Source organism: Gigantopelta aegis, chromosome 6 (assembly GCF_016097555.1).
Source record: "Gigantopelta aegis isolate Gae_Host chromosome 6, Gae_host_genome, whole genome shotgun sequence".
In the NCBI taxonomy this organism is placed as follows: domain Eukaryota; kingdom Metazoa; phylum Mollusca; class Gastropoda; order Neomphalida; family Peltospiridae; genus Gigantopelta; species Gigantopelta aegis.
The window spans coordinates 19,028,740-19,152,258 of record NC_054704.1 but is presented as its reverse complement, the minus strand read 5'-3'; the positions used below and the strand labels follow the sequence as shown (position 1 = coordinate 19,152,258).

The following is a 123,519-nucleotide window of genomic DNA, read 5'->3' as shown; positions in this document are numbered from 1 at the left end:
TTCTACCACTGTGTCATTTGTGTGGGTTACTTTGTTAACTTTGCAGACGTGGACTTTTTCCTGTTTTTGGTACATGTTTTCACGATTTTTTTTACACACTTCGGTTGATTTTGTTGCATTTATAAGGTAATTTGCATATTTCATTATTCCAAACCACTCAAAATTGAAATATTAAATTTAATTTACCCTTCATATCTGAATGTTTTATTGTATGCAAAGTGTAGGGCTACTATTTAATTCAGTGTCATGCAATTTATATTTTAGGGCACCGTCAAAATCGTCGTCCAAATTATTTAAATCTTTAGAACGATGACCATTATAAACTTATTTTCATTAAATGTACACCATTAATTTATCGAACATAGATCACTAATTAGCCAAATAAAGCACTAGCACCTTTTATCCAGCCCCCTTTCTGCCTTGGAGAGAAAGTCTAGACTGCTGGACTGTGTTCCCAGGACAACGTGCTTAAACCTTAATTGAATATAGGCACGTCATATATTTATAAACTTATAAGTAAGTAGTCTAATATTGCATGTTAAAAAAGATAATAACAAAGTATGTCTACTCTGCCCATTTCAATGTTGCAGTATTAGAAATATATATTGGCATTTATAGTTAATATATTGTCTTAAAAAATCATACACTTGTTTGACTGAAACAAAAATGTTACAGCATTTGGACGACTTACATGTTATGTTTTCGCCTAAAGTGATGATGGAACTGTCGTTTGAAAAATAATACTGTTATTTTCAGTGAGACATACACACACGCACGCACGGACGCAGGCACACACACACGCACACATACACACACACACACACACACACACACACACACACACACACACATCGGATATCCCTTTTACTTGATCCCTGGTCCGGTTTAGAGGTGTCTTACTGTATGGGAAACTATTCAAACTGAATTACTTAATTTAAAATGTATAAAACGAACATTATCTAGGAGCTCTGTATGGATGGCAAGATGACCGAATTGTACCTGTTCTTCGAAAATATATTTTAAGGCACTGGCAAAGCCAGGATTTTATATTGGAGAGACTGCACATTGTCTGCACATATATAACATGGTGGGGGAAAATAGGTGTGATACGTCAGTAGGTGTTTCTTGATTTCGTGTTTTTTGTTGTTGTTTTTTTCGGGAGGAGGTGTGCATATTATATGAGGCGCATAACCGAAGACCTTGAAGGGGTGGAAGAGGGGTATGGGGCAGCTTCCCCAACCCAACAATTTTTTTATATTGACCCCATATAGTACTCTCCTAGTGCATTTTCTATTGCTTTTGAAGGTTAAACAACAGTTATGGATTCCAGAATAAAAATTTAAACAACAAAACCATAACAAACTTGATATAGCACACTCCTGACTCCGCTAATCTTCAAAACAGCTAGCGGTGTTTGTGAAACTGACGTCATCAATATCTAACATTGTAGCTTGCATTGAGTAACGAAAATACCAAGTTTAAATTGAAAGAACACATAAATAAATACATGATAGCTGAATTTATGTTATTTTAACATTGTAAATGGAAACTATTTACTGTAATTCGCGTCTTTGTAACTATAACCTCGTTGAATGTTATTAGCATCGATTCTGTATCATGTACACACAGATGTTCTTATACTCCCATTCGTTATTTATGACCCAGTCAACACAACCATATATGAAACTGACTTCTCTGCGGCTCACAAGTTAGCGCAAAGACCGTAAATGTATATGGTTTTGTTGGAAAAGACGTTTAATATTAATATATAAATATAAGAAATAGAATACTACATTCATGTCCGTTAAATACCATTTAGTATACAACTCGTTGTTTAAAAAGTTTCTTATACACCCGTTTGATAACACATACTGTTAACACATACACGTGACGTGTAATAACAATTTCAAGACATACGACTGGCTGCTCCTAAATGATGACCAGGTCGCTAGTGCCATACCGTCCAATGAAAAAAGCACGATAGAAATCGATTACATTGTGACGTATAAATTTGCTTAAAACCAGGTGGGTTTTTTTTAAAGAATATGTAAGCAATAGAATATCACATTTGTGTCTGTTAGATACCATTTATCTTACAACTCGTTGTTTAAAAGCATATGCAACTCGCTTTCACTCGTTGGATACATTTTAAAACAACTCGTTGTAAGATAAATGATATCTAACGACCACTCATGTAGTATTCTCTATATCCAGCTCGCTTTTGCTCATAAGATAAATGGAATGTAACGGACATTCACATAGGATTTTTCCCCATTCAAATCAATGTCCCAAGACTTCGTGTCAAATTATTAGCTTTATAAAAGCAATGTGCTTAAATAAAGTGGTGTCGTTAAACAAAACAAACTTTTTATCACTTTCTTGTTTAGAATAGGCCTTTTGTCAATGTCTGTATAAACAAGGTGTTTGTTGTCCTGTTTGCAGTAGACCAAACTGGATTTTACCTAGAAATATATATATTATGTAAGTGTTTATTTTTTATTTATCCACAATTTTCACGGGCACCAACTGTGCTCCACTACTCACCGATTTGTTTCTCTATGCCTATGAATCGGATTTCTTATTACTAATCTGTTGAAATCAAAACAAAATAATCTGGCTAAAAGTTTTAACTTTATGCTATATTGATGATCTTACATCATTCAATAATTGCAGAATAACAGATTAATTACCTTCCAAGAGTTACAAATAAAAGAAACACCAGAAGGTAGGAAATCAGTTTTATGCCTCGATTTATGCATAAAGCTTCAAAGCAACACTGGCCTTCAAACTAAGCTGTATGACAAAAGGGATGACTTCAACTTTCCAATAGACAACATACCTTGTGCTCCATTGGACATACTTATTGTATGCAAATTTCAGACAATGCCATATATCATTCTGAAGTTACGGACTTGACAGCTGTGGTACCAGCACTCGTGATGGGTGCCACCGGTGGGGAAGGATATGCTCAACTTTCGCGAACACCTAATATCGTCACTGTTTTGACAGTGGTTCATGAGTGCATGTCATCACAGCTATATTAATTCCAATGAGCTATAGTTTTGATTTAGTAAACTAGTCTGAGAGTGGCAGTCCTCTTTTTCGGGGTGCAATAAGGATGTATTGTAAAGGCTGCCCTCTTATAGAAGAGGCACTAGAATCAATCCCTGTTTTGCCAAAAACATATTTAACTCTGCATTGTGCAGAGATGCGGTCTTGATTGTGGATAACGGTTTTGTCGTCCAGAACATAAACAGGCGAGCTAAAAATATTACCACGGTCGTTTTAAAACCTGTGCAGCAATTGGTCAAATTTCGATGTAACCAATGAAATTCCGTGTCTCATCCACGTCTACACTGTACCACAATATGGCTGCAGCAAGAATATTTTTACGTTTTGGACTTATATGCTTGGTCTGTGTTGGCATTGTTGGTCAAGTATATAAACGGAAAGAGGTAACTAACAGCTAATGTATTTCCAGATTTTTTGACTGTCAGCTATCTCAATAGCAGTAACTCCATTTTTTTTAGTTTTTAGTTAGAATTTAGTACAAATATGGAATCTGATCATCATCATGTTGCCGGTGCTGGCGGTGTGTGTACGGAAGCGAATACTCGCACCCTGTTCATTTGCGGTCTGAGTCTCTTTTTGTTTCAAGCATTTGGGATTCCCCCACTTTTCAAGCCCGTAGTGTTTGTGTGTGTGTGTGGGGGGGGGGGGGGGGGGTGCTCTGGCATCGAAATAAGCATTGTGTCTGGTAACCCATTTACAGGTTACCACAAAATATAGCCTGGTAACCTATAGGTTACCACAACTATATGAAAGTTAGAATTGAATTCCTGTTATCGGTACGACTAACGAAATCTGGAAGTAAATATATCTAGTGGGTGCTGCTTAAACGCGGATTGCCGAAATTGCTTTGTAATTGCACATGTGCGCACGAACATTGGTGCAATTTCATACGAGAAAACGAAATGCGGAAGTAAATTCATCTAGTGGACGCAGCTCAAATGTGGAATGACGATTACTGCTTGCAATTGCACTCAATGCAATTCCTTACCAGAAAATGAAACGCAGAAGCCCGGAATGCATTGCCTGGTTTACATTCAGAAACGAAACTACTGTGTTGAAATTTTTGTTGAGAACGAAACACCATTCTCGACTTTACTTACATGTGGTAACATCCCGGTAACCTGAACGACCGTTATCGACTTATTTCGATGCCTGGATGCTCCTCTCCACCAGAAAAGGATTGCCCACCTGAATCTGTTTGACTTTAGCTATATTATAGTAATCAGTATTCGCACACATCAATAGTCACGTATGTCACATTTAAAAAAAAAAAAAGCTGGCGAGCACAAGTGAACCAGTGACAACACATTTGTCAATATATTATAAAATAACACCTCTTGGTCCGTTAACAGAATATGTTTAAAATGAAAACCATTTTGATAAGTGCTTTATTTACATCATTTGTTTTTTCATCAAAAAGTTAGTTTTCTCTAATATCAAATATACTCTTCAAAAGAAGAAACGCAAAACCACATTGTCGTAACATTCGGAGAATTGATTTAATTATTGAATGGTGAGTCTGATAATTACCAAATGTTGCAGGATTGTTCACAATTCACTCTAGTCCATTGTGAGTAAGTGATAGGACACACCACCAAGGTCAAGGTCATCTGGAGTCAATACCGGGTGTGGCCTCTGCGTGTGTTGACAACTGCCTGGCACCGCCTGCCCATTGAAGCAACCAGAGTACGGATGACGTCCCGGGGGATGGTGGCCCACTCGGCCTGCAAGGCTGCTGCCAGCTGCGGCTGTGGTTGTCGCTGTCGGAGGCGTCGGTCCAACTCGTCCCATAGATGCTCAATTGGGTTCAAATCCGGTGATATCGATGGCCAAGGAAGGACATTAATGTTGTTGTTCTGTAGGAAAGCCGTTGTGAGACGTGCTGTGTGAGGCCTGGAGTTGTCATGTTGGAACACTGCGTTGGCGTTGGCCATAACTGGAACGATGTGTGGCCGGAGGATCTGGTCAATGTAGCCCTGTGCATTCAGGTTGCCCTGCACGTGGACCAGGTCAGTTCTGCCAGTGTGTGAGATGGCTGCCCACACCATGACACTACCCCCGCCGAATCTGTCCACTTCCTGCACGCAGTTTGCCGCATAACGTTCACCACGACGCCTATACACGCGACATCTTCCATCATGACGTCGGAGCAGAAATCGGGACTCGTCACTGAACCACACCTGTCTCCATCGCAGTTGAGGCCATTGTCGATGAATCTGGCACCACTGCAGTCGGAGTCGACGGTGTTGTGGTGTTAAGATGACACCTCGAACTGGACGTCTGGCACGAATTCCTACCTCACGTAGGCGGTTCCGTACGGTCTGGTCGGATATCCTGCGCAAACCTGGTATTGCTGCGGCTGTGGAGGTGGCAGTAGTCAATCGTTCCCGAAGGTGGCATACCTGGATGTAGTGGTCCTGCCCGGGGGTAGTGACCCGTGGTCGACCGGATCTAGGGAGGTCACGTGTTGATCCATGTTGCTGGTAACAGTCCCACAGTCTGGAGATGGTGCTTGGGGACACATGGAATGCCCTGGCAACGGCCGTTCTGGATTCGCCTGCGTCTAGTCGGCCGATGGCATTGTTTCTCTGCGGTTCACTGAGACGTGGCATGTCCTGGATTGTCAACTGTCGGCCAGATACAGGGGCCAGGCAAGCGAACACCCTGCACTTTTATACTGTCGGTGTTCATGTTGCACGTGCAGACAACGCACGTGCAGTGGTGACATGGTTTGCACGTGGCTGCGTTTTTGCGAATATTCACATTTTGGAACTTTATTGTACAGTAGCTGCGTTTTATCGAATGTAACCATGGGAATGTGTTTGGGACATGCAATGACCGTATATTCACAAAGCATGAACCGGTAGGAAACATAAAATCGGAGTTATAACCCATTTGTACCCTTTTGCGTTTCTTTTTTTGAAGAGTATATATAATGGTCCAGAGACGGAAATTGCTGAACATGTAAATAGAATGGAGTGCGCAACTATTCGTTACGTTTTACGTAGTATGCCAAAAGTGAGTTCTATTTAAAAACTTGCTTTGGCAAATGAATTCGGCAGTAAATATTAATAACAAATAGTGTGTTAATGTTATATACAACAAAGGACCAACTGGCCTCGGTGGCGTCATGGTTAGGCCATCGGTCTACAGGCTGGTAGATACTGGGTTAGGATCCCAGTCGAGGCATGGGATTTTTAATCCAGATACCGACTCCAAACCCTGAGTGAGTGCTCTGCAAGGCTCAACCAGTGATCCATAACTGGTTCAACAAAGGCCATGTTTTGTGCTATCCTGCCTGTGGGAAGCGCAAATAAAAGATCCCTTGCTGCCTGTCGTAAAAGAGTAGCCTATGAGGCGACAGAGTGTATCCTCTAAAAAAAGCGTCAGAATGACCATATGTTTGACGTCCAATAGCCGATGATAAAATAAAAAATCAATGTGCTCTAATGGCGTTGTTAAATAAAACAAATTTTACTTTTACTTTAGCTCATAAAATAGTTTATAAACATTTATGTATGATCATTGGTGTACTTGTACTACTTGTGAATAAATCGAACTATGGACCGAAAACCGAAAATCAAACCGAAAATTGAAAAAAACTAATGTCCCATTCCTAACCTTAGCACATGTCATGATGTTGTTAAATTATGTCATATTGATCCACCCCTCTTGAAGAGTATTCTGTAACCTAGCAAAATGGCAGACTGCAAAAAACAGTTTGTGTCACTGTAATGTTTTTTTCACGATTTGTGTCTGGACAAACTTTTAGGGAAATCTAACAGTAATTAATGGTAGGAGAGTAATTTATTGTAGTTGTTAACAATTTGGTTCGGACTCTATACTCTTGGCTAGCCCGAGTGGAAAGATTTCGAGTTTGCCAAGAACAAATATTTTACATATTTTAAACTCGGTGAAGAAACCTGACAGCACCCCCTTTCAATAATGTTCCAATTAAATAGTAGGACCTGAAAGGTTTCTTCCTGTAATGTGTGTATTAGTAGTGAATAAGCAAAATATTTGTGATCGGTGAACTCAAAAATTATCAATGTAAAGGTATTTAACGTCAAACTTAGAATCGTTGTTGTATTAGATTTGGAATCTTTGTCTACCATGTGGTAGTCGGCCATTCCGTGTTTTCGCTATGTATTAACCTCTGACTGACAGAGTGATCACAGTCCTCCAATGGGGGTGTTTATGGGATAAGACTTTACATCTTTCTCGTGAATGTACTCAAATACTTGAATATGATCAAACTGAATATCTGTAGTAACAGTTATTGGTTGTCAAAACTAACTCATTCTAAAAAATAAATTTATTCTAGAAGCCCTTTTCTCACACATGAACAGTGATGGGCAAAAGAACACAATAAGAAACTTAATGTAACATTTGCAAACCTCCGGACTTTACGGAAACAATAATTCTTGGTAGCACAGAACCAATCCAACATATTCCACCATTACCATGTTTCGGTGTAAACAGAGCTAATTACTACATAAACCATTCTTTTGTTCTTGAATTTGCATCTGAAGTCTAGAATAGACAGCATCCGGTGTAGGCAGAGTTTTACTCCTAATAAATTAACGGTAGCTGGACGAGACTGTAAAACCGTGCCGGTTCACACACAAATCCAGTCTAGACAGATGCCGGTTTGGACAGAGTGCACTGTATATCACTATATGCATTTGAATATATTTGTAGGATTCTATTGGTGACAAAGTGCAGCAGCTAACAGAATGGAACAACAAAAAACCTGTGATCCGTATGAATGGGGACAAGTTTCGCCATTATGTGAAAACTGCTCCAAGAAATTACTCTAGCATTGTGATGTTGACTGCTCTTCAACCTTCAAGACAGTGCAGTGTCTGCAAGTATGTACAGGTTTGCTCAAGTCTGGAGTAATAAGTGTGTGAAATAAAGAGTTGATTATGTGTCGTGGTAAAACTTTCTCACGCATTTCTTTCAGTTTAATTTGATACCCCATCTAAATTGTTTTCATTGCTTTCTTTGACATTCCTGTTTTGGGGGTGGGACATAGCCCAGTGGTATAGCGCTTGCTTGATACACGGTCGATTTGGGATCGATGCAAGTCGGTGGACCCATTGGGCTATTTCTTGTTCCAGCCAGTGCACCATGACTGGTATATCAAAGGCCGGTGTATGTGCTATCCTGTCTCTGGGATGGTGCATATAAAAGATCCCTTGCTGTTAATGGAAAAATGTAGTGGGTTTCCTCTCTAAGACAATATGTCAGAATTACAAATGTTTGACATCCAATAATAGATGATTAATAAATCAATGTGCTCTAGTGGTGTCGTTAAACAAAACAAACTTTAATTGTTTATTTCAGACAAGCAAATGAAGAGTTCAACATTTTGGCCCACTCGTGGCGGTATTCCCAGCAGTATTCAAACAGACTCTTCTTCATCATGGTTGATTATGATGAAGGCCCTGATGTCTTTCAGTCTGTAGGTTGATTTTGTCTGTAAAGGATTCATTTTTCTATTATAATCTTTTTGATGCTTGCGTAATGTGCAACTTGTCAAACAAAAAAGTATCAGGCCCTCAGATTTTACAAAAACAATCGTTTCCGGTAGCATGTCGGTAAAATCAAGGAACCGAACTTTCTTGTCCCATGATTATATTATCAAGTACAACTATGCAACGAAAATACTATATATATATTTTTTGTTTTAAAAACTGTTTCCAGTGAGTTCCCATGATCAAAAGACACGGAACCGAAAAAGTGTTTCCCATGATATTTCAAATCTTATGGCCTGTATCTTTGTCCTGGTGAAATATAACCTGCTTTGTGTTACATATTTTCCCTGAAACAAACATTAACTGATTGTATTTTGGTGTAAGTTAACACTCTTAAATATAAAAGAATCATTACACTGCTAAGATTACCGTGTGAAAAGGGCCACTGATATATTTTCATTTCTTCAATGAATGTTATTTATCTAGGATTTGTTTTGTGTTTTGTTTTTCTATCAAGTGTTTTAGCTATGACCTTATGTATTTGTTCTAGCTGAAGTTGAACACTGCACCAGTGTTCATGCATTTCCCAGCAAAAGGCAAACCAAAGAAGGCAGACACTGCTAACATCCAGCGGTTTGTATTACCTACCGTATATCGCTGTGTGCACTGTGTATTAGCCAACTTTTCAAGCCTCTAAATACACAGAGTCAACAAGAAATATCTAAGAAAATTGAAAAAAATATTGGCGTGTATGGAAATACAATACTCCTTGATCATTCTAGACTTCAAAACCTTACCGTTCCTTTATTTAACCAGTATTTTAAACAAGGTCTATTAAGTCTCATACCAGTGTTCATTTGTTTCTTAGATACACACAATAAAAGTTATATTTTATACGAGAAATGAAATGAATTTTATTCTTTTTATGACTGCTGATAATTTGTCCTCAATTGCAAATTTAATTGGTCATGCTAATACATGGCGATATAGTCTTTTGTATTTTTACGAGCACTGGTACAAACCACTTTAGCTTTCGTGGCATGTGAATAGTGACTAGAATAGGTATTTTGTAATGTTATTAAGGTAAAAAAAAATAAACACACTATTTTCTCATCTACCCATTCTCATTATCTTAATATAAAAAATTCCAATTTCTCCCATGATTTCAATCTGTTTTGACTCTTTCTGTCAGTTTCCTCCATCTCTGTGTTCTGAGTTGTCTTCACCATCCCTTACCTGTCTCAACTTCCTCCATGGGTGCAGTCTCTGTACTTCCCTGCACCCACTTGGCATCCTCGTTCACTGCCGCTAATAAAGCTGGTCTGACCCATGGCACTAACTAACAACCGCCGGTAGTAGGGGAGCATAGTAGGTGGTTACAAGTGCCTCTTAGCAGTGCCAGAAGTAACTACTGAACACTTTCCGAAGCGATCAAACTAAGCCCACAGCCAAAAGCTGATGGGAAATGACGGGTGTGTGACATGGATAGCCACGAGAGACGAGCACCTGTCACAGTTGGAGAAACAAGGATTGGGATGTGAAGGTGGACAGCGAAAGAAGTTGAAAGATAGGAGTTGCCAGATCGGGACGAAATGAGATGGAATTCAAAGGAGTAAAACGAAAGGAGGCAGTGGAATACCCCCCCTCATGTTTTTATGTTTCATAAATGTAAAAAACAAACTAACTTAAGTTTATAAACGATAAAGAATTTTTTTATACCATTTGTCAAATATAACATAACAAAAAGGTACTGTTTCATATGTTATGTTTATTGTGCATGAAGCAAAAATTATAACACAAAAATTGTCTCGTCTGGGCTTTAAAACACATGCTAGACTCATTTTACAAAAATGAAGTTACAAGCTTTTTCAAGTACTACAGATCAGAACTATGGGACCTGCCCACCACCCCCTCCCCCTAAAAATTCAAATGTTCCTTTTCTGGAACAATTTGTTTACAATTTTCATATTGCGAATGCCAAACCTTTATTGAAGTACCCTTTTCAGGAGTTGGTTGATGTGTCCTTTGTCCCCTCTTTTAAATATTTCCTGAATATGCCCATCTTAATAGACATCTGTCCTGCAATTTTTTTTTTATTACTTTCAACTCTTCTACTTTTCCCTTTTCCCCTACATGTTAATATTTTCCCCGACTGACAGGGTTAAGAATTAATTGAACGTTTTCCTTTTATTAGGGTTGGTTTTGCAGCAGAACAGCTAGCTCGATGGGTTGGTGAAAGAACTGATATACAGGTAGCATTTAGATTTCAAGGGGAAATTGACCATTTGTTGAGTTGGGCAGCAGTTTGACTACATCCACACACATTTTACAGAAGTGAAGTAGATAAATGTGTCTAGTATGCATGTTTCCACTGAGCATGCAAATCACGGTTCACATTAGTTAACACAGTTTCAAGTTCATCACTGTTTTAAACCTGTTGTAATTTCGTATGGCGACACCACACAATATGACTGTCTTATACGAGAATAGCTGTTTGCATAATAACTGAAGAAAGTGTAATGTCGTCTTGTCACAATCGGCTATTCGAGGCACTTGTATCATGTGGGGTCACCTTTACATTTGTAAAATTGTACATGTCTGTGGTTGTAGTAAAATTGCAGCCTAATAAGGATTTAATAAGTCAAATCGTAAGGTGTATTAACACTGAGAGAACAATGTGACCTATTACTGCGTATAATTATACTACTTTAAAAGCTGTATGTAACAGATCAACCTTTGTGTTCAGATCATTTTTAATTTTCAGTGGGTATACAGATTGATTATTAGTTTTAGTCCGTTCATTCTAGTTTCTGTCATACATTTAGTGAGTGTTCAGGGAACATTTTGTTTGCAATATTTGTAGTCAACTGAAAATTGATTAGCAACTACTATAGTGAATCGCAATATGATACTGAACAAAATGTTCCCTGGTGTTCACAATTATTAACATTTTCACAAGTGTACAAACAATACACTATACTTTTAGAATTTTTTTTTTACTAAAACTAACCTTGCAGAATAACTGTTTTGATATATAAATTTAGAGAGTGGAGGCAAGTAGCAAAAAAGATATGTTTTGTATGCTCATTAAGCTTGATAAGTTTGAACAGCCCTTTATATATTTTTCTTTTTCAGATTCGGATCTTTCGTCCACCAAACTACTCCGGGACCTTGGCATTAGCTCTTCTGTTTTCCCTCATAGGGGGATTGCTCTACCTAAAGAGGAACAACCTAGAGTTTCTGTATAACAAGACATCTTGGGGCATTGGAGCTCTGGTAAGTTTTGAGGATATTGCATATTGTCAGCAGTAAGGTTAGGGAGGTGAAGTGGCCCTCTAAAAATAATGCATGTTCCCACCCACCTCGCCAAGTTGCTGTCACATTGTGACATATGTTGGAGCACAGATCGCTATATTATTAAAAATAATCCTTATGATGGCTTAAGAAGTATTCAGTAGCCCTACTTTACTTTAAGTTAATACAATTTTACTAAATAATAATAATAATAATCAGATAGGTCACCTAAAAACACTAACATTGGGGGTTGAGGTGGGGTCAGGATATTCATATTTACAGAATAGACTTAACTGCAACATTTGATCTCTTTTTTTTCACTAGCCGTCGGGCATGGCAATAGTAATTATTTACTAGCCCAGCATTGAATATCATTAGCCATGGGAGTGGGGCCACCATAATGTAGAAGCCCTGCATTATCTGATCTCTCATTATAAAAACTTGTATTTCTAGTATTTCAGGGGAGATAATCTCGCCCACTATCCAACTCTCCGTATTGGTAAATTTATAATTTTACATAGTAGACTCTTTTGTGTGAGAGTGTTGATTATAAAAGTGATATCTTATCAGTGAAATTACTTACTAGGTAAGTTAACAAACTAGTTGGAGAGAGTTTGGGATGGCATAAAAGGTGTAAAATGTAGTGTTAGTTTGCAAGCTTGCTTTACCAAGTAAAGTAAAATACACCAGTATACACACCTGTAGAAACCTGTCACGAACACTAGTGTAACTAGAATAACAGGAGATATTTAAACATGCTACAATTTCAGTGTGAGGCACATTTACACATTTAAATAAACACAGCTTGATGACACACATTTTTTTCTTCCAGACAGTGATATTTGCAATGACGTCTGGACAGATGTGGAACCATATCCGAGGTCCACCTCTGATGCATCGCAATCCTCAGAATGGAGAAATGGTATGTAGTGAGAACAAAATGCCTAACGTACCCACACATTCTACATTAAAAAAATAAATACCTAACCGTTGTAAAGGATGTTTCTTTTAGGAAGATAACATAAGTTACAACTTGTATGTTTGATTGTTGAGATGTGGTCAACATTTTTCTACTATAAACTGAGAAAACAATGCAAGTATATCAATTTTTTACAGTGTTCATGCCTAACTTTTAAGTTGCAAAAGTAATACACATGCATTATTTTAATTGCAAATGCATATTGCAGATACCAGCAGTTGTTCACATGTGTTAAGGTGCAAAAAAGCATATTGCAATCCTTGTAACAAACAATACAGTCATGAATTTGGTTTATTAAGTGTGTGAACTTTCTTTTGTCTGGTGCTCAAATTTTTCGCTGCAAATTTAGCAGAATTATGTGCTTCTGAAAATTCCAGATTTTGATTTAAATTCTGGTGGGATTAAAAAAAAAAAAAATCATTGACTACAATATGTTTTATTTTTCAGCAATATATCCATGGTAGCAGTCAGGGACAGTTTATAATGGAGACTTACATCATCATGTTGCTCAGTATCCTTTTATACTGGTTATCACTTTGTTCTGTCTCAAACGTGGGCACACTACAACATCATTGTTTGGGGGGATTTTCATTTTCATTTCATAACAATACAGTTTGTAGCAGAAGTCTCACCTGGGATCCTCCTATGTCTCATTTCCTCAAATACAAGAATGGAGTTTGTTTTTGCCAGTATTTTTTTTCACAGATTGTTAAAAAGTTACAAATGTGAATGTCATTAAACCATTATTAATAAAATATTTCATATTGGAATGGCGAGTCCTGCACAAAGAACTCTTTAATATATTATTTTAATTTATTCTACCTAGATGGATGCCAAAGTCGGGGGCACAAGTAACATTTATTCAAACTTGCATAGAGCTTTTCAAAAGGGTGCTATTACTTAGGTAAGAATTCCCTTTTCCAATCCAGATAGTGCCCAGTGATTGTGGGACATAATTATTTAATGTGAAGATGAAAGATAAAGAGTCTAAAATATTGTAAATGAATATCCATGTCCGTCTCTGTGATAATAGTTCCTTAGCACAAAGATGCTGCCGTTGTTATAGGTTTTATTATGCTGAACGAAGCACAGACAATGAAGGGTGATCCTGGCAAAAGAAGAAGTAAGTTTTATTTTAAAATAATAAACATTTCCCTTACATTCATTACGATATAACGTCGTCCCATTTATCCAGTTGTAGCAACAGGAGTTTATTAATTTCTTGATGAAGGTCTGGGATCGGATGATGTCATTTTATATAGGTATTTTGCCTTATTGAGTGTTATTGTTTATGAACAAAAAAATAAAATAAAATATGAATTTTTAGTGTTATTATTAGTAAGCATGTTTTAAATTTAATTAGAAGGATTATCTGTTATTTCTTTTACGTTCATCCGAGTATGAAAAAAAAAATCATTTGCAAACTTATGTTTGACCCACTTTACTGATTCACACAATTTGCGGATGATGTTTTTTGTTAATACCCTGATGAACGTAAAAGAATTACTGGTAACCAGACAGTCCATAAATATGTGAAAACAATGGCCATTTCACAACCAAGTTGTAAACTTTGTTTTTACCTAAAGTTAAATATTACATGTTGTGGGTTTTTGTATTTTTATGTTCAAATCTAAAAGTGACGTAATATTAAATGAAGTCAGTATATAAATTAAAAACAATATTCATGTAAGAATTTATTAATTTAATCTAGATTTTCTTAATTCATAAGATTTAAATTTGTCTGTAGGAGCTCACATAATTAGACATATCAATAACTAACAAAATATGAGAGGTTTGAAATTGTTAAACTGTTAAGCGGCCACTTAAGATGATTATAATGTTGCCTATTAAGCCAGGTATTTGTTTGAGCATATTTAATTTTTCTTTTCTTTTTTTTAGTTCTAGCTCTTGTTGGCTTGGGATGTGTTGCAATATTCTTCAGCTTTCTGTTATCGGTATTCAGATCAAAATATCAAGGTTATCCATACAGGTAATTAAATACAATAGATGTTTTTCACAATGTCATAGCTTACTGTACTATTGACTTTAATAAACACTGGAATCTAATCACCTAGGTGGGCCCATTCTCCGGTTGGTTTTTTCCTCATCCCATCCAGTACTCCACGGATGGTATATCAAAGGCTGTGATATGTGCTGTCCTGTGTTGGAAAGTGCATATAAATGATCCCTTGCTACTAATGCAAAAATATAGTAGGTTTCCTCTTTAAGGCTATACTAGAATTACCAAATGTTTGACATCCAAGAGCTAATGATTAATAAATTAATCATGTGGTGTCTTTAAACAAAACAAACTTACTTTACTGGTAATTATTAACATTGAGAATTCTGTGTCCATCGAAATGCACATAGTTTATACAATTTGATAATAATTCAGGTGACACACTCTCATTGCTTAACTATGTAGCACCATGTTTTAAACCACCTAGTCTACATGTAAAAAGAATTACTAAATGTTTGACATCCAACAGCCGATTATTAATTAATCAATGTGCTCTAGTGGTATCATTAAACAAAACAAAGTTTTGCTAAAGCACATTACAAGGATTTATTTTTATGAGACTTGTGTCAAGACAAAAGGACTATTATTCGGTGGTATGTGTCTTTTGTTTAATGTGAAATACATTTGGAGCTGCTACAGCCTACAAATAACCAATATGACCCGAAACATTGTATTTTATCAAAGTTGATGATTTATATTTTTAAAAATACTAAGGTCATAGTCTAATAAATTTATTATCACTGTAGATGACTACATGTTCTTATCTTACTAATGTTAAAGCTTGAAGACAACTCATTTGTTAATTAGACACTACTAAGCTTCTTCAAGTATGATACAATATTGTCAAAGACATATTTCCTATATGGTAATACTAACTTCATTGTACCAAGCTTACGTTTGCTCTCTTGCAGTTTCCTGTTCAAGTGAATCTCCTAGTCAGGTTTATGGGTCATGTCGACACTTTTGGTCCATCATCCATCTGTGCTATGCTACAAGTCGAAACTGCTTTCTATTACTCCTTTAGTGTTCTCTTTCAACATAGTTCTGTTATTATTTCTAAGAGTTTAAAACAAAAATGCATTCTGGTTTCATGTTGTGCATGTGTAAATGTCACTCATGTTTGAACTGTGATTCAGTTTCTTAATTTTTAAACATCTATTTTATGTTAATACAAGTTAAGAATTATTTTTGCATGAAAAACATTGTGACGACTGATGGAGTATATATGTTGTCCTATAGAAACAAAAGTCAAACATGAACTGGGAATAAATTTTCATGTTGTACATTTGCATCAAAGTATATTATAATGTTTGTAACATTTAATAGTGCCTTGAAGTTGCACATATTATTCCATTCATCAATCATGACTTATAATATTGTATGCAGGAGTTTTTATTGGTTGAACTAGTACATTATTTTATAAATGTTTGCTTTAAAATTGTGTTATGATGTACAAATTATGTGTTCTGCTTCAAAGTTGGCATTTTTCATGAGACATTTGTGAGTAGCGATTCTGTATTTTGGATTTTGTAAAAACAAAATTGTTGTTTCATATGGTGAACAATTTGGTGTAATAAATTTCTGTTATGTAATTATTACATGTCTTTTGTTTGACATTATGAGTCATTGTAATTTAAAAAAATATATAACATGGTGATACTTTAAGAGCTTCCGAGTACCTAAACCTGTTATATATCAAATGTTTTCTTTTCAGTGCAGTTTGAATTTTAGTGGACAAAACATTTAAAAACCCATTTTGCAGTCTCATTTTATTTGGAAGTCGGAACATGTTTGTACTAACCCTTACATGTATATTATTCCTGTTACATATGTATAAACACAAAATAATTATCATGTCACGAATTGCTGTAACTGTTCATTGTATCAAAGTTCTTTCAGATTGAATATTGTTCATTTTAGTTACCAGTAAATATTTATAGCCACAACTTGGTAATGATTTTCATTTGTCATGAACTTTAGCCAATGACAAATAAATATTTCACATAGAAATTAACATGGTAGCAATGTCACGAACAACTACAGTGAGAGGTTATCACTTCTTGGAGGAACAAATCACTTGGATATGAACCAAGATAGTTTTACCTGTATGGGTAATAACAAGATACTTTATGAAATAACACAAAATGTAGAGTATGCAAATCAGCTTTATTCTCAATGTTTTATTACAAAATATTTACAAATTAGTTTTAAAAAATAAAATTCTGATATAAATTATAGCAAGTAATATAGGATACAATTTTTTTTTTTTAAACTTTCAAAACAATATATTTTAGTGATTACAAACAGTTTACAGCACACAAAAATACGGTTTTAAATTATATTATGGGTGTTGAAAAGTGCAATCTGCCTTTCAAACAATAAATGACCATGATGTAACATTTTTCAGCAAGTTGTACCCCCACCAAAATTCATAAATAGTTTTTCCAACTGTAATGTGGAGTTGTTTGAACAGTATTAATAAAATATGCAAATGCCTGCCAAAACCACCCAAAATGTCGGTTCCATAAATTGAACAAAAGCTAGTATCAAACTGCAATTCGCTCAGCGGCGTAGGAAGGTGCCAAAACGTGGGGGGCACACTTATATTTACACACTTACACTGTTATAAAGCAAAATATCTGAGGGGGGGGGGGGGGTGCACATGCCACCACCCCCCCACCCCCCATCACACACACACTTCCTACGCCAGTGTAATTGTATTTTAAAAATATATTGTGTAATTTAATTTTCTGGGGAGAGTATATTTTGAAGGGCAAATGAAACGTGGAGATAAAAAAAAAATAAGTAAAATTATTTGCACACATCTATAAAATATATATCTTCATAATATTTATTTTCCTGTTGCTGATCTTGGAAGAAACATTGTCATAAATGTAAAAGAAATAATATATGTGCCAGTTTAACTAGCATTTTTTGACTTCAAATAAGTAAATTACCATGAAAGTCGAAGCTAATCTGTAACAGTACATGATAAAGATATACACTAAATTTTCAACTCAATATCTTGAGACACTGCGAAAAGTATCATAAGTTCAAGTGGAAAATGTGTAAAATGTGTAAATCGCCATAAAAGTCAAACTCGATCTGTAACGGTACATAATGAAGCTATACACAAATTTCACCTAATATCTCACGGCATTTTGGGAAAAAAAAGAAAGAACGTAAAACTATTTGTGGGACAGACAGGACGGAAATGAAACCTATACTAGGTAGAGGACCAATACATGCTTGTGGAATCCGGCCCACATTATTACTCCATTTTGTTCATAACTACCCCCCACCCCAACCCCCCGAATATCTTTTTAAAAATAAAACTACCAAGACAAAAAACAACAACGTATGCATGTAATATATCATATAGCAAGCGTAGAGAAGAGTTATTTTTCTTGCAGTGCAACCCCACGCACGTTTTCAGGGGTGGGTTTCTTCGGTCAAAACGTTCTTCTGCTCAAGTTGAAAAAAACCCCCAACAAACATTCAATATATATTTTGGGGGATCATAACTCGACCCCCTCAATAAACTTCGTTCGCCAGTCTAAGACTACCTCTGTCAAAATTCCTGCGCCGTAAAAATGCGTCGTTATTCGTTTATTTAAACCCTACGTAACTGGTAGTAATTGAAATGTGAATAGACGTCATCGAAATTCGGGGTTTTTTCTCGTTTAAATATCTTTTTGGGACAACCCCCCCCCCCCCCCCATAAAAAGAAAAGAAAAGAACACACACCCGCCAAAAGAAAAACGCCAAACAAAAAAATTGGGAGGCTTTACAACAAATACAAAACAGGTGATACGTTATGCGATAATTAATTATGGGTTCTGTACGTGTACATGTGGAACGGTATATTATTTACTAAGCTACTGATGAGGATTTCCATGTGAGTTTATGTACGTGTAATCATTCAGGTTCATCCCAAACTGGCTGGCAAGGTGACTGTAGTATGCATACATCGGCCACGCCTGCGACCCAGAGCCACTGCTTGCCTGGTCGGTGCGGTTACCAGCGACGTTCTGGGAATGCGGAATCCCTGAATATCTCGAATCTCTTTGTAACGGACGATGGGCATATACATCTGGATTAGGACTTTCACTTTTAAAATTAAATCCTTCAGGTTGCTGGTCGTGGGTATGACCCCGACCTTGACTTGCATGATACAGATGGTTTTGACCATCAGAATTACCATCTGACTGTACTGTGCATGTACTCTGTCTGTCTGAAATCACTCTAGGTTGACTTCCGTGCTCAAGCGGTTTCTCCGAATTATCGAACCAGTGCTTTCGTGCATCAAGGAAGTGTGCGTCCTGCGACACATGCTGGTTCTCACTATTCTCTAGCCTTGGGTGATCAGTCGAATGACGGTCTGAATCAAAACTTTCCAAGTGTTCATTTTGGGTTTGATATTCGTAAAATTTCACACTCGGTTGTGTGTCTAAAGACGGGGGCTGGTGCAGATCGGCTTCGTTAGCTTTTTCACTGGATGGCTCGGGCTGTTTTTCGGCAATCTGCTTAGCATCATCTGATGAATTAGCCTCCTGAGTCTGTGTTTCATTTTCATCCACGTTTTGGCTAATTTTCTCTACATGGTAATTTAAAGCAGCTTTAACCTGACATATAATATCTTCTCTCCAAGACTTGGCATCCTTGTTAATTTTGTGCACTAGAATCAAGTGCCTCCGAATAATTGATGCATCTGTGAAAGATCGACTGCACAGTTTGCAAATAAATGGCTTTTCTCCTTTGTGTACACGGAAATGTCGCTGGAGGGCTTGTTTTTGTGTGAACGACCTCCCACACTCAGAACAAACGAATTTCTTCACGTCAGCGTGAATTCTTAGATGCATTTTCAATCCCGATCGCTGATTGAATGATTTATTGCATAGATGGCAAACGAACTGCTTATTATTGGCATGAGTAAACTTATGATCTCGCAGTGCGGATTCGTAAGTAAACCCCTTTCCACACATCTCACAGACATGTGGTTTAGCCCCAGTGTGAGCATTAGAATGTTCTGCCAACGAGTGTCTTGTAGTGAAACTCTTTCCACAGACTGAGCAAAGATAGCTCTTTTTTTGACCAAGATGTTCAGCTTTGATATGGCAGTCTAGTATGTACCTATTACAGAAGTTTTTCGAACACAGGTGACAATCAAAGGAAGGTCGGACATAATTTTTGTCGTGGGTCTTCTTATGGTCAAGCATAGCTTTTTTTATTTTATACATTTTCCCACAAATATCACAGCAGTGTTGGGGTTCAACGTGTGATGCCCTGTGACGTTTCATATAGCGAAAGTTCGGGAAAACTTTACAACAAATATCACACTTGGTTGGGCAAGACAAGTGAACCCTGTGTCTATGGTCGCCCAAAGCATTTCGACTTTTTGCCACAAGATCACAGTCTTGACAAGGAAAGTCTCCTTCAACATCATCCTCAGTTTTTCTTGGTCGTCCTCGTTTTCGCTTTTGTGACGTGTGAATTGTGTTTTCTTTATTTTTCTTCTTCACATAACCAATTAATTTTGTTCTGTACTTGTGGTATATTTTAGATTTTACAAATCCTGGTGGATATTTGCGGGGTCTTCCTCGACATTTTTTCGTGTTTATTTTTTCATCGGTTTGTTTTTCAGATGCCACGTTATCAAATGATGCACTGTTAGAAGCATCAATGCAGGCTGGTTCGTCTTCTGTATCAGAATCAGAATGGAATATTGGCTGTGTGGTTTGTTTACGTTTTGGTCGTAACTTTCGTTTTCCTTCATTTTCAGCAGTATCATTTTGTGGAGTTTCGGAAAGATCATCCGACTTATTACAGGCAAGCACTTTTGTAAATTCGGTTGACCTTTCACCTTTGTTATCTCTGGTATCTTCAACTACTTCAACGAACTTTTTAATTTGTTTTTTATTTGTATCACAGCGATCATTTTGATCCAAATAGTGTTTTTCATTTTTGCCATACTCCAACAGTGCCGTTGCTAACAGACTGTATGCGTGCTCGATCGACAACCAAAATCCTTGAAGCTTATAACCAGCCGTATCGTTAAAATGTATTTTAACATCCGCATCTTTACACACTTTGTTAACCATCGAATGAAAGTCAAAACCAGATGGAAATCTGTCCTTCAGATCATCCGAAATGTCTGCTACAACATTCGAGAATATGTGCGTCATATTTGGTCGGAACTATATAAAAATAAAAGAAATTTGCATCAAATTTTCACAAGTTTACTGCATTGCAAAAATATATTTTAGTACCTTCTTTCGAAGAGTTTCACTGAAATGGGTTATTCCCCGTAACTAAAACATTTCCGGTAATACACCGCTATTAATATTGCCAGCTAGCTAAAAGGCTATTATGAACTCCTACGACACAACCAATACTCATCATATAATCAAGCCCTTCCTCGTTTAGAAATCCAGATATAATGCACACTCAGGACAACACTAAATTCTTCCCAGATTACAGAAGAGAGGATCCCCCCACACAAAACAAAAAGTTTTTGTCAAATAAATATTGTTTAAACCAAGATGACACAGGCCTTTATAAAATAATTTAATTTTGCACTAGAGGTAGGGGGATTATCTTATTTTGGGGCAGTATCCCCACACCCTATAGGTATGATAGGTAACGACATCCTCAATGGATACATGTAGTCGTAAAATGTTGAAAACACACATTGTTACATCACCATTACTAAATAATTCAGTCCAACTCGGTTCCTTCTTATACCGATTTGAAGACATTTAAAGTTATTAGATATTTGTCTTCTGCTTTTAAGTGTAGTAAGCAAATAAATAACACCATTAAAAATGTTTTGTTATATTTTAATACGTACATTATCTACACATATAATACAGCACAAACATGACAATATTGTAGTATGAGTTATATTCAAAACTTGTGACCTTAAAGACATTTTAAATGAATAGTGTTGCAAGATATAGATGTACCAACACATCTGCTATGAAGATTGCAAACATGCAATATAGTATGTCAAATGATATACATGTACAACGCAAAATGTGATTGGATAATAATGGAATATTTAATGAATAGCACAAACAGATCTCAAATCACAAGCCATCAGTTCTGTTACATACCAAACTAGGTACAGAACTTTTTGATAATTTGCTACACTAAACATACATGAATTTAAAATCTTTTATTTTACACACATATGTAAGAAAATCTGTACTGACAAATAATTTTTGGATCTTCAAATCCGATTATAAATTTCTACCAAAGGTTAAACACTTCACTTCACTTCACCCCTTGTAAATCAAGGTGCTGTCCTAGGCACACATTGCTATATATGATAAGGATTGGTGATTAGTGAAATAAAGGTTGGTGTAGTAGTCTTACTATTAAAAACGGAGTTAATGAAACTCTGGGTTGGAACTGCTACACAGCATGCGTTATCCCACAGTTAACATATATCAGCTTTGTGTGGAGTTTGAATTTGTAATGCAAAACATAAGGGCTATACTGGGACCAAAAGAAGTAATAATACAACTGTAAAAATTTATAATTTTTATTTATTTTTATTAGATAAAAGTAGCTAATAAAGAGTAGAATTTACTGGCAAGAAACTGTGTTAAGAGAAAAATGACACCACCAAGAAGTCTGAAAACAAAAAGAAAAAAAGTCTGAATTTGGATCCCATATCGCAAAACATTGACACATTTAAATTAGTTAATGAAAAGCACACTGCCACTGGAATGTGTTGCATGAATTAACCTCTGCTGGATAAAACTTAAAAGTAGCATGAATTTGATCCGACAGTGATGGAAAGATTTCCCGAAAGTATACAGTATAAAACAACTTTTAATTAGCTTGCCTGGTATTGTGAAAACACTAAAATAAACAGGAGTATAAACTATGAATTGACATTTTATCCTAGATAATATTTCTCACTTAGCTATCTGCCACAGCTTTCATTACATGGGTTAAAAATACATACATTTAGTTCAGAGGTATTCGATAAAAAAAAAAACCCTCTTCTGATGCACAACAGAATTAAATACAATAATGAACTTGTTAATAAACACTGGTCCCTTTATTAAACTGTGACTGTTCAATGCACCAAGAAGAAATTTATTACTATAATCTGATTTTGATTATGACCGTTGAACCATTGTTGTTTGTAATCAACATTTTATTATTATCTATGAATTTTATATCCATTTTTACCCACATAAAAGAAAACCCGATGTTTGATGACCAATAAGTGACATATCAAAGAAACCAGCCGTTGCTATACCCAGGAATGTCATTAGGAAAGAGTAAAAAAAAATCTGAAGTCTGAAAAATCTGAAAAAAAAAGCTCATAAATACTGTAGTTTGTAGAATGCATTAAATCACAATTTTAAGCACTAGTGCAATAGAAACTTCCTGATAAATAGGAAACTTGAACCCAAACTTGAAACACTTGGACCACAAAAGGTTTGAAATCCGTTGAAAATTGACATCCCAGTAAACTAAAAATATAGAATAGTTTATATATTGAAACAAAAAAAGGCACATAAATTCATAATATATGCCAAACATTGATTTGTTTTTTTTTGAAGTCACCAGAATCATAAAATAATGTAATATAAACATTTTGGGATTCGATCTCATAATCATACACTTCTGGCCCAAAATTTGGGATTCACAGAAGCAAAGAATCCTGCTAAAGTTGCAGCCTGTAAACTTAATGAAATAATTTTCATAGAAAGTACAGTAAGGTAAACACTTTAAAAATAATATACTGGTATTGTTTTCATTCAATTCCCCTGAGAAAATTTATATCCGTTTTGTTGTTTTTATCACTGTCAGATAATCTAAAAAGATTAACAATCTTGTTAATCATATCAGGAATAAAAATAATAATAATAATAAATAAGAAAATAAGCAAAGATTCATCTGGTCACATGACTTGGAAGAAAAATATTCAGAAATTTTTATCAAATTTATTCTAAGGCAAAAATAAGTTGTGTGTTTTTTGTTTTTGCTGTTTTATTTACAACAGGCCAATGCCATTTTATTTTTTATGTAGAAAGGCTCATTTAGTCTGTATGTACATAACCAGAGCCTGTACATTTATATACACATGTATTTCAACAAGTTGACATTCAGCACATTGAGACAACCACATATGTATCTTGTGTGTCAGAGGTTTCCAACCATCGATAATACTTCCAATAAAACTATGTATGTATTTTCAGTCTTCTAATATAAACTGGTCTTTTTCATAATCCTTAAGAATTCTTCCTGGTTAATTTCACCATCACCATCACGATCTGCTTCATCAATCATTTCCTAAAATACAAAGAAACAAAAAAATGAGAAAATTATGTTACCGGTGTTCAAATTATTTAGTTTTAGTCCATAATGGATTAAAAACTAAAATTTAGTGGTACAATGTGTGAACTTCAAGACCAAATCTAAAACTGTGGTCAAGTAACACTAAAGGTTCCCCTTTTGTGCAGTTGAGGTCTTTTTTCAATAATTAAAAAAAGAGAGAGGACCACATAGTCATTTGCTAAAGAAGCACTGATGGAGTTGGAAAAAGCCTATACTTTAACGGGTAAAATATATACCTTACTGTATCCACTTGTCTTAGAATAGTCCACTTAAGTACCTCAGGCAAATAGTTATTTTTGTTCAAAATGTAAAAGTGTGTCAGTGACAATTCAGGCCTTTGAGAACTAAAACTTTACATAACCCATTTATAGCATATGCCAAAAACCAACATAAACATGAGACGGGGGGGGGGGGGGGGGGAGAGAGAGAGAGAGAGAGAGAGAGGGGGGGGGGGGGAGAGCACAGGGGCAACTGATATCCTAGTACTGGAGCAAAACTTCAAATCTGGACAAAATTGATAGAGATATTCAGGCAAAATGTGGTAACCTCAGACCTTTTTACCATTCTAACCTCAAAATTAGTTGTAATCCATATTAAAATGTATAGTGATTCATTTGCAACCCTATATAGCTGTTTGGTAGTAATGTTAATAATATGAATAAATGTAGTTATCCACATTCTGGCATTTTCGTTTAATTCGGGCAAAAGCCAGCCTTGTCCCCCAACAAAAATGGGAGCCTGTATGCCTATGAAAACCAACAAAAATCCATCTGAGTTAGTCTAACCCATTACAACATTGTAAATCATATCCTACATTTAATGGCAAAACAATATTACAAAAATAGACCCAATATTCATAAACATTTATTAAGTCAATGTATGATACTTATTTACATACTTCAAGTATTCAGATAGGTATCATACATTGACGTCTACACTTATGATTACAGAGCACAAAATGCAGATGGTTATTGTGACATAAACATCAAAGAACAAGGACATGGACAATATTCGGGTGATATTAATTCTGGAAAAATCTGGAGGCTCTTTCATCCTTGTGTATGATATAAACACCAACCTGCAATTCCTCATCAGTTAGATTTTCTCCGAGTTCCTTGCAGACACGTTTAAGATTCTTAAATGAGATTTTTCCAGTTTCATCATCATCAAAAAGTCTGAAAGCTTTAAGAATTTCCTCTTTGGCGTCCTTTTCACTCATTTTTTGTGTCATAATATTCAAAAAGTCATTGAAATCAATTGTACCTAAACAAAAAGAATGTAAAAGCATTAAAACCACATTTTTTCAAGTAAGCCTATTTTGAAATAATGTTCCATAATTTTACAGATCTAATATGAAGACATGGTATTAAATCAATTTCTCATTATTCATTTTTCTACATCTGATTTATATTCATGTGTTCCTTAAATTAATGTTAAAAAATTAACACAAATCTTTCAAAACAAATATATCATAAAATATTTTTGCCATAAATATGCTTGTACACATTGCATGAAAGTAATACTTTGTCTTGAATATGCTACTAAACATAAATGTCACATCATGTCATTTTCTATATTATGATTTTTAACTACTTCAGTAAACTTCCAGATATTAAAGACCAATATGAATATAAAAATATCAGTCCAACACAGGCATCAAATATTATTTGTGATGTTATGAATTGGAATGCATCACAATATATATAAATATTAATTTTATAACGACAGACCTAAACCCTCCTTATCAAGATCTGCTATCATCTTCTTAATTTCTTCTTTCTTTGGTTCAAAACCTAATGCTCTCATCGCTACCTAAAAAGATAAAACATTATTATTAATACATGTATTACACCTCGATGAACACAAACAAAAGGTATGAATATCAGCAAATATCACCGTCTTGATCCAACATTCAAATATCAGTCATCTTTTTAGAACATTGTATAATTAATTTTATAACAGTTCAGAAGTGGAAAGATCTTACAGACCAAAAATTTGTTATTATTTAATCTAACTTGGAGAAAAGCAAATTTAAATCATAAATCAACACTTCAAAGTAGATGATGTATTCTGAACATGTCAATATTAGAAAATTTAAGACTCAATATTTATTAGTTAAGTTAAAATACACCTAGATGGCAGTGATAGAAATAAGCAGAATTTTGTATTAGTCCGCCAGACAATAACATTTAGAAATCTACCTGTCCGTCAACATTTTTACGTGTTCAAATAAATGGTTGTTTTATTCAACTCAAGTACCAGGATGATGTTTTTGATTGCTCAAAATGAAACTGCACTGAAAATATTTACTTGTCCACTGAACAACCACCGAGACACATTTTGCTTGTCCCAATAGATTTTCACTTGTCAGGACTAACGGACAAGTGCTTAATTCGAACATTGGATGGGTCACTTCACAGGTTACATTTGATCAAGTTTAGTAACTTAACTAGTATGCTTCATTCACAAGAAAATTTCAAACTATTATGAATCTTTAAAAAACCCAAATAATAATAATAACCCATATTTATAACACAGTGTCCAGTAAATAAGATTTGTTCAAATTCACTAATAAATATTTAACATGAACAAAACTAATTTATCAAAATTAAGAGTATCCAATTTGTGTAATTTCACTAATAAATGTTTAATCCTCAGACTATTTAAAAAAAAAAAGAAGGTATTCTGGACTGTTTCATAAAACTGAATGCAGTGTAGTTAAATTGTACATATTACAATACATACTAAAAGGTAAAATTGCATTTAAAATATGTACTTTAAGTTCTTTAGCATCAATTGTTCCTGAGCCATCTGCATCAAATAAATCAAATGCTTCTCTGATCTCTTGCTTCTGTTCTTCTGTCAGTTCTGGTTTAGGGCCAGTCTTCTTTCTACCCCCACCAGCCAATGTACTTCTTTTGAAACTAGCCTGTAAAAACAATATGCAGTATCAGATCAACTTAATAATAAAAATGAAAATGAAAAAAAACCCCCAAAACTTCATATTCAGAAACATTTATTAATAGATAAACAGTATCATTAAAGTTGATTTAATTTTTATCAAGACTGGTAGATAAATATCTCTTACTGGTCTCAATAGGCCACCAATGGTCTAATTTGTTTTTATTAACACTTTTATATATTTGACATTGGTCAACAGCTCGGGACTATTTTAAGATCTCAGTGACTAGTACTTGTAAAGGGGAAACCTGATGGCTCCACCTGAAACTATCTGACTTTGTTAACCGAGTTTTAAAATGTATTTGAGTGAAATACATTATTAAATAAAAAAGAAGATTTTGTCTTAAGATAAAGGAATGTGTTGTATATATGCTTTGTTTTAGTTCTATACTATTCAGCTATATCAATATTCTACTAGTTATGGAATTTTTGTTGTTTACTTCCCATATTAAGTTGCTTATTAAAAATTGTTATACCTGTTATCAGGCCATGAATTTAGTATTATTCCATGCTTCTGTGAATCCCAGATGTTAGGTTTGAAGTGTGATATCATGGCACAGAATCTCAAAATATCTATATTATTATTAAATCATATTAAAATATGACACTGGTAAAATCCCATTTTAAAACAAAATTAAAATGCCCCCAATTCAATACCTGGTTGCTTCTCACTAAAAATAGTTGCCAAAAATTAATAAATTGTTGACATTGTACTAATTTATGATAATCTTTTCTCTGTTTGGACTTAAAGTTGCAAGTTCAGACTTGCAATGCATAAACAGTAAACTAATATATATATATTATATGGCCTACTACCAACTAATAAAGTCACCAAGGTAAACTTGCATAAGCTAACTAACCATGTAATATATTTAAATAACTAAAGTTCTTGGAAAAGATATACATCATAGGTATATTATATATAATATATAATTTATAAAGGTAATGTTTTATATTTTAGCCTTGAATCTGAATGGTAAATGGTGAAATAATTATTTGTTAAATAATTCTGCCATCAAATAATTCAATATTATAAAGGCAATTGCATAGTTTTATGCACAAAATGATAGTGAAGTGTATATGTTAATGATGACATCGTTTGTTGATCTGATTCATTCAGCTTACCATGCTTTCTCTTGCGGTTTGTTGATCTTCGAAACGAACCAGGCGTCTTTGTTTCCCGGATGTTTAATAGCGGAGAAAAAATAAAGCTGTGTTTCATTGGATAATATTAATTCTGAATTAATACTACTATCCTGCATACAGTTTATAGTCTACCTGTTATGTCATTTCTGACTTTATCGCCCTATAATGTTAATGTGTTCTCAACATCATCTCAGCTGTTTTTATTCGTTCATCTAGTATTTCAAATAGGAGCAGACCAAAACGTGCCCAACCAAAACATTACGACTGCTGGTCAAAATGTAGCCACTTTTCAGTCAGAACAAAGTTACACTGCATAGGCCTACTCTTTCATTTATTAAGTTTTACCGGTTCCAGGATCACTTACCCTCAGTCAAAAGGTTATTCCAGTGAATGTATTCTAACTTATTTCGGCAGCAGACTACGGTAAAGATTATACGTTGGCAACTATAAGCCCATAAAATTACAACCAAATAATTTCATTTACTCTAGTACAAAAAACAACAACCAACAAACAAATTAGAATTATAAAAGAAAGAGAAAAAATTCCTAAAAATAGCATCTGCTCTCAAATATTACATATCAAAACCATTTACCAACATAGAAGAAATTCTTCCTTTTGTGAAGGTCTTGCATTTTTTTCACACTCGTTGGTTAGAACACCATGTGATATTTATGATATCACACGGCAATAACACACATATATCTGTATGTTATTAATTTAAAGACATACAATTGGTTGATAATGTACCGGCCTCAGTGGCGTCGTAGCAGGCCATCGGTCTACAGGCTGGTAGGTACTGGGTTCGGGTCCCAGTCGAGGCATGGGATTTTTATTCCAGATACCGACTCCAAACCCTGAGTGAGTGCTCCGCAAGGCTCAATGGGTAGGTGTAAACCACTTGCACCGACCAGTGATCCATAACTGGTTCAACAAAGGCCATGGTTTGTGCTATCCTGCCTGTGGGAAGCGCAAATAAAAGATCCCTTGCTGCTAATCGGAAGAGTAGCCCATGTAGTGGCGACAGCGGGTTTCCTCTCAAAATCTGTGTGGTCCTTAACCATATGTCTGACGCCATATAACCGTAAATAAAATGTGTTGAGTGCGTCGTTAAATAAAACATTTCTTTCTTTCTTTCTGGTTGATAATGTGTGTTCCAACCTGGTCGCTACAGTCATATCACGCAATAAAAACAGGTTATAGTTGGAAAAAACCGTTTACAATTTATTTTAGACCTTTTTATTTGTGTGTGTGTGTGTGTGTGTGCTTTAAAAAAAAAAAAATATTTGGTTTTGCAAGTTAATATATCGATGTGTACATTATGAAACAACTCGTTTAGTATTCTCTAGGTACAGTATATACACATTTCACTTCATTAACAATAATAATAATAATAATAGTAACCTAGCTCTTCCTACCATATCTTTGAAGAAAAAGGACGCTCACCAACTTTTTAATTAAAACAAATGTTTTAAAATTGTTATTATTAATAGTAGTAGTAGTAGTAGTAGTACTAGTAGTAGTAGTAGTAGTAGTAGTAGTAGTAGTAGTAGTAGTAGTAGTAGTAGTAGTAATAGTAGTAGTAGTAGCAGCAGCAGCAGTATACGGATTGTATGGGAAGGTTATATTACGTCGGACATATGGTTAAGGACCACACAGATATTGAGAGAGAAAACCCTCTGTCGCCACTTCATGGGCTACTCTTTTCGATTAGCAGCAAGGGATCTTCTATATGCACCATCCCATAGACAGGATAGCACATACCACGGTCTTTGCTACACCAGTAATGGAGCACTAGCTGGAACGAGAAATAGCCCAACGGACCCTCCAACGGGAATCGTTCCTAGGGATTGTATGGGGTGCCATGTATAAAAACTGATCGCACTTGAAAATGTTACGCACATTTTTCGATATAGTATCTACTTTTAGAAACAACTACTGAGCTACTATTCGGAAAACTAAAATAAAAATTAAACAATTAGCTCCTCTTTTCTCTTTCGATGAACCGTTCCTATAATAGTTTGTGCAAGTTATGATTATGTTTAGCGACGATTGATCAATTTGCTGTTATCAAGATGTTTCACCGGTTAACTTATTATTAGTATTATTAAAAATTATATTTATTTTATGGGCTATAGCGAAGAGATCAATGATATAAATGGTTTGTTATTGTAACAATATACCATAGTATCAAAATTAAATTTAGTATTTTAGGTTTATTATTATTATTTTTAAATTTGATAGCCCGATCAAAAATAGTGCCTAATAAATCGAATAACTTGAAATATCCATTATATTAATTTTGGATGGCACCTCCAACTGTATTTTTATTTTTTCCTTTTCCCAACTTTGTACTTTAATTTATATATATATATATATATATATATATATATATATATATATATATATATATATATATATCCCCTTCAATTTATCCTTCCGTCTAGGGCCACGTTACTGGCGTTGCCAGAGGCGTGACGAGAAGGACGTGCCCGAAACCATAGGGATATAGGGCACGTAATAAGAATAAGACAAAATAAGACGATATACCATTTAGGGCTTGGAAAAAAAATATTTCACACTTTTTTTTGGAGTCAGTTTTGTTTACAGATCAGTACAAAACCTGCCAATTGACACTTTGTGTTTTTAAATATTAAAAGGGTACAGAATTCATAGCTTAAAGTTAACGTTTGGTCACTTCTGCATACAAATCAGCACTGGAGACAGGTGAGGAAAACGTTAGACCAATTGTGAGTAGCCGGTCGGGCTGCTGCCAGTGCTGGTGCTCTCTTGCACTTGCCAGCACAGGCGGTCCCCTCCTCCCACCCATCCCAAACCCTTTTCCTGTCCTGGAAGGAGCCGACACCTGCACCCATGACAGGCGTGCGCTACAACAACTTGTTCTGAATGTGCACGTTAAACCCTATGACCTGACCTGACCTAACCTAACAACCATTGTTTACGCTCAGTGGCAGCACATTATAAAACATAGCGAAATATAATATTACTATTAATAATTTGTATATTGCTGATCAATCTACGAAACGGGTAAGGGTGAGAATGAGACTAACTACTAGTAGTACTGTCAGCAATAATAATTTCGCAGTAAATACATTGATAAAAATGTATTGGCTAATATTAACCTTTCGATCCAAAATGGCTTCCCGCAAAACGCAGGTGCACTAATTTGTGTTCGTCATTACAACCTTTAAGTGTGTCATTCTTTGTGTGTGCTTACTAAATATCTTTAGATTTCATGCGTATATCTGCACCCATTAGAAATATTTTACAAATCATCAATGGTATTCTTTTCTTTCTTTTTTTACTTTATGTTTTGTAATTTTAGCAGACGAATGTTTTTTTTTACCCCCCCCCCCCCCCCCCCCCCCCCCCGTTGTTAAGGTGGACGACAGTCGCCTTTCGCACTCTTGTTTTGACTTCGTACACAATAAATATAGCATATCTTACCGTAATTTCACTTGAATTTCAAGTTGAAATCCATGGTAAAATTTCTGCCCACACCCCCCTATTGTCCAAACCAAATTGTTAACAACTACAAAAAATTACTCTCCTACCTTTAATTGCCGTTAGATTTCCTCCAAAGTTTGTCCAGACACAAATCGCAAAAAACCCACTACAAATATACAGATTCCACATACGAGACTGCAACGATGTCGCCGATATTGTCTTTGCTGAGATTGCAGAGGGAAAAATACATGCAGTTTTCTGCTGTCTGCCATGTTGCTTGTTTATGGAATACTCTTCAAGAGGGGTGAAAGCCTCCAAAGTATGTGACACAATTAATATGAAATCGATGATCTTTAGTGGTATCATTAAAATAATAATAATAATAATAATAATAATATGACGTCATCACGTTTGCTTTTATATCATAACATGTTATGACGTTGTTAGATTAAGTCCTATCCTTTCACCCCTCTTCAAGAATATTCCATAAAAAGTCAAAATGGCAGCAGATACAAAATTACATGCTTTTTTCCCTATGTGCTCTCAGCGAAGTCGATATAGGTGACATGGTTATCATTTGGTATGTGGAATCTGTGTCATTATAATGGTTATTTCAAGATTTGTGTCTGGACAAACTTTGGAGGAAATCTAACGGCAATTAAAGGTAGGAGAGTAATTTTTTTTAGTTGTTAACAATTTGGTTCGGACAATAACAATATTTGTTAGAATTAGTGTAAGTTTAGGGTTAGGGTTATTTATATAAAAGACCTTGATGTTGTTCTATAAAAGCAACATAATGTTTATATTTCGTAATCCAGTATTACTACGTTTTGCCTTTGAAAAATTAGACATTTTGTCTATTCTGTGTAAAATTTCCTCCACAAGGGTGCTTTTGTTTGTGCTTTTGGTAGAAATATAGTACAAAAGACACAATGAGACATTATGGGACTAAAGGTTCGATTTATTCCGTAGACACTGTTTTTATTCACCGGCCTCGATGGCATTGTGGTTAGGCCATCGGTCTATAGGCTGGTAGGTACTGGGTTCGGATCCCAGTCGAGGCATGGGATTTTTAATCCAGATACTGACTCCAAACCCTGAGTGAGTGCTCCACAAGGCTCAATGGGTACGGTAGGTGTAAGCCACTTGCACCGACCAGTGATCCATAACTGGTTCAACAAAGGCCATGGTTTGTGCTATCCTGCTTTATAAGTATTAACCTTTAGACTACTGGATTAATTTTTGACAAAAATCATGTTGAGTGGGTACAAGTTTATAATTATTACTCACATATATTCATTTAAATGTTTTATAAAGACATAAAATAAAGTTCATATTTGAATCGATAAGTATTATTTTCGTGTATTTTTCTAATTATTATATTATTTTAGATCAGTTATTGTTGATTAAAATTAGGCAAAAAATAGAAAAAGTCGCGTTTACTTACGGGCATTCATGGCCAGCTATCCAGTATTTATGTCCATTATTCCCAATACCAGTGGCTTCCTGACCAGAATTTAAAAAACCCCCCAAAAAACTACGATTCATATCCCAATATACTGTGATTTTCGTTGTTGGTAAAACGATCAAATGTATTATCAAAATAGCTGTTACAATCAGCTATCGATCCCTGAAAATGACCGCGACGTGCCGCCATTGTTGTCAAGCGAAAATACTTGCCGAAAGCCATTTTACAGTGAAAAATCTAATTTTAAAGACACAGGAAGCTAAGTTGTCTTTTGTTTCTTGTTACTAAATTGTTAAATTAGAGGCTTGTTCTCCCTCCCACACTTCAGGACAAAAATGTATGTTTTAAATTTTCCTTACTCTACATAAATAAAGATGATATAAAATATCAATTATACTTCCTACAGGCCTGTACAGATGTAGATAATAAGTAGAGGCTGAGGTTAGGAGCCAGTCTTTTTATCTTTAGGATTTTGTAATCATGATTTCAAACCAACTGTTTCAGGTAGATTGCACCACATACTTACATTAAATACATTTGTTATTATATACTCTTCAAAAGAAGAAACGCAAAACCACATTGTCGTAACATTTGGAGAATTGATTTAATTATTGAATGGTGAGTCCGATAATTACCAAATGTTGCAGGATTGTTCACAATTCACTCTAGTCCATTGTGAGTAAGTGATAGGACACACCACCAAGGTCAAGGTCATCTGGAGTCAATACCGGGTGTGGCCTCCGCGTGTGTTGACAACTGCCTGGCACCGCCTGCCCATTGAAGCAACCAGAGTACGGATGACGTCCCGGGGGATGGTGGCCCACTCGGCATGCAAGGCTGCTGCCAGCTCGGGCAGGGTCTGGGGCTGTGGTTGTCGCTGTCGGTCCAACTCGTCCCATAGATGCTCAATTGGGTTCAAATCCGGTGATATCGATGGCCAAGGAAGGACATTAATGTTGTTGTTCTGTAGGAAAGCCGTTGTGAGACGTGCTGTGTGAGGCCTGGCGTTGTCATGTTGGAACACTGCATTGGCGTTGGCCATAACTGGAACGATGTGTGGCCGGAGGATCTGGTCATTGTAGCCCTGTGCATTCAGGTTGCCCTGCACGTGGACCAGGTCAGTTCTGCCAGTGTGTGAGATGGCTGCCCACACCATGACACTACCCCCGCCGAATCTGTCCACTTCCTGCACGCAGTTTGCCGCATAACGTTCACCACGACGCCTAATCACGCGACATATTCCATCATGACGTCGGAGCAGAAATCGGGACTCGTCACTGAACCACACCTGTCTCCATCGCAGTTGAGGCCATTGTCGATGAATCTGGCACCACTGCAGTCGGAGTCGACGGTGTTGTGGTGTTAAGATGACACCTCGAACTGGACGTCTGGCACGAATTCCTACCTCACGTAGGCGGTTCCGTACGGTCTGGTCGGATATCCTGCTCAAACCTGGTATTGCTGCGGCTGTGGAGGTGGCAGTAGTCAATCGTTCCCGAAGGTGGCGTACCCGGATGTAGCGGTCCTGCCCGGGGGTAGTGACCCGTGGTCGACCGGATCTAGGGAGGTCACGTGTTGATCCATGTTGCTGGTAACGGTCCCACAGTCTGGAGATGGTACTTGGGGACACATGGAATGCCCTGGCAATGGCCGTTCTGGATTCGCCTGCGTCTAGTCGGCCGATGGCATTGTTTCTCTGCGGTTCACTGAGACGTGGCATGTCCTGGATTGTCAACTGTCGGCCAGATACAGAGGCCAGGCAAGCGAACACCCTGCACTTTTATACTGTCGGTGTTCATGTTGCACGTGCAGACAACGCACGTGCAGTGGTAACATGGTTTGGACGTGGCTGCGTTTTTGCGAATATTCACATTTTGGAACTTTATTGTACAGTAGCTGCGTTTTATCGAATGTAACCGTGGGAATGTGTTTGGGACATGCAATGACCTTATATTCACAAAGCATGAACCGGTAGGAAACATAAAATCGGAGTTATAACCCATTTGTACCCTTTTGCGTTTCTTTTTTTGAAGAGTATATATTAGAATAAAACAAAAATAATTACAATATATCAAGTGTTATTTTATTTAATCATTCATGGAGAAAGAAGGAAGTCCCGTGAAAATATATTGCAGGTAAAACAAAACAAAATAATATTTGATGCTTATTCTCAGTGAAAACTATTGTAATTTTTACTTTAAATTGCTAGATGCCAAAAGTGATTAATTATATTATTTTATGGTAACAGTCAAAAATTAAATGACCAATTGTTTCAACCCCTGCCAAAGATGGCAGGCTTTTTGCCAGAAAATAATTTGAGGGTACGTAATAAAAACTAAATATATTCAAAGGCATATATTGAGTGATTATGTGTTTTTTGTATTGGACATGTATTGGTATTGCTCATTGCATTTCATGCACTTTTACAAATTTTAAACAGCAATTCTCTTACTATAATATATCTAAAAATTAAAACAAAATATATCCATTAATTTTTGGGTACATACATGCAATTTTACCCTCCGTACCCTCTTGCAGAAACCCAAAGTAGGTAAACAACTATTTGGTGTAGAATATTTTTAATATGACATACAGAAAGCATTGAAAGTGCAATTTTATTATGCTTTAATAGCGGACATTAGCTTTAAAACTAATTAACCATTACCCCGGTATTCATTCTGGCCACAATACATGTTGTTCTTGCCAAAGTGTTAGCATTTGAAATTTTTATGACAATATACTGAACTGAAGATAAACATTGTTAACTAGCATATCAATTCACACTTTGAAGCTGTTTTGTTATGAGGTTAACAAAGCAACTAGATCAAGAAATGTTAGTATAGAGTCATTATAGGCTGTTGGTGAAAATTAATTTTGTAATTATAGGTAAATAAATGTGAACTATACTGTAAATATTCATATGTGAACAAATTGGAATATCTTTATTTAATACATGTATATCTTAAGTACATACTTGTATTTCATTTTCACATTGTAAATGTACCAAATTGTCATGTATATGTATTACATTTATACTTTTGGTTTACAACTGTCACACTGAAAACATTTGGCCTATAGCTGTATTTAGTCCAATATGGGGCAAAATCTAGACTTAAAATGATTTATGCTCATCTTTTTCGCAATTGATTTATTTTATTTTAGGCATAAATCAGTCTTGTTTATAATAGCAATATGTATGAAAGTTTGAGATGCTGTGTGCATTATGAAAGAAACAATCTTTAAAATTAGTGGCGAGAATGTCAAAAGTTATGTCCCTTGGTATAAAAAATTTACTATTTGATATGTTATATTTTGTGTGTACCAAGCCAAAACAAGGGTGCGAAGATTGACTGTGGTCTACCTTAGGAGATTTGTGGGGTCTATTGGGGGACATGTATTGTTTTACTTTGCAGCTAGTACTCTCAGAATGCTTGTTTAAAAAAAAGTAAGTAACTGTTGTTTCTCGAGTCTTAATTTTATTGTAATACAGTAATCATGTGGTACTAATAATTTAGTTGTTTTACAGAAATTCCAACGCTGTCTTGTTATTGGAGGCTGTGGTTTCTTGGGCCGACACCTTTGTGAAGGTTTGCTGGATAAAGGCTATGATGTTTCTATCTTTGATATTCGGAAAACCTTTGAAAATGACAAAGTCAAATTTTGTGTGGGAAGTTTGTGCAACAAGCAGGTATATTTCACCGTATTGTTTGTTTTATGTATTTTCCTCTCTATCCTTTTGGATATAAACACCAAACAACCAAGACCCCCCCCCCCTGCCAAAAAAAATAAAATAAAAATAAAAATAATGCCTTGATACTTGCCTGAGGTGGATTATTTCCAGTTCCAACCAAACCTTCATGACTGAAATACGAAAGACTGATATTTGTATTTGGCTGTCTCTGGAAATGTGCATGAATATAAAAGAACCTTTGTTGCCAGTTGGTAAGAGTAGATTGTCACATCCTAGGGTTTCCTGTCACATTCTATTAGCCTGGTTTCACAATTACCATTTGTTGGACACAATAGCTGATGATTAAAAATGTGTTGTAGGTTGAATTAAGACATGTGATGTCAGTGATCCCCTGCCCTAAACCCCCCATAAAAACAGAAGAAACATACTATAGTATAAAACGTTTTATTACCCATATGGTTAAAAATATATTGGTACATATCAAAGTGATACATCCTACTAAAATGCCAAGTGGGACATAACACTTTTGACGTCACACAATTACATCATCAATTGGTGCACTACAACCTTAAAGGAACGTCAACCAAACGAGATGAGTGATATAAATTAAGATCGATTATTGGTAATAAATAGAATATTAAACTCGCTCATTTCGTATCATGTTTATGTTCCTTGTGAAATAATTTTCATTGTCACTCGCTAAAGCTCGTGACAGTTGAAAATGATTTCACTCGGGACATAAACTATAATTATAATCAACCAGTATAAGTGGGAGGTACCTGATTGGTACAGGATTGAACACTGTTGATGGACTTGGGTTTTTACCATTCTAACCAATGCCCCACGACTGATATATCAAAAGCTCTGGTATATACTGTCCTCTATATAAGAAAACGTATACTATAGATCCCTTGCTGCTTTTTTGTTTTGTACATGAACAACATAGTGGCTGTTGGTTTTTCATCTTTTTCAACTGTCAAGATAAACACATTGCCGTAGACACCACATAACTAGTTTTTTAAGAAGAGAATTTTTTTCTTTCCTAAGGATATCAGATGTGTGTTGTCTTTATTCAGGACCTGCTTCCTGCCATGGAAGGAGTAGATTGTGTATTCCACTGTGCAACAGCATCACCCTTGAGCAATAACAAGGAGCTTTTCTACAAGGTCAACTACGAAGGCACCAAGACTGTCATTGCTGCTTGCAAGGAGGCTGGAGTAAAGGTAACATTTAACATCAATAAGTCACATGTTACAAACCACAGTTGTGGTATGACCTTCTGATTTAAAGGGACTATCTTGAGTTTGCTGTCATTGTAACATGTTTAGGACATACGAAGCCCTTTTTTGATGACTAAAATTACCTATTAAAGATATTTTCTTGTTGAGAATATTGATCAGTGTCTAAAAAAACAAAGTGTTTGTTGTCCTAATGTAGCCTAATTCAGATTTTACCTTTCAGTGATTTCATACTTAAAGGAGACCGGACACCAAACCATATATACGGCGTAATGAATTGTTTGCCGTCATAAACCACAACACGCAATACCTCGCTCCCCTTATTGACTAAGTTAAGCGTGCCAGTCTTGGTTGGGGTTTTTTTTCCGCCGATCTCCGATGTTTTCCGGAAACTGTCGACAATTGATGAGCTAGACCCGTGATGTCATCGATGAGAGGAAAACTGAAGAAACTACAAAGCAGCATGGATGAACTTGTCCAGCTTGTGCTAATGGCATCATACCGTATTAGTTTGAACCACTTATCAGAGACTTTGTCCCTAATCCTGGAAATGTTGTCTTAGACGAAAATTCGGATGAATCAACTGCCGACGAAGACAAGGAAGCCACACGGTCATAGACTAGCATACAAGCATTTTTTTAAACATAACTTTTTATGACATTTTTAATGTAAATTGAAGCAAATGGACCTAATTAGAAGAAAAGCACACAAAATGTAATAATATTTCATCATAAATCTTGTTCAGCATAGATGTAAATATGACACATCTGTGGATATTCCAGAGGCCGATTTCGCAAATTTGCAAAAAGCGTACCCTCCTCACCAAAGCAAGATATAATAATTTAACAAAAAACTTTGTTCTCTTAATTAGTTACCCTCCAAGTTTTAATGTGTTTGGTTAAACCGTATATTTTTAATTATTAAGAAAATGTGTTACCAGTCTGCCAAAACTGTCCACAGCCGGGTACAGAAACACAGAAATGTTGGAAAATATTATACTGTTGCCACATACTGACAATCATTTTACAACTAATATGTCTTATCGACAATATTATTATGTAGTCTTTGCATTTATTAATATAAAATACAACAGGCCCGTAGGAACTGGGGAGGGGCGGGCCTAGGGGCTTGTTCTCCATCACACACACTAGGATGAAAATGTATGTTTTAAATTTTCACTACTTTGCATAAATAAAGATGATATAAAGATAAAAATCTAGTTTGTATCCCTCACTAGAGACTGTATTCGCCCTCCCCCCTTCCCCCACTTCAAATATCGTTCCTACAGGCCTATACAAATGTAGATAATATGTAGAGGGTGAAGTTAGGAACCAGTTCCTTTTATCTTTAGGATTTTGTAATCATGATTTCAAACCAACTGTTTCAGGTAGTTTGCTCCACATACTGACATAAAACACATTTGTTATATATTGGAATAAAATTACAATATATCCAGTGTTATTTTCTTTAATCATTCATGGAGAAAGAAGGAAGTCCTGATGAAAATATATTACAGGTAAAACAAAATAATATATGAAGCTTATTCCATGTGGTAACTATTGTTAATTTTGCTTTAAATTGCTAGATGCCAAAAGTGATTAAATATATTATTTTATGGTAACATGGTAACAGTCGAAAATTAGACGACCAATTGTTTCAACCTCTGTCAAAGGTACCAGGTTTTCTACCCGGTCCGTCAGTGCCCCCCCCCCCCCCCCCCCCCCCCCCCCACACAAGTCGTTCCCACGGGCCTGTAAAAACTAAATATATTCAAAGAAGTATATTGGGTGGTTATAGGTTTGAAATGTTTTTTTATTGAACATTTTATTTCATGCACTTTTAGAAATTTTAAACAGCAATTATGTTACTATAATCTATCGAAAAAATAAAACATTATATATATATATACTGAACCGCAAAAGAAACGCGACACGTGTGGCTGAGAAAATATGTTTCAATTTATTAATATCAAAGATAAATTTTGAAAAATCTGATAAAGTCAATTTATTGGATGCACTTTGACCACAGTCTCTGGGTCGTTTGCCTATGTTCAGGTAGTGGGGGGGATCCAGCACATCGAGATTGTAGGGCGTGACATGTTCAATACCATGTATGTCCTCCCTGGGTGTTCAAAACGGCCATACACCGTCAGTACATGGAGTGCACGAGGCGGTTCACAAAAGCCATTGGCACCTGTGCCCACGCCCTCAGGAAAGCTGCCTCCAGTTGCACACGAGTTGTCGGCCGTGGGACCACCTGGTTAAGCCGTCTCTGGATTTCATCCCACAGGTGTTCAATCGGGTTCAAATCAGGGCTGAGAGCCGGCCACAGCATGGTTCTGATGTTGTGCTGACGCAGGAAGTCCATGGTGATCCTGGCCGTGTGGGGGCGAGCATTATCCTGCTGGAACACGTGGTTATGGTGACGCGTGAAGAAGGGCACTATGTGAGGTGTTAGAATCTGGTCAACGTAGCGCTGCGCTGTGATGCCATTCCCTCTGCCTGCACCAACATTTTGGAACAAATGGGGCCCAATTCTCTGATTCAGGCCTATAGCACCCCAAACCATGATGCTTTGGCCACCCCACGGGTCTCTCTCCAGGACACATGCGTCTCTGTAGCGTTCACCCCTTCTACGCCACACCCTCACTCTACCATCCGAGTTGGAAACGCAGTACTGGCTCTCGTCAGAGAAGACTATCAACCTCCATTGTTGATGCCGCCAATGTTGGTGCTGTGTAGCCCACTGTAGTCGTGTCTGACGGTGGCGGGCGGTGAGGACAGGTCCTCGAGCGGGACGTCGGCAAAACAGGTTGTTGGCGGCCAGTCGACGTCGTACCGTGTCGTCACTGATGGGTCGCTGTCCAGTGCCAATGGTCGCGCGAGCTGTCATGCTGGCCGTTCTGAAGCGATCATGAAGGTGTTGCCGGTTGATGTAGCGGTCCTGCCTGGGCGTGGTCACCCGGGGGCGCCCGCTGCGGTGACTGTCTGCAGTGCTGTTGGTGTTGATGTACCGCTGCTGTAGACGATGGATGGTGCTGACATGGACATTGTAAGCGTTAGCAACAACCAGGGCACGCTGCCCGGCTTGCAATCGGCCGATAGCTTGTTCTCTCTGCGCTGCTGACAATCGGGTCATACCTGATGCGTGCAAATTACGAATGCCAGGAACGCGGTTCAAGTTGGTTTTTATACCCATAACCTCCATGAGATGCACGTGCATTTCGGTTTTCATGACAATTGTTTGCGACTGCCACCCACGGCCTTCGAGACAGGTGCGTTTTGGCGTGTCGTTTCATGGAAAGTTGAAAGGGTACCTGCAATTTGGGTCTCAGTCATAAACCAGCATGTCTTGTAATATTGACAGTTACATCCCCGAAATAAATTGTTATAATTTACCATATAGAAATGACATTTAAAAATCTCGTGTTTCTTTTGCGGTTCAGTATATATACATTAATTTCTGAGATTTTTTAGTACACCCTCTGGCAGAAACCCAGGGTAGGTATTAAAATAATTATTTGGTGTAGAGTATTTTTAATATGACATACAGAAAGCATTGAAAAGTGCAATTTTATTATGCTTTAATAATCGACATTAGCTTTAAAATTATTTAACCATCATTCCTTCTGGCCAGAGTACATATGTTGTTCCTGCCAAAGTGTTAGTATTTTAATTTTAATGACAATATACTGAACTGACGATAAACATTGTTAACTAACATAATAATTCACGTTTTAAAGGTGTTTTGTTGTGAGGTTAACAAACCAACTAGATCAAGAGATGTTAGTATGGAGTTGTTATGGGCTGTCGGTGAAAATTAATTTGGTAATTATAGGTAAATAAATGTGAAGTTTAAATATTCATATGTGAACAAATTGCAATACCTTTATTTAATGTATATCTTAAGTACATACTTGTTTTAATTTTCACATTGTAAATGTACCATAACCTGCTGTATTTTGTTGGTGTAAAGCCCATTCGACGACAATAATGCGTCAATTTTTTGGAAATCGAAACCATGATGTTGGCCGCTTCTTGGGATGCATTGCTGTTACTGTTGCAGTTAAACACTGCGCAGTTAACCATCATATAATTACGTCGACAGTATATAATAACACTAATTATCTTGTAAATTAAATTTCCGATAAACCTGGAGACAAAACAAAAAAAAGACGACTAAAAGGCATAACCAAAGAATCAACACGTGTACTGGTATTGCTTGGTAACTCTCACTGATGACGTATTGCCTCGCTTTCATTCAGATCTATGCATAATCCCACCCACTTCTGTTTTTACCCCAAACCTAAGACGCGCAGCTGACCGGTGCCTCGCAGCAAGCCGGGCGTTAGAGTAATGCGGTCTTTGGCGCTAACTTAATCCATTACACACTACATGTCTTTTGGTGTCCGGTCTCCTTTAAACAAAAACAAAATATTATGAATTAAAATAAAAAACATGACTACTTCACACATTAGCACACTGCAAACACACTGGATATACAGACATTGGTATTCTAAATATAGTAGATAACTAGTTTAACAATGACTTCAAACTCAGCATAGTCCCTTTAAGTGAACTAGTCCCATTATTTTTAATGTTAAAGCCCTTCACATATGCACCATTATTTTCACTGTTCTTGTATTGATACTTGTATGTGTAGGTGTATGCTATGTTTGAATAAAACACAATTGATCTTTGAAGTGTATATGGAATTGTTTTTGCCTAATCAGATGTAGAGAATAGAAAGTTAAAAAGTTTGTTTTGTTTAACGACACCACTAGAACACATTGATTTAATAATCATCAGCTGTTGGATGTCAATCGTTTGATAATTTTTTCATTATTAGTAAAGGATCTTTTATATGCACCAGCCCACAGACAGGATAGCTCATACCACGACCTTTGATATACCAGTCATGGTGCACTGGCTAGAACGAGAAATAGCCGAATGTGCTCTCCGACAGGGTGTAGAGAATGAAGTATGGTTCTGGACTATGTAATAGCTTATTGTCATGCAGTAATCCCCTGGTAATATGAATGACTGTTCTCATCATATTTTGATATTCAAAGACTGCATTACGTAGTCCCTCTGTTTATATTGAAGAAGCTTGTTGTGACCAGCAGTGCAAGTGTAGTGTATGAGGGAAAAGATATTCAGAATGGTACCGAAGATTTACCATATGCAGGGAAACCAATGGATTATTACACAGAAACAAAGATTTTGCAGGAAAAGGTAAGTTGACACTTAATAACCAAAATGTTGGTTTTATAGTAGTATCTATTACAAAACCCAGTATTTGCATCTGGGTAAGATTGTTTAGTGATCGTATTTAGTACAGTGATTAATCAAGGTTGTTTAGTGATCTTATTTAGTACAGTGATTAATCAAGGTTGTTTAGTGATCGTATTTAGTACAGTGATTAATCAAGGTTGTTTAGTGATCGTATTTAGTACAGTGATTAATCAAGGTTGTTTAGTGATCTTATTTAGTACAGTGATTAATCAAGATTGTTTAGTGATCTTATTTAGTACAGTGATTAATCAAGGTTGTTTAGTGATCTTATTTAGTACAGTGATTAATCAAGGTTGTTTAGTGATCTTATTTAGTACAGTGATTAATCAAGGTTGGTTAGTGATCGTATTTAGTACAGTGATTAATCAAGATTGGTTAGTGATCGTATTTAGTACAGTGATTAATCAAGGTTGTTTAGTGATCTTATTTAGTACAGTGATTAATAATCAAATAATTAATTTGATAACATGTTTAAGGCAGTTTAAATACTTCACCCTCTGTAAAGTGCTTACAGTTCCTAGCTTGAAATATTCTATGCACATCTGTGTGCACATTAAGACATCCCTTTGTTTACGAAGGCTGTAGAAAGGTTTTTGGCACCAGTATTGGTGCACACTATAAAAGTGGCAGTCCTCTGACAAACAGTGATGAAACCATATATTGTGTTGGAGATCAACTACCCTCTGTAGACAAAGCACCTAACAGTGAGTAATGACTACCAAATCTATTGTAACTTCTTTTGAATCAGTCTTGTGCAGAAGTATGGTGTACATAATTGCAGATATGTTAAAATGTCAGTTATATACATTTAAAAAATGTTGTCTTATTTTGGTATATTTCTGATGAGTTGATTAATGCATATTGTAAATTTTTTGGGGAAAGAAAGGACCTTTGTTTTGAGGGCAGAGTACCTTTACATTTTTTAATGATTTTATATTTATAAATAACATGATCAATGGCAGTTGAATGTAATTGTTAGGGTTTTTAATTTTTTTTTATGGCTTTTGTTTTGCCTTTACAAAGTAAAAAGGCGAGATATAATTACTTTTCTGACAGCGGTGACAGCTTTAACTTTTATGTTAAAGTTTAATGTTTATACCGGTATAAGTGCTAGATATCAATGAAACTTGGTACCTATAGATGTTCATTACAGTGGATCAAAATATTTTATGGTAGGTAAGTCTTAATTCCGTGGAATGTTTGGTTTTTCTTTTTCTTTTTTGGCATGCTTCAAAATAGTGCTTAATTAATTTGTACATTTCTTTTTTTTTCTTCTAATACATGTTTTTGATTTCTTACTGCTAATATGTATACATTATGTGCTGAGGATTCTTTTGCAAATGATTATATTGGTTTAATTTGAACAGATCATTTGATATAATGGTGGCTGGTTTTATTTTACTTCCTAAGTTTGTTTACTTTGAAGACCTAAAATTAATCTGAATAACCCAATATCTACTATGCGTGTACCTATAAAATACTCTGGCATGTACGATTTTGTTTAAGTTACTCATTATTGTTTATTATTGTAGTAAATGTTATTAAATATTTTAATATATAAATGTTGCTACTGATTTGATCTAAGTGTGATATTGTATGCATTAAAAAGTAAAACGGTCAATCCCAGCTTCATATCAACATTGGAGTAAATTTACAACAATTGTTCAGGTTATCAGCAGGTTACCACATGAAACTAATTCTTTAGTGAACATCTGTACCAAACATCTATACCAAGTTGTGGTCATTCATTCCTAAATTTTGTAAGTGGTAGGGGCAACACATAGCTCAGTGATAAAGCACTCGCCTGATGCATGATCAGTCTAGAATCAATCTCCATCAGTAGGCTCATTAGGCTATTTGTCATTCCAGCCAGTACTCCACAACTGGTATAACAAAGACTGAGATGGTGAATATAAAAGATCCTTTGCTGCTAATCAATAAAGAGTAACCCATGGAGCAGCAACTGCAAGTTTACTCTCTTATGTGTGGTCCTTAACCATATATTTGAAAGAAAGAAAGAAATGTTTTATTTAACGACGCACTCAACACATTTTATTTACGGTTATATGGCATCAGACATATGGTTAAGGACCACACAGATTTTGAGAGGAAACCCGCTGTCGCCACTACATGGGCTACTCTTTCCGATTAGCAGCAAGGGATCTTTTATTTGTGCTTCCCACAGGTAGGATAGCACAAACCATGGCTTTTGTTGAACCAGTTATGGATCACTGGTCGGTGTAAGTGGTTTACACCTAACCCATTGAGCCTTGCAGAGTACTCACTCAGGGTTTGGAGTCGGTATCTGGATTAAAAATCCCATGCCTCGACTGGGATCTGAACCCAGTACCTACCAGCCTGTAGACCGATGGCCTAACCACGACGCCACCGAGGCCAGTCCCATATATTTGATGTCATATAACCATAAATAAAACATTTCTTTGTTGGCAATTGGTTTTTCATATCACTGATATTCATCACCATATATTGGTGTATTTATCAAGAGATTTAATAGGAATAGACTGTACTTATTCAGGGCATTCATGTTCATCGAAAGTAGGAGGCCATCTCAGAATAGTAGGCGGCTACAGACATCACTGTGAATAAAATTAAAGGGAGATATTTATTGCTTACTTATTGTAGATTATGGGGAGCCATTTAAGATATTACCATGTTGATACCATATAAATTTGCATGCTAAGGGGAGCTAAAAATTACTCTCCTTGAACTTGACTCGGGAGAGTGACGGTGAGTGAGAGTGACAGCTCCCCTTAAAGGTAGGGTCAACTCAAACATGAGCCTTATGTGTTGGAAAGATCATTCCCGGACCACCAACACATACCGACACGTTAACAAATGAAAAATGCGTAATTTTAGAGTTTATAAAAAAAAGTTTATTCCTGCTAACAGGGGGCAGCCATTTTGTTTCGCTTTTGTGACGTCTGGTGGTATAGCTTGGGGCGAAGTGACGTCAGCTCTGTCCATCTCCTCTGCACAGTGTAAACAAAAGCTCTAATTTACAACAAGGTGCTTCGCTTTCATCAACCTGACTTGTAAAACAACATAAATGACTTGATAGTATAATAAATTATTTAACTAAATATATTTCAATTTGCATCAATAGAACGAAATGGAGTTATAGTATTTTTCTTTTTTTTTAAATCCAGAGAAATTTTTTATATTACTAGGCCTATTGGTAGGGTACATTAAAACAAAAACGACCACTCACGATACCCAAGTGATACTTTTCTTTTCTTTGGGAGGACATAATTGGTCAGTTTTGTGATTTTATATGGGAAAGTCTTCTTAATAAAGGGTTTTACAGAATTACTTACAGTAATAAAGCAGGACAGCTGATAATGTCCATTACGATTTGAGGGGTATCCGTGCAGTTATCAAACAATACTCTGTGATCTTAATAAAAGAGGCACGTCTTTTTAGTGTGTCTAGACACAATGTCTGGGGACCGCCTAAATATACACCTGCCAATCAGGAACCACAGATACAGGCCACAGAAAGAAAAGACCAATTAACCAAGAAAACACTCCGATTATTATTTCAGTACATGGGTTAATTTATATACAAAACATAATACAGTTATTTCAACACTGACAATGGTGGTTTATTTTGTATTGAAAAATAATATATAATTGTTGTTGGCTTACTGGGATGGCTATTATTACAGAACATTGCGATGCATCCGCAAAAATCAGGTATGTTTTGTTTCTTCAGTTCGAAGACTAATTCCCGACGTGACACATTAGGTATTACGTAACCACCAGCTTGCCAGAGGGCGTATATTCACTGGGATGGTACAAAATGGCTTTGCTCGTTATATATAATAGCCGTCACATTTAACCATTTTATTAATTAACTATACGATTATACTTGTTAACATTAAGCAATAATGTGCATTATATATCGTTGAATATGCATACCAGGCCAAATGCCTTAATTGTCCCCTCATTTAAAGGGCAAAGTCCATTGCTATATCTTCTGAATGCAGTGACATATATACTGGTAACAGGGTGTTCATTACCTTTGAAAATACGAAAAGAAAAAGTAGGCAGCTATATCTGCTGAATGTAGTGATGTGTATAATAGTAAGCTTGAAAAATAAGTGACGGTGGTAGCAACAGGAGTCACAGAAAATCCTTGCCTGCCACTTACTAAAGAACATTCTGCTTAATACAATGGCTGTATGTCAGTTCTTAAGTGTTCTCAGTTGGTTTGTAGTCAAGTGTATTTTGTTTTAGCAGAAGCAGAAGTGTATATACATTGTAGTTTATCAGAAATACTAATAGATGAATGTTGTAAAGTGGCTTGTTTGTCAAACATTTCGTTAATCTGTGTAACAGTGGAAAAGTATTAGATGTATTTTATAATGGTCCTTCTTTGATTAATGTTACATTAGTTACCTTGAAGGTACTTGTTTGACAGCTGATATTTAGGATCATTTCTATATGATTCATAAAATCCAGTGATGTCATACGGAAGTTTTGTTATAGGGAGCGTAAACACAAAAATCCTGTTTACAGTTCACCCATATGTGGCATGTATATACTACAAATGCTTTCACAAGCAAGGAACACATATATGCTAGGAGGGAGGGTGTTAATCATGGCTCACCCTGTCCATTGCCAATTGCTAATTTTTATACTAAGTGGCTACAACATTTAGTCTTTGGCTAATAAAAAATTTCTTAAATTAACCACATTTTAACAATTTTCAAGGAAATATTAAAAAATATATGCAAATTGGCTAAACCAAAAAAAATTCTATTGTGAGTCCTAGCTGGATAATGCCAGCATTTGCATTTAAATCAAACAAAAATGTTGATAAAAGTTTTACTTGGAAAATTTGATATTTTTTTTTAATGTACACACTTTTAAGAGAGGGGAGTGAAGGTTAAAAAAAAAGAAGAAAAAAAAGAAGTGTGGTCCGTACACTTAAATGGAAATGTTTGATATCTGCTAACTGCCCTTATAATGGGTGAAAATGTTTCAATTAAAATATTAGTTTTAAATGCTTGAGTCATTTTATGACTTGATTTGTCTTATCTGGCAACCAGGTTTATCATCTTCAGGATTGTAACTATTATCCTGTTCAATTATTTAGACCCAAAGTTTTTTGCAAATGTTATGTTTATTTCCTATTGGATATTTGTTTTCTTTGCATTTACATGAAAACAAACCCAAACCCCGACAGGTTTTATATACAAATCATCATATAAAATGCACAACGTTGACTTAATTCCACTTTTTAAAAATCTCTGTGTCGTTTGAATGCACGTTATTTCTTCTATAAATAACTAAGGTCATTTGCATATCAAAACATTGGGATCTGAGGCTACGTGAAGGCCATTATAGCTTGTTTCACTAAATCAAGGTTATTATTGTTTTGCAGTGTGTAACAGCATTGTCTAATCTTTCCGTTAAACATGTAAACAAACAGAACATGTAACCCTTTCTTGTAGGTGCATTATATTTAATAAATTTAACTAATGTAAACACAACTGACATGTAGCACAGTAATAAACACAAATCACCTCACACACCGCAGGAATGTGCTTTCCAAATTTATAAATAAATTTAATGCAGGGCCGGAGGGGGTGGGGGTGGGGGGTGGTAGGGATAAAATGTCAAAGGCCACCAACATCAAATAATAATAAAAATGTTATTTAATTTGCCTCTAAATTGGGAACTCATACGTATATATATATATATATATATATATATAGTATTTAGGGTGGTGCTAGGGGCTAGGGTTTGGGGGTGGGGTGTTACATTTGTAATGCGAAAAACCAAAGGGCTATTGTTCGGACTCGTATGGGTTCAACCACTTTTTCATCCCGCAGACACAGCCCTGAATGTTCAAAATACGATAGCATTGCTTGGTCAATAACATCATTATTTCGATCTATGACTGTACGTGCTATTGTAGCAATGTGTAAACCACGTAAAATACAAGTTAGGTAGGGTATATAAATTCATTGAAAATGTAGTAGTCGACATTCTTGTTATTGTTATTTGAGGAAAAATATGGGTAAATCGAAAAACACTTCAGTTGATATAAAATTGTGTATTAAGAACGTTTTCGATTATTTTGAAGATGAATATCAGCACGGTAGACCTAGGTATGCTTCTTATCGAATTGTCGATCGAGTTGCCGCTGCACTTAAAGTTTCGGTTTCAACAGTAAAAAGAACTGAAAAATCTAAGCTCTACGAATCCAAGCACAGAAATCACTGTTAAAAAACGCGACCGAAAACTCATCGATTTATTTGATAAAGATGTTATTAGACGACGAGTATACAGATTTTATAGAGAGGGCGAATTACCTACATTACATAAGATTAACGTGGCTTTAAGGGAGGAATGTGGAATCAACATATCCATATTAACTTTACGAAGAACACTCCATGACCTCGATTTTAAATACCAACATATGTCTACAACTGGAAAAGTGATTTTTGAGGACGCCAATATATCACACAGGAGATTGTCCTATCTCCATGAAATATCCAATTTACGAGAACAGGGGTATTTAATAGTGTATCAAGATGAGACCTGGGTAATTTCAACCACACAACATCCCACCACTGGACAGATATCCACCCGGGCACAAGTACCGCCAATCACCTGCTGAAATCAGATGCTGCTGATCGAGTTCCTAAACTCTGTTCGGTGACTGGGAAGGGAAAAAGACTTATTATTTGTCATGCTGGCTGTGATAAATATGGATTGATAGATGGCTGTGAATTGATCTTTGAGGCTAAAAAAACAGACGGAGACTATCATGGTGAGATGAATCATGACAATTTCATCAAATGGTTTGAAGAACAACTTATGCCTTCTCTACCAGAACCTTCTATTATCGTCATGGATAACGCAAGCTACCACAACAAATTAACTGAGATTACACGATGTCCTGCACTAAACGCTAAAAAGGAAGAAATTCAGTCGTGGCTACGAAACAAAAATATACCTTTTGAGAGTAACATGACAAAGCCAGTTCTTTATGAACTTGTGAAAAGTAACAAATGTGCAAAACAATTTGTTACTGATGGTATTGCTGAACGCCATGGGCACTTGTGTCTAAGACTGCCGCCAAGACATTCTGAACTCAATCCGATAGAATTGATCTGGAGTCAAGTCAAAGGGCACATAGCTCGTCATAATGATGGTAAAATGACCACGGTGCGGAGAGAACTTGCACATGCATTGAACTCTGTCACACCTACACACTTCTCTGACGCAGTTAAACATGTAATAAAGATCGAAGAAGATTTTAGAAAACAAAATAGTTTTATAAGAAATAAAATACCCCCTGTGATAGTCCCCCCTTAACGAAGATAGTGATGAAGAAATGAGTTCGTCGACTGATTAAGTTATTTCTCCATACCCATCAGGAGTATTACTTAATGTATGCATGAACTCTTTAACACCAAAAACAATTTATTTCCATATCATTCACTATCAAACAACCTAACAACCTATAAACTAATCGACTAGAAATGCATATAGACTACACATACATACGAGAGAAATGTTTATTTAACGACACACTCAATGCATTTGATATACGTTTATGTGGCGTCAGACAAAACGGTTAAGGAGCATTATGACAGTGAGAAAGAAACTCGCTACCGCCACATGGGCCACTGTTTCCAATAAGCAATTTTGATAAGCAATAAGGGACGTTTTATATGCACCATCCCATAGACAGGATAGCACATACCACAGCCTTTATACATCAGTTGTGGTGCACAGGCTGGAACTAGACACAACCCAATGGGTCCACCATGTGGGATCGATCAGTCGACCTACCATGAGCGAACGCTTTACCTCTGAGCTACGTCCCGCTCCATATACAAAAGAAGCCTTAAGTGGGGTTGGGGTTGTGCAGAGGGTCACACCTCCACCAATCGCATGCATACCATATTCTTCTCTCTCTCTCCCTATAACCATATAACCATAGATTAAAATATGTTGAGTGCGTCGTTACATAAATGACGTCTCTCTCTCTCTCTCTCTCTCTCTCTCTCTCTCTCTCTCTCTCTCTGTCTGTCTGTTTCTCCCTTCAGCGCGCGCGCTTGTGTATTCCACAATATAATTATAATATTTGATACATATTTTTTTTTCAAACTGAGGTTTTGTCACTTGAACAAAACCTGAATCCACCACGCCTGCTTCATGTTTACAGATATTTTCTTAAATATAGGTCATACTACGATTTGTGCAGATAGGACGATAGAACCGAACATTAGTTTGCAACGCACTATAGAATGATGCTTTTGATATGCAAATGACCTTAGTTATTTATAGGAGAAATAACATGCATTCAAATGACACAGAGATTTTTAAAAAGTGGAATTAAGTCAACTTCGTGCATTTTATATGATGATTTGTATATAACACTTGTCGGGGTTTGGGTTTGTTTTCATGTAAATGCAAAGAAAACAAATATCGAATAGGAAATAAAAGTAACATTTGCAAAAAGCTTTGGGTCTAAATAATTGAACAGAATAATAGCATGTGGTCTTGTGTGATCAAGCCACAGTTACACAGCCCATATAGTTTTGTTTATTATTTAATTTAAAACTTGATTAGCATCTGCTATGTTACATTTTACTATTTTTAGAATTATGTCGTGATATCTCAAACTTCCATAAGGGGCATTCTCATTATTTTCACAATTAAATTATATTCAATTGAAAAAATAGTTTTTAGCTCAATACCAGTTTGTCCATCTGTTTGTTGTCTGTCATTCATCCGTCCGTCAACTTTTCCACTGAAGTGTAACTTTTCCAACAATTTTCATTGGATTGTTCTGAAACTTGGTACAATGATCCTCAGGAGCACTCTCAGCAAAGTCCTATAGAGGTATTTTGGAAATTTTGAAAATTTTAACTTTTATTAAATTTTAAAAATAATTAAATTCCAAACTATAAAGTCGGTCTTCTAGAGTTTTGATTGGATAATTATGTTGATAAATTTCATTGAACAAGTAATCATTCCTTAAATTAAATACAGTGAAACCTTTCAAAACCGGACTCTCTGTAAACTGGAATTCCTTCAAAACCGGACTCTTTGTAAACCGGAATTCCTTCAAAACCAGACATTTGTCATGGTCCTTTTTTAAAATTCAGTACAGAACATAATCTCTCTAAACCAGATACCTCTTAACACTGGTCATTTTACTTGGTGTCGAGTTGTCCGGTTTAGAGGGGTTTCACTGTACATTCAACTGTAGACACACAAGAATTGACTGTATAAAATGAATTCAAGGAAGACAAATAAGACATATGTTGTCCAAGCTGTTGTCAGTGGACAAGACTTTGAGATTGTGTTGGTAAAAATCCAGGTTAAACATATACTAGTCCACTGTGTGTGTGCGTGTGTGTGTGTGTGTGTGTGTGTGTGGGTGTGTGGGTGTGGGTGTGGGTGTGTGTGGGTGTGGGTGTGTGTTGTCAGTGAAAGAGGAAAGTGTTACATTGAATTTTATAACTCAATATGTACTGTGGGTTTTTGTTGTTGTTGTTTTTACAATTTTGGATTCATGCATCCATTTACCTTTGTACTTCAAATACCTTGATCATTGCCTCCATTATTCATATTACATAATAATTTTCAGACAAATTAAGGAAGTATAAAGGCACATGAACTCCAAACTAAATTATTTATTATTATGTTTTTTTAATTTGATTAAAATCCACTTTCTGTTATGTTTGTAGCAACCTAACACACTAGTGTCATTTATAAATTTATATGAATCTCAAGTACTTCGCCACTCAGAAAAGAAAAAAAGAAGAATGTCTCCATTAAGTTCAGTGAACAAACAAGTAGAACAATGTACTGTTAACAAAGTGTCTAGAATGCTTTTGTTTTTGTGGTAAACATTTACCTCCCTGACAACACCCGGGTTCACACAGGTAATCCATTTATTTCTGACAACTTGTACATTCTCCAAGGCCCTGATGTCAATTAATATCCCTTTATCTAAAGGTTAATGCACTGCAAGTCAGAAAATCCTCTTAATAAGGATTTTATGTACAATACACTCAATAAAATCACTTGAGATAACATTCAGGTAAAACACACCCAGGGTTCGATTTTATATTGAAAACTGACCAAAGTTGATAAATTGGTAAATAAAGTTGCACTTGAATGACTAAACTCTGATCAACAGTCTGTAATTGCGACATGCATTTGACAAGTCTGTTATGCATTTACTAGACTTATCGGGGATTGACGTCTTCAGATGTACATTCACTGCTGACAGACCAGTCAGGTGGCGGTTAATCTGCCTAATTATAATGGCTGGATGGTGCATATTCATTCAGTTTCTATGCTGTTTGTGGTAGATGTTTGATAAACTGAAAAGCCTGGTTTGGGTGTTCAGGGCAACACAGGATTTTATCGCCATCCTGGACTGTTGACGAGATAACTTTGCATACTAACGTAAATATCTTTATGAAGGAACTGATAATTGAAAATACTGACCATTGTTGCTTTAGTGGAGCATTTTCACAGCTGATACTTACATGTTTGAACAATATTAATTAGTTAATAGATAATTAAAAATAAAATGAATGCTACATATGCAAAAGATTTCCAACTTACTGTCTATCACTACTTTTACCATAAAGTGAAGGGATACTGTAATACTGCTGTTTGCCGCTCTCTGTGTGAGGGCAGGACATAGCCAAGTGGTAAACTGCTCACCAGATGCATGGTTTGTCTAGGATCGATACCCATCGGTAGGCCCATTGGGCTATTACTCACTCTAGCCAGTGTACCACAACTAGTATATCAAAGACTGTGGTATGTGATATCTTGTCTGCAGGATGGTGCATATAAAAGATCCATTAGTAACTACTAATGAAAAAATATACAGATTTCCTCTCTAAAACTATTATATCAAAATTATGAAATGTTTGTCATCCAATAGCTGATGATTAATAAATAAATGTGCTCTAGTGGTGTCATTAACCAAATAAACTTTAACTGTGTGTGTGTGTGTGTGTGCGCACATGCACATTCATGAGCATGTTTCTGTGTGCACTGTTTAGTTTCCATTATTTTTACTGACACCAGCCATGTACCATATGAATTTTATGAACTTCATACAAGGAAGAAGCATCTGTAGAATGTGTCTTTGGGAAAAGGGGGAGAGGGTCATTTACTAAAAGGTCATGCTTTTTATGCAGTTTAATACAAATCATAATCTTTTACCTTAGAGCTGTCATGCTTTCCAGGTTGCTGGGTCAGATGAGAGTGGCAGTCCTCCAGGTAAAGTAGGAAAGACGTATTGCCTGGGATGTGGCTATCCTAATTATTAAAAAACAAGATCATTTTCACTCTGCTTGTGCATATGTTAATGAATTTGTCATTCAGATGTAATCCGTTAAAACATAAATATCTGCTAAATATACTTCCTTGCAGAGTTGATATTTCATATATTTAAGCAAAAATATTGTTAGTAATGCATTAATCAGTAGGGCAATAATGTGTTAACAGATTATTATTGTTATGTTTCACCTAGCTGATATTGTAATACCAACCTGAGTATTGGTTGTAAGTTTTGAAATACAGTATCTATATTTATGCATTGTTAATTCTGAAAAACATCACTACCAAATACATGTATTAAGATCATCTTTAATTATAGCATGTTCAGGATGGTGACCGATCGTGTTGCTCACTATACTTGTTTTTGAGCCTAACATTAAATAAATGTGATATTATAGAAGACGATGATACCAGTCATGTTCATGAGTTCAAATGCCCAAACGCCACAGATTCCACTATACTATTTTTGTTTTGACACTTGCATACAGGTAATTTACTAATAATCTAAGAGTACTCTGTTAAAATCCATCTTAGGAGATATTTTAAGAATGTAGTAAAAGGTTAATAATACAACCATAGTATTCAATGTTTGCCAGTTAGTTTTTAATAATATATTTACTTTCACAATCTCTTTTAAGCACATATTCATCATGTTGTAATTTTCCAGCACACCCTTTAATAGAATATTTGATAAGAAATATGTCATAAGATTATGCTTATCATAATCATTATTTACCAAAGTTCTTTTCAGTGAAATCTTGCCACTGGTCTAGACATGCCAAACTCATCCCACTTATGGCAATACTTTAATAGCCCTGTTCTCATTGGATGAGTTGGTGTATTTGCTTTAATAGCTTGCCCAGCTAGGGTTGATTGACAGGCAAGTGGGTGTGTATTTTGACACGTTTCTTCATCTGACCACTTAAGTTTGGATACTTATAGCAATTGAAATTGTATTGGAAGTCAGTTACATGCTTCCAGAATTCACTGTTATTTGATGTCTTTCTTTGTGCATTCCTTGATTTCATTGTTGAGACTTTGACAAAAAGGAACCTACCGAAAACGGTAAAACATAATAACTGAAAAGGAGCTATACATATTTGTGGAAATACTGTTTAGTACAAAAATAAGAATGGAACATTTCACAGATTTCATTAAACTGAAAATAGTCTGGGTGTTTGCTTTTTTTATTCTTCTAACAGAGATACATGAATCATTGTCATTATCAGACTGTGCTCCAATTGCAAACACTATTGACCGCATCAAGTGTACTGGCCCAAATCTGAAGAACATTCCTACGAGTGCCAAAGCTCTGATAGTGAGTGGGACTTTGTCTAAACGTATTGCTCTCCATAGGCTTCGGAGGAGTGATTTCACTGGCTTGAACTTGATTGAAATATTTATCACTTTCACGGAACTGACAGACATAGATGAAGATTCTTTTCAAGACTTGAAACAACTGCGAAGAGTCATCTTGAAAAACAACAGAATTGTGAAAATCAGCCAAGGAACATTTCAAGGGTTGGATTCTTTGGAAGTGGTAGACCTTTCTGACAATGAATATTGCGAAATAGATTCCGGAACCTTTTCTGGATTGAAAACTTTGAGGCACTTGTATCTTGGAAACATGAAACTGAGATCACTGGAAAAGGCCACATTTCAAGGTTTGCAATCACTCATTGTTTTAGATCTACATGGCAACAGTTTACAGCACATTCAAAAAGATGTAATTTCCAGTCTTCCAAAGCTGCAATCCTTGGACCTATCATCAAACATTTTTAAAACTCTTCCAAAAGTCTTAAAATCAACTTTGTCTCGTCTAAACCATCTTGCTCTGTCAGACAATCCATGGCAATGCAACTGTGATTTAGAGTGGTTGAAAGAGCTTACCAATCTGACTGCCTCTCGAAATTTGTTTCGTCATGCTATGGATTATTCTGACCTGGCAGTTTGCTATGGACCAGACAAACTTCGCTATAGACTTTTAATTGATGTACCCAAATCAGAAATGATTTGTATTCCACCAAAGATCATAACATGTGGTGACCCCTATCAAGTGGCAGAGGGAAGCAGTCTTATAATACATTGTCAGACGGAAGGAGATCCATTTCCCAAATTCACCTGGCAGTCTCCCTCAGGCCTGACCATTGATACCACGAAGCATACTGATGGATACATAGCTACCGATAATGGAACACTGGTTGTATCAGCAGCAGACGTAGCAAGTGATGGTCAGTGGTCAGTGTCAGCTGTTAACAGTAGAGGAAATGACAGCAAGTCATTTCAAGTTGGTGTTCTTCTCTCGACAACCTTGAAAACTACAGAGCTGACTATGAAAACAGCAGAGCCGTCAACCATGAAAAGTATGGATGCGACCACCATCACAGTGAAGGCAGGGGAGAAGGAACAAAAGGCTTGTGATCCGATGATGCTGATTGCTGTAGGTGCAGGCTCCGGGGGTGGGGTTTTTGTTATTCTTATTATGACTGTGGCCTATTTTCTTTATCGCCAAAGTCATAATAAAGTAAGTCCATCGAGAAAAAAACATGACAAAGGAAAACGAGCTAATGTGGCTTATAAAAGATGACAGAAAAAACCAAAATGAAAAATCTGAAACATTTTACAATGACTCGTTTATTTTTTTATTGTTATGACTGTGGTTTAATATATTAGATGTTAATACAAATAATTTTAATTGAAAAAGAGATAGGTACATTGTTATTTATAATAATGTTTCTCAGAGTTGAATAATTTCAATTAGAAGTTTTTCTGTACCGTAAGTTATTTTTGTTATAAATTTTATCAGTACCATGTAAAGAATTTAGCAATCAGTCTAAAATGTGGATTATACCTTCAATATGTGACCTTAAGTTAATATTAAATATACATTCTATATGGAATTAATATGTTAAAATCATTTTTAATAGCTAGGAAAGTGCAAGATTTAGTTGGTCTTCATACAATAAGCCTATCTTGAAAGACCGCCATTTGTCCAAATTTTGTTTCATTAGACCAGTTTTTTAAAGAACTGGTACAGACATAAAATGTTTTAAATCATATAATTTCCAATTTCTATAAAATGGATGAAAATAAAATGTACCAATTATATTGATACTTGTGTATATAAATGTATATATTTTAAAGTGAACTTTTTACATTTATTTATTTGGGGATGTAACAAAAATGATCACTTGTATGTGTTGGAGAGTAGGATGTTAGTTTGTCTAAACAAACCACCCTTGGAATAAAAGCTAAATTATTTAGATGAATTTGCATTTTTATATAATTCTACTTGACATAAAAAAAAAAAGTGCAAAAAAACAAACAAAATATTACGATTTCTGCGACAGCTTTTAGTTACTCCATTTTGTTAACATGCTTGTCGTCAGCTTTCTACATTATTTTTGTATATAAAAAATATTGTCATTATTTATTTGCAGATTGGTATCAGCATTTTGTGCATACATTTACCTGTGTTGACAGATGTGATAACTTTTAACTAAATTTGTTTTTCATTTTGTTCTTAAATGTAAAAAAATTTGGTGTGAAAAATAAAAATGATTTAAAACATATGAAGAATCTAATGGAATCTTCTTGTATTGAAAGGAATATACATCAGCATTCTAATAATTTACTTAAAAACAATTGCATAGCCAACTTAAAAAATAAATAAAAAATCCAAAATGAAAAAATCCAAAAATAAAACATATATGAAAAACCCCCGCAAAACCCACCACACCCCAAAAAATCCCATCCCAAGATTCTTTGACTTTTATTTTATTATTTTATTTCAGCATTACATAATAAATAAAGCATAAATATTAAGATGCTTTTTTCTTTTTGATAGGATGGCCTTGGTGTTATTTTACTGATTCATTTTCTTAATAAATGATGATCCTAACTGTTTTGTCTGTTGTTTTTAAATCAGCATGATTCATTTTTAACTGACTTAGTGGCACATGATATCTTCAGTATACTGGGTATAAGTTACTTACAACAATCCATAATAAAGTTTTATTATATTTTTGACTGGCACTATGACAACCCTTGTGCTATCCTTTGCCTTCCTCTCCCTTTCTTAGCCAGTTCACCCTTCAGGGCAATACATGTGTACTGTATTTGTTGGTGCCAAGTGGTAATTTCCACTGTCAATAGTCAATTTTCTTACTTATAAATGAATGTTTAACAACACCCCAGCACGAAAAATACATTGGCTATTGGGTGTCAAACTATGGTAATACAAACAAATAAGGTGATGATCAACACCAATATAAAAATTCAAGATTTAAATAAAAACAGTGTAAAGAACTGTACAAAAATACAAATATCACAGATAGATACTGACTTTTACTCAAAATGTTAATTTGTGCTGTATTGGCCATTCTCAAAGAGAATGTTACACCCCTGCACCACGGTGAGGTTACAGCACGCGCAGGGGTTGATAATATGATGCTAGTTTTTTAAAACACTAACTGTATTTATTTCTTGATTTGACATTTCTATTTTTATAATGTTGGCTAGCCACATTACTTGGTCATTCATTTTCAGTCTCATCAAGTGCCACATGACTGGTATATCAAACTTGCAGGGTTTCTGCCAGAGGGTAAAAAGGGTATGGCACCATACCAAAATGTTTTTGCAGATTTAATTTTTTTATGTTAACCTTTTGACAAAATTAATGACTCTTATCATTACTGTATGATTTTCTTAACCCTAATTCTAAACTTAACCCATTTTCTTTCTCGGGGAAGCCCCCCCATACCCCCTGTTGACTGGTTGCATTCAATTCCATAGCGCCATACCCAAAAATTTCTTTCTGGCATAAACAATGCAAAGGCAGTGGTATATGCTAGTGATGGATATTGCCAAATGTTTGTATTGCGATACATTGCGATACCCCACCCCACCCCACCCTGCCTCCCTACAAAGTAACCACAGAACACTGTCCAAAGTGGTTAGACTTAGTTCACAGCAAACGTTGATCTAAAATGGATGGCCACACGAAACAAGCACTTATCATTGTTGGAAAGACAAGGATTGGGATGTGAAAGTGGACAGCAAAAAAAGTTAAAAGGTAGGAGCTGACAGATCAGAAAAGTATGAGATGGAAATAAAAGGAGAGAAAAGAATAGAGGCAGCGGGGTTTGTTAATCGGAAATAACTTGCAATGCCTGCAAACTCAGGACAGTTCCTTTAACATTTAGTTAATTATGAAATTCCAAAAAGAAAGAAATTACGAAAAAAATATTCTGAATTGTATAGATGTGCATCAGTCATATTTTGTGTATGTCTCCCCCGCCCCTTAAAAAAATTATATTAAAAAAAACTCCCAGTGAACTATTGTTTTCGCAAAGACTGGACATATATATATGTAGTATGTTTATTGCCATTCTAATATGTATGCATGTTTTTTTGTTTTTTCAAAGCATTGCTACATATTAAAACATCAAACACAAATTTGTAATAATTACTATTAATCTAGATGTTTTTGTCATCAACAAAATACATGTACTACAAAAACAGATTACAGTCCTAAATGCAGGCTGTGTAGGAAAACTATTTGATGTGGGGTGTGAGGAAATAAGTGATTTTGTTTTCATTGAATACATTTATAGAGCATCTGAAAACCAGTATGTGTGAGAGAGAGAGAGAGAGAGAGACACACACACACACACACACACACACACACACACACACACACACACACACACACACACACACACACACACACACACACACACACACACACACACACACACACACACACACACACACACACACACACACACATATATATATACATATACATATACATACATACAGAGAGAGACTGTGAGGGAAAGCGAGAGACCGGGAGGGAAAGAGAGAGACAGATTGATTGATTGAGATTTTGTGTTCACAGGACCCACTCCCACTTGGTTACCATGCTTTGTCAAAGCATTTGTATATTGTTTTGTTTGTTGCTGTTTTCTTGTTCTGTAAAAAAAAAACCCCACAAATATCAGTATGACTAAACACATTGCTTTATTCGTTTATCGAACCATCAATCACTGGATACATATCAAATCTCCAGTCACTGCTGATTTCACACATTGCTGTCCCGACACATCCATCAAATGGCAGCCACTTAGAATGGTGTCTGCCTTTGACTAACTAATCATTTACAGAAATGAAGAGCAGCTTACGTAATAGTCTAGAAACAATTTACATTAGTGGGATCCAGACAAATCAGTATTACAAGACATGGCAGATATAATGGTAAATAGGGTCGTTTTTCCTCTCTTACAAGACATGGCAGATATAATGGTAAATAGGGTCGTTTTTCCTCTCTTTCTTTAAGAGTGCTCAATTGGTTGAGTGCTCGCCTAAAGTACTTGCGTCGCAGAATTGAACCACTGCAGTGGATCCATTCAACTGATTGGGGGTTTTCTCGTTCCATCCAGTGCACCACAACTGGTCAAAGACCATGGTGCTTTCTTGTCTGTTGGAAAGTGCATATAAAACACCTGTATTGCTGATGGGAAAATGTAGCGGGTTTCCTCTAATGACTACATGTCAAAATTATCAAATGTTTGACATCCAATAGCCAATAATTAATTAATCAGTGGGCTCTAGTGGTGTTGTTAAACAAAACAAACTTTAAACTTTGTTCAAGAAACAAGTGTTTGTTAGCATTTTCTAAAATTGTGTCTGTTGCTATATTTTTACATTGATTGGCCAAATGGTACTTTTGCCCCTCGAGTGACAATGAGTTGATCTACTTACTACGTAATAAGGAAAAACCCCAAAAGCAATATGTTCAGGTTAAGAACTTCATGAAATCCAAGAAAAGAAATAGCATTCCAAATATACAGTTCATCTTGTAATTCCCATTTATTCAACTATTATAATCTTCACTGCCATACTTTTATTATTTGGTGATTCAAACCTTGTGTTAAAGACAATCGTTCTATTTTAAAATCTGTTCAGAACTTCCTTATAAATAGCAGGAATTTCGAGAATAATTAACCATTCATCATCTAAACTGTTTTCTTTTCTTTTCTTTCACTCTTTCTTCCTGATTTTCATCTTTACTTTCTAACTTTCTGTTTAACCTTCTTAATGGCCATAGTAGAAATAATTTTATTCTTTTGTTTCCATCATCTTGATTTTCTAAATCGATCCCAAACAGCTGTATTTGATTTCAGAATAAATGTTATTTAAACCAAACAGCACGCCCCATATAGTGGTAAATATTGTAATTTTCATCATTAAAAAAGACTGTATATGTGTAACTACAAACTCAGGAGAGTCTCTTTATCACCGATTTCTGATCATTGACCTATAGATTCCTGAGTGAGGGTCGTAGCCCAGTGGAAAAGCATTTATCTGTTTGTTTTGTTTAACGACACCACTAGAGCACATTGATTAATTACTCATCGGCTATTGGATCGATCCCTGTCGGTGGGCCCGTTAGGCTATTTCTTGTTCTAGCCAATGCACCATGACTGGTATATCAAAGGCTGTGGTATGTGCTACTCTGTCTATGGGTGGTATGTGCTACCCTGTTTATGCGATGGTGCATATAAAAGATCCATTGCTACTAATGGAAAAATGTAGCAGGTTTCGTCTCTAAGACTATATGTCAAAGTTACCAAATGTTTGACCTGCAATAGCCGATGATTAATAAAACAATGTGCTCCAGTGATGTCGGTAAACAAAACAAACTTTTAACTTTATAGATTCCTGTTCACCAAATCACACTGGACTGCAGTCATGGTTGCAGGTTCTTATTTTAAATATTTTCATTAATTTTGCATTCATTTCATAATTTGTAAAGGCACATGTATAACTTACCTGAAGTAACAACCATCTTAGTGTAAGTTCAAATACAGGGAACATTTTGTTTTCAAAATCTTGATTAGAGATATTTCTAGTCAATTGAAGATTGATTAGCAACTACTGTTTAATGTTAAAAAATTGTGTAGCGATCTCTGAAAATTTTGTAGCGAATCGCGACACAATACTGAACAAAATGTTCCCTGAAATAAGTAGTTTTGTTTTTGAACAGTATTTAAGAAACTGTAATGGACATTTCATTACTATATGTTTCATACAACAGTGTTCAAAACAAGTACTTGTCAGTTTTTCCTGACAAGTAATAATCTACTGGGACAAGCAAAATATACCTCAGTGGTTGTCCAGCGGACAAGTAAATACATGTATGTATAATACTGTTTCATTTTGATCAAACAAAAACATTGTCCTTGCACTTGAATAAAACTGACAACTTATTTGGACAAGTGAAAATATTGGCAGACAAGTAGATTTCTAGATGTACTTATCCGGTGGATTAGTGAAAAATTCTGCTTATTTCTATTACTGTACAATATACCAATTTTTTATTTCAACTTTGCAGTTAGTTACTGAGTGTTTCAAACATCTGTTATTTAAACATTATGCTTGTAATTTAATGCTTCTATTTAATGTAGTCTATACGGTGACTAAAACATCTTTAATATTTAAATAATAGTACATTTGGTCAATAAGAAATTCATCAAAACAACTGCGGAATTTAGTGAATGTTATTTATTTACTTTAATTTTGTTCAATATCACACACAGTGCAACGTCATAATTAGATTTGATAAGATAATTCTATGGAAAGGCTATAAATATATATAACTGCACCCGATGAAACACCAAGGTGGTAGTGACGTGGGTTTAAGTGAGATTTACCCAACCTTATTGACAGCATTTATCATAAAGCATTCAATTTCTCTTTTCATGTGTGATTATTCTCGTATATTCAGATTAAAATGCTTTCAGTATATATCATGTTTATGGACGTGCGTCATTTCTGCTATGGGATTTTTTTTTTTTTTTAAATTGGATGTTATGTCAGATTTGATAATTGTACTTGTAAAAGAAGGAATGGTTGTTTAAAGACATTTAAAGCTACATTTTAAATTATAGCTGTTTGGTGTTTAACACAGAGCTATAGTGATGCTTGGTCTGTACAGTAGAAGAATATATCAGGCAACATTTTTGTTCAATATGTCATTACCATTCACTAAACAAGTTTCAGAGATTACTACACAATTTTAAAACAGTAAATAGTTGTGAATAAACGTTCAATTGACTAGAAAAGACAAGACGGCAAATACAACAACTGTTTTTATTCATGACCTTGTAATCGAATGAAAGTTTTGACCTGGGCAACATAGAGAATGTGGTATGATTATGGTAACTGGGTACTAACGTTTATTTTTTGAAATTATTTCTTTAATAAAAAATAAATCATTATAATAATCAATCTTTCATGAAGATATTTTCCCCCAAATCAAATACTTTTCCCCAGCTCTCTGGTTATTGATACAGTCAATTCATTTCAACTTATTTTCGTGCTTATATCCAATTAAGGTTCAAGCATACTGCCCTGGGCACACACCTCAGCTATCTGGGCTGTCTGTCCAGGACAGTGAGTTAATTATTAGTTTGGTTAGTGGTTAGTGAGAGAGAAGAGGGTTTAGTGGCCTTAAACCTACCCATTGAGCCCTTAAGTACTCACTCTGGGTTGGAGCTGGTACCGGGCTGCGAACCCTGTACCTACCAGTCTGTAGTGTGATGGCTTAACCACTGCACCACCCATGCCGGTTACAGTCAATATGGTTTTTGAAACGAAATATACCAGTAGCTTAGGATTTCAAGCCAGATCAAAATAGTGAATAGTGATCAATGTAGTTCATATGATCTTCTCTTGAATAGTGACGTAATTTGTATGATTTCCTCCATCTGCTCTATAGTGCATGTACAGAAACCATTAAAATGACGTCACATATAAGGTGCTCTTGTTTTCGGATGCAAGTTGGAATGTTCAACGTAGGTATTTTGTAAGATGCTTTGCAACACTTTTGTGAAAGCACAAGTAGAAATAACACATTATACTCGCTATTGGGAGTACAAAGTATACAGTAAAATAGATTTCTTACATGCCCGTTGGTGGGAACATCATTCGTTATTTATGATAACACATATGTGTTAACACACATGCATTTGATAACATTTTAAAGACATATGACTGACTGCTACTAGGTGATGACCAGGTCACCAATGCCATACCATCCAGTGAATAAAACCCATGGTCGAATTGATCACTCTGTGACTTTTCAAGTTAACCTGAAATTGATTTGTCTGTGATGCTAGGGCCATACATAGGTTTTAGTAGGAAAAGGTGTTTAAATTTATTTTAAAACTGTTTTCTGAAGATATGTAAGAAATAGAATACATGTACTACATCTGTGTCCGTTAGATACTATTTATCTTACAACTCATTGTTTAAAAACTTATCCATTTTGCTTGTTGGATATGTTTTCAAACAAGTCGTGAGATAAACGGTACCTAATGGCCACTCATGTAGTATTTTCTATTTAAACTGTATATATCTGTATATCCTAACTGTACAGATTGGTCAGTTCTAGTATGCTAAAAGATATGCCAACTCTATCAACAATATAATCTTGGTATGATGTAGCCTACATGGTTTGCCTAATAGTTCACTACTTAAAATTGTCTACATTTGAGAAAGTGGTCATTGTAATTGGTAGGCAGTCACACATGTAATGCATCATTTCACTTAACAGCTAGCGTACGGGTTAACAACCTGAGATTAAAAATATTTGGCAAAATAATCAATGGACTTATTTTAACTACTGAATATATCATTAACAAATTATTCATGCAAATCTAGTATGGTAACAACGGTTTGTCTTCATTAGAACTTGGGGACGAGATGTACCCCATCAGCGGGTCCATACATTGGGCTATTTTTCGCTCCAGCCAGTTCACCACGACTGGTACATCAAAGGCTGTGGTATGTACTATCCTGTCTATGGGATGAAGCATATAAAAGATCCGTTGCTGCTAATCGGAAAGAGTAGCCCATTGCGTGGCGGCAGTGGGTTTCCTTCCTCAATATCAGTGTGGTCCTTAACCGTATGTCTGATGTCATATAACTGTAAATAAAATGTGTTGAGTGTGTCATTAAATAAAGCATTTCCTTCTTTCATTTTGTAAAGCAGGCCAGATTATTTTGGTCTCATACATACATCTATTCAATACATATGTAAAATATTTTCCTTATACCACCATAGCCTAAAAACTCATTTACATTATTCAAGTTATGCAGTGCTCATCTATAAATATTAATATTTTAATTATGCTAACAAAGCCTCAACATTATATATATTTTTTATGTTCTTTGGTTATTTCCGATACAAAAATCCTGTCAATTGAAAAACTAGTGTTTTAAAGGTGTCAAACTTCCTGGTTTTCTTGTACTGTACCACAGGGTTGGCAAGTACAGGTTACCACAAGGACAAAAATGACATTAACATTTGTCTTCCATAAATATTTCTGATCTTGGGGGTGCATTTCAAAGTCCACAGCAATTGTAACTGTCAGATGCAAGGTATATTAGAGAGAGAGAGTGTTTACTCGTATTGACATAGAATTGTCGTGATTAAACATAGTCATAAGCAAATTTAGCCTTTCCGTCATGACGCAACTAGTGCTAATGGAATGTGAGTGTTAGATACCCGTACTGGTAGTTGGCAATTTGGCAATAAAAAAAAAAAAAAAAAGAAGATTATGTTCTAATGAAACGAACTTGCTTTTCTTTCTTTTTTTTATTGCATTATGAAGTGTGTGTGTGTGTGTGTGTGTGTGTGTGTGTGTGTGTGTGTGTGTGTGTGTGTGTGTGAGAGATTTAAGTGGGAAAATTCATATAAAATATTTTTAAAGTTTTGTTTAACAACACCACTAGAGCACATTGATTTAGTCATTATCAGCTACATTTGGTAATTTTAACATAGCCATAGAGAGGAAACCCACTACATTTTTCCATTAGTAGTAAGGTATCTTTTATATGCACCATCCCACAAACAGGATAGCACATACCACAGCCTTTAATATATCAGTTGTGGTGCACTGGCTGGAACGAATAATAGCCCAATGGGCCCACCAACGAAATTCATACAAAAGATCCCTTGTGGTAAAAAATGCTTTGGCAATCAGGCTGTAGGCATATATTGATGTGTCCACTTTTATACCAGTAGTAATACTCTGTCATACTTATTTTGATAACCGATTTGATTTACAATAAATATTCCTAAGAGTGAATATTATCTACATTAACTTTGAAAGCTTTATGTTTGTTCCTACCTTGGTCCACCCATAAACCTACACCCCCTGTGCTGAGCTAATTAATCTTTTTGATGTGTCATTCTTTGTGCGTTGTGACTTGGTAATCCCAGTTGTGGCGTGGCTGATAAAATATGAAACTTTTTAATATAGCGCAAGATAGGTTTTTGGACATTAATTGTTTTTTCCTTTGTGTTGGTTGTCATCTTAAGTGATATGGTAAATTGGGTGGTAAGTGTTGCACAATAACAAGAATACAATGTATAACATATTGCTATTAAAGCTTTCATGTTACAGTGATGTACAGTCAAATCTGCTCAAGCGACCACCTCTTTTATATGCAGTACAATCTCATTAGGTCGAACTCGGAAGGTTCGAATACACCACAACGCTTGAACCAAAAATGAAATCCTGAGTTACACTTGCACTTTGTTGACCAAATGGTTAGGTCGAACTACCCGATGGGTATAACACTTTCTCGAGTTCGAGCTAACGTGATTCAACTGTATCTGTTTTAAGAATTAATTTTACAAGTACAAATTGACATGTTTTATGTAACCAGCTGTGTTAAGTGATTGTTTTATACAGATTTGGCTTATGTAATAATTGGACAGGATGTAAAGTCAGCAGTTAAAAGATTGCTTAATTTGTCTCAGGTTTCCATGTAGTGAAAACCCCCAGAATTATGGGGCAAAGTTATTACTTTGGATCCTTGTCTCAACAAGGCGATTTTAAAAAATATTATTCATTTCGGTTAGGACCAAGTCCAGTTTTGAATTTATTTTTTTAACTCGGCAAAAATTGTTCCTATTTTTATGAGTGAGGTGTAGCTTAGTGGTATCTAGAGTCCTTGTCTGAGATGTGATGGGTCATTGACATAGTATACATTGCTGTAGTCATGCAGTACTCCTTGATTCTGCTTTCAGAATACGTGCTATTCTTTCTGGAAAAACTGGATAGAAAGATCCAAATGGTGGCAGTGGGGTTTTTTAATCTTAAATTCTAGACCAAGTACCGCTCTATTTCAGGAAGTACTGAAGTCCAACTCTGAAGATTTTTTCACAGTTGCCATTCGGCCTCATGGAATATTTGGACCAGGCGACCCTCACCTTGTACCAACAACTGTGGAGCTGGCTAAGGCGGGCAAAACCAAGTTTATTATAGGGTTTGTATTATCCTAAATCTTGTGCCTACAACAGGCGTGCGCTACAACAGCTTGTTCTGAATGTGCACGTAAAACCCTATGACCTGACCTGATCTTAAAGCTATCAAGCAAAAATATTCATATTATGATACATTCTTTTTTTCTTTTTTAATGTTTGATTGTATAGTTCTGAAATTGAAATTATTCTCAGGGACAGTCTTACAAACTAATAGAGAGATATTTTGGATATTTAATTTTTTTTATTAAATTGTTTTGCAATTTAAATGGAAGATTTGAAAGTCTTATCTTGTCCTAGAGTTTTGATCAGATAGTTCTGACATGTTGTACTTTGATTTTCTGGAGCAGTGTTCACAAACCAATAGAAAGATATTTTTAAAATTCAGAATATTTATTAATTTGTTTTAAATTTAAATTGAAAATTTAAAAGTTGTTTTTTTTGTTTGTTTTTTAGAGTTTTGAACTTGGTACTGTAATTCTTTGGGACAGTCTCCACGAACTAATAGAGATATTTGGAAATTTTTAATTTTTGAATTCTTATTGAACTATTAAAGTTTAAATAGAAATTTAACTTTGATGTCGATCTTCTCCAAGAGTTTTGATTAGAAAATTCAGAAATTCCGTACACTGATTCTTAGGGGCAGTCTTCACAAACTAATGAAAGATACAATGAATCTTAACAGACTAATAGTATAGTATTTAAAAAAAAAATGTCTTTCTTCTCCTAGACTTATAAATGAAAACAATTTAAATAAAAAATTTAACTTTGGAAATTGGAAAGTATCTTCCAATAAAGTTTTAAGTTCTTAAGCTTGGTACAGTGACATACTTGGTACAAATGTTGGCTTTGTGTGAATTACCCTGATTGTTCATGTATACCACTGAGTGATTAAGTTTTTATATCATTTCAAGCTGATTGGTAGATGAACAAAGACATTAACATGACTATTCCCAAGTGCTAGAAATCAGTATGTAAACACTGAACAGTGACCAAAAGGATTCCACTACTAACAGCAGTCACAAAATGTGGTATCCAAACTTGATTCTTTTTACGAATCTCAAAATATGTCTTGTACAGTTTTAATTATATAATTCTTAAACTTAGCACATGGATATTCTAAGGTGGTCTGTACAAATTAAAGAATGTTGATCTACTAGTGACAAAATTGAAAATTAAATGGAGGACCGTGAAGCTCCATTAGCGTGCTCATGTCCCACAAGAGGTTCGGGCAGTGTATCCCAGGTCCGATGTCTGGCATGGCCAGTGGTCTGATCTGGGACTTAAATGGCAGAACTATCTTGGCTGATCGGTCTCTTGTTAATATTTCAGTGATGGCAAGAACTTGGTTGATTTCACATTTGTTAAGAATGTTGTCCAAGGTCATATTCTGGCAGCAGAGCATCTTGGCCCAGATTCATCAATTAATGGAAAGGTGGGTATGTTAATGGAAAGGTGGATATGTCATGACTAGAATCATGTACAAAATTGTTTTAGTCAAATAATCAGGGGTGGGACATCTCGGATCTGCGGTTTTCCACTCATGGAACATTGCGTTTCCTCACATTTGAATCGTCCTTTCCGTGGTGGGGCCAAGGGAATCGGTCATGTAAACTTCTGGACCCAGATTTTTAAAGCTATCATAGCGCTACGATATTGTAAAACTGTCCTAAATGATGATGTTACACATCAAATTACATTGTGATGTCATTATGAATCTAAATGCGGCCGCGTTTCTTATTTGGTTTCATTTGCAAAGGGAGGGAGTAAGCTTTAGCCAGTGTCACGATGCAGTGTGGGATATCTGAAGTAAAAATGGCGGTCTGGACCCCTCTAGATTTCCTCTTTTTTTACAGTTCACCAACCCACTGACAATTGGGCTAACCACATAAATGCCATTATTAAAAAATCTTCTTATTTATTATACATTTTTCGACAAAACAGAAAATATCTTGACCAAAAGACCAGATTAATATTCTACAGCTCTTACATATTACCTCACTTAGACTATTGCTCCACAATTTGGGAACCTGTTCAAAACATTCTATAGGAAAACTTCAAAAAAAATCCAAAATCAAGCTGCAAGACTTATTACTGAAAAAAGCAAAGAAATGTCCACTGCAGAAATAATTAGCTCTCTCAAATGGCTTAAAATCAAAGAGAGAATTGACTTTAGAACCTGCCAGTTTGTCTACAAAGTCCTCAACAAACTATCTCCATCATATCTAGAAACAATGTTTCAAACAACTTCAGAAATTCACTCCTTAAATCTGAGGTCAACTCAACATAATCACCTTTATGAATTAAAACCAAGAAAAGAATTTTATCGCCATAGTTTTTCATGCAGGGGAACTAAACTGTGGAACACACTACCTTCAAAGATAAAATATTCTCAATCCCTCGCCTCATTCAAATCCAGTTATTTTAAGCACTATTCAAATAATAATCAATTTTAAGATATACCTTTGTTGTTGATTTTGTGTTTGTTAAAATAATTATGATGTATTGAGTTATCACTGACTCAAGTTTCTTAACAAATTGATTTAAATATTATTTATATATTCATAATATGTGCTATTGTTCCTCATGCTATACATATTACATGTATGTTGATGTTGTTTCTTTGAATGTATGTATGTATAATATCATGTATAGATTAGAGAGGGCCTCATGGGAGACCAGTCACCTTGTACTGAATGTGTTTACCCTCTGAAAATAAAGAATTTTATTATTATTATTATTATTATGTACAAAATTGTTTTAGTCAAATAATCAGGGGTGGGATATCTCGGATCTGCGGTTTTCCACTCATGGAACATTGCGTTTCCTCACATTTGAATCGTCCTTTCCGTGGTGGGGCCAAGGGAATCGGTCATGTAAACTTCTGGACCCAGATTTTTAAAGCTATCATAGCGCTACGATATTGTAAAACTGTCCTAAATGATGATGTTACACATCAAATTATATTGTGATGTCATTATGAATCTAAATGCGGCCGCGTTTCTTATTTGGTTTCATTTGCAAAGGGAGGGAGTAAGCTTTAGCCAGTGTCGCGATGCAGTGTGGGATATCTGAAGTAAAAATGGCGGTCTGGACCCCTCTAGATTTCCTCTTTTTTTACAGTTCACCAATTCCCACCCCTGAATAATTAATTTTGGGCTCATGATATATATACATGTAAATACATACACTTGTACAGGGTATGTATACAGGAAAACTTATCTCTGAATTTGTTGTTTGTTTTAAATGTAGAGTTATACGACAATTGACCTACTGTTGGATCTTATGTGTGACTTGAAAAAAACATTTCAGTACCATAAACCATTTTACAATCATTTTAGTCCTGCCCAGAGAAAAAAGTTTGTTTTGTTTAATGACACCACTAGAGTACATTGATCTATTAATCATTGGCTATTGGATGTCGGTTTAACGTTTCTGGTAATGGTTTCGTCAACTTTTGCATTTAGCTCCATTAATTTTTTGCATTTAGGTCTCACTACACAGATGTCATCTGCCATTGAAACCCATATTAAATTGCCCAACTTCAAACGAAGATTGGCAGTTGAATGAGTTCTCGTTGGCATTAACAACATACACCATTGCGAACATACATTATATAAGCATTTATTTTCACTCTAAAATTGGGAACATTTCTGTCTCAGTTTTTTGCTATATGACCGCATCTGACCGTAGTACCGGTCCGAACAGGTGGTTCATTAACTGATTCACTCCGGCTGTCTCTTGCGCTATATACCCATGTCCCAAAAGATTGATACACAATAATTATTACAAAATAACATGGGCAAAATACAGCCAGAAGGCTCACCATTAAACATACATATTGTTTTAATTCTTCACCATTTCCTAAAAGTGAATATGTGAACCATAACATGTGTCCTAATTAGGAACTATAGTGGACCGTGATGAATGAGCTCTCACCCGGAAGTGATCTGTGTCACAAATATAAAATCCTTGATAAGTGAAACCTGGTTTATAGTTGCACTTATTGACCTCAATGCTTGTTAAATTTTGTTTTTAATTTATTTTTATTTTTTATTATTATTAATATAAATGTAAATATAAAGAGACAATTGAACATTTATTTTATGAGTGTTGCTATGTTAAAGAATTTTGGAAAGATATTACAAACTGGATATTCAATACTATAGAAGAGTGCATAATTATAGATAAACATATTGCCATTTTGGGTCTGCTTAAAAAAACAAATACATATGCAATAAATTGGTTAATTATTAACATAAAATATTATATTTATTCCATGAAAATACAAAAACAAAAATTAAACTTCTCTGCCTTAAAAACTATAATTAAAGAAAAGTTGGAAACTGAAAAATGTATCTTATATAAAAATGGTAATTATGAAGATTTCAAGACAATATGGGAGCAGTGGTATAATTTATTTCAAACATCATAAAAATGTATTAAATCTATCAAATATTGAGATATATTTATTTCTAAAATACCTTCTTCCCACTTTATACTCCTTCACACATCTTTTTATAATACTTTCTTGTATCAATACTAATTCCGTACATAACATCTCCTTTTTCTTCTTTTTTTCCTTCTTGGACCCAGAAAATAATAATAAAAAAATAAAAATTAATAAAAAAAACCCAAACAAACAAAATATCAACAACAACAATATACATGGATTTTATCTATTAGTGTGTATATATTTTGCCATTTATATGTATGTATATAAAACTGTGTATATCATATGAAATTTAAAAAATATTTTGAGACAGTGAGCTCAGGGCACCCCAACCCTGACACTGCCTTTTTATATTCTGGGGACAATAAAATTTAAAAAAAACAAAAACAAATTAATATAAATGTACTAGCATTTAGTTTGATGTTTTGCATTTAGGTCCATTTAGCACAAACTGTAAGTCCTGCATCATTGAAACTTGGTTTATAGTTGTATCTATGAATGTTTTTCTCGGTGCATCTTAAATTTTGCTTTTAGTTTTAAAATTATTAGTTATTATATGATTTCATCAAAATTCTTCCTTCTTGTTTTGGCAGGCTTATTTCTTGACAAATGACGAACCACTGTTTTTCTGGACTTTCATGACAAAGATTATTGTCGGACTCGGCTACGATGCCCCGAAGTACAACATACCATATGGTGTACTCTATGTCCTTGCTCTCATCATTCAGATATTTTGTTTCTTGCTGAAACCGTTAAAGGACATCCAGCCGACCTTAACACCAATGAAAGTAGCACTGGCAGGAACGCATCACTTTTATTGCTGTGAGAGAGCCAAAGCTGAACTTGGTTACAAACCAGCTGTGTCAGTTGAAGATGGAATTTATATAACTCTAGAGCATTTTTCTTATTTAAAAAGTGGGGCCAAGACGAAAAAATGATATCGTGATACATTTAAAAATTCAGAATATGAAAAACTCATATTGAATAATAATCATTTTTAAAATCATTTTCTTCAAAATATTAGAATCCCAAATTTAATGTTTGAAGATGCTTGACTTCACCCTACATATTAGTTGATTTTTATTTATTTGGGGGGTTGAGGGAGTTGGGTCCGAAAATATTTAGTAATTAGTAATTTTGTGAAAGGAGACTAACATATCCAGTCTGGAATATTGATACTAAAAATAACCAAATTGGAGTTAGGAATAAAAAGGAGCAATGTTGGTAGGGTGAAGTTGACAGACAAAGCCGTATTGTTTTAACATTGACTTTATTGTTGACTTTTTTTTATGTGCCTAAAGTATAAGATTGCAATCTGATTGATGCATTTGCAAAAACATGCAAATATTTATGAAGTCCTATGATACTATTTATTTAGTGCACCGGTACAATGTGATGTATTTTAAATATCAAGTCATTAATTTTGTCTCATGTTTAAACTTCGCTAGAAGCATTGCATATAAAAAATGTACCGGTATTCAATTACATGAGTCCAGTAAGATAAATTAAGTTTAATTCAGCTTGATCTAGTGTTGGGAATCAGTTTTAATTTCAACATCAAACATCAGTTATAATTGATTTGCACCAACCAATCATCTTTTGATTTTTCAATTGGTTAGAATTATGTGAACTTGATAAGGATTTGAATTATTAGGACCATGCAGCTGTTGTCGTGTTCACAGAAATAGACCCAGCGTTTCACTAATTTTACCTTTAATATCTATTCAGTATCTATTTTCTTGGTGTATATGTGAAAACAAACTCAAACCCCAGGACATCCACAAACATTCTGTGATCTAAACTCTATGAACAGATACACTTAATAATTTTAGTGATAATCAATAGTGGACTTTTATAATCGATTATCACAACTGTAGAGTTCAACCAATCAATTATCCATTATAATGGATCACTGGAACATCACTAGCTTCATATGTGAAACGTTAAATCTTAGTTACTAAATTGTTGCTTTAATAATTAAATATGTGTGTGTGTGTGTGTATATATGTATGTGTGTGTGTGTGTGTGTGTGTGTATATATATATATATATATATATATATATATATATATATACACACAAACACACACGTTGTACACACACACACACACACCGATATATATATATATATGAAGAGTTTCATAGCAAAACGTGATAAACACCACTATAGACACCCAATCCTAAAAACATTTTATTCCAAACCACCATAAACACTATGCCAGTTTGTCTGCAATCTGTGATATATTCTCAGACAATCGTATTGCGTTTTGCTGAAAACTGAATTTGAACTTGTGTTTGTCTATGTGTGAACAGTGTCCGAGTGGTGTTTGCACAATGGTTTTTAATATGGCGTTTATCGTCTTTTGCGATGAAACTTCATCTATACCATTATTATCTAAATGTATTTTTACTATATTTGACATTTTGTATTTGTTAATACACATGTATATAAAATAAATTATTTGAATTTTGAATGTAGTTACAAATTTAATGTGTCTTACAGGACAAGACCTACACATGTAGCTTCTCCTAGCTTCTGTCTATCAATGGGTGCCTGAGTAATTTGCAGGTTTTGGCAAATCTCACGATTCAGTCGGTATTCTTAAGATAACACAATGCAGCCCAGTAAAAGTCACAGTAACATCTATCATGTTATTTTTCTCGTTCCAACCAGTGAACCACAACTGGTCAAAGGGCGTGGTATGTTCTTTTTTTGTCTTTGGGAAGGTGCATATAAAGATCCCTTGCTGCATTAGAAAAAATGTAGCAGGTTTCCTCGGATGACTACGTGTGAGAATTACCAAAATGTCTGACATCCAATAGCCGATGATTAATTAAACAATGTACTCTAAAAGTGTTGTTAAACAAAACAAACTTTAACTGTCATTTTACATAACACCTAAGCGATAAAACCTAATTAAACATAATGCATTAAATTTAAAAATAGCATCTGCAGTATTAAATGAAAGTGAAAATAAAATGAGGTATTTAAAACAAAGTTTTCAGCACATGTAGAAACCAGACAGAACATCATGGCACCTTGATTTTCGGTTCATACTTTGTGAATATGACACATTTTTAGGAACTTACAAGTTTTACAACAGAAAATTGTGCTAAAAATATTTCTTCCAAAAGCATAATTTTTTTATGTACCGGTACTATACACTTATAGGATAGGGTTGGGGTATAAGCAAAAAAGAAAAGTATAGTTTGTACACTCGTGAAAATGTTAACAACTATGAAGTGCAACTTAATTATATTGTTAATTATTATTGACATTGTGGCACCATCATTTTGACTTTGTATATATTTTGCTTTCATTATCTTACCATATATATGCCGCCTGTATAATATGTTTTCATTTGAAGGCCCTTCAACAATTATTTCATACTCTTGACAGAGGGAATGGGTTTCATGGGTGACCAGCTGGCAGGCAGATAGAAAGAAAGAAAGAAACAATTTTAAAGAAAAATGTCTTTCTTTTTGGCGTGCTGGATTGTTGCTGATGTTGTAGTAGCCAAGCGACATAATCATTACATAAATTCACTGTGATGTAACGCTGAGGATAGCAAAGTGAACAAAACCAGCTAGTGCAAATGCATGTTTCTGAAAAGGAACTCATTCACCCACACACGTCCTTCACTCATCACCACCCCTATTCAATTCCGACGTTTAGTTGTGATGATACAAATTTTAACTGTTTCGTGTTGTGTAATCACTTAGGTAAAGGAAAGGGATGTTTGTTTGACAACACTTTAACACATTTAAAGCAGGACACACATGCACACACACACACACACACAGACATAAAAATGCACGCACACACAGACACACACAGACACAAACACACACATAGACACACACAAACACACACACACACACACACACACAGACGGAGAGAGAGAGACAGAGACAGACAGAGAGAGAGGGTGGATTTTCTTGTTAGACTTGTTGATGTTCTAGAAGCCAAACTTGATGACGTAATTGCATTGTAATAAAGTGATTAACAAAATAAGCAAAATGAAATTCAAGGAATACCAGCTATTGTATATTGATCGTTTACTACATCAAAGTTAATACACTGACATTAGATGTGATATAAAACATTGCTCGAGGTTTTAGAATTAAATACCTGAAATAGCACACCATGTTACTTCCACGGACTAACACATATACTATATAGGTAGTACACACCACATACATTTATATACCAACACGTTTATTATAGGATTTCCCCCCCCCCCCTGAAAATTAGTCATGATTCAATGGATTCTCGCTGATTGCTTTCAGAAGAATCCACATGGATTCTGATAAAAACAGCCGAATTTGTAATCCTTTCTTTCATGTTTTATTAACAGTAAAAATGGGAATCACAGTGACTCAGTCTTTTTAATACTTTAGTTACTGATAAATCAGTACATGGTCACGTCATGTTATCATCAAGGCAAATTTTAAAATAAATAACTTCTTTTTTCAGCCATAATTCGTATTTCTTTTCAATATGTACATGCTTGATTTTCAGCCATATCATACGTTACCTTCTAGACCCAGACAACACACAGTATACCATCTTCAATAATAATAATAAAACCAACAACATATATATGTTTTTCTTGATCAGATGTCTAATTTGTTTTAATGACAATGAAAGCTGAACATATTTACAATCTCTTTGTATATTTGCGGTATTTATAGCATATTAGGTGTTTTAGTAATTTGCTTAAATAGTTGTAGTTACGACAATTATTCATGATTAAATTAAATGCGTCATTTACGACCAACAGTATATCAAGTAAATTTAAATATTTATTCTGAAAGAACTTGTAAAACATTTCAGTTTTGCAAATCACATATTTATTTTTAAAAAGGAGAAAGCTTGTAAATAGAAAATATTTAGAAGCAAACATTCAAAAAGGAATACAAGTAGAAGTACTTATTAATAAAACCACCGCTTAAACAAAATATTACGTAAAAAAAAGTTATTTTACCTTTGTTAATAATAATACGATAAATAAAATCACCATTGAACAAAATAATAATGTGAAAAAAGCTACTCTGACTCGTGAAATTCTTGTTTTCGTTGACTATTGTGTGTTCAGAGATCTCTCCAGGTTCTGTTGTTTCCAGTGATCTTTCCAGGTTCTGTTGTGTGTTGTGTGTACACTCCGGGATCTGTTGTACATTCAGTGCACACTCCTGGTTTTATTGTGTATTTGGTGATCTCTTCGGGTTCTGTTGTGTGTCCAGTGATCTTTCCAGGTTATATTGTGTGTTCAGTGATCTCTCCAGGTTCCGTTGTGTGTCCGGTGATCTCTCCAAGTTATATTGTGTGTTCAGTGATCTCTTCAGGTTATGTTGTGTGTCCAGTGATCTCTCCAGGTTCTATTGTGTGTTCAGTGATCTCTCCAGGTTATGGTGTGTGTTCAGTGATCTCTCCAGCTTCTGTTGTGTGTCCGGTGATCTCTCCAAGTTCTGTTGTGTGTTCAGTGATCTTTCCACGTTCTGTTGTGTGTCCAGTGATCTCTCCAGGTTCTATTGTGTGTTCAGTGATCTCTCCAGGTTCTGTTGTGTGTCCAGTGATCTCTCTAGGTTCTATTGTGTGTTCAGTGATCTCTCCAGGTTATGTGTGTTCAGTGATCTCTCCAGGTTCCGTTGTGTGTCCGGTGATCTCTCCAGGTTCTATTATGTGTTCGGTGATCTCTCCAGATTATGTATGATGTGTGTTCAGTGATATCTACAGACTATGTTATGTGCAGTGTTTTCTCTGTGTTTTGTTGAGTGTTAAGTGATCAATCCTCCAGTTTCTGTTGTGTGTGCTAAATTATTTTCTGCGTCTGTTGTGAGTGATATGTCATGTTCAAGTTCTCTTGTGTGTGCTATGTCATGATCATGGTATGTTGTATGTGTGTTCTGTCATGTTCTTCAGATTCTGTTGTGTGTACTATGTCACATTCAGGTTCTGTTGTGTGTGCCATGTCATGTTCAGGTTTTCTTGTAAGTTCTTTATTATGTTCAGGTTCTGTTGTGAGTGCTATGTCATGTTCAGGTTCTGTCACAAGTGACTGGATAAAGGGTGTGGTATGTGCTGTTCTGTCTGTGGGGAAGTGCATATAAAAGATACCTTTCTGCATTAGGAAAAATGTAGTGAGTTTCCTCTGATGACTAAGTCATAATTACCAAATGTTTGACATCCAATAGCTGATGATTAATCAATGTGCTCTAGTGGTGTTGTTAAACAAAACAAATAAACTGTCACAAGTGCTATGTCACAATTCATTTTCTATGGTGATTATTTTCTCATGTTCAGCTTTTTGTTATGTTATGTTCAGGTCTTGTTGTTATTGATGTGCCAAGTTCTGTTGTGTATTCTATATATCATGTTCAGGTCCTGTTGTGTGAGCTATGTTATGTTCATGTCCTGTTGTGTGTGCTATGGCATGTCCAACTTATGTTGTGTGTGCTATGTCATGTTCAGCTTCTGTTGTGCGTGCTATGTTGTACTAATGTTACGGTATGTGTGTGTTGTGTCATGTTCACGTTCAACATTCTGTTGCTTAGCTTAGCTTAGTAACTGGTTTAATGTGTCCATAGTCCATATACCACTAGGGTTTCGAACACGCCTATTCAGAGTCCGGCCTCCGATAGAATCGGGGGTCTGACTCAGGACGGATATTCTGTTGCAAATATTTGTTAACTGTAACGTTAATCAAAGTTCATAGATCTTGCTATCGTTTATGTTGAGGCCACATTCACTTTATTTGCCTTTTAACCTTACATCTGATTACACTGTCTTTTGTTACTGGACTTTGTCATGGATAACTTACAATGATGTTTGTATGTGCAATATTGTTAATCCATAATGCCTACATTAGGGCAAATTGATCACCATAACATATAATTAAATACATGTACATCCAAAATCAGTGTGATTATGCTTGCACTTTGGTCGTATATGTCACATACAACATTGTTATGAATTAAAATTGTATCTACAGATACAAATTCAGACCTGTCAACCCTCCCGGATTCCGCGGGAGTCTCCCGGTATTTGATCAAATCTCCTTTTGACCTGTGCGGGAGACAGTTTCTCCTGTTAAATGACATTTTTGTAAGCATAAAAAAAAATCGATCCTTTTGTCAAAATAACAGAAGGGAAGTAACTCTGCCTTTTTTTCTCATTCGGAAAATGTCGACTACTTTCGGTTTCCGAGAATGTAACAGGCCGAATTGTTTAACCTTTGCCGAAGTGAGAATTGTGGGATAGCCTATTTATATTGTTAAAAAAGCACATAGAGTTTATAAAATGACATGTTATTATGTTTGTTGTCATCGTAATGGCTACGAAGCGTGTGTCGCTAATTCAACAGGCTGTGTATTGACATTCAGTGTTGCCATATAATAAAAAAACCCTATCCAATTTAGTTCTAATAACACCTCTGAATTGTAAAATGTCTTCCCACTGGATTACATAATGATAATGCAACTATGACGAATCTGAACTGCCAGACTCCCGAGTTGACAGCTATACACATGCATGTTAAAATCACATGTCACAGCAAGACAACGAAAAGACCATTTAACTGTATAAACAAACTTGTGTCAGTTAATTTTGTATGTTTGTGTGGTAAAATGTTGGTTATAAGGGTACACTTCAAGAAATTATTTTTGTACAATTAAAAAATGTTGTGTTTGACTTTGACATAAAGTTACTCACGGAAATGGGTATAATTCCGGTATATTTCACACGATGTCCGTAATGAGGTTTTACTTATGATTAATGAAAATACAATGTTTATTGCATCATTATAATGATTTTAAATAAGTACCACGCCACCGTTCCTCATTATAGTAAAAACTGAATATTAATTTATAAGATTTATATAAATTTGTCTTTGGTACTTAAGTACACTAACCACAAATGATAATGTAACGCAACCTGTAAGGCTGTAAGTGTAATACCGTAAATGTACTAATTAAATTTTTTATTTCTTGTTCATGTTCTTAACATTTTTGGATAAAATATATATATTTTTTTAAATATGTATTAAATCATAATAATATTTAAACTTAAAAAAAAAAGAAAAAAAGTTTTTTTTTTAATGCCAAGATCTAAGGTTAAGAAGTATATTTGACATTATAAAGTATTCATATAACTTATTGAATAATGTTTTTTTTAAATCTTGCGATTTTGGGTTAAATTGTGTGAATTTAAAAAATCTCCTGCTTTTTCAACACACACCTCCTGCTTTCTCTTGACTAAAGGTTGACAGGTCTGCAAATTACATGTTGGATACTTTGCTTCAATTAAAAACATTTAAAAATAGATATTTGTTTTTCAAGAAAATTCACCAAAACATGTTTATTATTATAATTATGGTGCACATAAAGTAGAAAACCATACAAACATTAATGTTACTGCAATTCCTATTTATATATACAGACACCATTCTTGTCTGTTGCCAAATGGTTCGTTGCATGCAGTACCAAATATTTTTCTTAAATAGACAGGGCTCTTACAACGACAAAAGTCGTATTATTTTTAGGATTCAAGCACATGAAAATATTGACATAATGTATACTGTATTGTACCTCGCATTTGTAATTTCTATCAGACCGATAACAAGGAATACATGTGTCGTATTTGGCACATACGATCTATGTCGGACATAATTATACAACGGACTGTATTTAAAAAGGGTGTATTTACCACACACTAGTCGTGTTCACATAATGGACAGCAAGCAAATCGGAGGAAAGTCATATGTGTCAGTTACGTCTATTTTCATGCAAATTGGTATCCGTGATTCACTTACGACCATTTAAATTCTTCTGTATAAGCGATGCAATTAGGAACACAGCTACGAATTTTTGTGAAAATTTGTAATCGGGGATGGCGATTCCGAATATGCAAAAAAGACGTTTTAGGTCGTATCTGCCACTTACGACCTTTTAGCTCTCACGCGACGAAATATATATATATATATATATATATATATATATATAATTTTGCATTTTATATATATATATATATATATATATATATATATATGTGTGTGTGTGTGTGTGTGTGTGTGTGTATCTGTATGTATCTATATCTATCTATATCTATCTTTATATATATATATCTCTATATCTATCTATACTCTTCAAAAAAAGAAACGCAAAAGGGTACAAATGGGTTATAACTCTGATTGTATGTTTCCTACCGGTTCATGCTTTGTGAATATAAGGTCATTGCATGTCCCAAACACATTCCCACGATTACATTCGATAAAACGCAGCTACTGTACAATAAAGTTCCAAAATGTGAATATTCGCAAAAACGCAGCCACGTGCAAACCATGTCACCACTGCACGTGCGTTGTCTGCACGTGCAACATGAACACCCGACAGTATAAAAGTGTAGGGTGTGTCGCTTGCCTGGCCTCTGTATCTGGCCGACAGTTGACAATCTAGGACATGCCACGTCTCAGTGAACCGCAGAGAAACAATGCCATCGGCCGACTAGACGCAGGCGATCAAACGGCCGTTTGCCAGGGCATTCCATGTGTCCCCAAGCACCATCTCCAGACTGTGGGACCGTTTAGCTTTAGCAACATGGATCAACACGTGACCTCCCTAGATCCGGTCGAAAATCACTACCCCCGGGCAGGACCGCTACATCCGGGTACGCCACCTTCGGGAACGATTGACTACTGCCACCTCCATAGCCGCAGCAATACCAGGTTTGCGCAGGATATCCGACCAGACCGTACGGAACCGCCTACGTGAGGTAGGAATTCGTGCCAGACGTCCAGTTCGAGGTGTCATCTTAACACCACAACACCGTCAACTCCGACTGCAGTGGTGCCAGATTCATCGACAATGGCCTCAACTGCGATGGAGACAGGTGTGGTTCAGTGACGAGTCCCGATTTCTGCTCCGACGTCATGATGGAAGATGTCGCGTGTATAGGCGTCGTGGTGAACGTTATGCGGCAAACTGCGTGCAGGAAGTGGACAGATTCGGCGGGGGTAGTGTCATGGTGTGGGCAGCCATCTTACACACTGGCAGAACTGACCTGGTCCACGTGCAGGGCAACCTGAATGCACAGGGCTACATTGACCAGATCCTCCGGCCACACATCGTTCCAGTTATGGCCAACGCCAACGCAGTGTTCCAACATGACAACGCCAGGCCTCACACAGCACGTCTCACAACGGCTTTCCTACAGAACAACAACATTAATGTCCTTCCTTGGCCATCGATATCACCGGATTTGAACCCAATTGAGCATCTATGGGACGAGTTGGACCGACGCCTCCGACAGCGACAACCACAGCCCCAGACCCTGCCCGAGCTGGCAGCAGCCTTGCAGGCCGAGTGGGCCACCATCCCCCGGGACGTCATCCGTACTCTGGTTGCTTCAATGGGCAGGCGGTGCCAGGCAGTTGTCAACACACGCGGAGGCCACACCCGGTATTGACTCCAGATGACCTTGACCTTGGTGGTGTGTCCTATCACTTACTCACAATGGACTAGAGTGAATTGTGAACAATCCTGCAACATTTGGTAATTATCGGACTCACCATTCATTAATTAAATCAATTCTCCAAATGTTACGACAATGTGGTTTTGCGTTTCTTCTTTTGAAGAGTATATATATATATATCTATCTATAGCTATCTATATATATATCTATCTATATCTATCTATCTATATCTATAGCTATCTATATATATATCTATATCTATAGCTATCTATATCTATCTATCTATCTCTATAGCTATAGCTATAGCTAGCTATCTAGCTATCTAGCGAGCTATCTATCTATCTATCTCTATCTATATCTATATAGTGTAGCCCATTGTACACTATATACCAGGGCCTAGTTTCACAAAAACATCATAGGCCTAGTTTTGCACGTAAACGTAAATCTATGACTAAACTATAATTGTTGTTACTCCTAACTGTACAACTAATATAGTTTGAAGTATGCATATTTCATTTTTATATGTCCTTAAAATACTCCCAACAGATGCAAAACACATGTAAACCTATGACCAGTAGCAGACGTAAACTTATGGGGCCGATTCCATATGTCTAGGTTATCGGTGGGTTTTGGAAACATATGGTTTAAACCTAGGTTAAACCCTGGGTCATGTTTACTGTGCATTTCACATGTTGGTTTTCAGTAATCCTAGTTTAACACTGGGTTACAATTGTATTGCTTGTTTAAACCTGTGCTTGAGGTGGTTTTTCGCTGGGTTTGCTCAAAGTAACTTTTCTTCATGGATAATTTCGGCAGAAAAATCGTGTTTTACGTCAGTATTGCAGAGCCATGAAATGTGAACGTACTTTAGGGATCATTTGAAGCCACTACAGAAACAGTCACAAATCAAGTAATTTTTAGTTGTCGAGAGCTTTAGCTTTAGCGACATTGATAATAACTGGTACTGAGTTTGCTATTCTATTCATTACCCCAGCTATGTTTTCTCTAAACGCCTTTATTTTAGGCGCACATGGACGTACATGTAGGCTATAGAAACAATGCACTTTTACACACTGTTCTGGGTATTGCTATAATTTTGCATTTTAATCACGTTTACCTCGGTAGCGTCGTGGCAGGCCATCGGTCTACAGGCTGGTAGGTACTGGGTTCGGATCCCAGTCGAGGCATGGAATTTTTAATCCAGATACCGACTCCAAACTCTGAGTGAGTGCTCCGCAAGGCTCAATGGGTAGGTGTAAACCACTTGCACCGACCAGTGATCCATAACTGGTTCAACAAAGGCCATGGTTTGTGCTATCCTGCCTGTGGGAAGCGCAAATAAAAGATCCCTTGCTGCCTGTCGTAAAAGAGTAGCCTATGTGGCGACAGCGGGTTTCCTCTAATCCGTGTGGTCCTTAACCATATGTCTGACGCCATATAACCGTAAATAAAATGTGTTGAGTGCGTCGTTAAATAAAACACTTCTTTCTTTAATCACGTTTACAGATAATTTTCAAAAACAAAAGTTATCGTTATTCTGTTAAAAATATAAATAATGATTTGCGTTAAAATGACATTGTTATAAATTTGTGTGTCTGCCAAATCGCGATGATTTTATATTTAGTACCGACAACGTCGTTGGTTTGTAAGCATCAAATTATACGTCACAACACTGCATAATATTTCTCATTGAGAAAATACGGAAACTATTTTCCCTGTTATGAGTGGTCACTGGGTGTAATAAATATAGTTATTTATTAAATTAGTAAAAATACACATTTTTTTCATGGTGTATGAACTGCACGAAAACAGGAAGTACTAGTAATGAAAGTTGATCGGTTACCACCAGTATCAAAACAATAAACGTCTATCAGACTGCAGTCTTATAATGACATACTTTACTTAGGTGTTTGTCTCGTCTTAATAAAGGGGGAACAAGGCGGTACAGGCCCACAATTTTGAAAATTTGACCCTACGTTATCTCGGTGTTCTCAGCGTCCCATCTTTTGTTTTTTAATATTATGTTACAATTAAAGGGAAATGCCAATAACAAAACGTTTATTCATATTTGCAGTATTACTAACAGCTATGTAGGGCTCTGTAAGCATTTTTGCATTATTACCAAGAGCTATGTGGGGTTCTGTAAGCATTTGACATGGATTATAACTAATATTGTGAGTAAAATTATGGAAATACACGGTGAAACGTTTTCAGGCCAGCTCATTTTCCCAAATATGTCCATAATTTTTGACAGAATGTGAAGGTTTGCTCCACATTTGCGGAGGGGGGGGGGGGGGGGGGGGGGGGGGGGGGGGGGCGAGGAGGTAGCTAATCCTCCATCTCGAACGCGAATGTTAACAATATACCGGTAACGAGTTTCAACTACAAAGTGATGAAGTGCAAGCTATTCCTCGCTTATGTCCCTGTCCAAATCTGCGGGTAACCCATGTTTTGTAAACACGGGTAAAACACACACATGTGAAATACACCACGTGGGTATGTCTAGGTCAGGTTTTTCAGCGTTTTACGTAAACCAGTGTTAAACCTAGGTTTGGATATAACCAGGTGTTTCGAAACCCAGACATATGAAATCGGCCCATGATGTTTTGCAAAATAGGCCCCAGGTTAGTGTTTGTAAGAAATGTGCTAGTTTTAGGTCTGGGTTTAATCTCTTTCCTGATTAAAGGTGCATTGTCAGAGTTGCAAGTGCCATATTTCAATATCTTTACTTGTATTGGTGATAAATAATTCTACATATAATCTGCAAAATTAACTCAAGAATATCAAAATTGTAATGAGCTACCACTATTATAAAACAGTAGTCAGTAAAAATTATTTGGATGTATTTTTGCAGCCTTATAATCTTCACACACAAAATAGAATAAATAGTTTTGTCACATGCAACTTTGAAACTGCCCCTTTAATCATTATTGCTCGGTAACGGTACCACATTGTAAGACAGTCTGACATAAGGATCAACTAGTGGTAGAAACCAATACTCAAAATTGTAGAAGAAATAAAATTTGTGGAGAAATTTGATATCTAAATATATACTCATCAGACTTTCTAACAAATGTTCATAATTCTGGTGTGACTGAAAATTGTAATAAAACTTAAGAATGTCATTTGCACGAGTTTTATTTGAGCCTGGACCGAATACGGTATGAGCATCTCCTAAGTAGATGGGCTCTTTGCTGTAGAGATGTATTCTGGTGTAGTTTAACTTCACACTTTGGTTGAACTTCCCGCCAAGTGATCCAATTTGCTTGAACGCTCTCAAAACCCAGCTAGCACAGTCAAACGAGTCAAACCACATTTGCCCACCTAAAACAAATGAAAGAAAGAAAGAAAGAAATGTTTTATTTAACGACGCACTCAACACATTGTATTTACGGTTAAGGACCACACATATATTGAAAGAGGAAACCCGCTGTCGCCACTTAATGGACTACTCTTTTTGATTAGCAGCAAGGGATCTTTTATATGCACCATCCCACAGACAGGGTAATACATACCACGGCCTTTGATACACCAGTCGTGGTGCACTGACAGGAACGAGAAAAAAAAAATGAAATAAACAACCCCCAATATATATATATATATATATACATGTATACACATGTATACACATGTGGGTCAGAAAAACACCCAATATATTAAAACTGATATATTACAGGACGTCTTCAGCTGTATTAGACAATTCTGGACAAGTAAGAGGTGAACGCGACAGGTGTGCAAAAGACTTTAGCTGTGACAGACCTGTGTTTAGACAATTCTGAACTGTTAAAAAGTACCCATTACCAAAGGATGTCATCATGTCCTGTACAAAATCCACTAACCTGGCGCATTCTCCACCGTCCACGTCTCATAGTAGATCCCAGTGTTGTTGTCCCACTCAACCCATTTGCCAAAGTCGTTGAACATCTTCCCTAACAAAAACAAAAATAAGTTTGTCTCAAAATACCACATGCCTGCTCATGTAATGTACTTTCAAATAAATTATCAACTCTTGCAATTGCCCACGATATGCTGTGGAGATGGAGGTTTTCAATTATCCACGGCACCCTGGGATTCATTATATTTAACATAATATTATGATGCTGGTGTTATAAGTGTTTAGAGCAAAACGAAACTAAAACGGATGTCAATAAATGTACAGCACTGACCATATAGTCTATAATTTACCGCTATGGTCTGTCAAATGCTATGCAAATCAAGTAAAGTAGGCTCGATTTAAATATACACAACATGTTTTTATTTCACATATTGTAATAATCTATCGTACGTTATCTCTGATGCCAATTAATATGTTCTTAATTACGGGCAGAATTTAACTAAGAATGCAGAGCCACGACTGATGTAACAGTTGGCATCGTGTGTGCTGTCCTGTCTTTTGGAAAAGTGAATATGAAACATATCTAGCTGCTAAGTGAAAAAAAATGTAGTGGGTGTCTTTTTAAGACTTTTGAATTTTCAAATGTTTAACATCTGACAGCGGATGATTAATTAATCATTGTCCTCTAAGGTTTTGTTAAACAAAACAAACTTTGGAAAGAGTTCGACCCATACCCCTCTATATCAAAGGCTCTAAAGACTAACCCTATCCCTATCCCTAAAACTAACTTAACCACTGAAGAGGGTACGGGTCGAACTCATGCCCAAACGTTAGTTATTAAAATGTTTACGTTTATTTTATTCCTACCTGGAATGACGGCTACTTTGACCAGCGTGCCGTTCTGAGACCAGTGTATGTCGTCGATGCCGTCGTAAATGCAGGCAGCGCCTTGGTTGCACCACTTCAAGGTGTCATTCTGCAGCAGGTGTGGGAACGTGCAGTTGAACAGCTGGAAGAGTTCGTACCATTCCATGGTGTAGTTCTTACCCGTGTTCAGATTCCGGAATCCTATAGCGTCGTGCATGATGTTCTACAAATAGACACAGCTCTTGTTTAAACCAAAGCGTTGTGCATTATGTTCTACAAATAGACATAGCTTTGTTTTAAACTAAAGCATCGATAACTAGAATTATATGTTCTACAAAAACAGACATAGCTCTTGTTTAAACCAAAGCGTCGTGCATGATGTTCAACACATAGACACAGCTATTGTTTAAACCAAAGCGTTGTGCATTATGTTCTACAAATATACATAGCTTTGTTTTAAACTAAAGCATCGATAACTAGAATTATATGTTCTACAAAAATAGACATAGCTCTTGTTTAAACCAAAGCGTCGTGCATGATGTTCAACACATAGACACAGCTATTGTTTAAACCAAAGCGTTGTGCATTATGTTCTACAAATATACATAGCTTTGTTTTAAACTAAAGCATTGATAACTAGAATTATATGTTCTACAAAAATAGACATAGCTCTTGTTTAAACCAAAGCGTCGTGCATTATATTCTACAAATAGACACAGCTCTTGTTTAAACCAAATCACCGTGCATTATGTTGTACAAATATACATAGCTCTTGTTTAAACCTAATCGTCGTGCATGATTTTTTACACAGACAGTTATTGTTTAAACCAAAGCGTTGTGTATGTTCTACAAATAGACACGGCTCTTTTTTAAATCGAAGCACCGTGCATTGTGTTCTACAAATAGACACAGTTTTGTTTAAACCCAAATAAATATTTGAATGCTAACATTGAATCGAAGCATTCTAACTAGTCTGTACTTCCGTTCTTTTCTATTCAATAGTGAAACATTGTACTTTTTACAGGGCTCACTCTGGGAAGCATTTTGGTTTAGCCTTCTTCTTCATTTTTCTTTTCTTTTTTTTTCTTTTTTTTTAGATATGTAGGGTTGGTCTATTTCCGTAAAACATTATTTTAAAATGGATAATTTAAACAACAATTTTAGTAGCCAATCGCTAAATGTTGCAGCCACTTTATATAAAACTTAACAGTTGGCTAAGTTGGCTATGGGCAGGTTGAGCCCTCCTATGATTTGCATATATTGTATCTCTTTAAACAATAAAATTGTGGATACACGTAGTTGTATCATCCGGACGTGCAGTTAAAACGGGGTGATTCACAGCATTCTCTGCATTTGCAAATTATATATTTTTAAAGAAAACTGGGATTCCGAAACTAGTTTACGAAATAAAACAAGCGCTGGACTGGACTCATTAGAATAAGTACAGCTGTGATGACATACACTCATGAATGTCTTAACAGTGATGATGTCAGGTTTTCGCGAAAGTACATATATCTGTCTATTATGTGAACACGACTAGTGTGTGGTAAGTGCACCCTTTTTAAATACAGTTCGTTGTATAATTATGTCTGACATAGGTCGTATGTGCCAAATACGACACATGTATTCTGTGATATATTTATAACCAGTAGACGCTGTGTGTCTGCGTTGAGTGACAGGTATCTTTAAAAAACCCACCAAAAACCCCAACAAACAAAAACAAAACAAACAACAACATTAAAGGTCCTATGTCAAAGTTGAAACTACAATATTTCGTTATATTCACATTTTTAAAAACAAATAACTACAAATTAACACATAACTACAAATTAATCGATCCCATGCTTAATTTTTCTATAATTAACTCAATAATAATTTTTAAAAAACAACCCTTGCACTGGACGACAAGAGGGGTGACTATTTATAGCACGGCCACAATCGGTTGACCGCAAAGAATTATATGTAAACTAATGTGTTCAATGTGTAAAAATAAGACGTCACTAGTTAATGCGTGTGCCACAGTCAAGATTCCTCCCTAAAAAGACACACACTTCTACTAGCAAATGGATTTTTTTAAGGTATAAACTTTGTTTCAAAGCAAAAATTAATAGATATTTTTGGCGGGAACCGCCATTATTGCAACTTTAACATAGCACCTTTAAAATAAGTAGGCCTACGTTTTTTTAACTTACTAATTTCGCCAACAAATCACCAAACTTGAATTCCCAGACAGGCGCCTTTAGAGCGAAAACCTCGACAACGTCGGTCTCTGCGAATGTTGGCATCGTGTTGGCTTCTCGACCGGTGGGACAAAACGGAATCACGCCGGCTTTACAATAAGGATTGGTTCTGGGACGTGATACGAACCGTCTGAAATAATAAAGTGACATGTCATCTCCGAGTCATCGTTGAAATAGAATTATCATGTCACATGATCACTGTATGAGAATCCAAAGGATATTTTTACAAATCCATGATAAAATCGTTAATAAATTACCAGGGGCGTTACATTCGCAGGAATTTTTCTAGGGAGGGACAAAACATGTTGACATATAATATAAATGTGAAGCTAACATATTTTGACTGAGGAATATACATTCAAACATTCCAGGTCCAGATCCAGAGGGACAAGCAGTGGCGTAGCGAGGGTTGGCACGGCGTCCATGCCCCCCCCCCCCCCCCCCCAAATCAAACCTTTTTTGTTTTGTTTTTACTGTATTAAATTTTATAAAATCATACATACATACATAGTGTACCCCCCCCCCCCCCCCAATATACCCCTTTGCGCCCCTTTTGCACGCTCTCTTGTAAATTACTGTCCTTTCAATATGGCATCTATATAAAGTCGGTTTTATTTTATACGTAGAAGTTCTCCAGCCACCCTTCACGTTAAACAGTCCCTTCAAAAATGTATAATGAAATATCTTACTGACCACTTCGTCTGAGAAAATACCGTAAATTTATAGATCTAACCAAAGTCAATGTCTTCCCAGGTCAAGATGTCCTTTTACTCGATGAAACAAAACACTGCTGGCATATACCTTTCCGTGGTGGTGAATATGATAGAAGATCGATCATCAGTACGAGTAGTTAAAACATTTCAAACTATTGCAATCTGGTATATAACAACGTAACACGTGGTTATTTCGATACTTGGTTTTGCTATTGGCACAGTTATGGGTGAAAAATACTATTTTATTTCATTCAGATTTCCTTCACCTCATTTGTCAAACAATATTCAGATCTCAATACGTTTTATATAACGTTTAGTACAGTGTTTTTTTCCTACACCACTACCTCCCACCCACCCACCCCGCAACCGCCCTTTATTTCATTATTTTTTTCGTTCAGTTAATTCATTCCCAAAGAGACATTTTGAAAGTTTAAAAACTGTACGGAAGTTCAAATGAAAAGAGACGATTAGTCATCGGCATGATTTCCACTGTTTAGCCTAACTCTGATGTAAAATCACAGGTCTACCCGTCCATTGCTTTTGTATTTCAAACTGAGCAATGGTATCTACGAAAGCCTATACAAAACAATTTTGCATCTATTAATTAAAAATATAATTAAAATATAACAGTAAACATTTACTTACTTGTACGGAACTGGCCATTGTTTTCCTTCAGCAAAAGAAAACAAAATGACTGACAACACTGACAAGACACTCAACAACACAACCCTGAGTGTAGCCATGTTCAAATCGGTTATCACATGAGTTTGATGTTACACGAAGTCACATGATATCAGCTAGTGCTTGATATGAAGCTAATAATACCTGGGTGTTTGGATGCACGTGGCTTTTATCATATAAACATCATTTCCTGTCACAGGACATTTATAAATACTTAAAATGAGTTACATAGTTTATTGCTGGTAGGGGTAGGATGCATTATTTTCTGCACTTCTCTATCAGTTTTGTTAGTAGGAATGTTAAAATTTTAGTTCAAACCAAAATCCTGCTTTTATCTCCATCACGTATAAACAAATATTGTCAAAACCTACCATATAACTGTTTACTCTTATAGTTTGTTTTGTTTAACGGAACCACTTGAGCACATTAACTAATTAATCATTGGCTATTGGATGTCAAACATTTGGTAATTTTGACTCGTTGTCTCAAGGGAACCCGCAACATTTTCCCAATACTTTCCCACAGACAGACAGGATATACCACGGCCTTTGAGACGGGGAAATAAAATAGATTCTGCCCCTTATGCTACTTAATACTTATTGCAGTTTTATCTAGTATATTATTAATTTATTGTGTACTAAGTTCAAACCACGTCGGGCTGGATGTAACTAAATTGGTATCCGATCATACGCCTGATCAATCGTTACCCACATACCTGGTGTTTCCCGTTCTAACCAGTGTTCTACGGCTGGCACGTCATCAAAGGTCGTGGTATATGGGGAAATGAAATGAAAGATGCTGTTTTTTATAGCAAACATCTGTATGGAGACAGCGATCCCCTCCTTCCCCCTCTCGCTCCCGCTCTCTCGCTCTCTCGCTCTCTCTCTCCACGTGTATGGTTGCACTATATTAAATCAGCCATAGTAGAAGTAGTAATATGTGACATTGATTATTTATGCAAATATTATCTTTTCCAAATAAATTAAAATACATTTATTTAGTACATTATATATTATATCTAAAGACTGAAACCAAAATAGGGTATATACACTAAAGAAACACCCCCCTCCCCCCCCCCAAAAAAAAAAAAAATAAAAAAAATAAAAAATAAAAATGGAACTGCAATTTTCTGTAAAAATTAGTGTTGATTAAATTTGTTTTATTTCAATCTCTTAAATGGCACATTACACCCTATTTTCATGAAGTTCTAAATATAAATGTATTAGTAAGGTGCCACAATTTGTATACGTGTACTGTCGCCATAGCATAGATGTCGGCAAAAACTGGAGGGGCCAGTAGTCTAATACAATAACTGGCCCTTCAACTGCAGGCCCAATGCATTATCTGCAGGGTGACCAACATAATGAAACTATTGTCCCGGAATTTTCTGGTAATTCATTTTTAAGCGCGCGAACGCCCTTTTCAAAACAATAATTTAAAGCGCGCGAAAACACAATTTTCATAACAAATTATTTAAACAGCGCGAAAAATACCATGTTTGACATACATTTACAAAATAACAACAACCAAAGAGATACATAACAATACTCAGACAGGAGTGTCGGAAGCATACCACTGTTTGCATGGACGTATGGGGACTCTTTGATTTAGGGGGGCTGGAGGGGTTGATTTGCCCGAAATTTTCCCCAGATAAAAACTGCCCGAATTTTTCCCACTGGTTTCCCACTGTTTCGCCCGAATTTGTGGGGGCAATTTTATTTACGGTTAAATGGCGTCAGACTTATGGTTAAGGACCACACAGATATTGAGAGAGGAAACCCGATATCGCCACGTGGTGCACTGGCTGGAACGAGAAATAGCCCAGTGGGCCCAATGACAGATCGATCCCAGACCGACCGCGCATCGAGCGAGCGCTTTACCACTGGGCTACGTCCCGCCCCGTCCGCCGGCCCGGGAATAGGCCAGGAACGTTTTTTTTTCTCTTCGTATGGCGCTTGCATAGTATAGATCTCATCATATATACTACTCAAAAGAATTTAAGGGTCAGACGATATTTTCAACATTATTTTCTGAATGTCAATTATATAAGCTAGACCATAATGCCACGCATGGTATTGTTCCATTTTGACGAAAGTGGGTCTAAGCAACCCATAAATGAATTAAAATCCACTGTCATTGATACTGTCGACTAGTTCTAATGGCGAAAACATGCTTACATTTGCACGTAAATTAGGGCGAAAGCGAAAGGTCTGCTAAGTGCCCATAACTTGCTTTTTCACAAAGCGCTTCATTTGCACGCTTTGCACGTGTATTCCATGTTCCCAATGCTGAATTTCCGTATAATTGGAGCGTGCGTTCGTGTACGGTGCACACTCCAAATTCGACAATGGTATGACTTCAACTGACTATCGAAGATCGAGGAAGGGCTATTGCTTGGCTTCAGGATGGCAATACGCAAAGAAATGTTGCTCTGAGACTTGGTGTCAGTCAGAGTGTCGTTGGCCGACTGTGGCAACGGTACCAAGCAACGAATTCTGTTCGAAATCGTCCACGTTCGGGAAGACCCCGAAGCACTACAAATAGAGAGGACCGCTACATCACCAATATGGCTCTACGTCAACGCACAACCACTGCACGCCGATTACGTGACAATCTGCGGACTGCGACTGGAACTCGAGTGTCCATACGCAGTCGTCCGAGAGCCAATAATCTACGCTGCCGTCGCCAGGCTGTTCAACCACCACTCCTACCACGCCACAGAACGGCCAGACGTCACTGGTGCACGCTTCATCTGCGGTGGCAACGTGTTCAGTGGGGTCGAGTGATGTTCACTGATGAGTCCAGGTTTAGTCTCCAGTTCAACGACGGTCGGGTTCGTGTCTACAGACGTCCTGAGGAGCGCTTCGCTGACGTTAACGTTAGACAACGTCACCGTTTCGGTAGTGGCAGCGTCATGGTGTGGGGCGGCATCTCTATCCACCACAGGACCCCCCTCTATGTGGTGGATGGAAATCTGAATGGAATCCGCTATCTGAATGAGATTATCCGGCCGTTGGTTCTCCCAGGCCTTCAGCAGATTGGCGGCGGGGCAGTTCTGCAGGATGACAATGCCAGACCCCACCGCGCCAGGGTGGTAACGGACTTTCTCAGACAACAAGGTATCGCCAGGATGGATTGGCCAGCATATTCGCCTGACTTGGCCCCAATAGAGCACGCCTGGGACGAATTAGGCAGGAGAGTTCGGGATAACCATGCCCCTCCGGCCAACCTTCATGATCTGGGTCAACTTCTTATGGCAGAGTGGCAGGCCATTCCCCAAGAGTTCTTCAGACGTCTGATCAACAGCATGAGGCAACGATGTGTCGAGTGTATTCACGCCAGGGGTGGATTCACACACTATTAAACGAATGTTCTAATGTGTAAAATCCATGTTTGACAACCTTCAACTTTGATAGCATGTCATGTGACTTTCTTGTATACAGTGACGTTTATTTGTGGTTTTTGTAAATATGGAACAATAAAAGTTTTGGTATAGTTTACATCATCAATCTAATACACTCTGAAACTTATTTGGTTATAAATTTTTGACCCTTAAATTCTTTTGAGTAGTATACATTGCTTTCATGGCCGTACCAAATTCTAATTGATACCGACGCTCCTGTTAGATAATCTTTAGGGTGGTGCAGTGCCTCCTCCCATTGACCTCCACTTCCGACACCTTTGTCGGAGTTTGTTGCGGGGGTGGGGGTGGGGGAGAGTTCGGGCGTCGAATTTAAAAAAAAAAAAAAAAATCCGGTAGAACATAACTCGATTTCTGCCCTTATAAATGTAACAGCATTAAATGTGTTCCAAAATAGACGACAGACAGCTGTATGGTTCAGGACAATGGCATTTTATTCAACATCCTACATAAAGTATTTTTAAAAACCTGAAACAATCAAAACATTAAATTAAAATACAACAAGAATAGAATACATGACATTACAATAAGAAATACATATATATGACACATGACATTTCCTAGACTGTCATAAATAATTAAACATATGTATCGAATCACATATCGCTAATACATGGTTCCTATCAAACAATACATTCACAATATACATGACATAACACCATCTGTTATTCCTTAATACAATTATACAATCTATATTTTCCTAATACATTCACTACTAATGTTTAACACATTCATATACATTACAACGGCATAAAAATATACACATATAACAACACAGTCATGTACATACCAAGTGTGTGTAACTAAGGTTGTAACACCTGGCCGGTAACTGACACACGCATTCAGAAATTGCGATCTAAATAAAATAATAAAACACACTAAGTATCGTAGAAACACTATAATCCAAAGTCCATAATTATATTAATAGCAATAATAGTCATAACATAAAATAAACTCTCTCTTCTGAGATAATATAAACTGTGCAAACATCTTACTCTCAGTTAACTATCACACCATAATTAATTTAACGTTAAAACCCATTAGTATTTAGTGATAAGAAATCATAATATTAATTACATTACCATTTAGACATTAGAACTTAATTTAATATACTTCATCTGTTATTTAATTACTTTAGACAAATATATTTGCAGAAGAGTTATTTTACGTATTAATACATTATATTATAATGTACCGACTTAATCCACAAACATTAATTTACATTTAGTACCTGCCTGTAAACAAATACACTAGATAAGAAACATGAATACTACAAATAACTAACCTTAGAAATCCTCTAAGAATACGATATCAAACCAATAGTGACAATATCATTTCCACACTGAGAACAAGAGCTCTCAGTATTTATGCTGAAGATTATATAACTAGAAGCTGGACAGAAACACCAAGACAGAATACCAGCTTACAGTAGACCCAAGCTTGAAAGTTTAGAACAAAGGACAGACGCAGCGCAAGAATGCAAGTGCTATTGTTAGGTGCTTGTGCAAGATTCACGCTTGTGTTTTTAATCAACATATCACCAGTTAACAAGCTGACTGAAATAGAGCACATGGAATAAAGAAGCTGTATTAAAAGTAAATGATTAAATTAAAGGAACACTATCCTTTTCAGAATTACCTGAAAGAGACATTGGATTAATTAGGTATAGTAAACATTAAAAGCATAACATAACTACCTGTAAATAACAATAATTTAATTAGTTACAGGAAACATTACAAATATTATAAAATACTATTATATACAGATAAAACTCGATATTGCCACATACTTCCCCTCCTGAAGAAAGGACGTCCTCGTCATTTACCTGCACCATCGAGGATAGAAAGAATTTCCAACTGTTCAATAAGCTTGGATCTGTCAATAAAATCGGGGTTAACATTATGGGACATGACAAAATTACCAGACCCCATCCACTGCGGTTTCCTGAGCGATCTCACAGAACGACGTGGGGGAGGTCGCGGTGGAGGCCGTGGTGGAAATCTGACTGGAGATACTGGAGGAGATTCTCCTTCAGAAGAGTCTACTTCTGGATCAACAACATCAGGTTCTGTTTCTGTACCTTCAACGTCTTCAAAGTTATCAGGCACATGGTCGTCGCCACCAGAAACATCACCCTCTGCCTCAACAGATAGCTGATCGTCACCAGCATCCGGCAAGACAGATACATCCTCATCTACAGCGTCTTCAGCGATGACTGGTATCATCCGCAGATGTAGACAGCACTACGTCCAGAAAGTCCTGTGACGTCAAGTTTAGCAGAAGTAAGGATATAAGTCAAAGGATTATTATCAGTATAAACAGTAAACGTATTATCATACAGATAATCGGGAACTTTTTCAGTCACCGCCCATTTCAACGCAAGAAACTCCAGGCGATGAGCTGAATAATTTCCCTCTGACTTACTTAATCCTCTGCTAGCATAGCTGACAACCCTTTTCAGTCCATTCTGCTCCTGATATAAAACAGCTCCCAAACCATGGATACTGGCATCTGTGTGTAACTCAAAGGGTTTACTATAATCAGCATATCCAAGAACAGGTGGTGAAGATAAAATATCTTTCAATTTATGAAAAGATTCTTCCTGGCGATGTCGCCATTCCCAAGGTCTATTAGATGTTTTGATATTTCGCTTGGATTTGGTTGAAGGCATTAATGCGTTTAAAGGTTTAGCTATTTTAGCAAAGTCTTTAACGAACTTACGATAATACCCCACAAATCCAAGGAACTGTCTAACCTCGTTCGGATTTTTTGGAGTGGGCCAGTCTTGGATCTTCTGAATCTTTTCACCATCTGCTTCTATACCATGTTCTGAGACAACGTGACCTAAGAATTTGATTCTTGTCCTGAAGAACGAACACTTCTTCGGGATCAGCTTCATTCCTGTTTCTCTGATCCTCAGAAATACCTGTTCAAGTCTTTCAAAATGTTCTTCATGTGTATCTGAAAACACAATTATATCATCAAGATATATTAAACAAACTTTCAGATGAAGACCATCGAAACACTCGTTCATCAATCTCTGATAAGTAGCAGAACTGTTACAGAGACCAAAAGGCATACGATTGTACTCGTAAAATCCCAGTGGACCTACTGAAAATGCTGTTCTTTCCTTATGTGACTCTTCAATTTCAACTTGGTGGTACCCACTCTTCATATCGAGGGTGCTGTGGTACTTTGAACCTGAGAGCGCATCAAACACTTCCTCAATACGTGGGATAGAATACGTGTCCTTAATCGTCAGTCGATTGAGCTGCCTGTAGTCTACACACATGCAAAGCTTACCATCCTTCTTCCGCACCAGAACAATATTGGATGACCAGGGTAAAAAAGACCTACGAATTACTACACTTGCCAACAACTGCTGGAGATGATCTCTTACCTCTTGGTACATCGCTGGTGGAATCCTCCTGTTGTTTGAACGGTTGTTCATCGCTGAGCTCAGTCCTGTGTGTGACGGCTGTTGTATGTCCTATGTCATCATCACCAGTTGAAAATATATCCTGGAACTGAGAAATAATATGTTTACCTCTCTCAAGTTCTTCCTTTGTCACGGTTTCCTCGTCGAACTCGATCTTACCAAGAAGAGCTTCAGACTGATCAGAAACTGACACCTTATCTGGAATCTCCTCCACTGTTACTGCCTGAAGTTCACATAAGAGAGCTCTTATGGTACGAGTGGTAATATTAGATATATGAACATCAACATACATCTTACCTTGACAGCTGTAATTGACAATTGTAGGAACAATGTCAATGCCCTCTGGTATAACAGAACCTTTGGTAGGTTGAATCAAGGCACATGTAGACCTATAAATAACTGGCTTGTCTACATACCCTTGAACAACTACCTCACTGTTAGCCGGAATCAACAGGCATTTTGATGTTGCACTTCTTACCTTGCCTAAAGAAAAATGTTGTGTGGATAATTCCTTATCCTGCAACAGCATGCAACGGAAAGCCAGATACCATGGTGTATGGATATCTGCTTCCTGAAGAAAACGACGACCATGTTTTGATTTACACTCACTCATGAATGCTGACAAAACATTAGTTTCCAGAAGAAGTGGCACCTGATAGTTATAGGAACCATCAGGGACAACTAATAAAAGACAGAGCTGTTTCCCAGAAGAACTAGCTCCTGTTGCCTGTAATTCTACCTCAATATAACCATGATATGGTAACTGCTGTCCATCCGCACATTCTATCTTTAAAATAACATCAAGCGGATTCATCACTATATCAGACAGGTTATTCTTGTAAAAACTTTCTGTAACAGTAGATACTGTTGAGCCAGTGTCCAACAAAGCTTTAGTGGAAATATTATTAATAATATCACTTTCGTTTGCACTTCCCACTAAATGGGTACTATCCTGTTGCATAAAATTGATAGGGCATCTCGGTCTGGAATCTACGGGTAGCCCCTCCCCATAGATTGCTTCCTGTTTAAAGCATGTTGTCGAGAATGATCAAGTCTTACCTGACATCCATATTTGAGATGACCTACTTGTCCACATCTGAAGCAAACGGGTTCATCTCTAGGTTGATAACGTTCATTCAGCTGCTGTAGTTGTTGAAATCGATCACCTCGTTGTTGTGGAAGTCTACCATCTCCTCGTGGCTGTTGAGGTCCATGCAGTCCATGGCTATCATGTTGGGTTCGTGGTGGTATTGTCGTTTCGTGTCTGGACTTCTTCAGCTCAGCAACATCTGCAGTTAACTGTTGAAGTAAACCTTTGACTTCTTTGAGTTCAGAATCAGTATGTACTGCAGCTTTACTTACAGTTAAAGCCTTAACTGGGGTGCCTCTCTAGCATATCTGCTTCCATTCTCCTGAGTGCCCTCAGCAAGTCGCCAAAACTACCATCTTGATCGAAGATGTATGCAGACTTGTCTCGTAGATCGTTCCTAAGTCCGAACCACAGCTGAGTGCGTAACATGTCATCCTTTGCTTCAGCTGCGATGTTACTCTGCGTTGATGCTCGGTTCAGCAACTTTTCCAGTCTACACGCCCATGAAGTGACATCTTCGCGTTCTTCTTGACGAGCACTATAAAATACTGATAGCAGACTTTGTCCTCTTAACTACAGTACCAAACATACATTCTAGCTTGGAAACCAACTGACTAATCGCAGTCGGGACCCACGCACATAACAGCAGTAGCTGCCTTACCACGTAAGGACTGCTGTATCGCCTTCAACAATACCTGGAAAGAAACAGACTTGTCTTTCAACAAGCAGTTATAATGATATTTCCAAACATCAAAAGAAGTATCAAACAGTTTATCACCTGAAAAGAAAGGTAATTTAGGTGGTTGATATAATGTAACAGATGTTGGGAAATTAGCAGGACCAGGCTTTGTCCCATCTTCTTCCTCTTTGGAATGCAAATAATCGGACATCCACTCCACCAAGTCTTCAACACTATCTGCTTTAGGCCAAGCATGCAATTTCTGAAATGCTGAAACAAGTTGTGTTATGTCTTCTTTAGTGGGTTTATCCATGATAAAAAAAAAATCAAATAAACAAAATATCTAAAAATTTACAAATTATATACAACGCTAGTATACCATATCAGCATGAAGAGTAACAATTACACATGATAATTAGCAATTGGGTACATGCTAAAACCAAATTACGAATCAAATATTTCTTGGAAAACATCCCCAAAATCAGGAACTTCCACTGAAAAATAAATTTATGTAACATTCATCATGAAACTGTTAGTACTGCATGTGCAAACAACCTAGCTAAAAAGAGAAAAATGAAATAAAGAACTAAGTGAATAATAAGAAATATCAACCAGGAACCGTAATCAACAACTGAACTACATATACTGTATGATAATACCAATTAAATCAATATAATTAATATATAAGATTACATGACTAAGTTCTTTACTTATGTAAACTCTTAGTTTAATATTTAACTTTAAGTTTAACTAATTTATCATTACTCCCTTTGAACAGTCTCAAACATTCATTCAGTTTGCACAAACATGTATCAGTGGAAACAAGTTACATCACATCATTTATAAGAAGTAATAAAATTTTACTTTTGCTAGCATTTGAAATTAATGAAATTAAATATATACCACACAAATGAAATAATCAAAATCAAAAAGGTATCAAACAAATCAGAAAAAAACCCCTGTAAACCAAACCAGGAGAAAAAATTAAACCTAAACAAACAAATAAATAAACAAATAATATATATCAAAAGAAAATCACAAAGACGTTAAAAAAAAAAAGGGAAAAGAAATCAAAGAAATGTACCGGTACATATAACATAAAAATATATATACACAAGGATACATGTGTATTTAGAGAAAACTACATCTACACAAACAAATATAAACATAAACATACGTGAGCGCTCAATAAAGAGTCCATTGTTGTTGTGTGATCACAGTCTTTAAAATTAAATTAGAACTGCAACATTGCAAAGTATTTGAGAATTAAAACCAAAGATACTTATCATCCATCGTCGTAAACAGTTGAGGGGTTGGCAATCTTTCCTGTGGGTTGAGAATCTTTCCGGGGGATTGGCAATCTCTTCAGCGCTGTCAGTCACTGCACGTCCAGTGTGAGGATGTCACGCCATTGTCCCTACGTCGGCTCCAAATGTAACAGCATTAAATGTGTTCCAAAATAGACGACAGACAGCTGTATGGTTCAGGACAATGGCATTTTATTCAACATCCTACATAAAGTATTTTTAAAAACCTGAAACAATCAAAACATTAAATTAAAATACAACAAGAATAGAATACATGACATTACAATAAGAAATGCATATATATGACACATGACATTTCCTAGACTGTCATAAATAATTAAACATATGTATCGAATCACATATCGCTAATACATGGTTCCTATCAAACAATACATTCACAATATACATGACATAACACCATCTGTTATTCCTTAATACAATTATACAATCTATATTTTCCTAATACATTCACTACTAATGTTTAACACATTCATATACATTACAACGGCATAAAAATATACACATATAACAACACAGTCATGTACATACCAAGTGTGTGTAACTAAGGTTGTAACACCTGGCCGGTAACTGACACACGCATTCAGAAATTGCGATCTAAATAAAATAATAAAACACACTAAGTATCGTAGAAACACTATAATCCAAAGTCCATAATTATATTAATAGCAATAATAGTCATAACATAAAATAAACTCTCTCTTCTGAGATAATATAAACTGTGCAAACATCTTACTCTCAGTTAACTATCACACCATAATTAATTTAACGTTAAAACCCATTAGTATTTAGTGATAAGAAATCATAATATTAATTACATTACCATTTAGACATTAGAACTTAATTTAATATACTTCATCTGTTATTTAATTACTTTAGACAAATATATTTGCAGAAGAGTTATTTTACGTATTAATACATTATATTATAATGTACCGACTTAATCCACAAACATTAATTTACATCTAGTACCTGCCTGTAAACAAATACAAATACACTAGATAAGAAACATGAATACTACAAATAACCAATACAAATAACTAACCTTAGAAATCCTCTAAGAATACGATATCACACAATAGTGACAATATCATTTCCACACTGAGAACAAGAGCTCTCAGTATTTATGCTGAAGATTATATAACTAGAAGCTGGACAGAAACACCAAGACATGCGGCCATTAAAACTGATTGAACACTGGAACGCTTCTCGTTTTGACAGCCTGCACCACCAGGTTGGATTCTTTTTTAGCGAGATTCTTTGCCTCTACGTCATTTCTCCGTCTGACTGTCGACTTGTTTTTTTTCGTGACTCGTATGACTGCCATTCTGCAGAACGCCACGGTTGTTCGCGTTTAGTCTCTGCATGTCCGAGCCTGTCCTAGCAGCACTGGAAGATTGACCGCCCCACTCTAAGAAGAAATAGGAAGCGGGGCCGGCCCCTACTACTCTTTTTCTAGACTTTACCTTGCTTTATAGTGATACCATCTCGTATCCTCCATGACGACTGGACTATACCCTAGTCTGATACTCTCTCTCGTTCAGACGGATCCGCCTTCTCAAGATCAGTATTTCAGCACAGTACTACACCTTCAACGTCTGTCGACTGTCAATCTAGGGGTTTTCTTGACGGGATGCAACCCATCTCGTCCCTTTAAGCTGTGCACCCAAACGGCCTTAACGAGGCCACTCGCGTGGACATACCGATCGGACTTTAAACTTTTCGATCTGCGTTCAATATTTTATGTCGAAATTACTTTCCTTTTTTTTTAATATTATTAAATAGTCCGATCCTCTCTTCTTTCTCTTATTTAATTTTGGACTGTCCTTCTAAAATGCTCCAAATTATATAAATATTCGGCCGAGCAGTCAATTCTTTTTATTTTTGGATTGTAACCTTTTTATTTTATTTATTTATTCTATTAACTTTTTTACTAATTGCAATTTTCAAAATTCGGCCCATTTTCAAATATTATAAAATACTATTATATACAGATAAAACTCGATATTGCCACATAAACTTCGCTCACCACAGTGTAGACCCCAACCCACCTGCTAAAAGTCCGCTGGTTTATATGTCGGTTTAATAGATATTAACATATCGGCCGATTCCGGTGTCAATAGCCGTAACCTAACGAATGCTTTCGAGTGTTTCCGGTTCAACAAGGAAGAACTGCGATACGTCAACCAATCATAAAATGACATTAGGTTTGTGCTATGTTTACGTTGCACTTGTTATTACGATAAAATAAGAAAAAGCGGCCATCAACCCAGCTATTTTGACAATTAGAACGTCTGTAGTAGATTCGTGTGCTGATTCGGTAACTGAATGTTGACAATGTTTCCGGTAGCCGGTTATGTCCCCAAACTGGAGAGTAATACTATGTGTGTGCAGTTTTTAACTTTAGAACATATTAATATTTAAAAAAAAAAATTAATTAAACATTTAACTTACGAAAAGTTTCTGTCCAATTTTAATTCATTACCGACATAGAGAGTAGGCTACCTGTTTAAAAAGGCCCCTTAACTTAACTTAGTAACAAGTGTCATGGCAACTAGTGTCATGGGTGAACCAGTTTCGGTGAGCATAAGCATTCGGTTCTAATGCACATCAATATTTATATACGGACAGTTGTTATTCAAATAGGTACCTTTTTATTAGTATGTCTACACTTCAAATGAGCCCAAAATGCCTGCTAAGTTTACCGCACGTGCGTCAAAACCTGTAGCAGGCATCAGCAGTAAATATTGTTAACTACGTAACCTTAAACCTATTTCGGTGAGTGAAACGTTTAGTGGTATAGCTTACAGCAAACACTTTCCAACACAATTTTTTTTAGTGTTTTATCAAAACCTGTTCTTACAATAATTTATAAAAAATATTTAAAGGAGGGGACAATTAAGGCATATATTGTCTCTCATACACCATTATATAAATATTAACATATCAGTAACCCCACATTGCAGTCCAATCTAATTAAATTTATCTCCACTATTACATGTGGATCTAACACCAGCCAGTTGGAGCTCATGTCCACCAATCAAAACCTTACTTGCAGAATCCTGCCAGTGATTTAAAAATAATTTGAAAACATTCCGAATTATCCTGAGGGTATACGACATGTTTTGTGTGAATTACGAATGTCTTAAAACATGTTTTATTTTATAAAATAAATAATTTGTAATGTAAAACTGAAGACTGATTTAGTTTTTAGTTTTTGTAATAATTAAATAATTTGTAATGTAAAATTGAAGACTGATAACCCATCCTGTATGTATTTTTATGGTTCACTGTACTGTGGCCGATATTTTTAGAATTTGTATGCTCCCAAATAACGTTATTAAAGGCGAATAGTGATTGGTCAATAATTAAATTATTATTTACAGACGAAATGTTACTTGGACATTGGAGACTACGCAGTGTTGTTAGCAACCTGATTAAAATTAGTTCTACTGGTCTAAATAAGGCATTCGTAATTCACATGAAACATGTCGTATACCCGCAGGATAATTCGGAATGTTTTCAAATTATTTTCAGATCACTGGCATGATTCTGCAAGTAAGGTTTTGATTGGTGGACATGAGCTCCAACTGGCTGCTGTTAGATCCACATGTAATAGTGGAGCTAATTTTAATTAGATTGCGTAATACCTAACATCTCGCATTCGGAATTAGTCTTCGAACTGAAGAAACAAAACATACCAGATTTTTGCTGATGCATCTCAATGTTCTGTAATAATAGCCATCCCAGTAAACCAGCAACACTTATATATTATTTTTCAATACAAAATAAATCACTATTGTCAAAGTGTTGAAATAACTGTATTATGTTTTGTACATAAATTAACCCATGTACTGAAATAATAATCGGAGTGTTTTCTTGGTTAAGTGGTCTTTTCTTTCCATGGCCTGTACCTGTGGTTCCTGATTGGCAGGTGTATATTTAGACAGTCCCCAGACATTGTGTCTAGACACACTAAAAAGACGTGCCTCTTTTATTAAGATCACAGGGTATTGTGTGATAACTGCATGGATACCCCTCAAATTGTAATGGACATTATCAGCCATCCTGCTTTATTACTGTAAGTAATTCTGTAAAACCCTTGATTAAGTAGACTTTCCCATCTAAAATCACAAAACTGACCAATTATGTCATCGAAAAGAAAAGTATCACTTGGGTATCGTGAGTGGTCGTTTTTGCTCGAACGTTCTCTACCAATAGGCCTAATAATGTGCATTTTTTCTTTGGGTTTTTTAAAAAAGAAAAATACTATAACTCCATTTTGTTCTGTTGATGCAAACTGAAATATATTTACTTAAATTGTTTATTATACTATCAAGTCATTTATGTTGTTTTAGAAGTCAGGTTGATGAAAGCGAAGCGCCTTGTCGTAAATTAGAGCGTTTGTTTACACTGTGCATAGAGGAGATGGACAGAGCTGATGTCACTTCACCCAAGCTATATCACCGGACGTCACAAAAATGAAACAAAATGGCTGCCCCCAGTTAGCAGGAATAATCATGTTTTTTTATTAACTCTAAAATTAGGCGTTTTTTATTTGTTAAAGTGTCAGTATGTGTTGGTGGTCCGGGTATGTATCTTTCCAACACATAAGGCAGGCCTTGACCGTAACTTGTTTTCAGTGGTAACCCACCAACTTCCAGGTTATGAAATATAGTAGCCCTCAGTAAACTTGGTAGCCCATAATTTTAATAAACTTTTAATAAAGAAGACAAAAACGCAGAATCATTTATTTTTATTTAAATGTTTTAAAATGTGTTTTTTAGGTGTTTAAACATCTTGTTGATTGCAAAGTAACTGGAGGTGCAAAAACAAATCTAGTAGCCCGGCAGACTACTAGGTTTAGAGATCTGGTAGCCTGAGTGAGAAATTAGTAGCCAAAACACCCTGGGCTAAGGCTCTTGTTTGAGTTGACCCTACCTTTAAAATATTTTAAGACAAATTATAAAATGGAGTCCTCAAGAATCAATGTTAACAGACATTTTAGGAAAACAAATATAACAATCCTGATGTCTTGCAATAAGTCAAGCAAATGAATGGTTATAATAGTAAAATTGTTTGGTTGAAAAATATAAGCTGCATTCAGTTTTAATAAATATATAAAACAATAAACAGATATCCAGAAAGATATAAATTTACGTTAAAATATATAAGGACCATATATTTTTGGCAAGAATATTTATCTATAAAGAGAGTTTTGCCAGCAGACGCTGTGTCAATCATGTAACTTCAACAATTAGATAGCAGTACAGTTGAGAACAAACAAAAATAGTTTTTAAAATTAAGTTTTCTTTCAGATAACAGTCATAGAAAATCATAGAAAAAAGGTATTAAGAAATGTGCCATTTTTATGACTGGGTCAAGTTCAATCTTGCTTTCTTTGCTTGTTTTAACTTTATTTTTACAAACATTTCTGTGAATGTGACAAACATATGTTACATTCCTAATTTTTATGGTTGTATAAAATGTGTTGTGTGAAACCGCGAACGCTGCATGCGCGAAGCCCCAAAGCCACATAAGGAAAAATGTCAGGTTCTTGTTTTTGACTGGTAATCTTCAGGCTGCCAACAGTGATTTAGACCTATTAAGATTTCTACAGCTGCATATTAATGATTTTTATTTTCCATTTGACCAGTTTTAAGCTTTCAGTTTCACAACAAGAACTCTGCAATAAAAATCTCACTTTTAATACTCAACTTGACTGAGGAAAAAAACCTAAAAAACACAATAATAATATTAATAATGAGTTTTGAAATTCATATTTAACATTATAATAATGGTTGATAAAATATAGCATACATTTACAGTCATGTTTTCCTCTACTTTTTTTCTTCAGAGAACTAGTCACTTAAGAAGACTGGAACTAGGCTACTTGTAATTGCCAGATATGTCAGAACGGGTAAAGTTACTTTTTGGTTTGTGTATAATGCAAGTCAATGGGAGTTTCCCATCAAGTCATCCTTCACATGAACATTTGGTTAAACTTCTGTTATTGGAAGAATTAAGGCTTGAACTTAAGGGTTTGTCACAAAGCATTTTATTTTTAAATTGCCATGGCTGAAAGAGCCCACTGATGGCAGTTTTGAGCTTGCCTATGGCAATATTTTTAAAAGTGACTTTTGGAGGAAATAAATACGATTGAAAGGGATTTTGTTGCATGTAAACATATTTCAGATGTACAAATGTTTAAATACTGGCAGATAATGTACACCAGATATATTAATTTTGCTGTTGTTGAGGAGTTTTATGGATAGCAGTAATTTTTATCCAGTGGCACAAAAGTGCTGTCAGTGATGTTTCCGATCCACAGCAAATTATATTTCAATGATGTCAATTGCTGTCGGTGCCTTGTTAAGTTCGAGCCCTGAAGAATAGAAGTTCATTTATATGTTAACTAAAACTTTAGGATGTTGAGGTACAAACAAAAAACCAAACATTAAACAAAATTATTGCATTATTTTGCCTCTGTTTTGTTTGAATGTACTTAGAATTTAAAACAGAATGGATTTTGGAAATGTTTTAAGTTGATATGTATGAACTATCATCATTAATCTTGAGTACAATCATTTATTGGCAGGTTATTCCAAAGCTAAGTCTTAATTAAAATTCAAGTAAGCATTAAGTCCAAGTGCTGCATTTGCAAATAATTTCTGTAATAAGAAACACATACGTTGTCTAATTATTTGTTTTCAGGATAAAAAAGCAGTGAATGATGTCACCACAAGTTCAGTTGATGTTGGCCAGGTTTGATTTTATAAGTATTTTATTATTAGTTTACTTGGCTATGATAATTATTGTTAAGTACTCCAGAATATTTAGGCTTATTCCAAGTCTGAAACGGACTCTAACCCACATTTAAATTTCTACTGTTCAAAAAAAAAAAATGATTAGGACCCAATATACATTATACAGTATGTAATGCAGGGCTCAAACTTAAAGGGACTGACCCTAGTTTTTAAACACTAAGGCATATTTTTCACTATTAAAGCTGTTTATGATCACTGAAATCAAACATTACTTATATTTTATTGTTTAGATAATCCATTTCCATACAACCGAAGTGTTTCTGGTCATCCTGGTGTTTCTAATACCACAAAATGCATTTTTCATATTTTTAAAAATGCACGTGCGTGTGAGAAATAACAGTTATGGAGTCGAGTTTTAGTCTATTTTTAACAATATATCACCATTTCAACAACACAGACTCTGGTTTCACTCTCTTTTAACGTTATCCAAATGTGTTACAGGTTTGTAGATTAACTAAACTTAAGAGTCCATTTTTACGGGTTGAAACTAGGGTCTGCGGCTTTAAGAATTTGTTATTTATGGCTAATTTAAAATATTTTTGTCTTGGGTAAAATATTCAACTACAGCAATTTTAAGTCAGTATCTTTTTCAACAAATAAACAAAACAAAAATTATTCCCGAACCTGCGACAATAATTTTTATCAGTCGGCAAAAACTGCCATTGATAAAGCCTCTGACATACAGCAATTCATATTGCTATTATGGCAGTTGTCATCAGTGCCTTGCTTAAAATCGAGCCCTGCAGTTCCGCTTGAATACATTAATATTATGCCCAAAAGACATCATGCCTCATTTTTAATATGTATAGATTAGACGTATGATTGTCAGTGTTTTGTGTGTACAGCTGATTGACATGAAGTGGAAGCTAGGGATGGCCGTGTCATCAGATGAGTGTAAACACCTCAACTCTCCGTACATCACACTCATGATGACGGTAACAGACTCATCCGGCAAAGTTGGCAACCACTCACTTGAAATGACCACAGCACAGTTTTTTGTGAGTTCATGTATTTTGGGCTGGTGGTATCTGACTACATAAACTTATCCAATTTGTGATGTTTTACGACACCTTTTATCATAATGAATATATTTATTACCCTGTTATCAGGTACATGTATATATATAAAATAGTTATTTCTATCTTTCAAGTGCATTTCCATGCTGCCCTCGTTTGAGTCCACTTATTTTTGTATTCAAAGATCTTTGTTCCAGCCAGTGCACCACGCACTGGTATATCAAAGGCCTTGGTATGTGCTATCCTGTCTGTGGGAAAGTGCATATAAAAGATCCCTTGCTGCTAATGGAAAAATGTAGTGGGTTTCCTCTGATGACTACGAATTACCAAGTGGTGTACAGTTATCAGTTATGAAAATAAATATTTAGTCTTTTTGTTTTCAATGTGTATAGAAGATGGTCACTAGAAAAGTAACACTTCTGTTTTTTCAAGCAGTTTATGTAATGTAACTACCTGGTAGGCTATGAAATCCATCTCTCATTTTTCTTTTCTTTCTTCATTCTTCACTTCTTCTTCTATTCATTCTTCATTTGTTCTTCTATGTTTCACATTTTTGCAGTGGGTGGGTGGGATTTTGGATAGTGGATGGAACATTCTCTGAATTGCAAATTAAAATGTTCATAATATCAAAGATATAAATTTCTCCCATCCTTAGCTATGCAAGACAGGCTCATTCCATGACGTCAGCCCATACGGAATAAATCTGTCTTGTATAGGCTATGATGCGAGTTGGTTAGTTTTAGATAGATATTTCGTTATTAAAACCTTCATTATAAATGCTGTCTTGTTAATTTATAGTGTTAAATTATATTTAAATATGATAATGTAGTTTATGTATGATAATATGGTCAAATGAAGAAGGTACCTTTTCAGCCATATTTGTTTGCTTGTTTAAAATAATTGTTTATTTATCGATTGATGGGAGAAAAAGACTCTATCTTATATGGTCATGTGGGATAGAAAAAGTATACCCTGGGTGGTGGTAATTTCGACACTGCTACTCAGCAAACCTCGTCCCTGGTCGAAATTTCCACCACCTTGGGTGTACTTTTTCTATTCCACATGACCACATAAGATTGAATGCACATTTTTCAATAATATATGTTTAAGATTATTTTACAATTTACCTGTACGATACATGTATTCTTATTATTTTTGCAGAATTTTTCTCGTCAGTTAAAGGACATAGCTGCTCTGATGGAGACTGTCTGAACATGTTGCTATTTGTGCTTTTGAGACGTTTCTAGGAACTTGTCAAACTACACAGTAGTAGACCAATGACAGAATCTCTGTGCAATTGGGATCAGACAGGTGTCTGGGTAAAAGCAAAAAAAAAATTCAGCATTATTCCATTTGACTTGCAAAGGCTTTGGAATTGAAGCTTATGATACATATTGCAGCAGATTCAGTTTCCATCGGTTGGAATGAGTTTTGCACATGCTCTAAAGCTACTAATTCTGTCCATGTCCCAAACCTCCGAAATGACATTTGCAGTCATTTATCATCTTCAGTATGGTTGAGAGCAATCATACAAGCATATTTCAGTTTTCTGAAGTGTAATGACACAAGGTCGACAACATTAATCCTGAAAGGTTGTATTTTAATACCTCAGTTTTTGGACAAACAATCATGTGACCCACTGCCAAGTTGGTATATATATATCCTTAACTATAGTTCCTCAGGGACCGTAGCAGGTTTGGACCTAGCCTAAATAAGAGGAGGGGAGGGTCGGTCAAGAAGAATCAAGTTATATTAATATAGAGTATTCTTCAGCTAGATAAAAAGTGGCACACACCCCCACCCCCACCCCCTAATGGGGTGCATAAATGCTCCCATCCGTGCTAGGTACTGTCCTGCTCAGGTCAACATTGAACAAAAAAGTTTACTGTTTTATTTTATTAGTTTTTTCATAAATAATTGTTTTTCTCCTTGCTTTGTTTTTTTTTAACCCTGAGTAACATAGAAGAAAATACCTTTAATTGACAATTGATTAGTCATGTTACAGATTTTACATGTGAAATGAAATTTGTGTAGGTCAGATACAGTTTTTATTATTAATTTTTCAAAATAATTTTTTACTATTTATAATTAGGAAGACATTGGCTGGTGGTCATTTAGTACAGATAACTGTTTTTTTGTCACCTGCTAACTATTTATTACATCACTGAAATTATTTATTTCCTGAAGACACTTAATGATCCATTGATCTGGGTTAATCTGGGAAGTAACTTTGTAGTGGTGAATTAAAGCTAATGGTTACATTGATCTGACCGAGTTGGTTTAACTTTGTAGTGGTGAACTTAAACAAGGAGCTCATGGCCGTAGAAATATCTTTTAAAAGAGGAGGTATTTGTAGTTTAAAAAAAGTTTTAGGGGTCATATTTCTAGGGGGTCATGGGGTTATGCTTGAAATGTAGACTCAAAAGACAAATAGTTTTCAAATTAACAAAAACTATCTCTCTTTTTTTTCAGTAATATAAATTATATCAAAATGTTAAAACAACAGTTTTTTCACACAATTTTTTAGCAGCAGATTTTGAGGACCATGGCAGCCACAAATTGTAAATAAAATTGCAACATAAATTATTTTATTATTAAATTTTATTTGGTAAATATGAGCATTTTGTCCAGGATTTAACTGCAATGATGAAATGTAATACAGCAAGGATGTAATTGTTTTTACTTAACACCTCTCCCCCCCCCCCCAAAAAAAAAACAGAAAAGAAAAAAAGATTACAATGCATGGTTGCTACAATAACCAAAATAGTCACAAAAAATAATTTTGTTTGCTATGTTTTAAATTATTAAAATAAGCTAACATATACCTAAAATGTACTTGTTAGAGTGTAGTAAGTAAAACAACACAATAAAAGTCCATACCACAACCGTTAAAGTTGTTAACATAGAAAATATCCGTGTTGTATCAGAGCTGAAAGGGTTCATTGAAGTGGGGGAGGGTGTCTTCTAACTCCCTTCTTGATATGTCTTAGCATTTGACAACTTTTAACCATAAATTAGATCTCATTTTATTTCTGGTATTCGAATTACAAAATATATATTTATATTGGTTGTGATATTTTTATTTAATGTATGTAACATTATCCTGTAGTCTTGTATTGGAGAATCTGATATTTCTCTCCTTTTATATATATATAAAAATTAAAAAAATTGGGGGGGGGGGGGGGGGGGTGTTAATGATTTAATCATACCTGCAATATGTAGTCACAGAAGTAGATGGAGACCTAAGGAGACCATTGCCTCTATTTTAGGTTTGGTGTTGTTTATCAATAACACCAAACTACATTACATTAATAGTATGAACCCAACACACCACACTCGCCCTCAAATTAAAATTCTAGATCCATGACTGATGTGGTTACTTACTCTGGTTGGTTTTGATTTTGTTTTTTTGTTGGAGTTTTTTCAAAGGTTATATGATGATTACAAGGAAATTTAAGTTCATTTACTGTGTCTAGAACATAACAATGTGTATCCAAATGTTTAAGCTTTGTTATTAAAAGAGATCTTATAATCACAGCATGTACATGTACATGGGCGTACATAGAATTTTGAAAAGGGGGGGGGGGTGTTCCAATACATAGGATTTTGAAAAGGGGGGTTCCAAAATAGATTGCAGAGATATTGGGCATATATTTCTATGTTGAGTAAATATAATAATGTCAGATATCAATGTCAGATATATTAAATTATAAAAAAAGCGATTTCGGGGGGGGGGGGGTTCGGTCGAACCCATCGAAACACCCCCCCCCCCCCATGTACGCCCATGATGTACTATTTGAATCTTAGGAGAGATTTTTTTATTTAAAAAAATAAATTGTATTTAATACTTCATATAGTTTTTATATGAAGTTAAGTAACAAGTGATACATGTTTTCCGAGTATATCCATGACAGTTTTCTTTTTAAAATGTATAAATTGCTTACACTAATTGCTTTTCGTTTGTATTTTGTTGTAAGGCCATAACACTACTTACAAAATAGTTAATGTTTTGTACTAATGTATAGCTTATATAACAACTCAATCTGAAACGGTTACATTGGACAGAGGCTCCATTGAGATTACATGAACACACAGATGTTTGAAAAGTTAAAATTTGTTTTATTTAATGACACTACTAAAGCACATTGATTTATTAATCATCGGCTATTGGATGTCAAATTTTTTGTAATTTTGACATATAGTCTCAGAGAGAAAACCCGCTATATTTTTCCATTAGTAGCAAGGGATCTTTTATATGCACCTACAGACAATATAGCTCATACCAAGGCCTTTGATATACCAGTCGTGGTGCACTGACTGGAACAAAGAAGTTTGAATACAAAAATAAGTGGACTCAAACGAGGGCAGCATGGAAATGCACTTGAAGGATAGAAATAACTATTTTATATATATACATGTACCTCATAACAGAATAATACATATATCCATGATAAAAGGTGTCGTTAAACATTCATTTATTCATTCATTCATTCATTATGATACGCTTAGTGTATATTTAGCCACTATTGATGTTGTATGGCAATGTGTGGTTGACGTATGTCAGTGTGTTGTCTTAAAGTGCCACCAAATACAAATGTACACTATTATGGTGAATTTTTTTTTTAAAGTATATATATCAATATCATAAGTACTTGATGACAGGATAATAATTAAATTTATGTTACGTCATCTCATTGGTCCAGACGCAGCAACGGGAGTTTGTTAATTTTTCGATGAACGTAAAAATTACGTCGTCGAGGAACGTTATATCTGATATGACGTCATTTTATATGGGCAAGTTTGTCTTACTGTTTATAGATAAAAAATCAAAAAATCCAAATAAAGTATGACGTTTTAGTGTTATTAGTAGACATTATGATTCAAATTCAATTTGTAAGTATTGTCTGTTATTTCTTTTACGTTCATCTGGTTATGAACAAAAAAAATCATCCGCCAATTTATGATAAGATAAAGATAAAGATAAAAACTTTATTGCATAAACATTCCACATACGGAACTGGATGCAAAACATATGTGAGAACTGCTTCGCCGATTCAGACTGCGGATGATTTTTTTTTCATACCCCGATGAACGTAAAATAAATAACAAACAATCCTTAAGTAAATATGTTTTTCATGATATGTTGCTATATATTTAGCCACTATTGGCGTTGTATGGCAATGTGTTGTGGTCTTACGAGTAGGCCTACCACCAAATCCAAATGTATACTATTATAATGAGAGGAAAACGTGAAGAATCTATATATCGTATGTACTAGATGACAAGATAATAAATACCGGTATTTTTCTCATAATATATTTCTATATATTTAGCCACTATTGACGTTGTATGGGAATGTGTGGTTGTCTTAAGCTACTGTCACACCTTGCCGGATAGCGTTAACGGACGTCCGATGGAGCGAAAGAAAATTATCCGTACAAGTACAGGACAATTACCGGCCACTGTAACGGACATTACCGTACGAGTAACGAACAAGATCCGGTCAAAACGAAAGCGGAACGCATAAGAAACTGACAAAACGTATTTGTACAGGTCACGTGACGGACAAAACGTCATGCCTGGGTCAAGAGGGGGCTCTGTAGAATGTATGTTGCTTTGTGATTCTGGGACCTACTCGTTCGAGGATCTCATCAAACATCTCAGGGGGCATCCTCATGAAGGTGACAAATGCCTTCTGGTCTTCTCTCCGCAGCTCCATCATGAGTTGGTCATAAAGACCAAACTGTCGCCGCCTCTCGAGGCCCAGCCATGCCCTAGACCACAGAAGGTCTTGAGGAGGTGAGACTGGGAAGCCACATTATATACCCCGGAGGATGTACGTCGCTGTCCGTTTCGGACCCGGTGAAGACCGTTACATGTACGGTACTTATACTGTACATTTCCTGAAGTCAGTTTTGTCAGTTCCCATGCGTTCCTTATCAGGTAATCGTCCGCTGAACATGCGGTACACCTCCGGTTCATCCGATGCATGTCAGGTAGTAGTCCGGCCGCGAGTCACGTCCACCGGACATAACGAATGCGAACTGACAAGTACAGGGCGAGGAACACACGAGTTCCGAACAAAACGCATGCCCAGCGCACAACAACCGTACAACCGGTGGACGCCTTTGCCCGGTGGAGTCCGTTCCAAGTTTTGTGCATGCACAAAACTTTCCGCCGGATTGAACGGACCTCGCCGGATCTTGCCTGACAAGGAACGCATTCGACGAACGACAAACGGACAGGAAACGCATGTGAACGGAGAAGAACGGATTGAAAATTTTGCTCTCCGTCGGACGTCCGTTAACGCTATCCGGCAAGGTGTGACAGTAGCTTTAGAGTGCCACCAAATCCAAATGTATGAAAGGAAAGGAAAATGTGAAGTATCTGTATCAGTATCATAGGTACTTGATGACGGGATAATAAATACGTTCCCCATGATACAGTTAGTATATAGTTTGCTCCGTTGGCGTTATATGATACGGTTAGTGTATATTTAGTCTCTATTGGCGTTATATGATACGGTTAATGTATATTTAGCCTCTATTGGTGTTGTATGATACGGTTAGTGTATATTTAGCCTCTATTGGCGTTGTATGAACCGGTTAGTGTATATTTAGCCTCTGTTTGCGTTGTATCATACGGTTAGTGTATATTTGGCTCTATTGACGTTGTATGGCAATGTGTGGTTGTCTTGGTGTACCACCAATTCAAATGTACACTGTTATGATGAGCGAAAGAAAGTGAAGTTAGATGTACTCTATGATGATTTTCATTTATCTAATGTAATTGAAAGCACGTTTTATTCACAAATGTCCACACCAGGTATTTTTTTGTGATCAGCATTTTGTTAAAAGAACAAACAAAAAAGGAAGACAACAAAAAGTCCACAGAAATGTGCTGGAGAAACTAAATATCTGCGTGTATGCGTTACGTTTGTTTTGTTTTCGTTTGTTATTTTGTTGTTGCCCCATTTCCCAACAGTAGCCTAGGCTACGCGTTGTATTGCTGGGCAGGCCACAGTGATGATTTGCATAGCTCGTTATTACTTTTTTAAACACGGAACTTCATCAGCAACACGTAAAAATCACTACAAACGTTATTTTACGCTCTAAGGTTTATCAAATGTAGTTAATATAATCAGTAATGAGAATCGTTTCCTCAAATCCAATGGATGAGAATATGTAATACGTCAAAGTATCTGTGTGTCGAGTTTCGTGCTTTTAGCCAAAATTGCACAATTCAGTAAAATACCGCCCCCCCCCCTCCCCCCCCCAAAAAAAAAACAACAACAAAAAAACCACACACCAAAAAACCCCAACCCAACCCGGGTCTTAGCTGCCTCATCATCTACACCCTCCCCATTTTTTCTATATATTTTTATCTCTATCCCTCTTCACTTCCTTTCTAACAATAACGTTTAAAATCATACGCATTTATGGGTCCGAATTCTTAACTTTGTAGATTTTTGTCGGCAACCATTTTGGAGATTTCTGAAATAAAATTTTCTGTATTTTAAACTGAAATGGAACACTGTTGTCCCCTTTCACCTATATTCGTCATGTTATTAGTTCCGTACAGGTCCAACCGGAGGGGACTATAGGTTTCATCTCCGTCTGTCTTATTGTATGTCTGTCCGTTCGTCCGTCCCACATATAATTTTTCGGATTTTTTTCAAAAGCATCGAGATGTGTATAGCTTTATCATATACAATTACAAATCAAGTTTCACTTTCATGACGATTGGCCCATTTGTGACAGTTATAGTCCTTGAAGTTAGGAGGAAGGAAGGAAATGGTTTATTTAACAACGCACTCAGCATATTTTATTTACGGTTATATGACGTCGGACATATGGTTATGGACCACACAGATATTGAGGGAAGAAACCCGCTGTCGCCACTTCATGGGCTACTCTTTTTCGATTAGCAGGAAGGGTTCTTTTATATGCACCATCCAATAGACAGGATAGCACATATAACGGCCTTTGGTGTACCAGTAGTGGTGCACTGGCTGCAGCGAGAAATAGCCCAATAGGCCCACTGACGGGGATCGATCCCAAACCGACAGCGCATCAAGCGAGTGCTTTACCACTGAGCTACGTCTCGCCCTTTGAAAATTGAACTCGGGCGATACGAAAATAGTTTTTCCCGACTTTTTGTTTTGCAGTGCCTAAAGATATTGGGCTGAAATTGTATGTATAGCTTTATCATGTACTGTTACATACCAAGTTTGGCTTTCATGGTGATTTACCCTGTTTTTACAGAGTTATGGTCCTCAAATTTGTTTTCCAGACTTTTTTTTCTTTCTTTTTCAATGTCTGAAAATATTGAAATGGACTTTTGTATATAACTGTATCACGTACCCATTGTTCACAGTTAGAACCCTTGAATTTCAGAGATACGAAAATTTGTTGTGCCCTGTAGGGGACATGTATTGCTATAACAGTACTCTCAAAATGTTTGTTTATAACAGTAATCAGTAATACAAGTAAGCAGAAACGTATATACCTTCTTTTTCATTAGCACGGGGGATTCGTTGGGGGTGGGAGGGGGAGTAATAATCATATTATCGATTTCAAAGAATTAACATGCGTCAGAATTCCACGTGTACTGTCGTCAATGATTGGGGAAAACATGTAATAAGACCGATTTAATCGTCTGTATTACGATACGATGAAAGACTCTAGCTGGGAATTGGAAGCGGCTCCCACGATGCCCTCCACCTGCCAGCTAGGACACTGTTAACTAATACGTCACGACGTACATCTCGGCGGGAACGACTGCAATACTTGCATGTAATGATGACTCTAGTGTACGCTAATCCTTCAGTGATGCAGACCTAACAACGTCATTGCTCCACTCCACTCCACTCGCCGATGAGACAACAAATTTCACTTAGGAAGTGCTTAATGGGCTTCTGCGCAGATTGACGATGTTTAGAGCCCGCCAAGACTGGGCTGGACACGTACGAAATTCCAGGTGCAAACAGCAAAGAGACGAAACATGTTGTCATCCCAGTCCATAAGCTGACGTACAAGTATCACTTGTACAGCCCAGATGTCAAGTGGCGAGCACTCTGCGGGGACCCGGACATCTCGCTACAATTTGCCCACTTTCTAAGGCCTGCTGGCTTTTGTCGTCAATCGTTACGAGTTTTGAAAACTTCGAAAGTTCAGTCGTCATCAAACATACGGTTGGGTTGGGTTTATATTTCAAATAAGTTTATAAAACCAGCCCCATCGCCAGAGGCAACAGTCGGATACTTTTTTTCTCATAGGAATTACCACGAACAAAGAAATCGTCGAAACTAAGAAAATGAATCCGTCGGTGCTGTTATTTGGTAAGTACTAATCCAAAATTGAAAGTTTAAATATCAAATTAAATATTAAACACTGTAAAAAAACAACAACAAAAAACCCCCAGAACAATACATTATTTAAAACAACTTTCTAACAATGAAAAACAGAAAGTTTGTCTTGGTTGAGACCAATAACTTCTTGAAGCATTCACAATTCTGGATAAATAAATGAATTTATTTATTGATGCACATCGATCCTGCTTATGGCAATTACATTTTATACGTGTTATCAAATTGAAACGCAAAAATACATCGGTTCAACGACATTTTATTGTATTTATAAAATATGACTAAATTTCTATTAGTTAATATTTAGTTGTTTAAGCTATGGGTCTTAAGGTTGGTAGGTTCGCATCCCTGCATCAACTCACACCTAGAGAGACTTCTAATGATTCAATGGGGAGTTGTAAATAAAGACACTATGTCGAATTTCTATCACAAGCAAATAACACGATAACAATTAAAACCTGTCGTGGAATGACAGCCCAGATAGCTGATATCTGTGCCCAGGACAGCACGATTCAACATTAATCGGATATACTGTAAAACAGGAAATGTTAGCGAGCATTAAAATTTAGCGAATTTAGTGAGGCCTTACAAAACGCTAATATTAATTTTCATGACGCTAAAATTTAAAAAGACATAAAGAGACTGTTGAGAAAAACGTTTGGGCGATTATTTTGTTGGTTATTAACTGAACGCAAAACAATGACGAAAAGTTATGATAAAACCGAAAGGATGACAATAGTTAGCATGTATATTTCTGCAATGTTTTTTGTTTACCAAATTTAAGTTGTCTGTCAACTGCATAACGTCAAAATTGGTCAAAAATATTATTCCAGCTCATCCTACACGTTAAGCCTTTTTCTTTCTTTTTTCTGATATGAGAAGCTCACTAAAGTTTTATGTCTGTAATATGTCACTTATTTGGATTTCGCTAAATTTTAAGATCGTTAATATTTTATGATAAATTTACAGTAAGTACAAAAATCAATTATGACCTAAAACAAAACAGACCCAAACTGTGTGCCTTCCATAAGATGCAAAACTGTTTGCTAAATTAATTTAGTCTAAACCACTCGTGTTGGATATAAGAAATGGACATCACTATTGGATTATTATGTTACATTCTTTTCGACAAGCATATTGTATAATGTTAATTATTTAATTTAGCATTTCTGATAATATCCTTATCATACGGTTCTAATACTGATGTGGTTTTAATATAACACAATCTTTTCCGGTATCGTATTTATATTCACTTCCTGCATGGTCGTGCATTCGACATATTTGAGACTTTTCCTATTTTATGATGTATGCAATATATATAAACATATTCCTTGCCCCCCCCCCCCCCCCCCCCCCCCCAACATTTCGCGTCTTTTTTTTTGTTTTACGTCTTTGTCCTTAATATCTCAAATACTAAAAATATTTGCGGTTAAATAATTTTTCTAAATAAAAATGGTTTTGTAATATCTAGCACTGGTTATATACAATACCAAAACCTGTTTTTAGATTAACATAACATGGTCATGATCAAAATGTCATTCATTTTATTACGTCATATTCACGCGTAGGAATGATTAAACACTGACTGACAGAACAAATTTGTTTTGCATTTACCATAGTTTGACACCCAATAGCCGATGTATTTTTCGTGCTGGAGTGTCGTTAAACATTCATTCATTCATTCATTCATTCATTCATTCTAACTGACAGTTCATTTGCTTTGGGTCATTTGAAATAATTTACTCCATAAAATGGGGTCAGAGGTGATCGAAGGTGGTGCGCTGTTTGTGGAGAACTCTACCCCCCCCCCCCCCCAATATCATCATATATTTATTTTATTTACTGCATTCATGATAATATATAGATCTGTAGAATACAGGGGCGGATACAGGAATTTTAGCAGGGGGGTCCAGTCTTGAGCCTTTGAAGGCCACCCCCCTCGATAGGAAATGTTCATATTTGAAGATGGCTTTAGATGGATTTGAAGTATATTCCCGTCGTCAAGATCAACTCTCTGGTCACGAGCGGGGGGGGGGGGGGGGGGGGGGGGGGGGTCCAAACCCCCTCGCCCCCCCCCCCCTGGATTCGCCAAAATATCTCTTACTGACCATTAACAAATGACCTTTAACCCCTGACTTGTACATACAGATAGCCGCGGGGTGTATGCCCAGGACAGGGTGTTTAACCTTAATTAATCAAGTTAAAATAACAGGGTTTTTTATTATTATTTATTTTTATTATTAGTTAAGCTACTAGAAATTCAGTTCGCTACATTAATTACAAAAACAGAAGAATAGGAATACATATTTTAAATAATAATAATAATAATAATAATAATAAAAATAAAATAAATTTAAAAAACGAAAAAGATAAAATGTGTAAGACTTTCACAGATAAATAAACGCTGTTGTTATTAACATTAAAATTTTGTAGCCAGCGTCCAATAATACATCTGGGGCCGACACGTAGTCCAGTGGTAAAGCGCTCGCTTGATGCGCGGTCCGGCGAGGATCGATCCCCGTCGGTGAACCCATTGGGCTATTTTTCGTTCCAGCCGGTGCATCATAACTGATATATCAAAGGCCGTGGTATGTGCAATTTTGTCTGTGGGATAGTCCATATGAAAGCTCCCTGGCTACTAATGGAAAAACAAAATGTAGCGGGTTTCCTCTCTAAAACTATGTACCAAAATGACCGTATGTTTAACATCCAATAGCCGATGATTAGTAAATCAATGTGTTTTAGTGTTGTCGGTAAACAAAACAAAGTTTAACTTTAACTTGTAGTCAGCGTCCACTAATACTTCCGTGTCACCGTATTCCTGTCCATGCACATTCCATTTACCTTTGACCTGGGTTATTCTAGACAAACGAACGTGTCGGACACTGAACGTATGAAAGAACAATATATTTACAGTAGCGAAAGAACATGTCCTGACACCACTTAACAGTGAACTTGTAACAGCGACAATGGAATGTTACCAGTACCTGTTACCCGAGGAAAAGGAATTTAAATGAAAAAACATTATAAAAACAATTGTGAAATGTTAATAATTAAGCGGGTGCGCTTGCAACAACTATTTACTGAACGCAATCCATGTTTAAAGTAATAATGTGGACATGACATGGTTTATGAAATATCCACTGGACATACACAACAGAGAGCCCATTTTAAATGTAAAATGGTATGTTTTGTTTTAGTTACAGATGTTTGTCTTTACAATTATGAAACTAAATCTTCAACTGCCACAAATACTATTACATTTTGGTGTAACCAAATATGTTAAAAAATAATAATAATTAAAACAAAAATGACCCCTGAGCCAGTAAAGGCTATGGTTAATGGTGCATTGGTATTCTTGTCTGATAGCAACGGTCAAGGCCCTAACTGTAAAATTAATCGATTTAACTATTTACTAATATTAACAGAAAATCGTGTGCGCTGGCTGTTGGAAAGACCACTGCGTGATATAATTATATATATCCATGGTAGCACACGGCGATATCCTACATGTTCGGTTGGTTCTAGAAATAATCTCATCGATTCGTTAACTACGCTTTGAAACAACTCGGTGGTATCTAGCGGGTAGTATTATCTATTGCGGATAAGTGCAGTGATTTTTGCCAGGAACCTGTGCCCTTACCGGCGTGTCTTAACATTAAGTAGATACAGCTATGCAACTCAGTCATGTTTTTGCTATTATAGTACAAGAGTATCTTATATTATAGAAATTCTGGAAATGAGCATACAAGAAAAACATTTTTTTTACAATACATGTATTTGCATTGATAAACTATTTTTCAGACCCCCCCCCCCCCCCCCCCCCTTCAAATAACAAAATCAAGTACCACCAGGTACATGTAACTCTACTTAAGTGTCTATATCCAACAAAGATTCAGGTACGTCCATCCTGTGCCCATCTTCTGGCAAACACGGTGGCTGGACGTAGAACAGTGGGGTATTTATTTTAAAGTACAATTTAGATTAATTTATAATGGGGAGGGGTGTGTGTGTGTGTGTGTGTGTGTGTGTGTGTGTGTGTGTGTGTGTGTGACCAATTTCAAGCGTTATCCAAAATCAATGTTATAGAATTATTAATTTTACCACACCCATATATATTTATTTTTTTAGCATATCACTAAGGTTTTTCACACATGAAACATATACATGACATTGTACATAGGAATATTCGTAGGTCAGGATGTAAATGTTTAGTGACAAAATGGCCGTGCCAGACGAAACCAGTGGCTATTTAAAGACATTGTCCACTTTATCTGTTTCACTGTCGTTAACACACGTAATGAACAAATCCCACCTATTAAGAACATAGTGAGATAACTCCCCAGTGCCTAAACGTCAGTAATATTACTAATTTACTAGTACTGGCATTTATGGTTAGAGCAAAACCGGTTGAACATAACGTGATGATGCTGGTATTTACAAAGAAATTGACAACACAGGTTATTAAATAAATATTATCACATGAGCATTTTTGCTGTAACGAATGTTTGTAAAGCCGTAACTTTCTCTAGGAGATGGAATGCCACAGTTATTTGTGAAATCTTTATACTACAATACAAGAGATATACTATATTTATAGCACTGTTTATTTTGAACATATAAGATTTTAAAACCGATTACATGGTGTTTACTGTTTATATACAGTATTGACTGCTATACGTGTGTATCGCATCACAATCGTCGTTTGGCTCATCAGTTTTTATAGATTTCGTTTCGTTTGTTTTTGCTTTTTTGTTTGTTTGCTTTTTGATATTAGCGACTAGTCTTTGGAACGTTATGTAATCATGCGTGAGACACGCTAACACCAGCCACTTTGTATTATAATATTATTTTGAAGTGGCCTTGTTGGGGTTTTTTCTTCTTCTAATGAATAATGGCTGCCTAATAACCAGCTGCAGGGCCCGGTTTAGCTC

General features: G+C 35.9%; 7 protein-coding genes across 11 annotated transcripts; 4 read left to right on the top strand and 3 right to left on the bottom strand.

Annotated features, from left to right (window-relative positions):
* The first annotated feature begins 3,334 nt into the window (after positions 1-3,334).
* On the top strand, positions 3,335-16,441 carry LOC121374263 (tumor suppressor candidate 3-like). Its single transcript, XM_041501294.1, has 11 exons — positions 3,335-3,455; positions 7,774-7,943; positions 8,422-8,539; positions 9,103-9,185; positions 10,747-10,804; positions 11,688-11,828; positions 12,679-12,768; positions 13,273-13,336; positions 13,874-13,948; positions 14,725-14,815; positions 15,757-16,441. The coding sequence occupies exons 1-11, from the start codon at positions 3,369-3,371 to the stop codon at positions 15,770-15,772; spliced, it is 993 nt and encodes a 330-aa protein (XP_041357228.1). The 5' UTR covers positions 3,335-3,368; the 3' UTR covers positions 15,773-16,441.
* Positions 16,442-17,005: 564 nt separating this feature from the next.
* Positions 17,006-21,094, bottom strand: LOC121374262 (zinc finger protein 595-like). Its single transcript, XM_041501293.1, has one exon. The coding sequence runs from the start codon at positions 21,028-21,030 to the stop codon at positions 18,724-18,726; it is 2,307 nt and encodes a 768-aa protein (XP_041357227.1). The 5' UTR covers positions 21,031-21,094; the 3' UTR covers positions 17,006-18,723.
* A 574-nt stretch (positions 21,095-21,668) lies between these two features.
* On the bottom strand, positions 21,669-28,373 carry LOC121376238 (caltractin). The gene is made up of 5 exons (XM_041504055.1): positions 28,292-28,373; positions 26,982-27,134; positions 25,936-26,017; positions 25,284-25,468; positions 21,669-24,160 (listed from the first exon to the last, which is right to left on the bottom strand). Exons 1-5 carry the CDS (start codon positions 28,292-28,294, stop codon positions 24,071-24,073), a joined length of 513 nt encoding a protein of 170 aa, XP_041359989.1. The 5' UTR covers positions 28,295-28,373; the 3' UTR covers positions 21,669-24,070.
* Positions 28,374-31,449: 3,076 nt separating this feature from the next.
* Positions 31,450-75,088, top strand: LOC121376237 (sterol-4-alpha-carboxylate 3-dehydrogenase, decarboxylating-like). The gene is made up of 7 exons (XM_041504054.1): positions 31,450-31,487; positions 36,773-36,934; positions 38,014-38,160; positions 43,281-43,409; positions 68,031-68,167; positions 69,495-69,597; positions 73,209-75,088. Exons 1-7 carry the CDS (start codon positions 31,467-31,469, stop codon positions 73,551-73,553), a joined length of 1,044 nt encoding a protein of 347 aa, XP_041359988.1. The 5' UTR covers positions 31,450-31,466; the 3' UTR covers positions 73,554-75,088.
* Positions 55,172-59,002, top strand: LOC121376236 (immunoglobulin superfamily member 10-like). Its single transcript, XM_041504053.1, has one exon. The coding sequence runs from the start codon at positions 55,956-55,958 to the stop codon at positions 57,408-57,410; it is 1,455 nt and encodes a 484-aa protein (XP_041359987.1). The 5' UTR covers positions 55,172-55,955; the 3' UTR covers positions 57,411-59,002.
* Positions 75,089-85,986: 10,898 nt separating the features above from the next.
* LOC121376374 (ceroid-lipofuscinosis neuronal protein 5-like) lies at positions 85,987-91,564 on the bottom strand. Its single transcript, XM_041504219.1, has 5 exons — positions 91,386-91,564; positions 89,980-90,157; positions 87,788-88,010; positions 86,925-87,014; positions 85,987-86,409 (listed from the first exon to the last, which is right to left on the bottom strand). The coding sequence occupies exons 1-5, from the start codon at positions 91,481-91,483 to the stop codon at positions 86,006-86,008; spliced, it is 993 nt and encodes a 330-aa protein (XP_041360153.1). The 5' UTR covers positions 91,484-91,564; the 3' UTR covers positions 85,987-86,005.
* An 11,927-nt stretch (positions 91,565-103,491) lies between these two features.
* On the top strand, positions 103,492-112,036 carry LOC121375324 (COMM domain-containing protein 6-like). 5 transcript variants are annotated; one of them, XM_041502720.1, is made up of 5 exons: positions 103,492-103,582; positions 107,233-107,295; positions 108,090-108,140; positions 109,048-109,200; positions 110,380-112,036. In XM_041502720.1, the coding sequence occupies exons 2-5, from the start codon at positions 107,284-107,286 to the stop codon at positions 110,428-110,430; spliced, it is 267 nt and encodes an 88-aa protein (XP_041358654.1). In that variant the 5' UTR covers positions 103,492-103,582; positions 107,233-107,283; the 3' UTR covers positions 110,431-112,036. The 5 variants fall into 5 exon arrangements, with proteins under 5 accessions (XP_041358654.1, XP_041358658.1, XP_041358655.1 ...); XM_041502724.1 differs by having other exon boundaries at positions 103,573-103,695; XM_041502721.1 differs by lacking the exon at positions 103,492-103,582 and adding an exon at positions 103,589-103,759.
* The last annotated feature ends 11,483 nt before the right edge of the window (positions 112,037-123,519 follow it).

Coding starts and splice junctions, on each gene's coding strand:
- LOC121374263 (XM_041501294.1), top strand. CDS start 3,369: ATGGCTGCAGCAAGAATATTTTTACGTTTTGGACTTATATGCTTGGTC. Junction 3,456..7,773: donor AAGTATATAAACGGAAAGAG/GTAACTAACAGC, acceptor ATATATTTGTAG/GATTCTATTGGTGACAAAGT. Junction 12,769..13,272: donor ATCCTCAGAATGGAGAAATG/GTATGTAGTGAG, acceptor TTTATTTTTCAG/CAATATATCCATGGTAGCAG.
- LOC121374262 (XM_041501293.1), bottom strand. CDS start 21,030: ATGACGCACATATTCTCGAATGTTGTAGCAGACATTTCGGATGATCTG.
- LOC121376238 (XM_041504055.1), bottom strand. Junction 26,018..26,981: donor TTGATGCTAAAGAACTTAAA/GTACATATTTTA, acceptor TTATCTTTTTAG/GTAGCGATGAGAGCATTAGG. Junction 25,469..25,935: donor TCTTGATAAGGAGGGTTTAG/GTCTGTCGTTAT, acceptor CTTTTTGTTTAG/GTACAATTGATTTCAATGAC.
- LOC121376237 (XM_041504054.1), top strand. CDS start 31,467: ATGGCTTCCCGCAAAACGCAG. Junction 36,935..38,013: donor GAAGTTTGTGCAACAAGCAG/GTATATTTCACC, acceptor GTCTTTATTCAG/GACCTGCTTCCTGCCATGGA. Junction 68,168..69,494: donor AAAACCAAGTTTATTATAGG/GTTTGTATTATC, acceptor TTAATATTTCAG/TGATGGCAAGAACTTGGTTG.
- LOC121376236 (XM_041504053.1), top strand. CDS start 55,956: ATGGAACATTTCACAGATTTCATTAAACTGAAAATAGTCTGGGTGTTT.
- LOC121376374 (XM_041504219.1), bottom strand. CDS start 91,483: ATGGCTACACTCAGGGTTGTGTTGTTGAGTGTCTTGTCAGTGTTGTCA. Junction 88,011..89,979: donor GTGATTTGTTGGCGAAATTA/GTAAGTTAAAAA, acceptor GTCTATTTGTAG/AACATCATGCACGACGCTAT. Junction 86,410..86,924: donor GACGGTGGAGAATGCGCCAG/GTTAGTGGATTT, acceptor CATTTGTTTTAG/GTGGGCAAATGTGGTTTGAC.
- LOC121375324 (XM_041502720.1), top strand. Junction 108,141..109,047: donor GTTCAGTTGATGTTGGCCAG/GTTTGATTTTAT, acceptor TTGTGTGTACAG/CTGATTGACATGAAGTGGAA. Junction 109,201..110,379: donor TGACCACAGCACAGTTTTTT/GTGAGTTCATGT, acceptor TTATTTTTGCAG/AATTTTTCTCGTCAGTTAAA.